The sequence below is a fragment of the Kryptolebias marmoratus genome, linkage group LG16 (genome assembly GCF_001649575.2).
Source record: "Kryptolebias marmoratus isolate JLee-2015 linkage group LG16, ASM164957v2, whole genome shotgun sequence".
Lineage (NCBI taxonomy): Eukaryota > Metazoa > Chordata > Actinopteri > Cyprinodontiformes > Rivulidae > Kryptolebias > Kryptolebias marmoratus.
In genome coordinates this window covers 15310695-15452074 of record NC_051445.1, presented here as the reverse complement: position 1 = coordinate 15452074, position 141380 = coordinate 15310695, and the positions used below count along the sequence as shown (strand labels likewise).

The 141380-nt window shown below is 38.9% G+C and overlaps 12 protein-coding genes across 20 annotated transcripts in view; 8 read left to right on the top strand and 4 right to left on the bottom strand.

The window, feature by feature from the left end:
• LOC108250003 (chemokine-like receptor 1) overlaps positions 1-1971 on the bottom strand; it is a 2784-nt gene extending 813 nt beyond the window's left edge. Inside the window, exons 1-2 of the mRNA XM_017439675.3 lie at positions 1698-1971; positions 1-972 (exon numbers count right to left, since the gene is read on the bottom strand). The exon at positions 1-972 is cut by the window's left edge and continues 813 nt beyond it. Of these exons, the coding sequence (XP_017295164.1) occupies positions 1-970 (970 nt within the window). The 5' untranslated portion in view covers positions 971-972; positions 1698-1971. The remainder of the gene's footprint in view (positions 973-1697) is intronic.
• The window catches only part of LOC108249998 (chemokine-like receptor 1), a 22239-nt gene extending 7880 nt beyond the window's left edge, over positions 1-14359 (bottom strand). The window contains exons 1-2 of one of the 2 annotated variants that reach the window (XM_037980437.1): positions 13524-14359; positions 11560-11777 (exon numbers count right to left, since the gene is read on the bottom strand). In XM_037980437.1, the coding sequence (XP_037836365.1) occupies positions 11560-11766 (207 nt within the window). In that variant the 5' untranslated portion in view covers positions 11767-11777; positions 13524-14359. Of the gene's footprint in view, positions 1-9752; positions 11778-13523 lie in introns of those variants that run through there. The other variant, XM_017439672.3, reaches the window with a different exon arrangement.
• Positions 14360-22041: 7682 nt separating this feature from the next.
• On the top strand, positions 22042-23386 carry LOC108249991 (trypsin-like). Its single transcript, XM_017439666.2, has 5 exons — positions 22042-22135; positions 22255-22408; positions 22587-22849; positions 22947-23083; positions 23174-23386. The coding sequence occupies exons 1-5, from the start codon at positions 22096-22098 to the stop codon at positions 23321-23323; spliced, it is 744 nt and encodes a 247-aa protein (XP_017295155.1). The 5' UTR covers positions 22042-22095; the 3' UTR covers positions 23324-23386.
• A 4086-nt stretch (positions 23387-27472) lies between these two features.
• Positions 27473-31175, top strand: has1 (hyaluronan synthase 1). The gene is made up of 5 exons (XM_017439677.2): positions 27473-27611; positions 28330-29020; positions 29116-29341; positions 29445-29577; positions 30375-31175. Exons 1-5 carry the CDS (start codon positions 27490-27492, stop codon positions 31048-31050), a joined length of 1848 nt encoding a protein of 615 aa, XP_017295166.2. The 5' UTR covers positions 27473-27489; the 3' UTR covers positions 31051-31175.
• A 10571-nt stretch (positions 31176-41746) lies between these two features.
• On the bottom strand, positions 41747-84647 carry LOC108249993 (sperm acrosome membrane-associated protein 6). 6 transcript variants are annotated; one of them, XM_037980442.1, is made up of 9 exons: positions 49276-50149; positions 48612-48698; positions 48328-48399; positions 48083-48106; positions 47913-47990; positions 47310-47413; positions 45694-45850; positions 44256-44436; positions 41747-44115 (listed from the first exon to the last, which is right to left on the bottom strand). In XM_037980442.1, exons 1-9 carry the CDS (start codon positions 49487-49489, stop codon positions 44046-44048), a joined length of 987 nt encoding a protein of 328 aa, XP_037836370.1. In that variant the 5' UTR covers positions 49490-50149; the 3' UTR covers positions 41747-44045. The 6 variants fall into 6 exon arrangements, 2 of the variants coding, with proteins under 2 accessions (XP_037836370.1, XP_024858168.1); XM_025002400.2 differs by lacking the exon at positions 47913-47990; XR_005234222.1 differs by lacking the exons at positions 41747-44115; positions 44256-44436; positions 45694-45850; ... (4 more) ...; positions 48612-48698; positions 49276-50149 and adding exons at positions 53527-53607; positions 53689-53758; positions 64330-64378; ... (2 more) ...; positions 81034-81128; positions 84533-84647.
• A 2191-nt stretch (positions 84648-86838) lies between these two features.
• On the top strand, positions 86839-94317 carry si:dkey-79d12.5 (protein BTG4). The gene is made up of 5 exons (XM_017439674.3): positions 86839-87023; positions 90419-90596; positions 90705-90842; positions 90992-91316; positions 93223-94317. The coding sequence occupies exons 2-5, from the start codon at positions 90424-90426 to the stop codon at positions 93433-93435; spliced, it is 849 nt and encodes a 282-aa protein (XP_017295163.2). The 5' UTR covers positions 86839-87023; positions 90419-90423; the 3' UTR covers positions 93436-94317.
• A 311-nt stretch (positions 94318-94628) lies between these two features.
• Positions 94629-117287, top strand: kcnn4 (potassium intermediate/small conductance calcium-activated channel, subfamily N, member 4). Its single transcript, XM_017439681.3, has 9 exons — positions 94629-95646; positions 102496-102591; positions 105219-105652; positions 107446-107581; positions 110668-110778; positions 113174-113295; positions 114887-114956; positions 115759-115925; positions 116054-117287. The coding sequence occupies exons 1-9, from the start codon at positions 95293-95295 to the stop codon at positions 116055-116057; spliced, it is 1494 nt and encodes a 497-aa protein (XP_017295170.1). The 5' UTR covers positions 94629-95292; the 3' UTR covers positions 116058-117287.
• si:dkey-79d12.4 (zinc finger protein 594) lies at positions 117115-121597 on the bottom strand. Of its 3 annotated transcripts, none has more exons than XM_017439679.3 (2): positions 121315-121597; positions 117115-119197 (listed from the first exon to the last, which is right to left on the bottom strand). In XM_017439679.3, exon 2 carries the CDS (start codon positions 119168-119170, stop codon positions 117395-117397), a length of 1776 nt encoding a protein of 591 aa, XP_017295168.1. In that variant the 5' UTR covers positions 119171-119197; positions 121315-121597; the 3' UTR covers positions 117115-117394. The 3 variants fall into 3 exon arrangements, with proteins under 3 accessions (XP_017295168.1, XP_017295169.1, XP_037836357.1); XM_017439680.3 differs by having other exon boundaries at positions 121377-121597; XM_037980429.1 differs by lacking the exon at positions 121315-121597 and adding an exon at positions 120072-120391.
• A 1279-nt stretch (positions 121598-122876) lies between these two features.
• Positions 122877-129394, top strand: smg9 (SMG9 nonsense mediated mRNA decay factor). Its single transcript, XM_017439671.3, has 13 exons — positions 122877-123172; positions 123527-123601; positions 123750-123984; positions 124248-124345; positions 124469-124581; positions 124920-125031; positions 125440-125535; positions 125679-125764; positions 127047-127153; positions 127243-127350; positions 127817-127939; positions 128023-128167; positions 128820-129394. The coding sequence occupies exons 1-13, from the start codon at positions 123029-123031 to the stop codon at positions 128896-128898; spliced, it is 1521 nt and encodes a 506-aa protein (XP_017295160.1). The 5' UTR covers positions 122877-123028; the 3' UTR covers positions 128899-129394.
• Positions 129395-131291: 1897 nt separating this feature from the next.
• Positions 131292-132706, top strand: LOC108250001 (urokinase plasminogen activator surface receptor-like; the record flags this gene model as incomplete). The annotated part of the gene is made up of 4 exons (XM_017439673.3): positions 131292-131436; positions 131521-131664; positions 132113-132220; positions 132299-132706. Coding segments are annotated over 4 exons (600 nt in total), but the record flags the coding sequence as incomplete, so codon positions are not given.
• A 2174-nt stretch (positions 132707-134880) lies between these two features.
• On the top strand, positions 134881-137393 carry LOC108250007 (urokinase plasminogen activator surface receptor-like). Its single transcript, XM_017439678.3, has 5 exons — positions 134881-134951; positions 135145-135273; positions 135350-135496; positions 136640-136750; positions 136854-137393. The coding sequence occupies exons 1-5, from the start codon at positions 134906-134908 to the stop codon at positions 137054-137056; spliced, it is 636 nt and encodes a 211-aa protein (XP_017295167.1). The 5' UTR covers positions 134881-134905; the 3' UTR covers positions 137057-137393.
• A 1658-nt stretch (positions 137394-139051) lies between these two features.
• Positions 139052-141261, top strand: LOC108249994 (urokinase plasminogen activator surface receptor-like). The gene is made up of 5 exons (XM_017439668.2): positions 139052-139207; positions 139362-139484; positions 139568-139702; positions 140537-140644; positions 140749-141261. Exons 1-5 carry the CDS (start codon positions 139162-139164, stop codon positions 140949-140951), a joined length of 615 nt encoding a protein of 204 aa, XP_017295157.1. The 5' UTR covers positions 139052-139161; the 3' UTR covers positions 140952-141261.
• Positions 141262-141380: the final 119 nt, after the last annotated feature.

Here is a 141380-nt window from a genome sequence, read left to right as displayed (position 1 = left end):
CAACATCCTTGAAATCTGGGCTCATGAACACATACAGCAGTGGGTTCATGCAGCTGTTCAGACAAACCAGGCCTCTGGCAATCGGATAAATGATTATGAAGATGTGAGAGACAGTTCTTTCTATATTTGTCATGTGAAACACCAGCATCGATAGGCCCATAATGTGCCAGGGAGCCCAGCAGAAGAAAAAAGTGATGATGATTGCAATAATTATCTTAAAAGAACGATTTGATTTGTTGGCCAGGGTGTGGTTTCTCCTCAGTCGATAGATTATGATGGCATAACAGGAGACAATGACAGTGAAGGGGATGACAAAATTCAGAACAAAACGAGTGATGGTTATGGCCTCACTGCGAAATAGACGAAACTGATTCACAGATGGAGTTTCATAGTCATCAGAGAGAGCAAAGTCAGTGTAACAGTTGATAATCTTATTGCTGCAGTTTGATGTATCAATGTCACTAAAGACAAAGTATGGAGTACTAAATATTAAAGCCAGGGCCCAAACACACAGACTCACATAGAAAGCCTTCTGTACATTTCTGTGATTCTGGGCCCAGATGGGCTTCACCACAGACACACATCTGTCCACACTGATCACCACTAGGATGTAAATGCTGGCAAACATGTTTAGGGTGAGTATGGTGGTATTCAGCTTGCACATGAATTTGCCAAACGGCCAGTGGTAATTCCGAGCTGCGTATGTCAGACGCAGAGGCAGGAATGCTGTGAAGACGAAGTCGGCCACAGCAAGGTTGAGGAACCAAACTGAGTTCACAGTTTTCTTCATCTTGAAGCCGGTCACCCAGATAACCACTCCATTCCCGAGCACACCGAGGACAAAGGCCAGGGAGTAAAAAACGATGGACATGATGCGAGCCCATTTTAACTCTGTGAGGCAATTGTTGTCAGAGGTGTCATTACTCCCAGTTGTAGTTGTAGAGTGGTTGTAACAAGAGGTATTGGGCATCACTGTACAAGAACATGCAAAAAAGAAAAAAAATATTTTTAGGATTATTTGTTCCCTAAAAGTAAAAAAACAACAACCCCAAAACAACAACAACAACAACAACAGCAATACTACTACTACTACTACTACTACTAATAATAATAATAATCTGTTCTCTCTGACATGACTTGAGAGCATCTTTTTAGGAGCCTCATACTTTTATCGGTGCCTCTTAACTCTATAAGTTTAACATGAACCATGTAACCATTTTTCATTTGTGTAAATTATCAATGTAAAAAGGCATAAAACACTTTTCCTCCTCAAGTTTTGAGCTTGCACATGCAAACCTCATATCAATTTTTAAAGAAAGTTAAAAACAGAAGCAGACGTTGTTGACCAAAGTTTTAGCTCATAGTCATGTATTGACTTCCATTCATTTATGTAGGGTAATTCTGAACGAAATCCAATTCTAAGTGCAACTAAACTTAACCTCTAACCCAGAAGTGTGTTCTACCATTTAGGATTGGGCTTTGGTCCCCATACCAGTCCTGACAAGCCAGATGCTAAAAATGTCCTAGTAAAAATAAATAGTAAAAGAAGTCCTTAAAAGATAACAAAGACCACATATGCACCCACAAACAGGCAAATACATTAGTGCCTTCTTTTCAGTGGAGGGCAATAATAAAATGGCTCTACTGACTATCTAAAGTCTGAATAAAAATACCTGCCAAGACATAAATGAACGTACCTTTCTCAGATCTCTGTGGTGGAATGTGACTGAAACAGCAGGAAAAGACTCACTGATCAAACTGTGACAGGAGAATATGAAGACATGAGTGGGTGATAATGTCACCTCCTACATGAAGGTGGAGCCAGAGGCTGAACACACACAATGCTGTGAGCTCTCAATATGGCCTTCAAATACACAAACTTCAATATTTAAACAAACAACACCCTATCATGTTTTGTTTTTGTTTGGCAGCACCAGTAACTTCTGTAACTTTCACAAGTCAAATTACCATCTGAGTCTCATTGTGCTGGGGTTTTTGTGTCTACTTCTGTATTTTTTTCTTTATTTGCTGTTGTGTAATATAGTCATATCTTTCCTTGGTGTGTTTCAGTTTATAAATGCACTTAGTTTGATATATTTACAAGTTTTTGTGAGTAAAAATGATGTTAAAATGTTAAAAGTGATTGTTAACCACAGAGGAGTACAGTGAAAATTTGTGTTGCTACTGATTGTTTCCCTCAGTTCTTTTGGTTTCTCTCTACCTCGATCTGCTGGTTCAGCTCATCTTCTTCTCCTTCCTGTCATCATCCTCCCTGTATAAATACTCTACAGATTGTTCAGATCATTGTTGGATTTGTTTATCTGCCACAAGAACTCAACTTTGCTTCCTGCTCTGACTCTGTTCTATCACTGATGTGGTTTTTCCTTGTCCGTGTTAGTATTTTTGTAATTTGTAGCCACATCTGTCCTTCTTTTTTATTTATTAATTAAAGTTTTAATTATTTTATTGATGTTCCTCCTTGCTAGATGCTTGCATTCTTAATAGAAACAATCAACAAAGTACATGATCCTCCAACAATGTTTAGTGATACAGCTTCATTTGTTGCCAGTCTTTCTCTGTGGGTGTCTGCCTCCATCTCAACATCGAGCTGATGAGGGATGAGTTTCCTATAAACCTCAGATTGGTGAAGAACTCGAGGAACAGTACTCTCTCCTATCTCACCTGCTAAAGCTTGAACTCCTTCAGAGAGCTCACAGGTGTCTTGGTAGCCTCTCTCACTGTTCTTCTTCTTCACAGTCATTCAGTATGTGAGGACGGCCTGCTCTTGGTAGACTTGTACATGTTCCATATTTTGTCAGAAAAGAGCATCAGAAAGAACTTCATTGTGTCTTTGTGGATTTAAAAAAGGCATACGACAGGGTGCTGAGGGAGGAGCTGTGGTGTTGTATGGTTCAAACTGGAGTGACAGAGAAGTATGTTAGACTGGTACAGGACATGTATGAAAACAGGAGGACAGTGGTGAGGTGGTCTGTAGGAGTGACAGATAGCTTCAATGTAGAGATGGGACTGCATCAGTGATCGGCTATGAGCCCCTTCTTGTTTGCTCTGGCGATGGACAGACTAATTGATGAGGTCAGGCAGGAATCCTCATGGACTATGATGTTTACAGATGACATCATGATCTGTGGTGAGAGCAGGGAAAAGGTGGAAGATAACTTGGAGAGGTGGAGGTATGCACTTGAAAGATGAGAGATGAAAGTCAGCCATAGTAAGACAGAGTACATGTGTGTGAATGAGAGGGAGGCAGCTGGAACAGTGAGGCTACAAGGAGCAGACGTCACACATGTGCAGGACTTCAAGTACTTAGGGTCAACTGTTCAGGAAAACGGTGAGTGTGGTAAAGAAGTGAAAAAGAGAGTCCAGGCAGGATGGAATGGATTGAGAAAAGTGTCAGGAGTGATTTGTGGCAAAAGGGTGGCAGCAAAGGTCAAAGGAAAGGTTTACAAGACAATGGTGAGAGCAGCTATGTTGTATAGTTTGGATACAGTGACACTGACAAAAAGACAGGAGACAGAACAGGAAGTGGCAGAGCTGAAGATGTTGAGGTTCTCCTTGGGAGGGACAAGGATGGACAGGATTAGCAATGAGGTCATCAGAGGTACAGCACAGGCTGAAGGACTGGGAGATAAAGTTAGAGGCCAGACTGAGATGGTTTGGACATGTGCAGAGGAGGGACAGTGGGTATATTGGTAGAAGGATGTTAGAGATGCAGCTGCCAGGAAAAAGACAAAGAAGAGTGGGTGGAGTTTGCATGTTCTCCCTGTGCACACGTGGGTTTACTCCAGGTACTCCGGTTTCCTCCCACAGACCAAAAACATGCATGTTAGACTCTAAAATTGTCCCTAGGTGTGAGTGAGTGTTTGAATGGTTGTTTGTCTATATGTGGATCTGCGATGGACTTGCGACCTGTCCAGGGTGTCCCCTGCCTCTCGCACAGTGACTGCTGGGGATAAGCACCAGCTCCCTGCGACACGGAATGGAGAAGCGGGTAAAGAAGATGGATGGATAATAATGTTAATTGATATACTTTATGCTCTGTGTATTGTTGTCATGACATTAGTGTTTCATAGTTTAATGATATGGTTAAAAAGTTTGATGTAGAAACTTTAATTTCATAGATGAATTTTTCAATTTTAATTGTTGCAGTTGATTTATGTTCGTGCAATGTGTCATTCTTTTGTTCCTGTTTGAATTTACTGTTCTTGTAATGACAGAAAAGTTTTCAGGCTGACAGCTTGACTTGACCACAAATGTAACCAGAAACCAGAAACGTGCAGATAAAAGTTGTAGGGCTTTTTTTCTGCTTAATGTGTGTGGTCTGTGCAAGAAACAGCACATTGTTTTTCTAAGAAAGTTTGTGGTGTTAAACAGAAATGCATCAGAGATATATGAGATATTTACCTGTTCCTCTGAGTAATAATGATGTATGTATACACACACACACACACACACACAAAATACCAAAACAACTGGACTTCGATTCTGCAGTTAAAGATGTTTTGCTGCTTCCCGTCCAGAAGCTTTCTCAATTCAGAACTGGAGAGCGTGGTGTTTAAATCTTTAAACTGCATGAGATGCTCTGTTTTGGAAGCTAAATGCACAAACAGATTAATCTCACTCCCCTCACATCGGAGAGTCGTTATAGTCTTTGTTTGCCTGATTCACAAGAGAGATTCTTTATTCACATGTATTAAGGTGCTAATTAGAGGGGAAATGACTGGGTATCTATTTTTAATGCTTCATTTTAGGTTTTATAATCTGAAACTTAAGACTTCATCTTCTGTTTAAAATAGTCTTTTCTTGTTTGATGTAAATGGCTTCCTTCACCTCTCCTGTCAAACCATCTGTCTTCTATGTTGACCCATGCATCTGTGGAGAGGCTCTCTAGTTTCTCAGACACAGAGGTCTGAACATGCTTCACTGCACTGACCTGCATACACCACATGGCACAGTTTGTTTGGGTTTTTTGTCTTTAAAATGGACCAGCCTCTGTCTGAGAGTCCTGTTGAGTTACTGAAGTCAAACATGTATTCAGGCATTCGGTCATCAAATAACAGCATGTTATTGGATGAGATATTGTAGTGTGATTAATAAATGTGAGGATCTGGTTTTGACCCACCTTTGGGCGTGGTCTTTAACCCCTCTCTTCGCAGCTGTTGCTGATTCCTCTGCCGAGCAGTACCAGTATTTAAACCCCTAGTCGGCACCAGATCTTCGCTGGAGCATCTTGCCTTATGGTCAGAGTAGCAGCCACTAGGTTTATGCCTAGCTTCGAATCGCTACGTTAATCCTGTTTTTGTGTTTTGCCTCGCTTCAGGTTTTTTACCTCTGTGCCTCTCCTTGGGACTTACCTCGTGCAGCTTGGACGAACTTACCTGTTGGACTCTTAGGATCCTTCCTCACTGGATTCCTCCTGGACCATTCACTCCTCAACTCCGAGCTGCTTCACTCTTCAGAAACCTGTAAGGAAAACAAACAAATTAATTCCCAACTACCTCAGATAAACCTGTACTGGATTCTTTGGTACTTGAGACTCACCTTGCCTCCTTCCTGTCATTTCAGATGCTCCCGAACTCTCACTGTAAATATCAAATCACCTGTAAATAAATCACTTACCTTTACTTCCTGTCTCCGTGTTCTGGTTTTCGGTTTCGCTCTTATGGCTAAAACCCTGCATTATGTCAATAAATAAGTTTGTGTTAAAGTAATCTAGATTGAGTTCTGCTTTACTGTTTTGTTTTAAGTTCATAAACAATGCACATCAACAGATGAGCATAAGTGGTGTCTCTAAGGTGGGAAAGCACTTACTTGGAACTAGAAAGATGTACAGAATTCAGTACAAAACCATCAAACAAGCAAAATCATCTAAAAATTCACACTGCACTGTTTTCTAAAGGTCCTTTGTAAATTTGCAAAAGCTTTTCCTCTTTTCCCAAAAATATTTTTGCAATAGTTTTTACTGTCATCTTTTTCTGAATATGTAACTCTTTCTGAACCTAAAGTTAAGAAAAGAGCACATCATTCAGCACAAGCAACACAATTATGGAATGTTAATGGAAGATAAAAAGAAAAGCTCCTCACAATGCACAGAGGGTTTCACCCCAAGTCCAGAACCCTGAGACAGTACACTAAGACAGAGGACTAGTGAGCATCAGAGGCTCTGTACAGGATGAACCAACTCAGATCCTGGAGTACATCAGGAAGAAAGCCCTGAATGATCTGCTAAGTGAATGTTTCAGGCAGCAGAAACCCAATGTGGAAGAGGACAAACAAGAGGAACCCTCATGGAAAGACAAGCCCCTGCATGGCATGTACCACCAGCAGATTGAGGAAGTGGCTGATATCAACAAATCCTACCAGTGTCTAGAAAGGGCTGGACTGAAGGACAGCACAGAGGCACTAATCATGGCAGCACAAGAGCAATAGAGGCCGAGGTCTATCATACCAGAAAGACCCAAGATGCAGGCTGTGTAAAGATGCTCCTGAGACAGTCCAGCACATAATAGCAGGATGTAATAAAATATGTAATGGAAACAGTTTTTCCATTTTTGTAAATTATCATTATTAAAAGGCTTAACACTGTTCCTCCCTAAGTTTTGAGCTTGCACATGCAAACCTCAGATGCATGAAACCTGTGGTGCAATTAAAAAAAAAAAGTGTAAAGCAGCAGCAGCAAAAGTTGTTTATCAAACTATCTGGTCTTTCACCACATTAAAGCCAACGCTCTTCTCACGCAGTGGCCTTCATAAACTCTTTCACAACAAGTTTGTCTCATACAGACCTACAATGAATCCTACTTAGATATATGCATCTGTTCTTTGTTGTAACTTTGAACAAACTTGTCAGTTTTTGAGCCTTTAAATTTCTAACAGCGCTTTATTCTAACTTATTTGGTTTGGTCAGTATTGTAGTGTTCATGGGTGAGTTTTCATTAGACAGGAGAGAAATGTGGAGCTCAGATCACCGACTGTTCTCTTATTTGCACTTTAATGTACTTCAGAAACACCAAATTTAATTTAGTGCTTAATTCTAACAAATGAAGGAAATCAACAGAGTCAAGTTTTGTTCCAACTATTACGAGTCGTTTTTTTTACATTCAACATTAAAAAGTTCACTTCGGCCAGTCTCAGGTTGTTTCAGATATTTAGTTGTTAAAATAATTCTTGGATGTTAACGACGTTAGAGGTAGAACAACGGAATCAGAGACTCCAGGTCGAAAGAGAAAAGGTAAAGTTCTAAAGATACCGTGACTAAAAGCTGTGAGGATGAGAGTCAATAGAAGTAGAGTCATTTAGACTCTATGACTTGAAAATCGAGTGGTGGAGAGTGTTAAAGCAAAAGCTGGGACTAAAATCATACAAAATAAGCTGTACTGAGATACTCCAAACTCTAACAGGAGAATTTCCAGAACCGATTGGGTTGCCAAATGTAGCTGTAAACAGAGGTAAAGAATATTTGCTGTTTCTTTGTCAAGGTGAGGTCTGAGCGTGGCGAACCCAAGACGCAGACTAATTTTTCAAAAAACAAAAACTGATTTAATAAAACAACAAAACTAGAAAACAAAAAGCTGACGTGGCAGCAAAACAAACTCTAACAAAAATCCAGGCATTAACAGAGGCGGGACAAGGCAAGACGAAACAAGGCAAGGCAATACTAAGAGCGACAGGAACAAACATCTAACAAGCAACAACAACAATGATCCAGCGGGGTGGTGGAGAAAATGACCAGGTTATATGCACAGGGGATAATATGGGAAGTGGGCACAGGTGAGTGATTACAATGACATACAGGTGGAGATGGGCGTGGCAGACCTAACAGGAAAAGTACTGGGGAGGTGGAGAGTGACAGGGCATGAGCAGGAAAACTAAACTGAAACAAGACAATAATCAAAAACAACAAACTGAAAATACCAGACTATGACATTCTTAATGTATTTTTTCCAAAAACCCTGATTAATTTGAGTTAAATTATTCATTTAATGATATGCAGAATGTATTAGTCGTCTAAAAATTGAAATCATATACTTTAAAAATTGTGAATTTGGCAGCTATTATGGCTTGAAATAAACAAAATTATATCATGTTCTTTTGGGAGCACCATAACTTTGTAACTTTCCCAACTTGAACAGCAGTCTGAGTCAATTATCTTATTTAAATCATCAGGGTAAATTATGCTCTTGCTACTTCCCACTCAGTAAATTGTGAAAGCCAAGTGTGATGGAGACCAGGGGTTCCATCCCTAATAAATGATTATTGATATTTGTTTTTTTACAGACCAAATGCTTTTTGTTTCAGTTCTTTATTTCAGTTACATTGTGACATTTAAACATTCTTTCGGGCAGAGGGACTGGCCATCCTTTCTGTACAGGGAGATTTAGGGGAAATCGTCAGTTTGTTTCTGATTGGTTTAATTTGAGATTGCTAATTGTTTGAGTACCTACCTTTCTGGGTGTGTCTCAGTAGGGTGGAGCAGCAAAGGGAGACAAATCCTCCAGGTACTGCTGAAAAGCTCCTGGAGCATACCATTATTAATTAAGAGGGGTAATACTCTGAGGAGTTATATTAAGTTAAATTTATTCTTTGATTGACCTTAGATTAGTGTAGTTCTAATGATTTGCATGCATGTACATATTTACTGGTACAATTTATTTTTTGTGTTAGGTTGTGTAAATGTTTATTTCTTTTGTTTTACCACACCTTTACCTGGTATGTGTTGGAATTGCCCCAAAGTATAAAAGCCAGCCTCTTTGTCTCACTAGATGAAATGGGTGTCGGTGCAAATGTGACCGGCAGTTTAAAATAAATTCATCTTGACTTCATTCTGTTGCTTCGCCTCTGTTCCTGAACACAGAGCCTCCTGTTGGTCGAAGTGACACCAAGGTTTTGCCTAAAAGTTAAATATAAAAGAAAAGCATTTTAAAAATTGTATTTTGTTGAAGTCTGAATTTAATTGAGAGTAGTGTTGTGCCAAATTTATTTTTAATAAAAGGAATTTGTAAATAAACTTGCTTTTAAATAGTTTTTGATGTGAACAACACATTTAGGAAGAAGGTTGCAGGTCTGGGGTTTTTTGGGTGGTGTTTGCATCATATTCTCATGTATGTGTGTGTTTTCTCTGGGTACTTCCCACAGTGCAAAAATATGCATGTTAAGTTAGAGACTCTTTGTTGCCCTTAGGTGTGAGTGTTTGTGTGACCCTGTGATGGATGACCGGTCCAGGGTGTAACCCCACTTCACACCCAGTGATTGCTGGAGACAGGTATCTCACCACTGAAAATAAACTCAGTTTTATAATCATCTAAAACTGCTGTTAGTAGCTTATTTTCACATTAAAGTTCCACCATTTTAACAGAATAAACCAAATAGTAAGAATAAAACTGAAAATCTTTGACCTAATTTTAACACACACACTATTTACTGTTATTTACAATAAGTATTTTAACAAAATTACAAAAGAAGAGCAGCACCCTCTGCTGGTCTCCACTGGTAACACAAATTCTGTGATCTGCTTCTTAATCTGATAAATTATTATCAGATGTTTTATCAGATGAGGGGATCATGTGATCCTTAGATACACAGTTTATTGGACATGTAAGGCAAATGAGTTTTGTCCAAAACTATTTCAGTATTTAAAATCATGTCAGCAGTAAGAAACACTTTCCCATCATCACTGCTAAGAGACTGCAGAGGATTTTACATCTGAGGCTGAGGAAAGAAAAACAACAACAACAATAACAACAAACAGCCTTGTTGTTTATGTGAGAATCAAGATTTTCTAGAAAGTTTTTTGCTGTATGACAATGCACCACATATACCTTAATCATAAAATACTTATATCCAAATTAATTTGACAGAAAAGTCTCACAAGATATTTGCCAGATTTGACTTTATGTGGAATAAAAGGAACATGCTGAAATATCAGACAAATGTTCAATATACTTTTACAAAAAATACAAAAACATTCATGCTTTCAAAGCTTATTATGAAACACAATATCCTTTTAGGAAAAATAAACTCAATCACTTATAGATGCGTTTAGCTGATTACATCAAACTGTCCTTAATAGATTTTTACACAATACACAATCAAAGCACAATATACAATTTATTAAATGAAAATGAGATTACAATATAACTGCCTACTCTGCATAACTTACAGACTGTACGGACCCACAGCTGGGTTTTTGGGCAGTGTCATGTGTTTGTTTTTGTCACGTTAAATGAGAAAAAGAAGTTAGGAGATGAACTTGCTGTAACCCTGTTGTTGCTGAGCAGCACATTTTACACTGGATGGATTCTATATGCAGAAGTAACATGTATACACTAAGTTTACAGCTTTTTTGCTCTGGTATGCAGGAAACTCAATATTGTGTATTGTGTATTTGGCTAAAATAGCTGCAACTCAAATTCTTGTTTTCTTCTTCATGAAGCAAAAGAAAAGAAAATGGTATGTGTCGGGAGATATTTTACACAAAGCTAAACTGCATAGGGAAGTGCTATAATTGCTCAACAGATAACAGAATAAACAAATATAAAATCGTATTTTTTCATAATCAGAGATATTTACATTGTTCAGATTAAAGTCTGCGTCACTGAACACCTTACACCTCGGCGTCAGAGAAAGACTTGTCTTTGCTTCGGATGTTGATCATTGAGGTTGTGTAGGAGCGAGACACCTCCTCCTGGAAGGCATTCTCCAACACCTTCAATATGGATTTGCGGACTTTATCCTTAAAATCTTGGCCCATGAACACATACAGCAGAGGGTTCATGCAGCTGTTTAGGAAGGCCAGACTTGTTGCGATTGGGACTCCGATCATAACAATGTGGTCAAATAATTCATTTGAATAATTTGTCATGTGATGCACCAACTCAATTAAACCCATGATCTGCCAGGGAGCCCAGCAAAGGAAAAAGGTGATGATGATGGCTGCAATTATCTTAAAAGGACGACTTGACTGGCTGGCCAGGGTGCGGTTTCTGCTGAGTCGATGGATTATGACAGCATAACAGGAGACAATGACAGTGAAGGGGATGACAAACCCAAGAACAAACCGAGTGATGGTCATGGCCTGATGGCGAAACAGTTGTAACTGAATTACATGTGGAGTATCATAATCATCAGGGAAAGCAAAGTTGTTGAAGCAGTTGATGATGTCTTCATTGTGGTATGATGGACCGGTGTCCCTGAAGACAAAGTACGGAGCGCTGAGAATTAAAGCCAGAGCCCAAACACACAGACTCACATATGAGGCCCTGCGTACATTTCTGTGATTCTGGGCCCAGACGGGCCACACCACAGACACACATCTGTCCACACTGATCACCACCAGGATGTAGACACTGGCAAACATGTTCAGAAAGCTAATAGTGGTGTTCAGCTTGCACATGAATTTGCCAAACGGCCAGTGGAAATCCATTGCTGTGTATGTGACACTCAGAGGCAGGAATGCTGTGAAGAGGAAGTCGGCCACAGCAAGGTTGAGGAACCAAACTGTGTTCACAGTTTTCTTCATCTTGAAGCCGGTCACCCAGATAACCACTCCATTCCCGAGCACACCGAGGACAAAGGCCAGGGAGTAAACAATCAGAGACATGATGTTGAGGGACCGTGTCAGCTCAGTGTGATCATTTTTGGAGAAATGATCATCTCTGTAGTCATAGTCTCCATACCAAGAGCCATTACTCTCAGTTTCATCAGTTGAATTAGGGTGGTAGAAAGGAGAAGTGGTCATTAGCTCCATCATTGTTGTAGAACCTGCAAGAAGGAACAAAAGTCATTATTTTTCCCTGAAGTTAAAACACAAAACATTGGATTTAAACCCAAGCATACAGTCTACTCTTTGAAAATACACTGATGCAAATAAAGTTAAGCACTCAGACAAAATGTGACTGTATTGCAATAATTATAATCTCAGATCAAACAGAGAACAGAATTGACGGTAAAGTCACAGTGCTGGTCTCATGTCAGTCGGTTGTGGCACATCCTTGGATCTGGATACAAGCAACAGATTGGTGTGAAAAGGCTTCATCTACTTGTATTCTTTCCTGCAGCATGTTGGCCCACTGCTGTTGTAGATCTGGCAGACTAACACTGGGTCAGAGTTGATGTTCTAGCTGATCCAGCACACCTTTAACTGGGAAAAGATCAGAGGACCTGGCTGGTTCTGGGAGCACCTCAACATGATGCAGGAAGAGGATTGTACTGTTGAAAGACTGTGCAAGGGTGATGTATCAGGAGGGTCAAGACAAGCGGACACAGGATGTCACTGATGTAGTGCTGTGTAATCAGGGTCCACCGACTCACTCCCGGAGGTGATCTGAAATCAGACCCTATGGCTCCACACATCATGATGCCAGTAGCAACACTGGTATCTTTGTCCAGGGCCCAGTTTTCAGATAGTAGTTGCTTAATATGTCATGGGGTTCTGAAAAGCTTGGCACATAATACAATGATCCTTCCTTAGTCTGATTTGTGTTGTGTGACCAGAACCTTCACTGTGTGTGTGTGTTTGTGTGTGACACCTGTACACCCCACACATGCTGGGGATGTGCATTGAAAATTAGCTTAGGCTCTGAATGTTATAGATGATATCAGTTATTACTTAAAACTCGTAAATACATAAACAACAAATGAAATAAAATGAAGTTACAGCAAACCCTCTATGTGACCCATCAAGCTCCAGCAAGTTATAATAATTCTGTCTAATGTGTCTGCGAGAAAGCTTTTGTGTCTGCTGCTGAATGCTCCAGCAACTGCCTGATAACACTATTGCTCCGCTTGTGATGTCCCCTCTGGTTCCTGTTTTAGACATGCCAGCTTCTTGCATCCTTTCAAATCAAATAATTTACAGCCATCACTGGTCTGTGTTTGAACAAAACTACATCCAATCTGCTTCTGGTAATTTCTTTTATTTTTTATTTTTGCCAGTGAGTCCATGTTTTAAAACGAAGCATCATTGTCAATAAGTTAGTTCATCACTGACAGTTTCTAAGCCTAACATCAACCAAATCAGACATAAAATCCACATCTTTTGGTATTGTTCAAAGATTGCAAACTGCCTGCAGCAACACAATAAAAACCTGGACTGCAGGTTTCAGCCAACTTCCCACCGCAAGTCTTGGTCACGCGCATGCCAACCGCGCACCAGCTCTGAGACACATCCAAGTCAGGGGTAAAAACCAAGTCTGATGTTCAGAAGTTTTTGTTCTCAATCTAACCACATTACCACCAAAGTGCTTCCCAGTTAAAAGCCGTTCCCACGCAGCACGGATGCGCGGACCTAATTAACACTTTTAATCTATTTCTAGAAACCTGCGCGCGGAAAGCTGCGAAACAGTTTAACTCCGAGAAGATGCCAGCCGGATTCAGATGTTCCAGCTGTTTCTCACATTTACAACACAAACTGCTCAGATGTATGAAAGCCACGTCCCTCTGGTGTCTCTTTACTTTTTTAATAGACTCGTCTAATTTGGAGCCTTTAAAGTTTTAAAGAAACTTTACCTTTTTGTTGTTGTTGTTCCTCCTCGGATCTGTCAGATGCGCGTGTGTTTCCCGTGCAGCTCTGACTGGAGTCTGAGGAAAGTGTGGAGCTTCTTACTCCCTGATGGTTGGACGTCACCTCGGGGCGGGACCTTCATCAGATTCCTGCTCCGTGCGCACTTTTGATGCTCCTCATTTGCAGAATAAAGTCCCTTCTGCTTTTAAAGAAGCCCGAAATCACCGAGCTGCTTCATCAAAGTGTTCATTCTGCTCATCTGATTAAACACACAGCCGAGACATGTTTTCCTCAGATGCCTTCAGGACCATCAGTGTGTTTTTTTTTTTGAAACTCCAAATGTAAAAACAAAGTGTAAACAACCAACTTAAACACATAAATTGAAGGTTGCTGTGATGATAACCTGAGACAGAGTGACATCTCAGACATCCTCCCGCTTGTGCGTCATGTTTTTCTCTCCGTGGGTTGAGCTCATGTTTGCTTGAGGTTAAAAGTAATTGCCGCGTGTTGACTCCACACCTGAGCACGTGCACTTTTAATGTCCCCTCTCATCACGCTGCACGTCACCCAAGACGTGCAGGCATCACCTGACTGGAACTTTGAGTCACCTGGAGTTTTAAGGACTCTGCTGCTGACCGGAAACGCGGACTGAAGTTTCAACCAAAGCAGACTTGAAGAGAGAGTTTATTTCCCAGCATGCTTTTGTTGCTAGTGCATGGTTTGAAACCACTTTCCATAAAAGTGGGGGAAATTGTCAGGACATAATGCATTTTTAATTTGCAAAAGTTTTTTTTCTTAAAAACTTGCAATAATTTATGATAGTAAAAGATTATAATACATTATTATGCACATCTAAAATGTTTGATAAAGCCTCAAATGTTGAATTTTATTACCTTAATTAACCTTAGTTCAGATCTTCTGTGCAAGACGTATGAACAATTAATATCTTACCTGTTGTAGATGGCTTTTTGAACAACCTCAGTTTGGAGAAATGAAGTTTAATTCTGACCAGATTGATGAGTTACTAGCTAGTCTGTGCAGGGCAAAGACCAACGTGGACTGCTGTTGGTCTTTAAAAAAACCTAAAATCTCAAAAAAATTAATAGCTGTTCATGCAAACTGTTTTATAAACCTTCGTTGTCAACTTTGTACAGCACAATCATTCAGGCAGTAATATGATACTGCTGCTGGCAGTGTCCCAGGCAGCATCGGAAGTGCTTCAGCTAGCTGCTGCTGCTATTTACATTTAACCACAGAAGTCTATGTAAATAACCATGTAATGCAGAATAGATGGCAATATAAAGGATTTTAAATAGCGTTCACATGGATATGAAATTCTTAGGATGAAATTGTTTTAAGACAAAAGCAAATCACTTTTGTATGTGAACAAGCAGTCAATCTCGTTAGAATAAAACTATATTTTTCCAAACTGAGCACGTTTAAAGAGCTATCTGCAGCTTGTAACATCATTGTTTATAACCTTTCCACAGAACTCCACTTTAAAAGATCTGAACTATCACTTTTTCAGCAAATGTGCTCAGTGTTAAATGCTAAAACAGTCAAAAGATTTACATTTTTTCAACCTCTGTCCTTAGCTTTAAATTCTTGCTTCCTTTAAATCTGCCAAGTTGTTGTTTAAAGAAGCCAAAGTGCAGGCACTGAGACGGACCAACAAAGGAGTAATTAAAAATTTAAGAAAAGGTTTTTCGAAAAAGCAACAATTAAAGAACGCACCAAGGCAGGCGCACGACACTGTGTGAATGTGAGCCGGGAGTATAGAGTCTGGGAGGGATGATGACCCAGTGAGAGCAGCTGCTGATTAGAAAATGAGAGACAGGTGAGTAACGAGGCACTGAAAGCAGAACTGACTGAGGGAAAATGATGGTGACACAGGGAGGAGACAAACTAAAAACATGCTGAGCACAAGGAATCTCTGGACAAAACAAGTAAAAAAAAAAACATGGTTTAATAACTACACACAATAACAAAAACCTCAAAATACCAAACAAATAAAAACTTCAGGATCACGACTAAAAAAATTGCAGAAACTTTTACAGAACAAGCCTAAATGAGGACGCATCCAAGCAAATCAAAGCCATGACATTATAATAAAACACAACAAACACATTATATATAATTATCTTAATTTCACATTTTACACTCGACTGGCACATCCCTATTTTTTTGTGCTGCTTTCATCCTTCTTTAGTCTTTACATGCAGGCAGTTTTTGTTGTTGCAATCAGTTTTCTGTAGTGAGAAAACCTTTTCAGTCTCATAATGTTTAACAGCACGAGCATTAGGAGGAACAGAAGAGGAGAACATTGCTGGGTGATGAGTAGAAAAAGAGCATGATGAAGATGGGGGGAGTGTTAGCTGAAGGCTTGGAGTACGTCCCCAGAGTGAAGCCCTACCTTTGAGTGGGGGAGAGAAATACGCCATCTGAGTTTGACCTCGTGCTCAGATTTCCGCCCACATAGTCCTCCTTTACACTTGGTTTCACGTCTCAACCGCCCACATTTCCCACAGTCATAAGCTGATTCTGCATGCAGGAAATATCACTGTTTATTGATTCCAGTCATCTGTGGCTCTTCACCTTTCACATGGATAAACGCACAAACCAATTCAGTGCCTCCTTTTATTGAAGCACATGCCAGATTCATGCTTGCATGTATTGGATCTAACTGTGAAACTCAGGCTTACTTTTCTTAACAAGGTGAATATTACTCATTTACATTGAGTTACAGTTAGTTATGTTTTTTGTCCTTATTCCCCACCACTGAAGGACAAAAAATAGCCACAGGTCAGTCAGTTTTACAGATATTGATCAGAAATTCAGTGTGTTAGTAGCAGAGAATGATCTCCAACACATATCCTGAGTACTAACAAATTACACAAGATGAACTATTTGCAGCCAACTTGATCTATCTGTTAGCAACATATATCATGAATCACTGGGCAGATTTTAATGAAATATTTTAGAAAATAATTATTGACTGTACATCTGCAGCTGGTTAACTTTTGGAGCCAACCCTATTCAAAATGGCTGCCACAGCCAACTGATTTTAGAAAACGCAACAATCTCAGTTAATTTTATAGATATTGTGCTAGAATTTGAAATGGTTTTAGCTGAAAGCCATTCACAACGCATACTCCAAGTGCCTCCCGTTGCACAAGATCTTTGCTTAAAACTTCAGCAATAACTTTTACAGTCAACCCTGTTTGACTGTTAGCAAAATATCTCATGAACCACTGAACGGATCATAATGAAACTTTCAGAAAGTAACCATTAGATGTACATCTACAACTGATTAATGTTTAGAGTAAACCAAAATTCAAGATGGCCACCACAGCTTATATGTATGCATATACGTTTACATATACTTATATTGAGGTAAAATTTGATGTAGTAGTAGCTGATCTCTGTTCAACATCTTGTAGTATTGCACCAGATTGTGTATGAAGTTATTGTCAAGGTTTGACAACGCATTTCTCAAAACAAGATGATCTCAGTCTAAAACTCGGGTATATAAGTTGGCGGGTGACATGCATTCCTTCCAGGATTGCTAGACCTTTAATATAGTAAGTGTCTTGCAACACATTTAGTGTCAAATGCCTTTAATTGACATGAAAAAAATACAGAAATGCAGAAAAACTCGAAGTGAGACACATTAGCGTGTTATAGAAAGCAGGAGAGGATGTGTTCTTTAGGAAGATGAATCTTTAAGCGTTTGCAGTTTTCTAAACTTTCTGACAGGGCCTCAAGTTTTTGCAAGTTCGCATCATGTGCATATTTTTCCAAGCAAAGAGCTGGAAAATGAGGTGAAATCGGATTCTGAAGTGGCAAAAGGATATTTCTAACAATCTTCTCAGTCACTGTTGTAGCTGACAGTCCAACTTGCTCAAGAACAATAAGGCTATAAAGTACAAAACTGATCAGATTAGAACAGTTTAAGCTGCTAAAAACCGACCCAACCCTAAAAATGTCTGGGTCCCCTGCTAATGTACACACGCACCACACAGGAACTGGGTCCTGCCAGCAATCCAGATGTGAGGGGGAGGAAGAAAAGTGGGGGAAGGAAAGGAGAGAGGGAGTAAATGAGACAAATGCTACATGTCTGTCTGTTCAGAGCAACACCCCTTTGTGTAAGAGGGCTCATGTTACTGTTATCTTTGCTGTTTTTAGGTGTATAAATATTTAGCATTGAAAAAAAAAATCCCTTCTGAGTTATTTTGCACTGGGATCAAAAAGCAATTTATTAAAACTGCAGGAAACCGTTCTGCTGACCAGTAAAGTTTTTATCACTCCCAAAAAAAACCTAACAGAATATTTCTTGCTTCATTTGTGACACAAAATTGCATTCTTTTTTTTAGCTAAAGTCTAGACAGCGTGGCTGCTTTCTTCATCACGATTCTTTTGGAGCAACACATCCACCAGTTTTTAATTTCTCAGCTAAAAGTTTTCAGATCTCACTGTGCAGTCCTACAGTGGAACGTAAAAAGTGCTCGAGTCTCTGTAGGGGATATTAATAGCTATCTCAAGGCTGTAGTTTGAGGGAAGCCTTCAGAGCTCGGGGCTTGCCAGAGTTCTTGATTTACCCAGCAAACGTGCAATTATGCGCGCACCACACAAATACCAATTTGGGTGTGTTGAACAACCAGCAGAGGTTTACAGGGAATTTAGTTTTAGCAGAGTGCGATATGCACGGTTGAAGTTTAGGAGTTTATTATCGAGTGGAGCGGCTGTCAGCAACCTGAGGGAGGAATGTATTCAAATGTGTGAGGATTTATGTGTGTTTGTGTGTGTGAAACTGAAATGGTAATGACACACTGCAGCTCCTGACATCATTCTCAAACACCCTGTGTTTTTCGACGCTGCTTGGTGCAAACACCATGACCTTGCAGCTTTTCTTATTTCTATAACGACTGGGAATCCATATCTGCAGGCTGGATGTTCAAACTTCAACTCTCCAGTTAACGCTGCTGTCCCAACACAACACAACACAACCTTTCGCAAAACCTTAAACCCGCAAAGGTTTGTTGATCCTGCTGCGGCGCTGACTGGAAATCAAACCCTCGGCTCATGACTGTCGAGAGGTCAGGATTTTTGTTTGTTCTAGTCAAAACCGATGCCAGCAGCTTTCATTCGCAAGGCTTAGTAACCCTTTTTTTGTGTGCCACGAATTCAACTCACACAGGGAAAAAAGCCGAACCTCAATAACCTAAACCACTTCCTCTCATACGTCTCTGCTGTTCACCGCAGCGTCTGCTCCCGTAGATATAAGGGGCATGAATAATCAGCAAGAGCTCTGTCTGACAGAAAACAAGCTTGGTAACACAAAACCACATGGATTTGTAACACAGTGGCCTCGCCATATGTCTGAGAGGATTTTGAGGTCGAAAGCGATGGCATTAGGAGGGCATGACTTACTATGCAGAAGGCATCAGGAGAAATAAAGTGAAGTTTTTGTCTTTATCACCTGTGAAAGGTGGACATGAATGATAATGTATGAAATTTTCAGAAAACAATCTGCAAATGCACTTCGACTGATTAACTTTTGGTGTCAACGCGATTCAAGATGGCTGCCACAGCTAACTGGCATTAGTAAACACAAAAATGACTACACTTTGCAGATATTGAGCTAAAAAAGCAAAAAGGCGTGCTGTCCAAACTTGCAGAAATTGATGGTTGCAACTTTTCTGTCACTAAGGCTTTCATCAGGCAAAATATTTCAAGAATTACAAATGTTGTAAAAGTGTCTGACCAATCACACACAAACATCACAAATGATGTAAAATGCTACAAACCATTCATAGAAATGAACATCAGAGCAATATAAAAGCATATATTCAAAAAGACACATCAAAATTGGAAAAATAGAGAAACTATCAGAAAACAATAATAAATATGCATAAAAGTGATGATTTGTCCTCATCTTGAAAAGGCCAAAATTTCCAAAATTATCACATGAAGCAATAATTTGAAAGTGCCATTGCAGGTGTCAAAAGACATAATAAATGGGCCAAATCTGGGCCTGTAGAACCCCCAGAACTGGAATTTAAACTCAACGACTTAAAGGAAAACATTCAGACAGTTCATCATTTAGACCTCTGGGGACCAAAGTCTGAAGATTATAAATCCAATGAGTACATGAAATTATTTGAGTAATTTGTCAAGGTCTCCATCCTGAAGTGGTGACTTACTACCACAAAACCTAAGTGAGGAAATGTCATGGTGGGCATTGAAATGCACAGCAACAGGTAGTCACAATCATTCCTACAAATGGAGATTTTATGCTCAATAAGCCCTTCTTTAAGTTTTCTTTTAGCTTTCCCAGTGTATGCAAGGTCACAGGGAGAATGAATCATGTGTGTGAATCTCTGTCATTTCTCAATTAAGATGATTTTAGTCTAAAACTCGATATGCATGAGTTCAAGGAATGCTAGGCCTTTAATTTCTGTATATTTCAACCATGGAGAGGATTTTAAACTGTTGAAAGAAAATCAAAAGCGTTGGAAAAACCTACAAATCAGTAGAAGTTTTAGGTTAGATGAGTATTTTGTAATCTAACCTGAATGTTTCAGTCATCCAGAGATCACCTCCTGATTGTTGTTTTTGTGCAGATGTGAAACTGAAGAGGCACTCGGCAGCCATGTGTGAGACTCAAAGGTATTTACATCTGCACTGCTGGCTCAGTCAGTGTTTCCGTTTGTTGCACATTTTAGATGAGATTGTCTGTTTAGCTCCCACTAATAAGACGTGGATGAGGCTTACAGGAACGTTCAGCCGTAATCTGCCCTTTGATGAGGATGTGGCGAGACTTTACAAGTAGGTTTAGTGAAATCTAAACAAGTAAACAAGCGCAGCTCGACAAACACATGCAACAAGAGTTCTTATTTTACAAGGAAATGAAAATAATTTAGGGAATATTAATTTAAACTATACCATTCAAGGAAAACAAACTAATTTAAGCAAGATCCTCAAACACTGCTTTGTGTACCGTTTGTGATGATATCATGGGCACAGATGTTTTAGACCATTATATGTTATAAGTGTTTTTCTTTTGGAGAAACTTTGTTCCTTTTATAAAAAAATTCACAACACATGAGGCCTTGAACTGTTATTTGCCCTAAATCCTGTAACAAATGTGAAAGCAAATATTTCAGCTGATCTTTTTCAAATTAACTATGCCCTTTAAAGGATTTTCAACACTGTGATTTTAGTTTTCAGTGTTACAACATTTTTTTTTTATTTTTTACAGCTAATCAAATAAAAATGCAGAGAGTCAGAGGATCTGAGTGTGTCACAGTAATGACAGGGGCGAGTACCTGCCTCTGCTCGATGGGTATGCGTTGTATTTTAACCGTAAGTGTTTAATCACAGGGTCTGGATAAACGTTCCCCTCCCGTTTAAACATTTCCCTGTCTAGTGCTGATAATCACCTCTGTTCATACATGACTGACGGAGCGCGGTACCTGTCGGTTCCTCTTCGTACTGAAACAGTGAGTCAGTCTTAATTTAGCAGAACTCGAATAGTTTTGCAAAAGTATAAGTGCAGAGTTCATTTAAATGTCATGCGAATTAGAGAAATACAGTAAAACAATCATTTTGGACAAAGTGTTTTTAAACACAATCACCTTGTATTATCTAATAGATTAAATAGATGAAAGAACTTTCATGCCAGAGTTTTAGATTAAAATCATCTTGTGTTGTAAAATGAAGGAGTTGGATATAATTTGGTCTTTATCTGTTAAATGTTAAGGCTCACAGGATGCCTGTAAATGACCCTCAGCTACTACTTCATCAAATTTTAGCTCAATATCTGTAAAGCTGAGTGAATTACAGCCATTTTTGTGTTGACTAATCCTGATTAGCTGTGGTGGCCATCTTTGAATTGACTCATCATTAAGTTTACTTTAAATGTTAATCAGCTGTGGATGAATTTCCAATGATTAGTTGTTCATGAGATATTTTGCTAACAGACAGATAGTGTCGACTTCAACAGGTAATGCCAAAGTTTTAGGCGAATATGTAACACTCAAAGTGTGTGTTGGGGAAGACTCTCAGCTTCTACCACACTTAATTTTAGCTCTGTATCTATGAAATCGACCGAGTTATAGCCAGTTGTATGTTGTCTAAGGTCAGCTGGCTGTGGCAGCCATCTTGAACTAGGTTGACTCCAAAAGTAAATCAGTTGGATATTTTAATTAAGACATTTTCAGCAGGATCACAGTAAAAGTTCAAATAAAAAAGAGCTGAAACTAATTTAACAGCTCATTATATAACCAGTATGGACACAAATGCAAATGTTCTGAGTAAAAGTGTACAAATAAGGGAGGATTGTACATTTATTTGCGTTTCAACAACTTTTCTCAGCAGTTTTACCCAAATAAAGAATGTTCACAGTGTTTTTTTTTTCTTATATACTGTACTGTGTACTTAAAGCTCAGAATCTCTTGGGAAATGTTACACATGTTTAGTGTTTGAGGTGATAAAAGACTGTAAAAAAAGGAGATAGGAGGACTTAAATAACTGAAACTAAGAGTGAGAGCACATTACTGGCAAGACCGAAGAAGCATGAAGCTCTTTCTTTTTCTGATCTTCTTAGGAAGGGCAGGTATGATCCAAAATATTCAAAAAGGGAGGCGAGAGGTGTCATTGGAAATTAATGATCAGTAACAGTAAACTGTTTTTCCTGATTCTGGCTCTTATTTATTCTTGTTTTTAAATCCACAGCTGCCCTGAAGTATGATGACAAGATAGTTGGAGGGTATGAGTGCCTAAAGAACTCTGTGCCCTACCAGGTGTCGCTGTTCACAGGGTACAACTACTGCGGAGGGACTCTTCTGTCAGATGAGTGGGTGCTCTCAGCTGCACACTGCAAACCAAAGTAAGAAGCACGATGGACTAAAAAGGTTCATTTTGAAAGCTCGTAAACCTACAGCTGGTTGACGCTGATGACAGTTTATAGGGCTTGACATGGTAAATTTAAGTTTTCCAGTTATTTTGTAGGAACATCAAAGAAAAAAAAAGAGAACTGTTTCCAAAGGCGGTTTTATTTTGTTCAGGTCGGACGTCGAAGTTCGGCTGGGGGAGCACGACATCTGGGAGCCAGAAAGTACTGAGCAGCACATCATGTCTGCGAAATACATTCGCCACCCTGACTACAACCCCCGTACGCAGGACGGCGACATCATGCTGATCAAACTGAGTCAACCTGCCACTCTGAACAGCTACATCCGCCCCGCTGCGCTCCCATCCAAGTGTGCCAGCGCTGGGACCATGTGTCGGATATCTGGGTGGGGGAATATTCGCCCGAGTGATGAGGGCTGTGAGTTGGTTTGCTTCATAAAACTATTCCATCCAGCTGTTTAAGAAGTGATCAGTCAAATTGGTCATATAGAAATTACTGATGTGTGTTTTTACAGCGAGATATCCACATAAGTTGCAGTGCCTGGATGCTCCTCTCCTGAGTGATGACACCTGCTTCAACTCGTATCCATTTCAAATCACTGAAAACATGATCTGTGCCGGATATCTTGAGGGAGGGAAGGATTCCTGCCAGGTAATATTATGATCATGTCATGTTTTTGCCCTGCAGCAGTATATGTCGCCTGTAAATAACCTAAGAACCTGTCGTGTCTTTTGACCTCAGGGAGACTCTGGGGGTCCTATGATGTGTGACGGAGAGCTCCAGGGAGTCGTGTCCTGGGGACACGGTTGTGCTCAGAAGAACAAGCCTGGGGTGTACACGAAAGTGTGTAATTACGTTTCCTGGATCAAGACGACAATGGCGTCTGGCTGAGCAGGAAAGATGGTGGAGAATCAACATGTGAGCTGAAAGAAATCAGTAAAGTCAACAGTTTGAGTTCAGTGTTTACAGTGTGGTTCTTACTCTTCTTTTGGTTCTTACTTATCAGACCCAAAAGTTTTTAATTTGATGTTTACCCCACAGGGCTGCCTGACAGACTGTGATCTGCGGCAAAAAGTCTGCAGATGTTGAAAAAAAGATTCAGCAAAAATAGCTGAACTCATTTGTTCTTACTATGATGAAGCCAAGGCAAGTAGGGGTGCAGAGGGTTCTCCAGCAACCCCTGATAGGTGTCCCATATTCAGACAAGACAACATGTACAGCCACCGCAGATTTTATGGCATACATTATGTATTATGGTACTCTTCATATAGATGTTTAGGGTCAAACAAATTCAGGCATTCTCACAGTAATCTCCAACTCAAACGCATTCACACGTCAATGACAGAAGCTTTTAAATAAATACATCACATAAGCTAAATTAAATATCATCATATTCATTTATGATTGCTATCATCACGGTCCTGACCATTTTAGGTATAAAACTTTTTTTTATTAGTCAAACTGTACAAGCTTCACTTTTGAAGTTGTGGCTTTAAAGAAATGTCATTACAGCGTCATCTGGCATGAGCTGAACCAGACTTTTATTCTGAAAGTCTAAGCAGAACCATTTGGTTTACAGGTGATGACACCTTCAGCTCCACACAGAGACACTGACCTCTGTGATAGTGGAAGCCAAAAAAGTTTAGTTGCAAATTCTTAGTATACAATAACTGCAGCTGGCAACCCAAAAATCATAAAAGTTTTGCCTTGTCCTTCACTGCAGCCTATTTCAGTTGTTTGTTTTGGCAGTTTCTTTCTTTATTTTCCTTTTTAGCAGGGAAAAATGCAGCTCAGCTTGGTTTAAAGCCAGTCTAAAACTTGCACGAAGTGGAGTTTTTTTTTGTGGGACTCAAATGCAAAGAAGGATTCACGATTTGAGGGAAATTCTTTAATAACCAAAACCAAGCATTAAACAGAAAAAACCCCTCAAAACCATTGAAAAGAAATAGAGGTTAAAAGAAATTCTGACAAAGACAGAGAAAAACTATTAATATAAATAGATTCATAGGGTGATTGAAAATAGGTGTGCTGATTACTAACAAAAGCCAGGTGGTATGTAAAGAACCGGGACTGGGGACAACTGAGGACATCAGGAGGTTATCACTAAAATTACAAGAACAGAACAGAAAGTCAACTGTGTAATCAAAACTGCTTCAACTCATAATGAAACACAAGAGACAGAACAAAGAAACACACAAAAGAATTACAGAATACAGAAAAAAAGACCCAATCTTTAACAGAAACCTTTCACTTCTTTCATGTACATGTACATGATACATGTAACTAATCCCCAATTAGTTACATGTATCATTAATTCTGTTCACCTAAAAAATGGGTAACTTCACTTGTGAGGTGATTTCTGATGCAAAGACCAAAAAATAACAGTTAAAATTGAGACGTCTTTTGATGTCAAATACAAATAGTTTCAGTATGCAGTAAAAAATAAACAAACGGGTGTTGCTGATCTAATTAGCTTTTAACAGAATACCAAAATAGCACTGTTTAAAATTAGCCCACACAAGCAACAGTGGCAGGCTATATCCGTATGCTTTTGTTGGTGCTCAAAAAATAACAATGTACAAATGTGCTGCTCCTCACATCTCCCCACTAAACAAGTCTCTAGGACAAGTGTGCCTTAAGTATAAGGGCCTGAAAAGCCACATGTGCATAATTTATAGCCACAGGCCTGGCTGTAAATCTACATGCAAATGTTTAGGAGTGTAATATAGTGTGCAACGAATCGAGCTGCCTCTGATGCGGTCACAACATTTGCAGCAACAAGCTGAGTGTGAGAGCAGCTCGACAGTGAATCTCGTACTTGCTGGGGACTGCCATGTCTTTAACTGAACGAGATCCCAAAATGATTTTGTTAGCATCCTGCAAAACAAAGCAGGGCAGCTGCAGTCCAGAAACGTCAGGTGTTCATCTGGTGAAACGACTTTAGAAAACCCCCAAAATGATTTAAGTGAATTTGGTTGCTTGGGTGTGGCAGAGGGAGTGAGTCACCGTCAGGCACTCGCTTGAGCTCCACACAAACACTGGAGCTTGTCAAGGTTTACGAGACCTCAATTCAAAAATATTTTTATGTGTGTGGAACAGGACCTTACACACCAATGTTGTTTGTTGCAATACATGTTTGTGCTCCGATTCCTTTGGAAAACCCCCAACCGAGTTTATGAGGTCCTTATGGAAGTTAGAACAAGTTGATGCAGTTGATTAATCAACAAACTGTAGTGCTTAACCAGACATATGACAGAAAACACCAAGCAGTCTGGCTATAACTTGAAGTAATCTACATCATTCGCCTCCTTTTATGCCAGAGTCATAAACTGAACTCATCTTATGCAGAGAAGGAACAGGGTTGAAACTGTTTTTGTCAAACCTTGTAAATGACTTGATGGTTTTTCTCATGTGATATTGTGAGATCTCACAAGATGTCTCAGTGCTCTGAGAACATCATCTGTCAGCTACCACACAACAGTTAGGTCAATATCTGTAACGTTATAACCATTTTTGTGTTTTCTAAGGGTCATTTAGCTGTGGCTGCCACCTTGAGTTGGGCTGACTCCAAAAGTGAATTGGTTGTAGATGTACATCCAATAATGACTTTCCGTGAGTTTCATTAAAATCCATTTAGTGATTTATGAGTTGTTTTGCTGAAGCTACAAACAAACGTACGCACAGACATGGGTCAAAACATTATAGCTTCACATTCGCCTTTGGAGGTGGGCGACAATTACATGAAGCAATTTATAAAAAAAGAGAAAGTGCATTCAGAGGAAAACATTTGAACAGTTGACTGAATGTTAGTTGCATCCAGATTTCATAAAATCCTATCCTTTTTAGAAAACTGAAAAGGTTCTGGTGTCATAGTTAAGGTTGCTCCTGAAACCACGCAAAATGAAAAGAAATTTCTGTCAATGAAATTTGAAGTTCATTGACAGAAATGTTCAAACTCTTGGGGAAAACTAGCATATGCTGTTGTTTTTTCCCTGTAAGTCACCAGTTTGGTGCACAGCCTCTGTGTGACATCAGTTTCCTGCTGTGTATTTGGGTCCGACATGAAGCAGGTTGCTGGTTCATGCCAGCCTCAGCGGTTCAGGGTGTGGACCCTTATGAGTGGTCAACAGATTTGTCTGTAAAGAAATTCCCTAGGGATGTAATCATGGTTAGGTTAGGACGGCAGTGACAGCACCACCGCAAACCAAGAAACCTTTTTTTTTTCAATTTGTTTTATTTATTTTTGTTTGAGTCAGAGTTTTGAAGCCAAAAAACCTAAACAGGATTTACTTGAACATTGTCACACCCACAGAGACAGCCACTTGACAACAAAAATGAAGAGAGAAGGAAAGCAATGCGGAGTTAAAAATAAAACCCCGGAACATTTCACTTTTTGAAAACTTTTATTCACTTCTGCAGTTTTCAATGATGGCCAGAAGAGGGCGGCATTTAGCTTGTGAACAGCCCCTCTGTGACCACAAGAGAAGTCAAAACTGTTTCTGGCACCAACTTAGAAAAACTTCCGATCCAACATCCTCAAAACCCAAATACATTTTTTTTTATCTGTGGAATAGATGCAAATCTGAGATTCCATCTTTATTTATTATTATGTTTGGGTAAATGCCTTTACAAAACAAGTAAAGTTTAAGATAGGTCTGTGGTGGGCTACGTTTATATTGAATATTTGTAATTTTTCTCTCAAATTAACAAAATAAATTTTTTATTTAAAAATAGAAAAAGTTTTGAAAGAGGTTTAATTTCTTATTTTAAAAGAAAAATATATACCAGGCAAAGTAAATACATCAGTAAGTAAACGGAACAAGTCGGGTGTTTGCATGTAATTACGCTTTAAACCCTGAAACAAGAAGTTTATTTTTTTTCTTTTTGTTTTACTGTGTGGGGCAGATTTTTTCAGAGTGTAACTACACGTTTCCATGGAAAAGGACTAAAACAAACCAGCTGTTTGCAGCATGCACTGAAAGACCACCGCCTTTCTCAGTGACGCAAGGCTGACTCAGTGTGTGTGTGTGAGTGTGTGTCTGGGTGTGAGAGTGTGTATGGGGGGTGGACTTAAAAAGCAAGCATGTGGCTCCATCTCTCCTACAACTTTAAACTTCACACCAAGTAACCAGCCAGGAATAAAAGCTGCAGATTTAAAACCAAAGAAAGCCGACATCAGGTAGGGCTGAACAACCATAACATGAGTTAATTTGTTTTTAGAAATGTATTTATTTTATTTAGACGTTAACAAATCCTGTAAATTACTCATATTGAATACAAACGTATTCAATTTTTTGTTTTATATATGTTAGAACATATATATACACATATATGTATATACAGTATATATGTGTCTATATATATATATATATATATATATATATATATATATATATATGTATATAATGATTATTATAGGTAGTATTTATTATAGGTATTATGATTTAATGTGTACTGTTTTATTCATTTTAGTTCACTGAAGACTCAGGACTGCCTAATTATTTAGAACATAGCCTCCTCTCCTGACAAATATTTGTCAAATAAAGCGTTTGCAGAAATATCTCTTGCTACCTTGAAAGGTAGTGTGGGAGTATCTGAGAGTCACACCACACAAGACTTTTATTTAAAATTTAAGAATGCAAGCGAATGTTATAAATATATATAAAAAAATACAACAGGTTGAATATGTTAAAATATCATTTTTTCTGATTCTAATTCTAATATTATCTGCATTTACCAGCTGCACAACACGCTTAAAGTTTTAAAAATTTTATCAGAGGGGATTCTTGTTACCTACTGGCACATATACAGATGTTCATGTATAGATGCCACATATTTCCTCCTGTGCATAAGCAGTTGTTCCTGCCATGCTAACCCATGCTCTCTTTTTTGTCTAGGGAACTAATGAAGTTGAAACATTACTTAAAGAAGCTGGGCTCGATAACTCGTGCCTTCCTCACCTTCCTGTTTGCGCTGCTGGTTCTGGGGGTCATGGTGTGGGCTTACGTTGCGGGCTTCCAGCTGGTGACCTCCCTGTATGGAATCATCTCCTTTGGCTTTTACGGACTCCTCCTCTCACTCCATGTGCTGGTCCAAAGCCTCTTTGCCTTTATCGAGCACCGGCGAATGAAGGCCCGCACAGACCCATGCAGCTACACGAAAACTATCGGCTTCACTATATCTGCCTACCAGGAGGACCCCATCTACCTCAAAGAGTGCCTCAACTCCATCAAGGCCCTCAAGTACCCATCGGAGCTGCTGCGTATCATCATGGTGATCGACGGGAACACTAATGATGACCTGTACATGATGGACATGTTTAAGGAGGTGTTTGCAGACGAGGATCCTGGTCTGTATGTGTGGAGGAACAACTACCACACGTGGGATCCCACCCAGGTTGAGCAGGACGAAGAAAAGGCAGCAGGAGCTGAAGCCGATTATATATTTGAAGAGGATCCTCAGAGAAAAGAGGTGGAGCACCTGATCCAGACCAGAAGGTGTGTGTGCATCATGCAGAAGTGGGGAGGCAAGCGGGAGGTGATGTACACAGCATTTAAAGCACTTGGCTCGTTGGTGGACTACATACAGGTATCTGCTCAAATTCCCAAAGCTGGTTCTTTTGTATTACATGAAATAAAACGTAAAGAATCTTCAGACAAAAACCATTTCTCTGGTTTCTTCAGGTGTGTGATTCGGACACAAAGCTGGACTCTTTAGCCACCATAGAGCTGTGCAAGGTGTTGGAGAGTGATCCTAGGTATGGAGCTGTGGGAGGAGACGTGATGATCCTCAACCTCAAAGACTCTTACATCAGCTTCATGAGCAGTCTCAGGTACTGGATGGCTTTCAACATCGAAAGATCCTGCCAGTCTTTTTTCAACTGTGTGTCCTGCATCAGCGGTCCTCTGGGTAAGAAGAATAAAACTTTGTGTTATGGGTCAATGATGCATAACTGCTCATTAAACTCAGTGTAACTAAATCTTTCTGTATTTTCTTGAATTTCGTTACATAGGTCTGTACAGGAACGACATCCTGCAGCAGTTTCTAGAGTCCTGGTACAATCAGAAGTTTTTGGGAACTCACTGCACGTTTGGGGATGACAGACATCTCACCAACCGTATGCTGAGCATGGGCTATGCCACAAAGTATGTAACAGCTCATTTCTATGGGAATGCGGAGTCAGTATTCACACTATTGCAGTGGTGTCCAATCCTGGTCCTGGAGGGCCACTGTCCGGCATGTTTCAGATGTTTCTCTGATTTGACACACCTGATTCGAATGGCTGAGTGATTACCAGTGATCTGCAGAACTCAAAGACCTGCTGAAGAGCAGGGAAACATCTAAAACATGCAGGATAGTGGCTTTCCAGGACCAGGACTGGACACCACTGCACTATTTTTTTCCTATTTTTTTGTTTCTACGTGCTATTTGACAATTTCACTCTGTACATATTTTGTGCCATTTTAGCCATTCATGTATAGATATAGTAGATATAGATATAGTATAACGTTTAGATCATTCAGAATATAGGTGTTGTGACTTTTGTTTTGTTTTTTCTAACTTTTATACTTTTCAGAACATTTAGCTTTATTTAAAAATATTTCCACACAGAAATACAATAATATCTCTTCAAATCCTTTTTGTTCTCTTTGAAATCTGATCCTGCATACTAGCTCTAGTTGTGTTTTATGATACTTTTAGATTTTAGGTAGCTTTTCATTACTTTTAGCTTCTACGCTACTTTTTGCTTCTAGGTAGTGTTATGTTTTTTTTAGCTTTTAGTTAGCCTTTTCCTCTTTGCTAGCTTCTGGTTACTTTTAGTCAGTGTTTAGCTACCTTCAGGTTTTCTTTAGTTATTAGTTTTCACAGGAATAACACAAGAAGCCTTTGACACTCCAAGAGTGAAGTTTTAATCATTTTCTGTGCTCTTTGTGTCTTTCAGATACACGGCACGCTCAAAATGCTACACGGAGACTCCTGCTCAGTTCCTCCGCTGGCTAAACCAGCAGACTCGCTGGACGAAGTCCTACTTCCGGGAGTGGCTCTACAATGCCATGTGGTGGCACAAGCATCACCTCTGGATGACCTACGAGTCCATTGTTTCGGGTGTTTTTCCTTTCTTTGTCACTGCCACCATCATCCAGCTGTTTTGGACGGGCACGCTGTGGGACATCCTCTGGATCCTCTGCTGCATTCAGCTCATCGGCCTGGTGAAGGCGGCCTACGCCTGCCTCCTGCGGCAGAACTGGGTGATGGTGTTCATGTCGCTGTACTCTTCTCTCTACATGACCAGCCTGCTGCCTGCGAAGTACTTCGCCATCCTTACGATGAACAAGAGCAGCTGGGGGACGTCAGGCAGGCGTAAGATTGTCGGTAACTACATGCCCCTCCTCCCTCTGTCGGTATGGGCTGCTGTTTTATTAGGTGGTCTTGGTTACACAATCTACAGGGAGAGTCTAAATGATTGGCTCAGTCCAGAAAAAGTACTGGAGACCCAGTTTCTTGTGTTTGGTTGTGCAGCATACTTGTGCTACTGGCTGCTGATGATGTTCCTCTACTGGGCTTGGTTCCGCAGGTTGTGTCGAAAACGCTCCCAAACGTACAATGTGAGTGTGTAGATTTAAACATCCATCCATCCATTTTCTTTACCCACTTCTCCTTTCTGGGTCACGGGGAGCTGGTGCCTATCTCTGGCCAACACTGTGCGAAAGGTGGGGGACACCCTGGATTGGCTGCAAGTCCATCACAGGGACACATAGAGACAAACATCCATTCACGCTCTCACTCACACCTAGGGACAATTTTAGAGTTACCAGTTAACCTAACGTGCATGTTTTGGGTCTGTGGGAGGAAATCGGAGTACCCGGAGTAAACCCACGTGAGCGCAGGGAGAACATGTAAGCTCCACCCAGAAAGGCCTCAGGTTGCAACCTTCTTCCTGGGAGGCGACACCTCTAACCACTGCGTGCTGTGCCCTCCCTAGATTTAAACAGCGAAGATAATTTATTTTATTTCACTCGGAGACTTGAAGACAGAGGGTAATTTATTTGAATCTTACGTTATTTATGTTTCTGTATTTTTTTCATCTCCACAAACTGAGAAGACCTGAAATACTGCTAATACTGGTTATAAGAAAAAACATCAAGAGGACTTTTAATTTAAGGGTCATATGTTTGCACATTTTAAAACAACTTTACTGAGGTTTTTGAGACCACTGCACTTCTCAGATTCGTCTTTACTGAATGTATGTGAGGATTACTTTGACAGTTAAACTATTAAGGGTTGACACAAATGTGTCACCATTTTCTTGTTTTTTTTTTTGCACTGATTCCTGAACTTCATTTCTGCAGTTTTTGCAGACTTTCTTGAAATTTGAATGCGGTTTGTGGAGTATGCTGCACTGTGAAACATGAACAAGCAGGAACAGACTCAATCTGACCAGTGCATGCAGTCATGCACTATAATATGAAACAATAAGGACAACTTCATTGAATATTTTTTTTGTTACTTTTCACAGCTGCTGCGTGTCTGTTTTGATATGTGAAGTGTGAAGATACTTTGTCGAAGCACGTGTTTTATTTCAGAGAGAAAATACAAATGCATGTGTTTTTATATTTGTTTACGTGATACAATTGTTGTGTTTTTGGAAATAATCTAAAATGTGAAAAGTATTGTGTTCTATTTGTGCAAAATAAAATATTTTTATTAAACATAGACTTCTTTGGTTTTAAAAACAAGTTTTTTAAAATTATTTAAGCAAAATACAACCTTGTGAAAGAGTCACAATATCAAAATTTAAAAAAACAAAAGTAAACTAATATATATAACTGTGTGATTTGTGGAACCTCAAATCTGAAAAAAAAACCAAACATATTCACTGTAGTGACTTGTTCTTAATAAAAACAAAAAAATAACAAAACGAACCTAAGCCACTGAGGGGCTGCTGACTGCCACTTAATTGATGCGTCGTCCATCTGGATCTAATGAATGAATACTTGAGGTTCTTATTACTATAGAGCATTTATTGATTGTGCACTCTCAGACAAGATGCAATCCTTTTAAGCTGCACACTTACAATTTTAACTGTTAAGTTAAATCAATCCAAAAACAGCTCACAAACTGACGCAACGCAATAATCAAACAAGAACTACGACAACGACAATAAAAAAACTGTGTGTTTCCACTGCAATCAGCACACCTGCAGACAGGTTACCTGTGGCTCCATTTAACCCCACATGATGCCACCCACAGTGACCTTTAGGTATTACACCAAAATAAATATAAACACAAACCCCAAACATCCATCCATCAATCCATTTTTTTTACCCGCTTCTCCATTCCGGGTTGCGGGGAGCTGGTGCCTATCAACGCCAAACATATGGCTCTAATATTCACAATCATGACAAGAAAATTCAAAATGAAGACAAGAGTTGTTTTTTTTTTAACTGACCTGAAGTATTACAGTAATATAGATTTACAGATTCTGGTTCAAAGTCCATCCAGGGTCATAAATCACAAGAAAAATTATATTTTCATATTTAGTTCAATTGAGTGTATATCTGTTACCATAAATATAAAGATAACTAAAATACTTTACTATTGATGAAACTTAGCTTAACATGATAATAAACCCTGTATGTCCAAAATAAAAGGTGAAATGCCCTAAAACAATGATTTACAAACTTTTGAGTTTCAGAAACATAAAACAATTATGTTAAAGGCTTGTGACCCCCAAATATTACTAGTTAAAGTATACAGTTTTTGCTAATAACCATTTAAAACATGAGCAAAACAACAATACAAACAGCCTTCACAACTGTGATATTTTTATTCTTTCCATTAATTTATGATTATTGTATTAATTATTTGTAATAATTAGGATGAAAAAAGGTCATTAGGAATTGTTTTACAATTAATTTAAATTCCAGAGGTCATTTGGGGACCCTCACTTGATGTTTCATGACCCACAATGGGATCCTGACCCCAACTTTTGGAGCCACTGCCCTAAAAGATGTAATTCTGACATGTTTTTTGAAGGTTGGTGAAGTCTTTGTCACATGTATAAAAACAAGCGTATTATAAGCCAACATCATTAAGGATCAGTTAGAAGAACGCATCTTAGATATGACTGCTTAATCTTATTATATGTCCCTAATGGCTTCTTAGTTTAAATGTGGACAATCCTAATAAAAGACCGCCCACATGTGTCTATCCCCCACATTTGTGGATATCCTAACCGAGCTTTTGTCAAGTCAACGAGGAAGTCTACTAAACACACCACTGAACAAAACAAGGTGAAGAACAGATGGAAAAACATTGTCATCCCTTATGTTGCTGCTGTATCTGAGAAACTCAGACAAATTTTCTCCAAAAACAACATCCTGGTACATTTCAAACCCAACAGGACTTTCAGACAGAGGTTGGTCCACCCTACAGACAAAACACCCAAACCCAAACTGAGCGGTGTGGTGTTTGAAGTTCAGTGTTCAGAACTCTAGAAACCGAACAACCTCTCCACAGACGCATGGCTCAACACAGGAGAGCCACCTCTTCTGGACAGGACTCAGCAGTTCACCTACACCTCAAGGATACGGGACACTCCTTTAAGGACCGAAATGTTCATATTTTGAACAGTGAAGACACCTATACACAAACTGAGTTGTGGGTGAAGGAAACCATCTATGTTAAAAGAGAGAAACCAATTTTAAACAGAGGAGGAGGTCTCAGATTTCAGTTTTCAAAAACCTACAATGGAGCATTAAGCTTGATCCCCAGTCAGTTTCCCTCCAATCAAGACCTTCATTCATGTAAACAGAGTGGCCCATCTGTGAGTCAGGCTAACGAGGACCCTAACTAGCCTCTACTGTGAGGAGTGAGGACAATCTGCACGTAAACCTAGCTTACAGAACATCTCAGCTTTAGAAGCTCACACTCTCTGCTTTTTTTAATTGAGAAAGCTCCTCGGATGACAGGAAACGTCTTCAGCCACAGAAAAGAAGTCCAGTTGATTTTATTTTTAATCTTATTGTGGATTAAGGAGCGACACTAACAGCTAATTCAGATCAGGGCCAGCTCAAAAGTATATTTTAATTCTCTCAAACAACAACCTCAAAAAAACTGATAAAACTTTGAATGAATGTGATATTAAGTATTTTTTTTTACTGTACATCCTGTCACTCTTGCATGAGAAAAGGGTTTTTGTTGTTCAGAAACAGATAGAGACAAATGGGACAGAGAGTTTAATTCATTTAATGCACTGTATTCTAATTGATGAGAACTAACATCACAGCCAAAGTAAAAGAACAACAACATGCTTCATAAAAAGAACGTGTACAAAATAGTAAAAAAAAAATCTATATTGAAAATAATACAAAATGGAACTACAAAAATATGTTTTATTTAAAGAAATTTCAAATTATGTGCATGGGAGGGAAAAACTAAAAACAAACCTCAGATTTCTATGAGCAACAACAACTTTTTGGTCGAAAATATAGGTATGAGAATGAGTCATCAACATAAACAAACAGAACAGAACCTTGAGGTAGAACATTATGACAGGTGCACCTGTAAATGTAACACGGTTAAAGAAACAACTCAGCAGACTGTGAAACCGATGGGCTGACTCCTCTACAGGCTGAGGTACACCACAATTTCTGGAGACCATGATTTTTTGAGCAAAACATTTTAGTATTTTGACGGGGCTGAGGGGGTCAGACTTATGCGACAGAAGTGAGAACGAGATGCAGACTTATACAAATTTGTCGGTCTCATCTGTTCTGTTTTTTAAAGTGTTTTAATAGTTGCTCCTATAGGCTCTGAATTTCCATATGAGACAGTTTATTGGTGTATGTGTGGTTTTCAGACTTGTTTTCAGGGCAGCGTTTCCAGAGAGCAGCACTCTTAAAAAAAAAATAAATCCCTGTTTACAGAACAGATGATCAAAACTGGAACACAAAAATGTTCTTTACTGCTGAAAAAAAGGGAAACTGCTCATTTTTATGAGCTTTGCAAGAACAAACAAATTTACCTTCCTGGTGTCAAAGCCAATTTTAGGTGGCCAAAAACAGAAGTTTGAACCTAATCAAATCATTTATCATTATCATTGCTGTGAATAATAGCTTCAAAAACAACTGTAGAATCTAATTTGTGTTTAGGTCTTTTCTGACATTTGGAGATCTCTCAGTTTCCTTTTTAGTTCCCATCCCTGCTGGACTCTTTTTTCCCGCCACTATGAAAAGTGGGTGGTCATGTAATTGACTGTGTCTGTGTGTGGGAGTGTGTGTTTACTTATCTGTTTGCTAGTTAAATGTCTCAAGCTTTCACAGTTCAAAACTGGAGAGCATGGTGTTCCAAGCTTTGTTTTTGTTTTTGTTTTGTTTTTTTTGTGGGGGGAACTTCTCTGCATTTGCCATGTCCAGGAGGACTGAGAATCTACACCAGCACACTTTAACAACGCTCTCAGAGAGTAATCACTTACATGTGCAACTCATTAACATTCGGAGTTAGTCTGAATCAAAATGACTGCTACAGATGATATGTCTTGGCAAACACAAAAATGGATATAATAATAATAATAAGTTATTTTACAGATATTGAGCTGAAATGCAGTGTGGTAATAGATGAAAGTCAATCACAACGCATACTCCAACCACTAACAGGTTGTACAAACCTTTTTTGTTTTAAACTTTAACTTTATGTGGGGAGCGATGCGCATTCCTACAAGCAAGAAAGTTTTTGCTCCCTAAAAATCTACTATGTGCAATTTACACAGAGGCATTTGGCCTCTGTTAGTCACTTCCTGCCAAACTAGGTTTCAAAGGTTTCACAGGGTCAACTAGACGAGCCTAATTTTGCCAAAGATCCTCCCTTAATGAGTAATGGAACACCGAGATAGAAAGGAGGAAAAGTAGCTATGACAAAGACAAACATCATTTCCCCTTTTCTGTTTTCAATTAGCTGTTCCTCCCCTGCCCCGTCTGTCTAGGGTCCTCTCCTCTGACGTCAAACGGCGTACGCGTTGAGGGGCACGTTACGAACGAGAGGCACAAGTGTTGAGTAATCTTCAGCTTCGGACTGTATCTGTCTCATTAAACTAGAGTTTTACTTACAAACTGGGGGAGTTTGTGAGACTCACAAGGTGATAATAAATCACTGTCCCCTAACAAGTCTGCTGCACTGACAGTCTGTTCAAAATGACACTGTATGGTTGGTAGTAGCAGTATATTACATCATCATGACCATTTTGATAGAAGAGTAAAGATCACAACTATAATCCAACAAGACAATAAAACAAGACTGGTGGTTTTTTTTTTTTTGGTGTGGCTCATAGTTACCATGTCCAGCCTGTTTTGGGCAAACCGTTCATCATATAGTTATTTTTGGCTTACAGAACGTGGACAGACTAAACTGAGCGCGTAAGCCAGTCTATAGGGACGGTCTTTGTCTGACAGCCTCTGGGCCAGCTGCAGTGTGAACACTCATACTGGTGGAGCAGGCATTACTTACTGGAAACTATGCAGAACACATAATTAAAAGAAATACTAGTCAGAAGCCACAACTTTTCCCAAACTTTCTGAAGTCACTGGAGCAATCGTGGCTTTGAAACGTGGAACGTCATAGCAGTTTGTGGGATGTCTCACATTTTTTTTGTGAGAGCTGTGGCAATAACTCAAATATTTTCTGAAAATATTTTTTGAATCCTGTTTGGAAGCTGTGCTAATTATTACCTCTCAGCAGATGGAATAACCACCACTCAGTAAAATTATATTTTAGTGCTTGAACAGAAAATGTTCAGACTTCTTTTCCTGTCTCTTGAAAACACATTACTTTTTATCTTAAGGGCTTTTTATTTTTTTATTTTTTTTACTGAGTGTAAGGACTTTCAGGATTATAAACTGTTAGGTTGAGGTATTTTATTTGTACCTGTAGATAAACTTGTTTTTCAGACACCCGATTACAAACAAAATGTGCCTTAAAACAGCAGACAATTTCATTTAAGAACTCAGTGAACGTGATAAAAAATCTTCTAAGGATGCCATCACTATATTCAATTTTTTTCTTATTATTACTTTTGTCAGTTTCATGTCATTTCAGTGACCTTTGCGGGTTTTTCTTTCTTTAACAAAAGGGTACGGTACAAACAAATGCACTTTTACTTTTTGTAAAAGTGACAGCAAATGCCAGCTGAAGAGCATGTTTGATATGATGAACCACCATTGACTCTCACTCATTCTCTGGGTCCTGTCTGTTTAGAAGTCCAAAACTCCAGCCCACCAAATTGTTGAATAAATTTAACTGTTCCTAAAGCCTTCTTTAGAAAATGTTGAGTTGGACCGTAATAATGTGATTTTGAAGACATTCACACATATGGTGAGTTTCATCACAAAACAAAGTACAGTACCATTATCATTATTATCTCTCACCTTTCATGGCAGTTTCATGTCATGTACTCAGTCATTTTTACAGGTACTGAGCTAAAATTTGTTGCGGTAGTCGATGTGAGTCATTCCTCATACACACTCTGAGAGCTAACAGATCATATGAAATCCTTGTTTAAAAGTTTAGCGTGAAAAGTGACAGATGAGAATCATTTTTTAAAGAAATGTTAGGTTTTATTATTATTTTTGTCAAATTCATTCTGTCTGTCTGTGAAAACAGGAAAATACTTTTGTTGTTCGTCAAACCAAAGAGCTGGTTCAGTTAAATAAACCTTACTTATAACCAGCTCATTAAGCTTTACAAACGTGAAAAGGAGTTGAAAAATGCCTCCTGGTGTTGGTATTTGTGTCCATAACTGTAACTTTGATTGAAATTCCTTGACAGGTCAAAGTGCTAACTAAGCAAAACATGTACACCTCTTACAGCTACAGAATGTTCTGAATGAAAAAGGAAGATTTATGACTCTGCCAATGGTGAAAACTATAAGAAGAGGGTTGGTGCAGCAAAAATAACTAATGAAATCAGCAGGGGAAATAAATTAGACATTACTTTACTTCCTCGCAGCTCACACTGTATTTTCTGTCTGTAGTATTATAGTGATCACTGGTTGCCGTAGCAAACAGTCAGATGAGTGGAAAACGACCAACTTTCTGCCCAATAAATGAGAAGTTGAGCTTTGAGTCACGTCTGACTATATTTAGGTATTCCACAAGAGCTTTATAAGGCCTGCAGATCCCTGCCTGCCCTCATATTGTGTTTTTCTCTACCAAGGAGACACCACTTCTCCCTGAAGAACAATCACCAAAGGCGAGTTTCAATACACTCACATACTGTATGCACTGAAGCAGACTTTAAAAGCCCAGAACATGAAGAATTTAGGCAAGACTGTTAGTCGAAAACTCGAAAACTTCAAAATAAAGAGTAATTTTTTGGTTAAAGTAGTTATAAAAAAATGAATGAATAAACATGAATGAATTAACAAATGAAAGAACAAATAAATGGACATAAAAATAATGTCTCAATGTTGTTTCAAGTTTTATGAATACAGCTGCTGTGTTGATATAAAACTACAGCACCTTTAGTATGTATATAGCCTGTAACCCTTCTTTTTTCTTGGCAGAAATATTTGTTTCTAAGGGAAAAAAACTTTCTGAGTAAAAATCTGAGGTTATCATTCATTGAATGAAAGCTGATTCAGCATTTGCATCATTGATTTCCTGGATTTTTTTGTGTGTGGGCACTATTTCTATTTTAACTGCTGTATTTCTGCTTACTTTGTGCTATTTTAGCAACTTGGATATTGAAGCATTTAGCTTGTTCAGCAGATGGGTGCTATGACTTCTGGGGTTTTGTAACGTTTATGCTTTTCAACATGTTTAACTTTATTCACAAATATCTCCCTATAGAAGTACCTAAAAAATCTCCTCATTTCCTTTAAAAACATTGTTCTTTTTCAATTCTGTGTCAGCATACTTGATTTTTTTTTTTGCCTTCTTTTGATACTTTTAGCTTTGAGCTAGCCTTTTGCCACTTTAAAGAGGACCTATTATGCTTCCTTGAAGAAGTCAGGATAGGTCTGTGAGCTGTACAAAACATGTTCATTAAATATAATACACAAAATCTCACATATTGAGATTTTACCTGATCAGTTCTGCCTGTTTTGAGCTCATTTCAGAATGAGCGGTTTTAGGGCTATGTCACTATTATGCAAATAAGCTTCTGTTGGCCACACCCCCAACTCAGTGTCCCGTCTCAAAACATAAAAACTCACTGAAGGATTAAATACTGCGGACCTGACGCGGATTTATATCGTTATTAATTCAAACTCTGAGGATTCTGACTTTGGGATGGGCACTTAGCGGGTCCGAACCGACATTTGTTGAGTCAGACAGCGGCAATCGGCGGTCAGAAACACGACTGGTCGGGATAGCAGCAATACAGACACATGTTCTATATTGGAGCCGACAACAAAACATTTTTCATTTCCAGCAGACTTGTGCAGCGGTAAAACCAGCAGAACTAAAGTGATGGTCTTCTTGTAATGAAGTGGGTGGAGCTCCACTTGGGTTGCTAAGTAACGGGGGACTGAAACGAAACAATCCTGAGTTTTTTGAAACAGGTCATTTTGCAGACACCAGAAAACATTTACTTATTTCCAAAAAACAGCTGGGTGTTGTTGTTTTTTTTGCTCTTGGACTGTTTCTAGAAGCAGTAGATACTCAAACGGAAGAACAAAAACATGCAAAAAGTGAATTTTGCATAATAGGTCCCCTTTAAACTTTTAGCTAACTTATGGCTGTTTAAAGTAGCATTTTGCTACTTTTGGCTTGTGTTCTGCTTCTTTTAGCTTTAACAACTCAAAACCATTCAACAATCACTGCATGTTTCCAAGGAGGGAGACTTTCTTTTAATAGTAAGAGTTTTTGATCAATGTTTTTTTCAGAAGTTCTGAAGTTTTTATTATTATTATTATTATCGGACTTTGGCTGCTCTTACGTTCATTTTCAGTTCTTCTGTCAGATCATGCCAATTTATTGTGTGGTGTTTGCTCTGGGTCAGCTACAGTTTAAAAGTAATGTCAGCTCTAAAAGAAAATTGACCCAGGACCTGAGAGAGACGTGTACCAAGTAGAAGGCGGGCACTTTTTAGTACCAACAGAGGAGGCCGAGCCAGAGTTGTCTGAGATCTTCTTCATGTACCTGAAACCAGTTATCCTGTGCTGGTCTGCAGTCATAAGAACAGAAGGTTCAGCTGCAGCATGTAACCCTGTTGCAGCATCCTTGTCAATAACATGTTTTTGTTAAAATGTGCCTCACGAAGGTTTTAGGAAAGTTTTAAACACAGTGTTCTGTTTCCGAAGACTCCCTGACAGTTGACCTCACTGGATCTCACGCTTCAGGACAGGTAAAACAAATTGTTCCCATACAGCTGACTGAGAAAAATAGTTCCTATCATGATAAAAGCCTTGTATGAAAGCAAATAATTAATTGACAGATGAAGCAAGGTTTGTCCATTCTTGTGCAGTAATTTTGTAATTTGAGATTTTAATACTGGATGGACCCACAGTGCACGTATTCTTTTCAAACAGCATTATTTGTTGTTTCTGTAGATTTGTTCACACAACACTGTAATACATTACTTTAATGAAGTATTCTTATTGTTTTGTGCCATGCATATACTTTATATACATTCAATCAAATCTTGTAGATATAATTATTATCACTGTTTGATAAATTACAGTAATGTATGATTACAACCAGGCTTGTTTAGTTTGTGGGACATTTAAAAAAAATGGGAAGCCTTTTCATAGCTGAGAGTGAATGAAAAAGCTGCAAGTAGGCGTTAAGTTTCAGGAAACTGAAGTTTTCTATAGAACTTTTCATTAAAGGTGTAATTAATCACCTTTTGTACTCATCACCATCTCTGTACATTAGTGTGAACTTGTTATTGTTGTAAACAATCATCAAAAATAATGTACCACAACTTAATGACAACTGCTAATGGTTGTGACCAGAAACAGTGGTGTTTGTAAAATACCTTTGTTTATCCTGACAGACAGCAAAAAGGTCTCCAAGCTGACATCACAGGCTGGAAGATGTGTTGGCATGTCAGACACGTTCAACATATGTTACATGTCACAACGCACGTCAGGGCTACTCACGCCTCTTTTTTATTCTTCCCACATAATTTACAAACTGAGCTGGACTTGGAACTTTCTTTACAAATTGAGATAGGGGAAGGTACACAATGACAAAAATCTTGACAGATCACAAGGCTGTGCTGTGATTTACAAGATTACAAGAAACCCAAAAGCAGCTGACCATGACACAGCCACTCTCAGCTGTCACATCTCTCAGACGTCAGAGTTAATCCGGCCAGGTTGTCTAAATTCAGGACAAATAGACTCAAAAACTACTTTGTTCAAGTCTCTTGAATGTTTTTATTTGTTTAAATCTGTTGTCTGATTACCGCTTTTGTGATAAAGGTTGACTGTGTTGTTACTGCGCACAGCTGAGCTTTACAAACATTTCTTGTATCATTAAAATATACAATATCATTCATTTTTCATTCATGATGTAAAGAGATAGTTCGGATATCATGAAGTAAGGTTCTGTCAAAATGTTATAAACAATATCTCACCTGTTGTAGGTACCTCTTTGAACGACCTGCAGTTTGGAGAAGTAGGTGCTAACAGGTGGAGGTGAAAACACCCCTTATATTAAAAACGTTATAGTAGTTAATGCAAACACTATTTTATAAACCTTTACAAATCCATAATCTCTGCATTAAATTTTATGATTATTTGCAAGCACAAACAGTGGCAGCTGGCTGTAGCACTGCCTGCAGAAATACTTGACAAACCTACATGTCTTTGACTTGAAATTCTATGACTTACTTGTCTCTTTATGTCAGACACATCTCAATAATGCATCTGATGTCAGGGTTTTGGAACAATGTTTTATGTTTGTGTAGCAGGAACGATCCCCTTTTTTAATGACCTCTGACCTGCACTCATCTTTCCAGCAACTGATATTGTTTGGGATAAGTTGTTTTCCGAGGCTTCACAAACTCAGAATATCTTATCTGTAGAGACAGACAGTCACCACATTTAAATGCCACTTGATAAATTTTAAAACCTTAATAATTAATTCTTTATAAACTCGTATGAGTACCAGAATCTGTTGGATTATTCTGACTGACTTTTACCATACTGCCTGGACAAAGAGACAAGCTCTCACATTTACAGATTTTGTAAAACATTTCTAGCTTTGAGTAATTAATTCTTGCATTAAAGGGGCTTGCAAAAGACTTCAATGTCACATGTTTAGCATGTTTAACGTTTTGTAATTTAAGTACTTCCCTGTGCACAGATGTTTGTTTTTAAGGATGTTGTCTTTGGCAACCACCTTTTCTTGGAGTCACGAATTTGCTGTGATATAGAGCTAAAGTGATAGCTAAGTGCAACTAAAACGTCAGACTTTTGTAAGATGACTTCATATTTTGTTCTCTGCATGCTGCTGCCTCCTAGTGGTTACTAAGTATCCAACAACATCTTTCAAAATTAAGTTGAACATTTATTTTACTTCCTTTTCTTTTAGCTCTTCCCTTTTCGCGGGTCACCACAGAGATACACTGGGTTGTGTCCCCTAGTAGCTGGTTTTGAACATTTATTTAATTTTTTGTCATTGAAGTTTAGGTCATATTTCATTTTATGGTAAAATATATAAAATTATTCCAATTTTCAGCACAGAAAGTATCCAACTGCATTATCCAGAACTTTTTAACCAGGTGTTAAGTGTAAATCAGGCCACATACAGCACAAAACAATACACACCATTGAGTGAGTTTTATTTTTTCTTTCTTTGTTAGTACAGTATTGTCTCCTGTTCTACCCGATACTGGTTATCAAATTGTTTCATGATGACAAATCAAGACTCCCTCCTTCTAAAATGTGATTTAACTTCTAGCTTGTTTAATTATAGACATAACTTGGTGGCTTTTTTGCACGCTTATTTTTTTTGTTGTTGTCCTTTATCTGATCAGATCTCATTGCTATCAGTGCTGCACCACAGATCTTGTCACCTACAATCATTAGAATAACGAAATTTGAGGCTCTTGCTTGAACACCTGATTTTAGTGTAAAGATACAGTACCAAACACTGAACTGTTTTGATGTCATATTAGCTGAAAACATGACATACTCATTCAGCTAAAGGATGATGCAGCTCTCAGGTCCTGTTTCAGGTCTTTGTTGGGATTCTTCCTATTTTTAAGACTTTAATTGCTTTTGTCTTGCATGCAAACAGCTGGGTGACAGTTACAGGTGTGTGAATAAAGTAGACTAAAAAAATACAAAGTTCCCTCTGAAACTTGGTGGGATACAAGTGCAAAGTAGGACAAAAATTAGTTAGTCTACAGAAATAGAGCCTCACATTAGAAAATATGAACTTAGAAATATTCTATTTATTGTCTGAAACAAATGTGAATTAATGTGGTTTTTTGCAGACAGTGTAGCACAGAATCATAATGAACATGTGCATCCTGTCCTCTAGTGGTGAAAATAATCAAACACAGGTTTTCAGTAAACTATGACGTAATGCTCCACAGAAGATCTAATGCTTGATGAAATGGTTTTATATGGACTACTTTAATTATGATCACAACTCCCCAAATCCTAATCTCCTTCTTCATCAGCGCCTTCATCAGGATGTCTTTGTTCTGACACTGATGTCCAGTACAGAGCCCTAAAACAGCCAAAAGACAAACAGTGACATTAAACACTAACTAAGATACACATGTGCCGTTGCGACAGGTATCTTGTATTCACAGGACAGGTGTACAATGCTGCTAATGTCTTAAATTGTGAAAATAATAGCTGTTTTACCCCAGGGAGAGGAACAGCAGCAGCAGTGAAGTGGTTAAACAGGTGGTGAGAAGAAATGGGAGGAGGAGGAGGAAGGAGCGGGGAGAAGCATCAGGCGCGGAGAGTAACTCCCCTCCTGGGAGCAGAGACAGGTCAAATATCTCCTGCAGCTCTGTGTGGCCCACCACAAGCTGGGGGGTCACTTAGAGGGACAGAGAGAGAACACCAGTGTTAGGTATGCACAACAGATCTTCACACTTTGCTGTTAAATTAGTTTGTTTCTACTTTAAAAGTGGTTGTTAAAATGATTTGATAAAAACTGGTCCGTTTTCTTAATATCATTCACCTCTAATATATTATCAGTTTTTAAATATCATTGATGAACATTCATGGACATAAAAGGTTTTAGGATTATGGATATCCACGTACTTAAAATTCTATTTGTCATCCACGTAGACAACATGTGCAGCAATCTAGTTTGTTTTGAAAGTTAATTATTCATATTTCGTTCCAGGTTTCTATTTTGCCTGTTTTAAATTCAACAAAGGGTGCAACCCTAAAAATGGGTTTATTCCAGCAACATATTGTGATTTTTTTAAATAATCAAAATATGAGCGTCTCTGAGATTCATGGTGGGAGAGGGCCCAAGTTGAGGACTTAAGGAAGAGACGTCTGATGAAACTAGGCCTTTAACTTTATATGTGTATTTTACATGCACTTTATTGTTTCATTTTGTATTTGATTTATCATTTCAGTGACTTTGGAGGTGTTTTTAGAGTGTTTCTGTGGGGAATTTTGGCCGTTCATTCTGTCGAGCATTCATTAAGTCCAGCACTGATGTTGGATGAGAAAGTCTGGCTCACAGTATCTGTTCCAGTTCATCCCACAGGTGTTCAGCGAGGTTAAGATCAGGGTTTGGTGTGGGCAGGTCAGGTTCTTCCAGTCCTTCCTTTGTGCACTGGGGTACAGTTAAGCTGGAATAGTGGCCTTCATCAAAGTGTTGCAACAAAATGGGAGGTGTAAAAATTGCCAACATGTATTGATATGCTGCACCATTACGATTGCCTATTGCTAGAGATAAGCAGCCTAGCCCAAACTCTTAACAGGTGTGACTAAATACTTTCAGCAATTATGTTTACTGAGGAAAGTAATGACCAAACAAAGAGCAGGAGTGCTGATTACTAACTTAGACCAGGTGTGAACAGAGCAGAAATCAAAACCAGCGAAGAAAAAAAGAAACAACCAAAACATTAAATGAACAAAACTCTAAAATCTAAACTTAGAGAAAGCAGAAAAACCTTATAAACAACAGACAAATAATAAAAAATCACAACACTGGGTGAAATTTCTTTTAGTTTTCTTTAAAACACACAAAAACTATGTCCAGTATATTAAATATTGTCTTCTCAAAGATAATTAAATCAACAATCAGCATAAGTCACTGTGGTGAATGTGTTACCTGAGATGTAGTAGTACAACCTGACAATAGAGCGACCTCCAGAGTAAATCTCACACTGGTAGGTGCCCTGATGCTGCAGATTGGTTGAGGGGATGGAGTAAAGCCTGTCCACCCCTGCAGTCACCTCCTTAAACTGATCCATTTCTTGGGTATTGATCTGTGGAGGAAAATTAGCAAAACTTTTGTTTATTAAGTAAAGCAGAGGTGCCTCCGGGAAAATTTCAAAGGTGGCAAGATGGAGGCTACTGATAATCTTAGGGTGGCACACAAAAACTAAAAGCCACACAGAATTTCAGGAGTTTTATTATGCTGTTGTCACATATAGGCTGTTTGAAAAATACTGAAATATAGGAGTTAGGGAATCATCTTCTGTCATTTCTATTTTTTCCATCTTCTGAAACTAGCATTCTTTGAAAGAAGGCATATTGGCTGCTGCCTCCTCTGCCGAAGTTTTAAACAAAAATCTCACAAGATCTATTAGTACTCAGAGTATGCATTGATGATGACTCTCAGCTACTACATCCAACTTTAGCTCAAAATCTGTAAAACTGAGTTACAGCCATTTTGTGTTTGCTGAGGTCCATCAGCTGTGGAAGCCATCTTGAATCAGGGTGACTCTAAAAGTTAGTCAGCTGGAGTTGTATAACCAATAATAATTACTTTCTCTAAAAGGGCGACTTTTTGCCAATTTCATGTTGAAATTAGCTCAACTGGGATGTTCAGTTGGATATATTTGTGTATTACTCAACAACCAGATTAACACAAACTGGAAACTGGAAGCGTTGGAAAAGCGTCTCCCATTATGTAAACTGTATTATAAACCTCTTGTCTTGTTTTTGCTGCTTCATGTACAACAGATGTAAAGGAGTTGTTATTCAATAAACTTTGGAAACGGGTTATAAAATATGTAAAACTCCCCCTCCAGGTATAAAACAAGACAAAATAAGACACTTCAAAAGGACATACAGGAGCAAAAATAAATATATATAAAAAGCACGCATATAGCTTTTGATTTTCTCAGTTTGTCATACTGTGTTAGAATAATAAACAAAATTCTTTACTTTATATGACTTCACAGTTACTTTTGCATCTCATAATGGTTGCTTTCTGTTCTTTTGTGTTTGCTGCGTCTCATTTTGATCAGATCGCATCTCTTTGTGGCCGTTTTGAGGCCAGATTTTGGTTGTTTCTCATCACTGCTTGCTTTCAGTCTTTGTGCTTATTTTGTCTCCTCCTATTTTGTGTCAGTGTTTTACTTAAACCATGTTCCACCTGTTGATGAGCTGATGATATTTTGTTTTCAACAATTTTGTGTGTCACTTCTTTGATCTCAGCTTTTTTGTTTTCTTTTTTATTTTCATCTCTTTGCACATTTTGTCTTGTAGTCTTTTCACATCACTTCATTTATGCCCATTTTATGCATCCTTTTTGGTTCATTTTGATCTCTCTCTCTCTCTCTCGCTCTCTCTCTCAGAATTACATTAAATTTCCAGGACTAAAATGGTGGCTCTAGATCTAGGAAAAAGAGCAGCTTAGTGTTTTCAACAAAAACCGCTGAGGTATAATTTTGGTAAATAAGTGTTGCCCCTGCATGAATCATCAGATGCTGAGGTTACCTCTTCTGCAAACCTCCAGATCACCTCAATATCACTCGGCAGGTCAAAAGGCACCTCGCACCACATTCGGCTCCTGCTGTTCTCCATAACTTCAATTTCTTCAACTGAAATATACATAAAGCCACCCACACACACACACAGAAAGACAGACAGACAGACAGACAGACACAGATAACATTCACAGGGGGCAGCGCTTGCAGTCTGAGCCTTTCTTAATGATAATACTTAAGCTCAGTCTCTGAGGAGTGCAGTAAAAGTGATGATATGCTAAAACATCGACTGAGCTGTACAGGGGTGATAGGAATACCATCGTGTGTGTGGGAGTCAGCTGTCACCTTACATAAAGAAGCCAGCGACTTAAAGAATACCTCGAGGGCTCTGTGTAAAAGATATAATGTGTGGAAATAAAACCTTTCCACCGTCTCTGTTTCAAATCCTGACTGTTTTTTTTTTTTCCTAAGAGCTTTTTGAAGGATCAAAAGCAGAGACTTCCAGGGATCAGGACTTATGGAGTGTGAAAATATAGATATTTAAGGATGTATCAAGTCCGGATTAGCACGTCTTCTTTTACATATTTGAAGACTGCAATGTACCAAACCTCACCTGGACAGTCGAGGGAGAATTCACAGGAGTCATATTGGCAGGTTATACAGTTATATACAGCACCTGAGATCTGAAAACCTGATAGAGAGCATGAAGCTAACACTGAGAAAACTGGGTTAGTTTTTATTAAAACATGAAGACAAGGAAACAAAAACCAGAAAGTCACTAACCACATGGAGGGAAACACCCAGAAACTGTGAAAAGAGAGAGAAAAAAAGACACATTTTACTCTGCTTATCTGATTTACTATAAGTAAGTCAGTTAAATCTGACTGCTTCCTTTAGTCTTCACAGAACCTGGTCATAACTAGATCATTACAGCGAGATTAAAGAGTTCAGAGGGAGCTGTAATGACCCAATATGTGCCTCACTTTAGATGAAAAGATGAAGGAAAAGAGGTAGAGACCGTGTCTCACCTCTAGGCAGTTTGGAGGCAGCTGCGATGAAATTGTCTGCGGCTGTCTGCAACCTTGTCTCATACACGCTCTCTGATAGATGAGAGGAGGAGGAGAACGAGGAGAAGGAGGAGGGGGAGGGGGAGGGGGAAGAAGACAGAAATATTTGGCTCAACGCATCTCTGTGAATTGCAAGCTTTAGGGCATCGTTTTGTTTTTTTTTACAACTCACGGTTTCTGACCTCACTTAACAATTCAGACTCATTTACTGATGCAGCTTCAGAAAAGGGGGACTGTTTAGTTACCGTCGTTCAGCTTCTGGTCAAACTCTTCAGCCAGCGGCAGAATCTCTGCATCTAGGATCTCCTTTAGGTTTTTGTCATAGCCTTCACCTGCGAAAAGGCAGAGCTATCACAAATTAAAAGCCTAGCGTTCTCTGAAGGAATGCTTATCACTCACTTTCTCAAATGCAAAGATTTTAATCACAAATCTGTTTTTCAGCTACTGTTGCATCAGATTTTAGCTCAATATCTGTAAAATTGACCAAGTTGTAGGCATTTTTTTGTTGGCTGAAGTCCATTAGGTGTAGCGGCCATCTTGAATAAGGGTTGACTCCAACTGTTAATGCCAAAGTGTTAAACAAACATCTAAAATAAGCTGTTAGAGCTTAAAGTATGAGTTGTGAATGACTCTCAGCGACTACGACACTAAATTTTACTTCAATATCTGCTACAGCTATTTTTGTGCTTGTTAAGGTTGATTAGCTGTGGGATAAATCAAAAAGTTAATCACTTCTACATGTCAATCTGACTCTATTTCTAAGAGTTTCCTTAAAATTTATCCATTGGATCATGAGATATTTTCCTAACAGACTAAAATGAACAGACAGGCTCACAAACAGAAGCTATTACATAACCTGGACATCACAGCTGTTAAAACTAAAGTGTGAAAAGACTTATTTTCCCATACCAACTCTGCCAGACTCAATCACCGTCTCATTTGTGTTGAAGATGCGGTCCAGCTTCCTGAAGCACTCATCAACGTTTCTAACGTTGTTCTCGGTCAGAACGTGGCCCCAGCACAGCCGCAGACTGTCTTCCACATCGACAAAGCACTGATAGCAGCCCAGAGAACCGCAGAACAGCAAGCTAACACATGAAAGCCACAAAACAGTTGTGCACATTTTAATTCAATACGAGCTTTAAACTCAGAAAACGGGTTTTTATTCAAACGCTGCTCTCATGGTGACCGCAGGTGCAGAACATTCTAAAGGTTCCTGCAGCAAAGGCAGCTCAGGAATCCTGAGCATGAATTTTATGTGCATATTAAAAAGAAGTGTCTAGTTTTATGAAAGTGCTCTGGTTTGAGAGGGGAGGACACCTTTCCCTCCTTTCTATTGTCTCTGGTCCCCATTTCCTGCTGCCTCAATGCACCAGTTTTACTGCAGAGCTCAGAGATGGCGTGAGCCAAGGAGGGAGGTGGTGATGGTGGTGGTGGTGGTGGTGGCGGCGGCAGGGGGGGAGAGGGACAGATGAAAAGCGAGTTAAATGCTTATGTATGTGTAGGGATAAATGGTATCGGCACAAGAACCCGAGAGAAATTTACTCTAGTAAATAAATGCCAGAGCTGAGAGGACTGCAACACACGTGCCCAGAGCCAAATGATAATGAAAAAAAGGAACAAAGGGACAACAAAATTCATTTTGGGGAGGCAGAGAAATGACACTTTCTTGCTGATGAAGTTCAGGAAATCTTAAAGTAAAGACAGGACAAATGAGGAGGGGGTAAGAGAGGACACACAAGTGACAGACGAAGGAGACGACAAGGGAGTGGGACTACAAATCAAGTCGACCGCCTCATCACATCCTGCACCTCGGTCCCTCGCTCCTGGTGCATCTCCATGGCAACCAGACAGGGTGCCTAATACACGAACTTAATATATTTCCAGTGGCAGGGTGAGCTGGGTACTAATGCATTCATCTGTCTCCACACAGACAGGCCAATCAATATCAGGCAAGAGTGTGCTCCAGGACTGCCAAAGTCTGAAAGCTAGTCAGATGGCTGGACGTGGAAAATCCCTAAATTTGTGTGTGTGTGTTTGAGTCTGGGTGGATACAAAATGTGTTCTGTTACAAGGACATTTTGACAAATATTCCCACACACAGCTCTCTCAGAGCTTTATATAATGAGATGTTTTTAATTACAAAGTAAAGAACGTCACAGGTTTTGATTCAGTGCGGAAGACGAAAGTTTTGTAGTCTTGAACCAAACTTAAAGTGATAGTTCAGCTCGTTTGAAGCGGGGTTTCTATGGAAAGGTTATAAACAATAACATTCTTACCTGTTATAGATAGCTCTTTTAAACAAACTCAGTTTGGAGACGAGTTTCTTTTTCTGACCAGATTAGACCAAGCAAGGCCAGCATTAAAGTGGATTGCTGCTGTTTCTAAACAACTCCAAATTTTAAAGCAGTTCATGCAAATACTAATTACTTATACTTTATGCTATTTTAGAAACATTTACATGGCCTATTTTGAATTAGTAGTTATTTACGTAGAAGTCTGTGTGGATTTGCAAGCATAAATACTAGCAGCAGCTAGATGTAGCACCTCTGGTGCAGTTTTGAATATCATAATATTTTGTCTGAATGTAGACTGTGATGTAAAACTGATGGCAATGTAAAAGTTTATAAGATAGAATTTGTATAAAGTGCTATGACATTTTTAGAATGGGTTCTTTTAAGACAACAGTAATCGATTTCAGACAACAACAGGTAAGATATTAACTGTTCATAACCGTTCTGCAGACTATTTTAATTGATCTAAATTACCATTTAAAGAATAACTCAGACATTGTAAAATTTGTATCTGCTTTTAGATCTCAGCACATTAAATTAACTCACACACACAGGACTGTTTTATTAACCCACTGAGGTTTCAAAAACAAAACAACAGCAACTTTTCCAGCACAAAGCTCAAAACTCCAGCTTGAGTTTTGAAGGTGACACATATGACGGGGTCACAACCCTCGGCTGCCTTCTTACTGGCCCCCAGCAGAGGCTATAACACAAAGGCAGCCAATAGGGACGGCCCCCTGGTAGCGTCTGTGCTGCAGGACAGGAGTCTCGGTCGTTTCCTTCTTGCTTCAGCCAGAAAAGTCTTAATATCTTCTGAGACTTTGCTTGCATTTAAAGCACTTTTAGGGGAAACATCATACCTTAAGAGAAAGGACAAATAACTGGGGAAAAATCAAAACATTTCTACAAAACTGTCATCTATTTAAACAAAATGTTGAAACTGAATGCAGCCCTGTTCCCGAGGACCTCACCTGTGACCTGCTTTGACCTCACAGGTTAAGGGTCTCAGGGACAGAGGGGCATACTGTAAAATTAAAATACACGGGGAGGGTGTAAAAACAAAGTCATTTGTTGCACAGAAAAAGCCCCGCGGCAAGATTTAAGAAAAAAAAAAAAGAGAAGTATTAACAAAAAGGACCGCAGAGCCGCAGCTCCGAGACAAAGACATGACCTCATCTGACATTTGGATTCTGCGGCACCAGCCGGGCTCCCCGTTCGCTGCGGATCAGAAACAAACCCGGCCGGTTTAATTAAAGCGTAAACTGCTGCAATAAACACCACATTATTTATTCCAGGCCAATCTTCTGCTTTTCATTGCAGCAATCAGATACAGCAGAGAGCACAAAGAATCTCAGCAATGCATCATGTGAATTAATTGTGGAGGAATTAATTAAAGGGAGGCGATTAGCTTGAACCTGTTGGTAAATATCATAGGCGCATTGAACGTAATTAATTGAGTTTGCATTGCCTAATTCAACTGTTTAGTGCCTTTTTTGAGCTCTGTTATCCAAGAAGCTTTAAAAAACATCAGATTAGGACACAAATTATGTAAAAAATAAATTGATTACCATGAATTCTTCATGATAGCAGAATAGATAAAATGAGCATTTATAAGGCAACAAGGAACAAAAATTGGTAAAACTTTAAAATCAAACAAATTATTTGTTTTATAGACTTGTTTCTGTAGGGACTGATTCATTTTCTACAGCTTTTGGCAACAAGAAATAAAAAGATTTTTACTCTATATACATTTTTCTTAAAGCTCTATCATCTTCATGCTTCAGAGTCAGAGAAGCAAAAAATGACAAGGATCTTATAGCTTTTACCATGTTGTCATGTAGTTTTTTTTGTTCTGTTTTGTCAGTTCAAGCATAAGAAGTCAGAAACTCAGAAATTGTCTGACTTACAAGTTCAGATAAAACTAGAGCAAAAATGAGAAGGACACAAAGAGGAAGGCGTGAATCAGGTAAAAATAAAAATAAAAAATAAAACTTGTTTCCATGTCCTGATTGTTGCGTGTATTTTCATTGACGAATCAAAGAGAATTCATTGTGTAAAAAATAGTAGAAGGCAATGCCACCCGCTGGTAGACAGACAGAACGACATGGACGGACTGGAGGAGACTGCATGTGCTCATACATGTGGAAACAAAGATAAATCTATATTTTTTTATAGCTTGCTCAGCAGGAAAACACGAGTTTTTAGTCTTTTTACACTAAATTCACATATTTAGGTGAAATGCGTCGCCATCCCCAACTGATCTGCATGTATCATGTATGTTTTTTGTCACCTGCTGTTTCACTTCATAAACTATAGGCCTCAAGATTTTGGAAATCACAAGTTTGACTTGTTTTATAAATGCCTTCGTTTTAATTGTGCGTAACAGCTGGAGCAGACCACTGAGAGCGACAGACGTGTCGTATCTGGAATGAGTTATGGATTTGTCTGCAGGTGAATTTAAGGTTCTGTCTAAATATTGTCAATGATCAATAAAACAGAATCGCTCACAGGTCGGAATACGGCAGATGGAAGAGGACTGCGTACACGCACGCTGCAAAATTATCAATCATGCCGCTTAAATGACTTGACAGCTGCCAATTTTACGATAAAAGTATGATAAATCTACAGCAAGCAAGGTGCTTATTGAGCATAAAACACAGACATGAGCTCAGCAACATGCAGCCTGAATGATTAATAACAAAGGCTCAAAGGAATGGATCCAATCATGCATCTTTAGTCCAGCTTGACTTATTTTACTATTGTCTGTAAATCTGAAGCGGTAACAAAGTTTCAGACAGAATTGCATCGAAATGCAACAGAAACAAAAACATGTTTTTTTCTTGTGAGTAAGAGAAAAAAAAAGGGGTTCACCTTATAGTCAGCCTCTTCTTTTCTTCTCCTCTCCCAGGCAGGGTGATTCTGATTCACCTTGTCTCTCTGATGCTCTCTGCCGGGGCCAGACAGGGAGTCCAGCAGCAGGTAGGTTACAGACAATAGTATTGATTCTATTATTCTGCTCTCTACCTACCTGACAATATCTATGCAACGCCGCTTCACCTTTTGTCTCTGCAGGGCTGCTGTCATCGAAACACGGCGAGCTGCAAAGAAGAGAAAAATAAAGAGGAGACGTTGAATAGCAAGAAAAAAAGAAGAAGAAAAAAACAAAAACGCATGTGTGTGCACAAGCTGGAACACATGTACCCTTCTTCTTCCTTGCACGTTTCTCCAAAACCATGCACACACACACAGTCACTCTTCAGTCTGCGAGCTACGTTTGTAAAGACGGGAAGAGAGTGCAACGAGTGCATGCGTGTGTGTTTGTGTGAAAGAGGGGAGCAGCATGTGTGTGTGCGCGTGTGTGTGTGTGTAAGAGGGGGAGAAGAAGGAGGGATGTGGGGATGAGCGGAGAGGCTACAGCAGCAGAGAGAGTGAGGATGGAGGGGGAGGGTCAGAATCTCTAATAGGATGTGAATTGAGAGAAAATATGAAGCCCGGGAGTCTCATGAACCTGAGAGCCCGACATTACTGCCTCCTCCTGTGTGTACAGCAATCATACCGTCATCAAATTGATTACAGGATTTATGGTGTGGCTCTAACACCACAGTAAATTGCAGCTGGAGTGACATCAAACACATTAAATAAACCCATCACGGGAAGCTCTGCCAATTAGAAAACGTGTCTTGATTATGCTGCTTGTCATCAGAGTTGTACGCTGCGCACTTAGCAGCCAAATCAGTCCAACAAAATGCAATAAATGCCCATGACGTTTCCCAAACTGATCCGCATGCACCCTTTGTGCTGCATAAAGAATTTACAACACTTTTACCACATTTAATATTTAATATTTAATCTGTTTGCACGTCTAAAGGCAGCTTGATTCCAATATTTGTGCTCCTCCCTGCGCCGCGGACAGAGAAGTTGTGTTTGTCGGATAACAGAATCTCGCGGCCCTGAGGGAAATTCAGAAATGAAAGTAAATCTAATTTCCAGCCACTGATTGGCTGTCTGTTCAGTGAGATGAAGCATAAACACTACAGTTGATGTGTGAGCATCATTAAGTGTTCTGACCATGTTGTACAACAAAGTGTAGCGCAGATGTCTCGCACATTTTACTGCGAATTAGGGTAAACGTGAAAAGCTTTTGTTTCTCAACGATTTGACCAACAGCCTTATGATGAAAAGATGGTTAAAGACAGACATTCAGCCATTATAAAGTGGAGTTTTGTGCAAAAACTATAAATGGTTAATATCCTACCTGTTGTAGATAATTCTTTCAACCCTGATCCTCAATTTGGGGAACAAAGCTTATGTCTGATATGATTATTGAGCTCACAGCTGGTAACAAACTAACTCCCCTTTTAAAGCAGCTGGAGTTGCCACAATTTCATTTTTATAAAAATGTGAACCTAAACCACCATTACTTCTACAAAATGTTATGGTAATTACTGCCCGAAGGTGGATTCTTGCCCGTGTTTGTGTGCATGCTTGTTTTGTCTGTAGCGTTAAAAAATTATCTCTTGAATTAGAAACCTTTGCAAATACAAAAATAGCTCAAACTCAGGCTATTTTACTGATACTGAGCTAAAATGTAGGGTTAAAATGGAATGTGTGAACAGCTGAGAGTCACCCCTCACATATACTGTGAGCAGTAGCTTTTAAATCTTTGCCCTTAACTGTTGGAGTCAAATATCTATCTGTTAGCAAAATATGACATGAACCACTGGATAGATTTTAGTGATACTTTGGGATCACACCCCCGATTCAAGATGGCCACCATGGCTAATCAACATTAGCAAACACAGAAATGCCTATAACTTAGTCGGTTTTACACGTATTGAGCTAAAGTTTGGTGTGGTAGTAGCTGAGAGTCATCCTCAATGAATACTTCAAGCTTTAACAAATTGGATAAGATCTCATAATAGTGCATGAGATTCACATAACATCATTTACAAGGTTTGACCAAAAGGACTATAACTCTGTCCCTTCTCAGCGTGACGTGATCTTTGTTTAAAACTCTGGCATGAAAGGCCATAAGCATTTCTTCAAGGAATGCTGGGTCTTTAATTTGCAAAAGCAAATAGTGGCAGCGGCAGCTAGCTGCAGCACTTCTGGTGTAGCCAGGAGTCAATCCTACCAGCAATAAAATTTAAAGATTTGAGCTATTTGAAGATGATAAAACCCACTTTGGAGGTGTATGTGCTCAGAAAAGCCATTGTTGGCTCATTAATACACTCCTAGAGTCTAAAATTTCACAGCAGTTCATTTAAATGTTAATTTAAAAGCATTCATGTTGGCATCAATTATTTTGGCAGAAATATTCTGAAATTCCTACCAGAACTGCAGCTGCACTAGAAGTGCTACAGCTGCTGCTTGCACATATACATAGAATTTTATGTAAAAAAAAAAAAGCATATAATGCAAAACTGACCGAGGTGTAAAGGTAAATTGACTCGCTGATCCAAACCATCCTGAGCCATCAGCTCAGCCAGTCCAAACATAATTAAACTATTTCTCCACACTGAGGCAGTTCAAAAAACTATCTAAAACCAGTTAGATATTAATTGTTTATAACTTTTACCCAAAACCTAGCTTCAGAAAGTTTTGAAATTTTTTTTTAACACTGCATAAATTAAGATTTAGGAATGGGGTAATAAAATGGATAGAAATGTACTGAGCAGAGTAAGCATGCTGATCTCATGCAACATTTAGTGGTAAAAGCGGTAAAAACAAACTCACTGAAAATAGAAAACAGCTTGACACGATGTTTGGGAATAAATCTAGTCAAACAGATCTTTCACCTCTTCTTTCTGACAAGGATTCTTTTTTCATAAACATGCAGGACAAGAACCTTTTAGAATCGGGGTTAGAAAAAAAAAAAAAACACTTCTCACCTCCTGAATGATAAGGATGTAACCACACTGCCTCCACATGCTAGTCTTTGTTACTTTAGTAGCACTACATTTACAAAAGGGGATGTATTTCCTGCTTTGATCCTTCATTAAATTCAGAACTTTGATGCACTGAAGCACTTTTCACCATTCTTCTTCATCGCTGCTCTCATGCTGCAAAGCCATGATGCTCTCATTTGCATAGAAACAACATTCTGAACGTGTTTACAGTATCTGCTGTGATGTATGTGTTGAGCTTTCGGCACGTTTCCTAAGCAGCGTGTTCTCGTGCAGCACATAAACTCTGTTTGATCCTGCATCATCGTCTCAAAAACAGAGGAAGCTCCAGTGTATTTGCAGAACATACAGTGGAGTTCGTCTGGCGCAGGTGTTGGCGAGTGCTCATCCGTCTTCTTCCCAGTTGGCTTTATTAGAGCATCGCTCTCCAAGACGTGGGCTATCTGGGCGCCATTTTACTGCAAAGACTTGAGCAGCGTCCGAAACCTGAGTGACAATCACATACAGGTGTGTGTGTGTGTGTGTTTTTGTTTGAGCCTGCGGCTGTACTCTGCAGTGCCACTGAGAGACAAAGCACCAGGAGCGCTCCACAGGGATGACATCATCAGTCTGGGATGGTGTCTGCCTCGTCTGTCTCAGGATCGGGATGCTCCAGTTTGCTGTTGCGTCCCAAGAGGTTGTTCACGGCACTTATTATAGCAGCGGTGCCGCTCGTCGCACCCGCTTTTTGCTGAGTTTAATAGTAGGAATTCGTGTCTGCGAGTTTTCCTTGAGCAGGTGCTTCAGGGAACGTGTGATTCTTTGTGCGAAGAAAGCTTGTGGCTTGTTTTTTTTCCAGGGGGCGTGGGGGGACATTGTTGCTCGGCATCTGCTCACTCACACGCACACATGCGGCATCTGTCTGGAAAACAAGCCAAGAAGACCCGGCCGCCTGTATAAAACTATCTTTTGCAACATAAAACTCTGTTACACACAGAGAAATATGACAATGGCGCTCTCTCCCATCTACTGTAAATTATTCTCGGCCCAAGCACCTCGCCTGACGTTCAGCTGCCCGGTCTGGCAGGAGAGTGGCGTTGTGTGGCGGGTAATAAATCTGTGCCGACTCAGCACATTTCTGATACATGCCCTCTTTTTTCACCCTTTCAGGCAAGGAGGAGGAGGAGGAGGAGAGCTAGATGTAACGCACTGCAGATGGCTGCTGTTTCGAACCACCAGTCTGACATGTGAGGAAGGGAAGACGCAGGGAGGTGTGGGGTGGGGTAATAAAAGGAAAAAATATTACAACAGTGTGGAAGTGATAACATTAAAGCAGTAGGAACATATGTGGAAAAGAATACATCCAGGCTCCTGTGGTTGTTGCAGTAAACAATAATGCATCATAAAATCCTGCAAAGTACAGACAGAAAGTTCATGACCTCTGATTTTAAGATGATATGGATCTTAAATATATTTTCACATATGGTGTGTTGTTTTTGGGATGCAGGGAAATCTAAAGGAGAACATTCAGAATGGAAAATGGACGGATTTGTTGTTTGTTTTTGCTAAAGTGATTCTCACTTTCCATCACAAAAGGCAGGCGATCAGCTAATCACCTGTATCTGTGGTTATGCCCGTGTGTTCCTTTGTCCATCTGCTGGCAAAATATCTTGGGTGGATTTTTAAGAAACTCACAGAAAGCAATCCTTGGATGTGCATCTACAACTGATTACTTTTTGGAGTCAACCCCATTCAAGATGGCCACCACAGCCAAATGGCTTTAGCAAACAAAAAATGGCTGTAACTCAATCAGTTTTACAGATACTGACCTAAAGTTTGGAGTGGTAGTAGCTGAGTCATCCCTGAGTTTAGTTTTTTTTTCTATTTGTACTTGATTGAAGTGTTCTGCTACTTTTTGTTTTGTGCTTATTTTTGAGTACAGCACTTCTTAAATAAAGACGATTTGATAAGAACAGAATTCAAAAGGATGTAAAAAGCATAAAAGGTGTAATAACTAAATTATTTATCTTTGTGGAAAAAATAAGTTAACTGGGTAGAGTTATACAAGCCTTTTCTTACTAATAACATGATTAAATTGGATTAAATTCAGATTTTTTTTTTATTTTTCAAAATACTTGAGCGCCGGTTTTCATTAGAGGCCACGAAGTATAACACTGAACAAAAGCACAACTAAACTCAAAACACATAAAAATATTTCTGAAAATGCTGGAAAAGGGTAGAAATGGTTGAGTGTTCATGTGAATTTTCAGAGTTTGATTTTTTGAAATATGGAAAAGGTTTTTTTTAAAAGCATGTTACGTTTTCTTTTTTTGTTTTTGTGTTCTGGTAAATGTGTTGATTGATGTATTTTTACTGACTGAAATGTTTTTTTTCCAATTGAGTTGTTGTTTGCATGATGTTGTATTTTGTGAAATGTGGTTTTGGAAAAGAAAACCTTTTCAGACTTTGTTTAGTTCCATTTAATGTCAAAAGTGTAGTTTTATCTTAAATTGGTAAATTGATAAATCATTTATAGGGATAAATTATAAATCAGTATTATTTTATTTATCTAAAAGTTGTTAGTTTGGTTTTGTTGTGCTGTTACTTTAGTAAAATGTTTATTTTTTTGAAGCTGTGATCTTTTTGATTTGTAGTATTTTGTCAGCTGTTGTGGGTTGTTTTTTAAACATTGTTTTTTGTTGCATTGTGTTAAATGTTTATTTAGAAAATATTGTGGTTATTTTTATAAATGTGTTCTATGAAATGTAGCATTTTCTGAAGATTTGTTGTGTTTTGGCAAAAGAAAATTCAACATTCATCAACTAAGTTGCTTGCATTTGCTCATACTTTATTTAAATATTGGAAAGAAATGCAACATTTTTGAAAAATATAAAATAATACACACAAAAATTAACAAATAGTATAAGAAATTTAGCCACTGCTATACAACCCAAACTGTCTGACGTATCCTGAAGGTTTTTAGCTGGATAAAAAGAAAGAAGATTACTGTTTAAGCTTGGCAGTTTTGCTGCAGTGGAGCTACTGATTACTGTACAGCTCACAGCAAACATGTCCAGCTGCCACACAGTTCTGCCCACATCATCTCTGACAAACTCATAAGGAGGGCACTTGAACAGGACTGTGCGTTATTAGACCTCGAGAGGGGGAAAAAAAGAGAGAGCAAAAAAAAAAAAGGCATTTTAGCTGGAAAAGTCCTGTTGTGAAACACCAGGAGACGCTGTGGCAGAGTAACAAAACATACTTACCTCCCCGCTGGTGGTCTGCTGCTCGTGGCATGAAGTGACTCCGCAGGGAAAGCTAGAAGGTTGTACAGTTATCTCCGGGCTGTTTATTATGCGAAACCATACAACCAACTACCTCACACTGCAGAGCACAGATTGTAGAGCTGCTCTCCAGACAAGATCTTCAACAGCAGGACGTAGGTGTGTGTAAACACACACTCTGCACCTGTCTGCCTGCTGTCCTCCAGACGACCAGTTACCTCATGTCCCTCTTTAATCTTTCTGTAGTACTGTTGTTGTGTTGATAAGTTTTTGTGGCTAACCTGTACAAGCTTAAGAGGGATTTTCTTGCTTTATTTTTTATAATATTATAGAGAGAGTCTGTGAGTTTTCTTGGGTCAGTCCCAGCGCTTATATATTTAAATTACGAACCAGAGTTAAAAGAAATGTGATGAACAAAGCAAAAACAACCCATTTTAACACTAATTAAATCATGTTTCTGTCTGTGGTCTTGATGGCATTTTTATGGAAATGAACCTTCACTGAGTGCTGCAGTGACGCCACAGGAAGGCAAATGTCCAGTGGCTGCAGTGGGGGGGCAGAGGACTTTACTAGAAAGGCAGAGCTGCAGCCTAGACGGATACTATAAAGAGCATAAAATTCAATCTTTCTCTATGTATATTTGTAGATGGAGGACAAATATAAGACAACTTTCATGATCAAACATACTGTAACAAGGCAAGACTGCTTTCTTTTGTCATCTGAGCTCCTCATGCAGGTGTGAGTACTACAAAGGCTTTACAACCTTGATTCATTTGCAGCATTTATACCCGTTTCTTAGGCGTTGTTGCCCCCTAGTGGTGACTGGACAAACTACAGCTCAACCTCTTTATTCCTCAAATTTCCAATTCTTACATTAGACTCCACAACAGAGGAACACTAACAGACACAAAGTAAATGTCTGTGTTGCTTAAAAACGCAACCACTTAACAAATAAAGTATTTTCTTTTCTAACACATAAAAACGAGCAACAATCCTGACTTTATGAACTGCAGCAGTATTTCGTTTTACCAAGATTCTGCTAAACAGCTGACAGCTTTTCATGGGAGTTAATAAGCATCCACCATCTGTCATCAGCATCAGTTCTCTTGTCATGTCGTGATGTGAGATGTCTTAATCTGGGATGCCTCCGCTTCGTGGTCGATAAGGAGTTTCCTCCGAGTCAGAAAACGTGAAAATCTGACTTTTAAACCCGAATATTTCAGGCGTTCTCTGCAGAAAAGATAATTGTTGAGCAGAGCATGACGGCTGGCAGAGTGGTGCATTCCAGCAGCTACGAGCCAGGAGTGTTGGGTTACTCCGAGCACTGATTCAGACATAACTGGGGCAAGATGATATGCTGTCGAGATGCCATTGAAAGAATTTCAGCAGGCCCTTATCGGAGCAGAAATGCAATAACAGATGCAATCAAAGTAAATTTGGGACTTGTAAATATTAAAAAGAATTTTGCGGTACTGAGAAAGGAGAGGAGTAAACGGGAGCTTGAAATCGTTGCTCAGCGTGTAGCAATGATAAGAATCCATCTTCCAACAAATAAATTCCACAGTCGATTTTAAACTTCTCCACATTTTTCTTTTGGTTTGTGTTTGAAGGGCCGAATTCGTTTTTTTTTTTTCCCCCTGCTGCTTCCTTTAATCTGCTGGACCCTTTCCGCCCTCCTGCTCTCCTCCTTCTCTTCACACACTCAATCTTTTTTCTGCTTTGGTCCTGATTGGTCCCCGTTTTTAGCCTCTCACCCCTTTAACCACCCTCTGTCTCTCTGAGCCGGATGGACGGCCTTTTTCTTTCTTTCTTTTCTTTTTTTTTTTTTTAAACACAAGATCCTCTACTTAACCCCTCATCTCTGCAATATTTCCACAGTGAAATCACACAGAAATACTGTGTAATTGTGCCAGTGTCAGCTATCCTTCACTCTTCCTCTCAATTCGCCCTGAAGCAGGCCTGCCTAGACCGTGAAAATCTAGTTCGTTATGAAAAATATCTGCAGCCCTTCCTAAAAAAAAAAGGGAGTGGTGTCACTTTGAGTTCAAAATTCCTCACGTTTGATTATTTTCCAGAAACTGTCCACGGAGACAGATAACTGTGTCACTTTTAAAAGGCCTGTAAGTCAGACTCTTCAGTGAACACAGCAGGACGTTTTCACTGTCGGCGGTTTCGTCCTGTAGCAGATAAAATGAAAATGATGCACCTCGGGGAAAATGAATAAATGGAAACCGCTTCCTCTCTCAGACCTGATTTTTATGCATCAGTTTTTAAATTTAAATCTCAATATGTAACCCCTTCTTCTGCTCCGCATTCAAATATCGCAGCCAGCATCTCTGACTGAGTGTTGCATCAATGTTGCAGCGTGTTTTAATGCCACAGCGACGAGCCGCTGAAATATGGATGCCTTTTCTTTTCCCAGGTGAAAGCAGTTCTCTGTCCTACACTAATCCGCCTTGGTTGACGCCAACCTCGTGTACCAAGATGGCAAAAGGAAGGTTGCCATGGGAACCTTTTTGCCTGGTAACCCCAACAGCCTGGCAACTAGCCAAACTGTTGCTATGGCACAGCTGTCAATTTACGCATGCAGGGATTGGTGTGTGTGAGTGGCCTTTGGAAACGACGCCCTTTCAAAGATTCCAATCAAACACAAGCTGGAAGAATGCGTCCGGTTTGACACCAGGGGTGTTTAATTAAAAAATAAACAAATAAAACAGCTTGGCTCAAAGGCACTTTCAAGCAAGGGCATCTTATGTTGGAATCCATTTTTGTGAAAGACTTTTAGACATCTTATAAATTATTTTCATCATCTTTGCTCCAGGATCTTGTAAGCCGCATCACAGTGGGTCTGACGATGATTAATTTATATCTATGTTTGCAGCCGGCACCGAATTGTTGGAAAAACACAATTAGATGACATGATTTCTGGCCAATTAACCCAAGGACAAAAATATATATTTAGTTTCAAGGCCTAAAGCTCCTCAGAGTTAATCTGTTCTGCATGTCGGCTAAAATTAAAAACCAATCTGCTTGTGTACCGTTTGAATATTTGTGTGTGCAGCCGTTTGGTCTGCAGCGCCGTAAAAAAAAAAAAAGTCTGCAGAGGTGATGAATGAATTTCGCAAAAACGCTGTAGCAAAGCAAACTGAATGTGTCTCAAGGAAAAGATGTCATGAGGTTTATCTCTTGCACTATAGTAATAATGTTGCACAGAATTTTGTTTGGATTTACAAACGTAAAAATAAAAACAAAAAAAATGACAGATTAATAATCCATTCTGACCTGAAGTAAGTTTGCTTTTACCTTTTAACTGACGAACACATCATCAAACATTTCAGAATCCACTAAAAAGATAAGTTTTAAAAAACAAAAGATCTGAAAAAAGATCTGAAAAAAAGATCTGTGAGCCGCAACAAAAGCAGGTTAACGCTCAGATATTTTTTATTGTCGGCTGCCTTGAAAGGTGAGTGATTATGTAATTGCCTGTGAATTTGTGAGTGCCTGTCAGCAAAATAGCTTATGAATGAGTGAATGAGAAGATGGATTTTAATTAAACTCTCTGGAAGTAATCACTGGATGTGCATCTACACCCGATTAGCTTTTGGAGTCAACCCAATTCAAGACGACTGCCACAGCCAACAGACCTTAGAAAACACAAAAATGGATATTATTCAGTCAATTTAACAGATACTGAGCTAAAATTTCATATAATAACAGCTGAGTGTCAGTCACAACACATGCTCCAAGTGCTACTCAGTGCACAATATTTTTGCTTAAAACTTTGGCAATAAATGTTAGAGTCAACCCGGTTTGTCTGCCATCAAAATATGTCATGAAGGACTGAATGGATTTTAATAAAACTCTCAGAAAGTAACCATCAGATGTACATCTACAACTAATTAACCTTTGGGGTCAATTCAGTTCAAGCTGGCTGCCACAGACAACTGACCTTAGACAACACAAAAATGCCTATAACTCAGTCAGTTTTACTGTGGTAGTAGCTGAGAGTCATTACCAATATATACTTATAGCATGCAGTTGCACGCACCGTTAATTTGAAGATTTGACCATAAAAAAATCTAAAATATCTTTTTTTTTTTTAAATTAAGATGTTAAACTTGGGGCCGATGCTAATATGCAGTATTGCAAGCAATGCTAGGCCTTTAATTATTTCAGGTTTTTGATTTCTTTTTTCAAAAGTAAAATGTTTTATTGAACTGTTTGAGTTTTTCCAGAAATCCCTAAGATTCATGAAGCCTTATTGAGCGAAGCTTCAGATCAGAATAATCTGGAGTTATAATCCAGACAACAGGTGGAATATTCTATCTACACTTTGGCTTTATGTCAAACACAACAGGATACAAACATGACGAAAAACAGATACACAGAAAAGGTATCACTTTATGTGTTTTGCATCCATTTGGGTTTTAAAACAATCGTGATTGTGACACATGGGACAGATGAGACGTGTAAATTAAATAACTGTGTGAAGATTTTTACCTTGAGGCCACGCAGGGCAGGCGTCAGTCAGACGCGAGGCGGAAGTTGACTGAAAAAAACAAACAATACAAACAAATGCATCAAGGTCAGAGGGAACACACAGACTGTAAACTCAGACGTAAAACAGAAGAAACACTGCAGTTTCATCTCTTACATTCACATCGTACCGCCACAGAGGCAGTATGTCATGTGGAATATAATTACACTTAGGCGTACATTTTTCACAAAAGAACATAATTTTAAGTCGTCATTTTGTTATAAAGAAAATGAAGAATTCAAGTGAATAAAACGTGGGCTTCAATAACAGTCTTAACTGGAAGAATTAAACTAATAACACAGGGAGAAAATCAGTTAAGGTTACATAAAAATAGCGTTATGACACGGTAAAAAGAGAAATTAATAGTACAAAAAGCAATTTCCACAGCTGAGTTTTTGACATTATAATTTCCACTATTTTTAAAGCTATGTTAAATGCTCCATTTATTTTGCTTCCTGAGCGTTGTGTCTGCATATTTGCAAACATCATCTGAACATGATCAGCAGCGGAGAAGCGCTGATCTTAACTCTGTCGGACAGAATCATTTCGGCATTTCACTGTTTGAAGATATCAGTCAAAGGTGGAGGCACAGCTGCAGCGCCAAATCTAATTCTGTCAAGATTCTTTGGGGAAACATTTTTGAGGGTGTTCACATCCTGGAAAGAAAGAAGAAGGAGAAGAAAAAAAAATTAAGAGCTATTTGAGTGCACACATGCAATTTGCAGTGTGGACAAAGCAATGCACCAGCTCGGAGCGCTAAGCCTCCTGCTTCGGCTTGATAAATATAACTTCAAAAGAAGCAGCCGAACAGCTTTAGCTGGCCGACTGCACAATGAGCATAATAACTCCCCACCTCCTGGGAGCTCCAGCCTGGTTCATTTACCCTCGCTGAGCGCTGCCATGCCTGCATGTGCACATGTGTCTTTGTTTCGCTGCGAGCCTCTCAGAGGCTCCCCACCTCCTGCTTGCTACAAAGCGGATGTATAGAGGAACCTTTTGGACTTCATCTTTACAGAGGAAATGCCCCATCTCCCCCTCGTCCCTCTCCTCCCTTCTATTTGCCCCTCACATGTAATGCCTGATTTACCACAGGACCCCTTAAAGAGGTCAAAGGGCAGACAAAACAGTCTGGTGTCATGGCAACCTGTGTGCCACCAAGCAGAATGGCAAGAAGGGGGCTGCCAGTTAAAACCTTTAAGAACTCTGCTTTGTCCCGAGGCAAGTGTGTGTATGTACAAACACACACTCACACACACACATGCAATGCACCTGCACTGTGAAATGGACCCTACTAATTTGCAGCCCAGAATAATCGAGCCAAATCCCTCGGTGCAGTGCCCGTTGAGTGTAGCACCTACAGTGGCGTCGGGCGGCTGTGCGCGCCTCATTGGTGTGTGCTGCGGGCACGGGCGCGAGCTTGGAAGCGTGCGCTTGTTTGTGCACGTGTAAGACACTCCTGCGTAAAAGGTTCTTTGTGGCCTCTCAATGCAGTGGCGGCGCATACGTGATGGGGGAGGGATGCTAACGGATAAATGGGAGGCAAATGCATTCAGATCGATACTGAGCTGAGAGAGGGTGCGAGGGGTTGAGACGAGAGAGTGGAAGGTGGTGAGCAGCGAGGGAGGGGCCACAGAGAGACTGATTAATCATTCCTGTATTGTTATTGACTTTCTGTTAAAGGGAGTGAGTCAGACGCTGAATTATGTGCCTCTCTGTGTGTGTGTATGTGTGTGTGTGTTGTACTGTATTTTATTGAGAGCACAAAGTCATCAATTACAGGCCTCAACTTCCCAAAGCTTCGGCTCTTTAGCTGCTTCTTTACTGCTCCGACTACAGCTCCTGCATTCCGAGTGTGCGGTTACAACCTTTAAGCCGTCTGTTCACGTCCTCAGCACAGAAACTGCGAAGGGTTTAATTATTTATGCTTTGTAAAAAGAGCTAATACGCCGCTCCGCTTTTGAGCAGGAACGGGGAAGTGAAGGAGGCGAACAGGAAATCCCCCCGTGAGGACTTAATGAGGAGCTGACGACTGAGCAGACACAACATAGAGGGAAAGAGGGAGGAGGGTGGGTGAGGGGGAGACGACCTCCCCGACATCTGACCCTCTGGCTGTGACCTTGTTCATTGTCTGAAGGGGGCACCTGAGCACAAGTCGCATTTGAAATTTAAGATTTGAAAGAGATATTTCTCAGCTAATGCTTTCAAAATGCTCCCTCAAGTCAGCATCAAAACCTCCTAATTAAATAGATAAAAGTGGCATAATTAGTTTACAATTATAACAGCATGACACCAGCGTCAGATGATGCCAAGGGCAATGTTTTCCTCTAATTATGAGCCTTTTTGAAACGCCGACTCGTCACAGGCTGCCAGGCTGAGCCGAGTGAATGAAAACCCCATTCAGTGTTACCTTGAACTTGAACAATGAGTCTGGTGTTTGTGCTGGGGGGCCACTTCCTGACCTCTCCTTCCCTCCTTTGGAATCAACCAACCAAAGCCTCTCCTTTCATCTTATAAATGTGACCCTGTTGACCCGCGCTGACCAGAAGAACGGCCGCCAACGGCAGGTTTCACTTCCACTGTGTGGACCTGTTCATCCTTGAATCTTGAAAAGTTTTGGTTGATGTTACATTTACACATAATGCTTCAAATGTAAATTTCACTTTACGTAGCTGATCAAAGAAGCCACTGATCCGTGAGAACCATATTTTTTTTTTAATGATTCACTTAGCCAACTGACGATAAATGCAAATAATCCCGCCTTATTTGGCTTTCTTCACCTCCTTTTGTTCTCTTTCATCAAGCCCTTTCTTCCTCCCTCAGACACTCTCTGTCTTGCTTTTTCACCCACTCCTCTCTGTACCCCTCAGACAACCTGTTTCTTTTACGCCTTCATCTTTATTTTCCCCCTTCTATCTTCACAGCGTTCTCACCCCCGCCTCCTCCCCCCTCTCTCCTCCTCCTCCTCCTCCTGTCTGGCACCAGGGAACTGGCACGCTCGAGGGAGACGATGTGCGATGCAGACACCTCCAACACCATTGCAGAGCGTGTCTATCACTGCACAGTGAAATGGGGAGCCTTGTGAACGCCGCCAATATGTTACCAGAGGAGCTGTAGTGACACTTCAAGCCACTGTCAGTAAATTCATATGCTTCGGGCATATGCACTTAGCGAGCATTTTCTATGCTTGACAACTGTTAATTGACCATCAAGATGCTCTTGAAGAGATAGAAAAAGCAAACTAATGCTGCGACTGCCATAGAACTGATGATCTGAAACATTTCAGCATACACTGGAAAAAACTTGGAAGCCTCTAAAGCAGCAGTAGGTAGCAGGTGACCAAGTATTCGGACAATATTTGCTGCTTTGTTTTAATAACTGGCTATAAGTCTTGTCTGTGCAGACTTAGCCAATTACCAAACAGGAAAAAGCAGATGAAGCAGAAGCTGCTACAGTTAGCCCACCGTTTAGTTCTTTGAAGCCAAAACACTTTACTTTATGCCTTTTTTAGGTGTTCAGGTTCTCCTACATGTTGGTAAAAACTGTTTTCTAAAGTTAAGCAATTATATTTTTGTCAGATGGGGGCATATTGGTCAAAAACAACTAAAGCCCAAATCTGTGTTGTATATTTGCTATTGGCTGCCCTGAGTTCTAAAGATTAACTTCGGCAATAAATAATCTTTCTCTGCTCAACTTCCACTCTAAGAAATGAAAGTTGGGTGTTGTTTGGGTGACGTAATTATTTTATCTTGATTCTAAAGCTTTTTAGTCAATTTTAACAGCAAAATACGGATGTGCTGTTGCATTAAAGCAAAAATATGAGATATTAAAAGCTTCTAAATAATAATTAACTTAGTAACTTTTTCAAAAATTTCCTATTCGTTTTACTAAATAAAGACTGTCCCAAGGGGCTTTCCTTACTTGCACATGTGCATTCAGCCAGGGGGCTATTTTTCTTCATTTAAACTAACTTTGAGTTTCAAATAATTAGTACCTTTTACATTTAAAAAGCCAAGTCTAGTGGAACCAGTCGACACAACTAAATTAGGTAAATTTAACATTCTATTTCTTACAGTGTAACAGCAGTGTTATGTAAAATCTTCTCAGTAAAGGAGCTAATTCTGCACCAGCCAGAAGAAAGACAGATGGTAACATGGTTTATACATTCAATAAAAAAAAAACGGCTTCACTCAGATTATTTAGAAAACAGATATGCCTTGCACTGTAAAACGTAATACTGTGTCTTAATAAAAGAATTAGGTCAAGAAGACTAAATTCTTCCCCCCTATTTCAAACTTATTTCTACACATTACCTGTGTTGAAAAATCATTTTTAAGTAATAACTTTTAAATTAAACGACTCTGAAGTGAAGTATTCCAAGCTTATTTATGTAATCGTTTACAAATCATTCATAAATAGCTGCTTTTACTTAATAAAAATCGCTTGAGTTAAAAAGCCTGAATGACTCAAGACAATTGGTTTCCTGAATCCACTTGAACTGGGTTTTATATAGGATTAAAACATGAAGTACCTAAGTGACGTTTCTGCTCAAGGCATGGCTGACAGTGTTGAGTAGGTACATTTAAATCCTCCTCAATAGTGTCGTTTTAGAGCTCCCTTAAAAGTCTCTCTCCCCATGTTTTTTTTTTTTTTGCTTGATAGTTTTTCCAGCCTCACTTATTGTTTTTGCCACAACACTGCCTTTGTAGAAATATGGTCATAAAACAAAACCCACATGTTTAAGTCTCATACATGTTGAAGTACTCACTGCTTTACAAGTTTAGCAAATATTGGTTTAAGTTAAACGTGACATAATAACTACATCATTTTCATGGACTCCCAGCAGGCTGGCAGATCATGCCTTGATGCTGGTAAAGCTTCCTTCTTGACTCTGTTTTAAGACAGTGACTCAACATTGCAAAGTCTGAAAATGTTGGCTTGGTTTATGCAAAAAAAAAAAAAAAAATATATATATATCCCAAGCAAATGTTGCTGCATTTCAAGTAAATGGGTTTGCAGCCACAATGACTTTTGTCCCAATTTCATTTAATTTAGAGTATTTGATCGTTCTAAAATCTGAGATCCTGTGGCAAAAACTCACAAAAAAATGCTGGATAACATGGACAAAGCCTGTTTGTCAGAAACCGGCTCCATAAATCATAAGTGACTGATTTAGTGAGGAGGACACAAGGCCAGCAGGAGTGAGAGCTGTGCACTAAGATTATCACGCTCACACACAGCTTCACTATCTCTAGCCTTCTACCCAACACCCCCACCCCCAAGGCTCTAAAGATGACTGTGAGACATCTAAAAAGAGGAGAGGGGAAACGGTGAGGCTGAAAAGTTGATAGAGAGCCTACAGAAGGAAAAGCGATGTGCATGGAGGCTGGTAGGAGCGTGGCGTTACAAACGAGAGAGCGGTGGAGGAGTAAAGAGGAGACGGGCACGAGGGGATTGATATAGGAGAGCAACGAGGAAACACTGTGACCTACTAATGCAGAACTGAGGAATTCTCGCTGCTGACTCCAAACGCATTCCTGCAAATATTAACCCCCACCTCACCGCCTCTGTCTGCTCCTGAACACACAAGGCAGCCACCTGGCCCCTCCATCAGGAAACTAGCCTTTGATATCAACTCACCGAAAGAAGGAAGGAAGGACTATTATAAAAAAAAAACATTGGTGATAATCTCAATGTACACAGAAGTGAGGTATTATTACATAGGCAGACTTCTTTTGGCATTTCTCTCAGGTGTCAAAAACAGCTGTTTTGCCAATATTAGACACCACAAACAAACATTTAGTGGTTATTTTACAGTGTTCCCAAATTAAATTTGAGGGAAAACCTTTTGACTGATTATTTAAAAAGATACTTTCACAGATCTTCACAACATCAATACCTAATATTTGACTTTCTTCAGAGAAGGCAGCAAAAAGTGCATATTTTAGAACTCTTTCTGAAGCTCAGCAGCCCACACAGCCAGTCTGGAAATGCATGCTATGAACTTGTGGATCATAAAAGCAAAAGGTTTCTGTTTTACATTATTACATACAGTATGTCCACGAGAAGCCCCCCAGTCTTGGCAGCACAGAGAAGATGCATTTTCATGAATCTCTGAACTGATAAATACATCGAATCCTTTCGGTTTAGATCAAGTTTCGCCCACCAGAGCTGCATTTTCAAAGGCTTTAAAACTTATTGATTTTGTGTCACGTTCGAATGAAGTAAATTATGAAAACATTTTTCTTTTGATGGTGTAATTAAATTTCAGCCAGCTGAAAAGAAGACCAGACATTCAGACGACTATGTCCTAATTTTAGAGTAAAAAGGAATCACAGTGAAATCTCAGTTGCTGCCAAAAGGTTAGAACAACGGGGAGGTTTGGACTAGACTGATTTGCAGGATTTTGAACTATGATGTTGAAGATATTTAGAAAAAAAGAAAAGTTGGTCATCCTTCCCTTTTTTGTATTTTATGTTTTCTTTTTTTTGATTTAGGCATCAAAACTGCTCCTTTAGATTCAGGAAAAAGACGGAGGCAACTATGAAAACTAACAATACCCTGACATCTTGGATTTCGACATTCGCTTGATGTATTCTCATCATTGTAACATAACAGAAGCTGTGAATGGAAAAGGTAAGCACATTTTTGTGGAACTTGTGAGATCTTTGATGAACAAACTATGCCTTTGCTGTTCTACCTCTATCATATATTTGGCATTTTCATCATGTATACAGTGATGGTATTATATTTTAATATCTTGGTACTGTGGCCATGTTGATTTACTAATGTTGCTCTGCTTCAAATAATCCTCTTAAATCTGTTGACTGTCAGTTTTAAGCTGAAATGTATATAATAACGACACAGGAACTGGATTTATTGGCAATGAAAAAAAATCAAGTATTCAATTTAAGCATAAGTTCCTGGTTGTAAAACCAACGAAATTAAAGTGAAAGTATTGAAGTTGAACATGTATTACAAATTTCCTAATAAACATCATTTTTGTTATTTTTGTGTTAATATGGAAGGAGCATATTGTTGTACTTAGTTATGTTGAATCATGTTTGTTAGTAAAAAAACTGGCTATTTTATATACCGTATAGCAATTAATCCTATTTTGCATGATAGTTATTTCCTGCCATCAAAAGTGAATGAATAATGTTTTTGTGTGTGTAGGGGGGGGGGGTGATTTTGTGTGTGTTCGCTTGGCTGTAACTGTGCCATTGACTATTGGAATCAACTGTCTTTTTGTTCGCAAAATATCTCATGAGCTGAACAGATTTTAATGAGACTTTCAGAAACTAATCCTTGGGTGTACATCTACAACTAATTACCCATTTGACTCAATCTGATTCAAGATGGTTGACACAACTAACTGACCTTGGAAAACACAAAAATGGCTACAACTCAGCCAGTTTTACAGATATGATGCTAAAATTTTGCATGGTAGTAGCTGAGCGTCATCCCCACAACATAATTTGATGGAGTCAACTCAGTTCAAGGTGGCTGCCACAGCTAATCTACCTTAGCCAACACAAAAGATGGCTATACCTCGTTAAATGTTTCAAATATGAAGCTAAAAGTTGGTGTGTCAGTAGCCAAGGGTTATATAAATCACATACTCTAAACACTAACATAACAGAAGATGTCACAATCATGTTGTTTTAAGGTTTTCACCAAAATGGCTACAGTCAGTGACTTCTCTCATAAGAGGACCTTAGTGTAAAACTCTGGAATGAAGGGCAGCAGGCGATATGCATTCCTTCAAGAAATGCCAGGCCTTTAATTTCTTTAGTTAGCAGCTAATTGATATCAGTGTCAGATAACTGAAACATACTAACATTTGGGATCTGAGTATACCTCAAACATTATTGAGCAGCTGACAATAAAAATCACAACATGCACTTCTTGCAGCAGGAAACAAACACCAGAGCGGTTAGAGATTTCAACTGGTGCGGGACTTTCGGGTCTTGTGCAACAGAAAGAAACATTATCGGCTCCGTGCTAATAATGTAGAAAAGCCCTTTGGGTATCCAGATGGAGCTCTTTCAGCTCCAACCCCATTTCAGCCCCAGCGTCCTAGAGAAGGCAGACAAACACTGATGCAACTGGAACACTGGGTCCGTGGGGAATAGCTCTCACTCAGGCCGTGAGAGAGCGCAAGCACATCTACAGCAGTCGGTCACGTGGTGCGGCGCTTTCTCTCCGCGCCGGACCTCGTTGCCTGCCGAGTGTGGCCCTTTTCCCATCTCTTTCACACCAGAACTACATAATTGATAGCGAAGGGCGAGTTATGTTTTATAAAGTGAAGCACATTAATGGCTTCCTGTCCACTCGAATGTTTAGATGTGCTGGGATCAGTAAGTGGCGGCATCGAGTTGAAAAGGTTTTAAGTAACCGTTGGATTCTTTTTATTCCGAAAACCCATGGCAATCCATTATTTCTGCCAAAGTATTCAGTATTGTGACATCAAAGTGGTCCTGTGGTGAAGCACTGAATGTCTCAAACGCTCAGATCAGTCAGCGTTGTGATATGAATAAAAGCTTTTTGATTTTGGCCGTTCACAACCGTTGCTTCAGGCTTTTTCTTCTCTTAGGTTAGTAAAAATCTAACTTTTGATTCGCTGAAATAAGCATAAACAACATGTTACAGAAACAGTTCAGATCTTTTGACGTGGGGTTGCGTGGAAAGGTTAACAATTATATAGCTTTACCTGTTGGAGATAAGGCTTTGAATAGGCTCAGTTTGGAGAAACTGAGATGAAAGAGTTTAATTCTAACCAGGCTGACAAATTGGATTGCTGTCGTCTTAAAACAACTCCAGTCTCAAAAATGTCGTACTTGTTTTGTACAAATGCTAATTTTAAATTTTTTTCAATCAATTTAAAATGGCAGGGTTTTTTTTTGCTGTTGTATTTTTTTTCATAAAACTATGATTATTTGCAAAACCTAATAACAGTAACAGATGGTTTTTGGTGCAGTTTGGGGAACTTCTGGCAAAATTATTATAATATTTCTGCCGAAATGGCCCTGTAATGTAAAACTGAAGGCGGCGTAAAGGTTTATAAAACAGTGTTCACATGAACCACTACAAGAGTTTTGAGCCTGGAGTTTAAAATGGCAGCAATCAACTTTGGTCTTGGCCCCACCCGGACTGGTTGTTAGCTTGTCAATTTGGTCAGAATTAAACTATTTCTCCAATCTGAGGTCATTGAAAAAGCTATCTACAACAGGTAAGATATTTTTTGTTCATAACCATCCCTCAGAGTCCCACTTCAATAGATCTGACCTATTTCTGTAACTGGAGCCAAACTGAACAGTTTAGTGAATCATATTTGTAAATAACAATAAAATGATAATAAGAAAAGAAAAGGAAGCCAATATTGATTATTTTGTTTTCACACAATAATGTAAAAAGTAAGAAAAAAAACACTGAATTGTAGGAAGCAGTAAAGAATAGGTGTTGTGTATAAATGTGGATAAAAAAGGTGTATCAGGGTCAGAAGGTGCAGAGTGATTGCTCCCAAACAGCTGTAAAGGATAAGTACCACAAATCATTACTGGAGCTGTTGTCGTGCCACCTCGCGCTCTCGCTGAGAGATAACATCACAGCACTCGCTCAGACAGGCATTAAGGTCACTCTCCTGCATAATCATCCTGATTATTTCCCTGATATTTTTAGAGCTGAAGTGGTCAGAAAAATACCAAAATGGGTCGGCAACTATATTAATGACAGACTACTGGCAATTGTCTCCCTTTCACCAAATAAACACGACTATTATTTGCTTTTTTGGTTCAAACTGAGCATGGAAATGTTATTCAGCTGGTTGAAAACAACAGCTTGGATTATAGGATGTATGTTTTTATCATGTATTCTTATTGAAATAAATTAACTGAAAATAAAATGAGAAGCTTGTCAAGGGTGAAAAAAGGGCATGTACAGTTGTATGGAAAAAAAAACCTTTATAATATATCTAATATAATTTTCTATAATATATGTGCACTGATCACCTTACAGAAATCCATATTAACTAAATGTGTGATTAAATGTGTTCATATCAACTAAAAAGATTCAAAGTCTTGTTTTAAATTACAAGTAATTTACACTGTGTTCTCATACATCAATTAGTGCAATTTCTGCCTTTTGTAGTCAGTTTTTTCAAGATATATATTAATGCATATTTCTCCTTTAAGAATTCAACTCAAAATATTACTAAAATATAGAATGGTGCTTTTTAAACACACCTGTAGATCCTTTTAAAAAAAAAAATTGCATACGAGTAGTATCAACTTAATAAAAGCTCATTTTTTTCAATTCCAAAAGACCATAACAGAACAAAATAAATACAAAAACACTGCTTAACTTCTTTTTTTTTTGCAGTCTTTGTGAAAACTCTGCAAACTCCTCATCAAGGTCATCTGTTTAAGTCTATCGTCACTATCTGTGCTGAAAACTACTATAATCTCCCCATTTGCCTCTGATCCACCTATCGGAAAAATCTCATTTCTTTTTCCTGTGAAATGGGGCTCTGTGATAAAAAAAAGACAAGCGGGGTATCTTTGTTGGTTCACCCACTGGAGTATTATGGAGTTAGTAGAGTCACTATGGAGATGCACAGGCTTGTGAAGAGCACGGGTGAGGATGAAGAGATTTCACAGAGTGTGTGAAGGATCGCTGGTCAACCCGAAACAATGGAGGCAGGGCTGCGAGGAAGCATGTGCACAGGGTGCAGAGCATGAAGCGGTTTCGTACAGTAAGTACAGTGTTGGTCGATACTGAAAAAACACACAGATGAGGTCTGGTTGCGAGCAGCAGCATAACAGGGATTCATACTGAGACCAAAAACAAACAGTGACGGGAAGTGGAGGGTGGGACGTGTTGATTCCAGAGCTGGGAGGATGATGGTTGAATAATTCAAATACTTTGTGTTACTCTTTGGTTTCATATCAGCTGAAAGTTGAACACAAGATATATAGAGAAAAAAAAAGGCTCACATAACACAGCGATACCGCTGCAAACGTTAACATTTACTTTACTGACACAACAATGGCACAGAAGTGAATGTCTCAACCCTTCATCCTCCCGGCTGGGCCCAAACATCAAGCCTTTCAGCTCGAACTGAACTTGTTTTAAGCCAAGTTCGCTTTAAGGAAACATGCATTTATTCTGCCAGGGAAAGGCAAGGCTGGATTACAGGGGAAGAGACGGGACGATCCAACACGGGAGTAAGGAGCAGGATTTCACACACCGACAAGAACACATTCACAACAAAAACTATAACATCATTTACTTGTCTGTTAAGAGAGGAACTATGAAACATAACAGAAAAATGAGTTGCATTTTTACCTTTTTCTGACTCCAGCTTGATCTCTTCCTCTCTGCTCCCACATCCTTATTCATGAGTTGTTTCTTTTTTTTTTTTGTCTTTTTTCTCCTGACTTACATCTCTCCGATACGCTAGCAGTGTCACATTTTAGCCACTGCTGCCTCCACTCCTCTTCCTCAAACATAATTTTCTTCATCGCCGTGTCATTCAGCAGTTTGAAAGGAAACATGCCTTGTGGACAAAGGAAGTCGGTGCTGTGAGGAGGAGCTCAGGAGGGAAAGGCAGTGACTAAAGTCAGAGGCGGTAAAGTGAGAGGCAGGCTGATCCACCGCTGCTGCTGCTGCTGCTGCTGCTGCTGCTGCTGCTCAGTTTGTGTCTGGGACAGCATGTGCTGGAGCTGCTGCACAGGTCCGGTTCCACCATATGTGACACCCAGAGGAGAGGCGATCAAAGAGTCTCAGCAGCACAGAAAGGGTACTGACATGCAAGAGGAGGGAGAAGACATCAGTCATCGTGTTTGTATGCATGCAGGATAGCAATGAAGGAGAGGCGAGAAGGAGGGAGGGAGGGAGCAGAAGCTGGGAGGGAGTATACATGGAGAGAGAAAAAAGGGGAGGAGATATTTTTCCTCAGTTTTCCTGTTAGAAATTTTTAAAAAATTCCCCTCTATTAATGAAATGACGTCCATGCTGCCACTGTGTGCACAGCTACCTTATCAGCAGGCTAATATTCTGCTCTTCCTCGGCCATTTTCACGCCATCGTCCAGTCCTCTGCCAAAACCAGCTGTGTCTTTAAGCCTGTGCACTTGAACTCAGGGACTGCTTTTCTTTTCTTGGTGTACTTCCCCTCCGCTGGCCCCCCAGCACACAGGAAAGAGACTCGGCTTGCAGGAGAGACAGAACAGGACAGAGGGGCAAAAAGGGGCAGAAAGAGAAATGCAGATGGGGGAGGGGGAAGCATTTGTAAATGGCGCTTCAAGGACCTGGAGGATCCACTCGAGAAATACATAAGATGTACAACACATGATTCAAAGAGAGCAGGAGCCTTTTTAAGGGAATGGTTAATGTGTGTGCGATGAATACATAACAGAATAAATTGCTAATAATAAAGCTGAATCAGCATATTATTTTCCTGTTTTTTATTTTTCCAGACGTTTTTTTTACAGTCAAATTATTTCTGCATAGTTTGCACTATTTTTGCCATTCAAAACATCTAGCTCATTCAGGAGATAGGTGCAGCAACTTTTGAGTTTTGCTACTTCTATGCTTCTTAAAATATTTCTTTTTACAATTTTTTTTCACAAAGACATTTATTGAGATCTCTTTTGTTTCATCAACATTGTTCTCCTTGAAATCCCTTTCATACTTCTGCATACCTGCTCTGTTTTGGTCTTTTTAATGTTACTTTTAGCTTTTAGCTGGACTTTTGCTACTTTTAGGTCCTGTTCTGCTACTTTTAGTTTTTAGCGAGCCTTTACTTATTTTTAGCTTTTAGAAAACTTTTGCTACTTTTAGCTTCTAGCTACCACTTTGCTATTCTTACCTTCCATTTTATTATTCTTAGCTTTTAGCTACACCCATTTTAAGTTTAGCTTTTAGTTAGTGTTGTTTTTTTTTACTACTTTTAGCTTTAGATAGTGTTTGGCTAGTTTTAGCTAGTATTTAGCTACTTTGAGATTTTAGCCAGTATTTTCCAACTTTTGGCTTTTATCTAGTGTTTTGCTTCTTATTACTTTTAGCTAATGTTTTTTTCCTTTTACCTTTTAACTAGCCTTCTGGTCCATTTAGCTTTTAGCTAGGTTTATGCTACTTTTAGCTTTACATAGTGTTTTCCTTGTTTTAGCCAATGTTTCGTTCCTTTTAATAAGAAAGTAACCTTCTTTCCTTTTATTAAGTGGCCGTTCCAACTTCTCCAGTAAACTGTAGCAAAGTCATTTAGCCCTCAGCTTTCACGCTGTACTTTCAAAGGAAATGCAACTTCAGGCATACAGGTAAAATCTTTCACGACAGAACAACTCGTTTGTGCTCCCATGTGTCCTTCTGCGTCTCCCCTTCTCCCCGTTTTCTAATGAAAGAAAAAGATTGGGAAGCCTACTCACCTTGACTGATTTCATTGTCGAGGCAGCAGGAGGGGTGGAGGAGGGAGGATTTGATAGCAGAGCAGCGGGGGCCGAACGGGAAACTGAAGAGCACGCTGCTTCTCTTAATTCGTCTTTGTGGTGCAACAGTTCCTGAACTTTTCTATCCACGGCACCTGAGTTTGGGCAATAAAGTGAAGGTTTGAAACACATCTCTCAGTGAAGTTTCACATGACTTCAGGGCAAAATAAAGCAGAAAGAAAATAACAGCTGAAAAAAAGTAAAGTCAAAACTTCTCAAATCAAAACGTTTCTGAGAACTCTAACATCTGCACTAACTAGACAGGAGAGTTTTAAATAACAATACAGTATGAATTTTTATTTACCTATAAGTGAGTTTTTCTTTCAAAAGAATTCTGATTAACCCTAAATTTCAGATTTGTTTGGAAATGGAACTAGCATTTGCTAAAATAATACATATCACCTGCCAACTTGCATGGTTTTAAACAAAAGTCTTGTGAGATCTGTTGATGCTTGGAGTGTGTGTTGTGGACGATTCTCAGCTATAATCACACCAAATCTCAGCTCAATATCTGTAAAACTGACTGACTATCTGTGTTTGCCATCTTGAAACAGCCTAACTAATCTGTTGTAGATGTACATCTAATGACTACTTTCTGTGAGTTTCATTAAAATCTGCTCTGTGATTCATAAGATATTTTGCTAACAGACAGATGAACACGCACAGACACAGGCAGCTACAAGATTTTCCCTTTTTTAAGACGAGCTGAGAAAATAAATATTGTTGAAATAAATTAGCACCGGCAAACCCCAGCTTTTAAAACTTAATTTCCCAAATATTTGAAACTCTGGGAGTCAGATTTGAGTTTAAAACATTAATACTGAGCAGAGAAGAAATGGGACTTTTTATTTCTTTTTTTTTTTGCAGACTGATTTTTATGAAAAATATAATAAATTACTGGTTTTATATATAAGCAGAAGACCACTTTAGACTTGTTGAACCGCATATTCTTTTTTTAAACTGTTCTAATTTACTGCGAAGTTTACCCATAATGCACTTTGAGGACGGTTCCAGCTGTAATGGATGTTGTGTTTAGAAGCAAAGAAATGTAAGTAATTAAAACGTCACCCATCAAATGAAATGTGGTGGGAAATGACTTTGTTGCTGATTCAACTCATGCTAAAGCTTAAATGAACAAGATACAAGGCTTGATGAAAGGCTGCCTTACAGCATCTGCAAAGAAAACATGAGTGGAGGGGAAAAAATGACTCGCACAGCGTTTGAAGTGGAGAGAGGCCTCCAATAATAACTACAGAACAGCTAGAAGGCTTTTCCCTAAATTTACTGGGACCTCTTGTTATCGGCCACTGCTGAAAGGTCTGTGTCTGTCTGTTAACAATATATCTCATGAAACGCTGGATGAATTTTAATGGAACGTTTAGAAAGTAATCGTTGGACGTACACCCGCAACTGATTACATTTTGGAGTCAACCCAATTCAAGATGGCCGCAACAGCTAAACGACAGTTTTACAGATAATAAACTCAGTGTTGATGAGGTAGGAGCTGAGTGTCATTCACAACACATACTCTGAGCGCAAGATCTCACGACATTACATGACACCACAGCGAAATGTGGAAGCTGAAATTTATGTATTTTAAGCATAAAAAAACGAGCTGCTGATCAGAATTCTCTCTTTTTTTATAATTACCCATTAAATGACTACTTTAATGTGAAAGGTGTCACACCAAAGTTAGTTTCCCTCACCGACAAGAGGCTTTGTTTAATCATCAACTTTCTGGATTGATTTAGTGCACAGGAGGGCTGCCATTTCACTCTCCCACTGCTTTCATTAGGGAGGTGTTTGACCACAGCAGGCTGCTATTTTCAGATGTAAAAAAAAGAAGAAAAAAAAACACTCCACTATCAGCTGAACCAGCACAGAGACACAAAACTGCCTGCTAATTTAAGTGGGTAATTTTTGCTTTAAAGCCCAGAGGTGAAGTTAAAAATCAGACATTTAAATATCAGGTAAAGACTGTAAATAAATGAGATAATATAGAAACATTTAATCCCATCTTATTCAGTTTAAATCTTGAATCTATAGGTGACTGAATGCTTGGTATGAGTGTCTCACCGGTAGTTGGTGACATACTTATGAGTAGGCATTCCAGCACAGAGACTATAAATAGGAAGTGTCATTGTGTTGTCAACTTTTAAAGAAGAAGTGCTGTTTGATGACTTGATTTCTGCATTTGGACAAGACCTTTGGAGCAAGCCGTGACTATTTTTGAAAAAGAGGAAGGAGATTGTGAGTGATATTTGGAAAAGAACTGATGGAAATTATGATTTGTTAGGCATAATAAGTTAAAGGCCTAGGATTCCTGAAAGGAATTCAAACCTTATGTGTGATCTCATGCAATATCTTGACATGTCACACTCAGAGTATGAGCTGCGAATGACACTCAGGTACTACCACATGAAATTTTAGCTCACTATCTGTAAAATTGGCTGTGGTATTGAAATATTTGTTTTGGCTAATTTCAATCAGAAGTGGAGGCTGCCTTGAAGTGGAGTGACTCCAAAGGTTAATCAGTTGTAGATGAACATCCAATGATTATTTCCTGAGAGCTTCATTAAAATTTGTCCAGTAGTTCATAAAATATTTTGCTAACAGACAAACATGGTTGACTCCAAACGTTAATGCTAAAGTTTTGGGCAAAGACCTGACGCAATGAGTAGCACTAATGGCATGTGTTGTGACTGGCACTGAGCTACAACCACACCCAATTTCAGCACGATATCTGTAAAGCTAACTGAGTCACAGACATTTATGTGTTTTCTGAGGTCAATCGGCTGTGGTGGCCATTTTGAACTGGGCTGGCTCAAAACATGAATCAGTTGTAGAGGAACATCCAATGATTATTTCCTAGAAGTTTTTTCCCATCCAGTTATTCAAGAGCTGTTTTGCTAACAGACCAACAGAGTTAATTCTAAATAGTTCAAGGCAAAATGGCAAACAGGTGGAGATGGGAGGTGGTGGGGTTCACAAAGGTCAAAGGAGCTGCGCTCTGCATTTGCAACTATTTTTGTTAGAGAAGCAAATATGTTCGCCGTTTTTACCGCAGTGCTGCTGAGCAGAGAGGAGGGAGATGGATTGGATGCCAAGAGAAACACTTCTCCTTCTAAATGCAGACAAACTATTCCCCCTCCCTCCCTCCCGCCCAGCCCAAGGACAATCATTACCTGAGGGAAGGAGGCAGCGTGCGCGTTAGGGGAAGAGATGCTTATACTGGCGCTGATCTTGAAAGGGCCCCCTGCGATCGATGGCGTTAAGCTCCCTGTGAAAGAGAGAAATCAATATGTTTTTAAAGGCGAAGCGGGCTGCATGTGGTGCATGCGTGTGTGGGCTTTATTGATACGCGTTCAGAAAGACGGTGCTCCTGGAACAGAAAAGAAAAAAAAAAAGGACTATCACATTTCGAGGTCAAGTGGTTTCATTTTCCAATACTTACCTGCAAAATAGTGACACGCGTGAGAAATATGTGTGAAGGAAATAAACGTATGTGTTTGTTGTGTGTGAGTGTGTGTGAAGTGTCCCAGTTTGGTTCTAATTATCGCAGCAGAATATTGGCCAGAGTCTGTCTGAGGAGCACAGATGACACGCTGAAGGGGAAAAAATCAATTTTTTCAGATGGAGAAAGTTGCACGGATGCAGGTGAAGTTTCCAGGCTTGTAACAGGATTAGCAAAGAATAAGAAAAACAAAAATAATTTAAGGCCTAACATTTCTTTAAGAACTGCATGTCACCCACCGCCTTTCATGACAGTTTTAATTCAAGATGGCTGCCACAGCCACATCTTGTGAAATGTGTTAATGCTCAGGTATGTGTTGAGGTTGCCTCTCAGCTACTACCGCATAAACTTTACCTCATTATTTGTCATTTTCAGTGTGTTTTAGCCATGTTTGTGTTGGCAAAGGTACAGCAGCCATCTTGAATTGCGTCGACTCCTATTGTCAGTCAGTTGTAGATGTATACTCAGTGTTTACTTTCTGAAAGTTTTATTAAAATCCATCCCGTGGTTTATGAAAGACAGATAGTGTTGACTGTAACAAAGATAGCTTAGAGTATCTGTTGAGAATGACTCTCAGCTACTACCACACCAAATTTTAGCCATCCATCCATCCATCCATTTTCTTTTACCCGTTTTCTTCTTTCTGGGTCACGGCGTCCTGGTGCCTATCTCCAGCATCACTCCTTGAGAGGCTGAGGACACCTTGGACAGGTCATACGTCTATCACATTGATTATCTCCTGAGTGCTTCATTTATCCAATGGTTCATGACATATTTTGCTAACAGGCAGAGTTGGTTCCAATAGTTAATGGTTTAAAACACAGATTTCGTGCAAACAGTTAGAACTCAAAATGTAATTTGTAGACTACTCTCAGCTACTACTGAACTAGATTTTAGCTCAATATCTGTCAAATTGAGTTGCAGCCAGATTTGTATGTGCTAAGATTGCTTTGCTGTGGGCGCCATCTTGGAGTTGTAAATGCATATCCAGTAATTATTTTCTGAAAGTCTGATTAAAATTCTTTTAGTGATTGATGAGAAATTTTGTACAGACAAGCAAACACACACACACACACACACACACACACACACACACACACACAAAGATCTCCCCACCTTCGCCTTAAGCGGCAGCCAATAAGAGCAAGTGACTTTCTGAGAAAAGTAATTGTTTGAAGACACAGCAAAGCAATCAGTCTTGGAGGTAATAACGGGGATTGCCTACTCAGGTTCAGCTCATGAAAAGTGGGAAGAAGATCAGCGAGAGCAGAGAGACAGACTGACAGACAAACCAGAAACAAAACCGGAGGAGGCAATTTAATTTCCAGTAGTTGCCAAAACAATACTAATCAATACAATATACACCGTTCTCCAGCCCTCAGCCCAGCCCTGCCTCTCTGTCTGTTTCAATACGTCTCACACACTTTCAGCAATCATTTTCTCTCCAGTTGGAATCTGGAGCAGAGAGTTTGCTCCAGTGGAACCAGAGGTGAAGACCCCCCTCTTCCTGCTCTGATCTAACACACTGTCCACAACACAGAGACCTAAAGGTGCTTGAGTTCAATGGGTGGAGTTAGAGTGAGATAACTGGAACTACAGAGGACAGATGTACAGCACACAGAGTGAGAACAATGTATGCACAGCCCAGTATTTAATAACTGAAAAGTACAACCCTAGAAGGCAGGTGAGGTGCTAAATTGTGTTGTTGAAGGGACGACTGAGAAACACGTGCAGTTTCTAATTTTAGCAGACTTTGTGTTTTTAGAAAAATGGCACTGCTCAGTCTAAGACATTAACCAAGACACAGAAAAACACAAGACTGCCCTCTAGTGGCCACAATATGATCCAACTAAAAGTAACAAACAAACACATTCACTTACTGTGTTACCATGCAGTCTTGAGGTACTTCTATCCCTCTACAATATTTGCATTTAACAGTATCTATTTACAAAACTGTAAGCATAAATTACAGACCTTTATCAGGTCAACCCTAAAAATCTATCAATGTATGATGATATAATAAGATAATTCATGAATGAACATAAACAGCCAGTTAGCCTCTGATGGTGGCATACTTTCACATATGTAAAATGTTAAAGATTATAAATTGTAATTTAGTAAGCCTGAAATATTAAAAACATTTATTTTAGTATTTTTTAGTTTGAAAGCTTAGATGAAAAAAGTTCAGATCTATTTTCTGCCTGTGCAGATTCTCAGTAAACACTGTGCTTAACAAGTGAAAGGATGATAATGTTTTTGCCCATGTCTGTTTAAAAAAATTGCTGTTTTAAAGTTGCCTGCTGACTCTCTGCTGCTAAACTTAAAAGTATAGCATTTGCATTTCTGTTTTCAAATAAAAGCAAATACATCCTGTTTTTTTTTTTACATTTTTCTTTTAATACCACAATAATGTGTATTGGTGTTTTTGCTGAAGGTAATCATATCGTCCTAATCTCAGACCAACCCACGCCTAAAAAGGAATATGACTGGATGAAACTGACTAACTTGTTCATATATGATGACATCAGAGCTGCAGTCAGTCTCTGTGTTGCTGAGAACTGCTGGTATTTATGGATGCTGTATTGATCCGAAGCAGACGAGTCACATCTTGTGATGGTACTGCGCATATCTGACACAGCTACAGGTTCCAGTTAAATGTTCTTTGACAACAACAACCACAGATAGAGCTAAATGAGAGGGGAAAAAAATACTTTCATAATCTTGTGAAAGAAATTACTTTCATTCATCCAGAATAAGAGGAATGGTTAAACGAGCCATATTCAGTTTTCACTTTCCACAAAATTTTAAATTATGTTTAAAATCAATATAACAGCAAACAGAGGAGAACACTGGGACAAAAAAANNNNGGGGGGGGGGTATTGCTGGATGACTCATTCTTTTGACATCTCTTTTTTTTTCTTCAGGAGTTTGGTATTTTTTAAGTCATAAACTCATAAAGTAAGGAACTGAAACAAATTTTCAAAATCAGAATCTCACATTTAGTTCTCCACTGGTTTGACAACTTTTGAGTTTTTAGTGTGTTTATTAGGAAACAGCTTGCTAAGCTAGCAGCTTAAAGTGAAATATCACTTAGTTTCACTAATTTTAAGATGCTCACTCTTTAATGAGCTTATGCTGTTATATAGCATTGTGGTTTTGAGTTTACTTACACTTGCTGCCCATCTGTTTGTCTTCTGTAGCATGTTTGCTTCCAGAAAAGCTCCAGTTACCACCACAGACCTTAGCCTTGATTTCTGACTCCAACAACACGCAGATGGAAGCAACCGATTGGAGGAGGCAGCTGCCAATCAAGTTGGGCAGTCAATAGGGACCAATCACAAAGCAGAAAGGCTTTTTTCTCCTTTGAGTGCGTGGTATGGTCCTTAGGCACAAGATTTGTTTGGTTTGACTTAAAGTGCAAGAAGAAAAAATATTATTTTTAAAGATTTAGAGAGTCCTAGGACAGAAATGAAAAATTTGGCAACCCAGCCATTCCTTAAAAAGATATATATTAGAGAGAGCGTTTCAGTAAAGTTGTTATTAGCAGTCAGTATCTTACCTACAGTAGACAGTAGTTAGAAGTTTAGAGTTCAGAGAATCAGGGAAATTTTTCATAAGGGGAGTCAAGAAATTCAGCCAGACTAAGTAAATTCTGGCGACCTTAAACATATTTTTTTTTTCATGTTTTTATACTTGCTGGTTTTTGAGAACCCCCCCCCCAAGCACTCCAGAGGACAGGCTGTTCTTTGTTAAAGGCTGAGCAAAACACCCAAAATCAAAAACGAATAGCCATGCACAAAACAATTACTGAAACATTTTACACTTTTGAGGTACTTTGAATAATATTTTTGATAACCATGTTTCATTGTTTCAAGATTGAAAATTGAAAATTTTCCTTTTTTGTGTTAGAATTTAATTATTATTATTATTATTTTGGTATTAGGTTTATTTTTATTTCATGTTCCGGTAGTTTAGTTCAATATGAAGTTCTTTTGTATTGGGTTTTATTATCTATTGTGTTTCTAGCTTTATTTTGATTCTTGTAATCTATGTGTTTTTGTCCTTTCCCTGTGCACTCTGTGTTCCTTGTGATATCACTTACTCTCCCTCGGTAGTTTCCACATCAGTCTGCCTCAACCACCCACACCTGTTCCTTACTAATCAGTCACCTGTGTCTACTTCCTCATCAGCCTCTGTTTTCAATAACTTGTTCTCAACTTCTCATACTCACTGGCTCGTTGTTGCATCATGTACTGTCTTGATTCTCTTGTGTCGCCCACTTTGTGTATCCTACTGTGTGTGAGTTTTTGTTATTTAGTTTGTTGCTGCTATGACAGCTTTTTGTTTTTGTTTTTAGTTAAATAAACTAGTTTTTTTTAAACCATTTGGTGTCTGCCTGCATTTGGGTCCAAATCCTCCAACCACCATACATCAGCTGAATCTGCCATTTTGTTTAAGATACAGCCATCTTAGCAAATGTTTACACACAAAAGTCAAATGTTGAATGAAATTAAATCAAATTAAATTCATAAAATCTTGTTGTGGTGTAGTATTTAGGGTGAACAGCATTACAGCTTTAGGAAAATGTCTGCTCTGAAGTTAGCTCGTACAGCTAATAAAGCATAGCTGAGGTGGGTTTTACATTTAAGTACACTTGTCTCTGAGCACATTAATCCCCTGAATAACAGATCTGTCTGGGGCAACTTTATTCTCCCAGAATAATCTGTTTGCATAATATTTCATGTTCAGTTTTGATTTTGAAATCATTTGTAGGTTTCACAAGAAACTTAATTTTTGTAAGTCAAAATAAATAAATAAATCAACCCTCTTAAGAAAAAATTGGGTTCAGTTCTGTTTATTTATGTAGTGCCAGTTCACAGCAATGTCATCTCCAGTGTATCTCAAAATGATGAGATGGAGACATTATCTAAATATAATGTCATAAAGGAAATTACTAAGCATGTCCTCTCCTGGCTTCCATATAACACAGTTTTATAACAGTGATTTAGTCTGAACCACTATTAATTTCTGCTTTTATGTAACTTCATGACAATGCTTTTGCTCTGACTTAATTTTGTACAACTGATTCATTATAATTAACATTTTACCCATTAACACTTTAAGCTTTGAGTAGACTTTTTAATAATTAGTAAGGATTAATGATAACAGGATACCAAACAGATAAAGGTCGCCTTGACAGAAGTGGAACTGTATGGTTATCAGAAACAGTGATCACCACAGCAGACACGTATAGTCTACATAAGCAGGCCTATTTTATTAGAAAGCCAACGGAATAGAGACGTCTATTACTTCATGTTTCATCAGAGGTGTAAAATGCGCTTTCCTGAATCGCAGAGAGCAAAATCCCCGCGCTCAGCTGTTTACCTGCCATGCCCATATTTGGGCAGGGCGGGATGTCGCTCGGTGAGCGGAGCCAATCAGCGCTCGCTCCCGGCGCTGAGTTAACGGAAGTGAGTCACGCTGACGGTAATGTTACGTCTCTGCTGAAGCAAGCGCCGAGAACAAGGAAGCAACATGTGCCTCACTGCAATAACTCCAACAACACACCCGACCGGACTAACAGGCGAGCAGGCGCGACACGGAGAGGGGCGAACCGACCGACTCTGGGGGATTCACAGACAGGACACTTTAATAGTAACCGTGAGTACCACGCTTTTGTCCCTTTTCTGGACTTTTTTGATTATTTTACACGGAATGAAGGCAAATGGTTAGATTTTAATTCTAATATTATGGGGTATCTACTCTTCCTGTTCTGTATTTATACGTTTAATTTCACGTTTCCTGTCATACATATATATATATATATATATATGTTTAAAGTTTCACAGTAGACCCCGTGGGATGATTTCTGCGAACTTTTGCTGAGTTTCCACTCACTCACTGGGGGTTTCCGCTATCATGTCAGAAAAACATTTTTTCCCCTCTCTGTGTATCATAAGGTTTCCTCTGCCACAGCGTGTAGAAACTGAGAACAGAGCCAATGAAGCATTGATTTTTTTTTTTTACTAAGAAACTGATGTCCTCGAGACATCCTGTCAGGAGCACGTGCACCCTTGTATCACGTTGTGTACCGTCTGCTTTGTTTCTCTCAGTCCCCCCAAATCACGTTTGGTTCTGAATCACACCACCAGATCTTTCTCATCAAACTGAAAAGGTTTATGCTCATGTTTATAGTTAACAAAGAGACGCACAAAAGGGGGAATCCGTGTAAAAGTCCAAAATATAAGATTTCTGTGCTGAAGAGAAACTCAATGCTGTTAAAGTCTGGCCTGGTCGATGTTAAAACACAAACTGTATCAGTTCAGTGACCTCCTTCGAAGCTGGGAGTGTTTTTTAGGTCATCAGTGTTGATTAAATCAAAGAGGTTCATTCTGTGAAGTAACACAGATGAAGTAATCAGTGAAAACAAACATCCCCAGAGATGATGTGACTATCTTCTGGTTCCTTTATCGCCCAGACACCGCTCACTTGTATGATCTAAGCCGGATGAAACGTAAGCGAGCTGTAGAATACATTAAAATGATTAAACTGGTTGATATGAGCGACATTGCAGGTTGTCAGTAAACACCTGATCTCAAGGACGTAAATTATTCCACATCAGTCTTTTAGGGGGAAACACTTGATAACAGCTAATGTTTTGACTGTATTTTTCAGCTAACCAGAAGGATCATTTTAGGCCTCAGGGAATGGCTTTCTGGAGTCATAAAGCTGCTGTCATAGTTTAATTGTTGAAGTTTCTCACAGAATGATAACAAGCAGCAGTTCTAAAAAGTATATATTTTTTGAAACTATCTGACATTCACTATAAATGATTGCTGAAGCGTTTTTGGTATATGATAGTTTTCTGGGAAAACTCAAATTCATCAAAGTTTACTCTGCTTGAACAACTCTGATATGACCAGAAAACAAAATAATTTCTTGTCGGCTCAAATGCTAAATAATAAAGCAATGGGCGGTAAAAAAAAAAGCAATCAGAATAACTGATATTTTTTTGCTAACTTCCAGAGCTTTTACATCTTTTAATCTCTAAATAGGTCTCACCTGTTTTGATTGCTGAACCCGCTGTAGCATTTTAAACACAGTTTTTGCTAGAATCCAAGTGCAAGGCCTCTCTGTGCATTCTTAACATTCACAGCACACAGTGCCTGTAAAAAGTATCCAGCCCCTGGGATGTTTTATGCTTTTATTGCTGTAATAAATTAGTCATGATAATAATAAATTGATGTTCTCAACAAATAAAATAAAAACAAAACCTTCAGTGTCAAAGTGGGGGAAAAACCTATGGAGTAATACTGATTAAATAAAAATATGTAGTTTAAAATAAGTGATTGTACAAATATTCACCCCCCTTTTAATGTGACTGTCTTAATTTACCTCAGAGAAACTATTATTGAAAAGTACTTGTCAGGGGATGGATACAAAAGGATTTCCAAGGCCCCAAACATCCTCAGGAGTTCTGTTAAATCAAGAAATGCAAAGAATATGGGACGTGTACAAGTCTACCAAGTGCAGGTCGTCCTCACACACTGAGTGACTGTGAAGAAGGAGAACAGTGACAGAAGCTACCAAGACACCTGTGAGCTCTCTGAAGGAGTTAAAGCTTCAGCAGGTGAGATGGGAGAGACTGAGCTACAAGTACTGTTCCTCGGGTTCTTCACCAATCTGAGCTTTATGTGAGAGTGGTGACGAGAAAAACCAATGATGAGGAAAACTCAGATTAAATCTCCAGGGCCAGCTGCAGAGAAGCACTTGGTCATGAAGTCGATTTACATATGTTCCATATACCTTCTGTTTCCTGATGATGGATTTAACAGAACTCCTGGGGATGTTTGGGGCCGTGTAAGTCCCTTTGAATCCATCCCCTCACTTGTACTTTTCAATAATCGTTTCTCTGAGGTGAATTAAGACTTTAAAGGTGGTAAATATTTATGCAGTCGCTCATTTTAAATTGCATATTTAATTGGTATTAGTCCGTTGAATTTTAATTTCACTTTGACGTTGAAGTTTTTTTTTGTCAAAAAGGCTCATTTATATTGACCAATTGATTAATGAATGGCAGCAATAAAAGCATAAAACGTCCCAGGAGTGGGTGCATTTTATAGGCACTGTCACTCCCAAACTAGAGATGTCACCTGAGAAATGTCTGTTGGTGCACGTTTGAGAGTTAAAGCTACAAGGTGTTCAATTTTTAGGTTGACACAATGCTTAGGTGAGGAGTGAAATGCAAAACAGAGCAACCTGAGAACAACAACTCGACAAAACCTGCAATTTTCTTGGCAGACCTGTATTACACTAGTGTTACATCAGGTGTTTGAGTGACTAACAGCACATGTATGCGCTTATGTGATCTGTAAATAATTTGTTGTGGATTGAAAGTTGCTGCTCCTTTTACTTGCTGTGTCTTTCCACTGCTCTTAAAAATAAACCTGTGGCTACACCTCTTGGAGCAAATAATAATTTTTTTCCCCTCACAGCACATTACACAAACTGAGGCGATGGCGGCGTGTCGACAAACCACAATAACAAGCAGCCGTCTGCACCTCAAAGTTCAAGGCACGGTTCTCTTGTCAGGGACAACAACAGCAGGATGTTGGCTCACAGCTGCACTGAACACACACACACTCCTTTCTGGTCAGCTTGACACTGGCACTCGACCTAAACAGCCGTACTATCAGAAGATAAACAGAGCAGAGAGAGAGAGAGCTCATTGGATTTGCATTCACATGTCAACACGGGCAGCTCTAGTTTGCATCTTGTTTGCCTGTTTATAAACCATAGCCATTTGCTGACATGGAGCCGTGTCAACATCTGTAAAATATCTGATGCTTTTCCACACGCGCTTTGGAAAAGGCTGTGGTGAGCTCACCAGCTCCTCTGGTTGTAAAAATAGAGGGCCCAGAGGCAGCGGCACGGGAAAGCGTTTTTATCACCGCTGCTGAAGTTCCTGCTGCTTCTCGTGCCGCCGTTTGTTGCGAAAACTGTGCCGACAGAAACGGCGGTATCAGTGATTCGTTTCCCTTTTTTGTTTTGTTCAGGCATCATGAAAAGAGAGGTGAAAGCTGGGGTCAACTTTCTGAAGCGCCTCGCCGTGGCACGAGGCAAGGTCGAGCAAGCCAAAGCAGAGGCGTTTGCCGAGAAGTTACAGAAGCTTTTATGCGACAAATATGATGAGCACTGGTACCCAGACTGCCCCAGCAAAGGCCAGGCGTACAGGTAACCACCATCCATATGAAACCTGTACACTGATATCACTGAAAGCAATTTATTTTCACACAAGGATCAAAGAACTACATTCTCACTAATGGATTTGAACTTTTACAGATGCATTAGGATTAATAATGAAGCACCCTATGATGAAGTGGTCCTTAAGGCCTGTGAGGAGAGTGAGCTAACCCCCAGCAGTCTGGGGCTTCCTCCTGAGATAACGCTGTGGATCGACCCGATGGAGGTGTGCGTAAGGTGAGTCACCGTCTGGCCTGTTGACTCATAAAGTGACACAGAGAAACTTACAACTAGAAGTCCAATCAATGTTTGCAGGCAAGTTGACATTGTGATGTTTTCTGAAAAATGTCTGACTTTTAAATTGAATTGGCCACGTTCTCTTACAGATCTGGGGAAAACGGCAGGCCCTTCACAATAGCCTGTTTCAAAGCAGAAGAGGAAGATGAGGAGGCTGTGAAGGGGGACCAGGACAACTCCTCTGTGAACCTAGACACGTCAGATTACCACTCGGCTACCTCTTCGGACTGCAGTTCCACGGCGTCGAGCGACACGGAGGAGGAGTTGAAAGACGGTGATATGGAAGAGCAAGAAAAACTGGAGGACATGAAAAAGGAAGCAGCAGAAGGCAACACCTACACAATAACGATGGTTCCCAGGGTTCGGAAGTGGCAGACAGAAGCACTAAATAAAGTCAAATACGTCAGAAAAAAGGTAATTATTTTCCTCTTTTTGTTTAAAGACCATCTGTTATGTCTCTGACATTTACTCCCCGTGTTTTTCCGTGTTAAGCCCTGATAGGGTTGTTTGGCTGGGCCGTAGCCTTTCAGTGTTGTCTTAAAAAAACACTGATAAGCCACGGTTCTGCTTGGAACGACATGTTCTTTCATTACCATGAATGTAGGCTTTGTGTTTTGTGTCAGTCACACACATACACACACACAAACACACACCTGCCATAAATACTCACTGTAGTATTTTACGACACGAATAAAACTGTACGTAGTTACAAGAAAGTTGGAACATTTTCTAAAAGGCAGCAAAACCATAAATGTGAACTTTACCTGACCTGAGTGCAGTGGAAATGGTTTTTAGTAGCTTCACTGCTCGGCTTCATTGCATTTAGAAAATGTAAACAAATATATGGTTTTATGCCAGCAACAGAGCTTTCAAACCGAAGTTGTGAACACGTTAGATCTTTCAGCTTCTATGTTATCAGTACTGTGGAAAAAAAAAAAGAAAAAAAGAATGGGTCTGGGAATAGGGCGAAAGCATGAGAACCCATCATGTCAACATGACTACTGTCACTATATGGACTTTTTGTAATAACTTGAAAAACTTACGTGGCCTAACTGAGTCCATCCTCGCATTTACAAATGCAATCTGAATCACACTTTGAGGAAGCCACATATCAATCCTGCAGAGAGAAACTGCTGAGTTCTCTCAGGAGGAGCTCATCTCAGATGATAAACAAACATTGACGACCAGCTGAGCAGCTGATACCTTCTACTGAGCAAGAATGGACATTGATTCTTCTTTCAAAGCTGCAGCAGTTGGTGTGCTCTGTCTCCAAATGATTACAAGGGGTGATGTATTACAGTGCCAATTTAGCCTCTCCTCTCTGCGTTTGTTGCTGCCGTTAAATGTTAGATTTGTTCAGAAATGCAATGAAGTTGGTCCAGGATGGCTCTGAAAATCATTTGATTTGTGCTCGTGTCCAATTAAATAAAAGTGTGAAGAAATTAACAAACTACAAATTAGGGATTTTAGAAAATGTCCTGACTTTTTTGAGGCTGGGATTTGTATTTGGGGAGGAAAAAAATACAATATGTATTTATTACACCTGCGATAAAAGACAAAAGAACTATACTTTACAATTTGGATTTAGTAAAAAGGAAACACTAATGCTTAAAGCTCTGCGTCAGTGTGTTATATGACTGAGAGAACGCAAATGTTAAGATGTTTGTGTTATTGTTGGGTTTTATTTTTACATGTGACTTCTGTGGTGAGGTCAGGATGATGCATGTGATTTCAAAAATTACCCAGCTCAGTATTAATTTGTTGTTTGTTATTTAAATTGTAACACGTTTGTTTAAGTTTAGGTCAAATTCAGTTTAAAATTAGAGAAAATCAGTTTTTCTTTTAAATGAGCCATGAGTTTTTATATATATAATTTTTTCAAAAAACTTTTTTTTTCTTTCTGAATGCAATCTTTTATGTCTAGCTCTACTTCATTTAACTTTTTTTTTTTCTGGAACCCTACAATGGCCTTGAACTGTTATTGCTGAAAACCAAACATTGCCCCCAAAACATGTCCTTAAGTTGCTATGATTTGCTCTCCATTTAAAAAAAAAAAAAAAAAAAACTCTTTTAAGGACTTGTAGCTGTTGACACACCAGATAATTGTTGTTTTTGTCATTCATATGAACATTATAGCATAAAGGTAATTGTCTATTTGTGGTAAATAATAATTTGTGGTAAGGACAAACTGAAAGCATGAAGTTCAATGACAGCCAAGTACACAAACATATTCAAGCAAAGTCATTCTGATGCAGTGTTTCATATCTTTGTTGTCAAACGAAAAGCAAAAGTTAATTTCACCGTCTTTTGCTCTCTTCAGGTCCCCGCTAGTCTCCAGTACTTCTACCATCCCACACCGGTGTGGCCTCAGTACAAGAAGGGGGCTCCAGTGTTCCTGGCCACAGTGTGTGCACCTCCAGCACCTCCACCTCCGCCCCCTCAGCTCTTTGGTTACTACATCTTACCGCAGCCGTCTCCACAGTTCATCCTGCCCCAGGCCGCCCTGCAGCCGTGGGGAGCTGTGAAGGCCTAAAGCAACCGGAGCATTCTGAGCTTCTTCAACTGAGCCATGCTGTTAAACATCTCAGCTACAATCGGGCCTAAAAAATGCTTTTAAATGTCTTATTTGTAAAGCTCAAATGTATTTCTTGCACAGTCTTTGAACTAATTTTTCTGACCTGTCTTTTAATCAGCACAGCAATGCTGCTGAACTTGAGCAAAAACTGTTTAATTTGCTGTGTCTGCACTGCTAATTTTCTTATGTACTGTACTCAATTAGAAGGACTTCAACCACTGAGTGTGCAGATGAACTCAGGACGTCTTAGCAATATGTTTGAGGCCAAATAATTGTCCTTCTGTTCTGTTAATCTTTGCCAGTTCTTTTACCAAATAAGGTTCTATGTGTACAATTTAGTTAATCTTTGTAAGATGTGATTCAGGGTTTTATTTTGTAGTAGCTACAGTTATATCTGTATATTAAGGATTTCTACTAAAACAACTTGTAAATATAAAACAAAACTTAAATTACCACAAAATAATGCACACTTTTTAAACTTTGTAATTTATTTAGCTACCAGTAGATGGTGCTAAAGTTACACCTAATACATGAAATTGTATTTTTTATGTAAATGTCGGCAGCTGTAGTTGCAATTTAACTTCACAGAGCACAGACAAGTGTTTATTTTTTTAATCTGCTCACTTAATGCTGTGTTTTTTTAACTATTTATTGTAAATTATATTCTTTATGAAAATCGGCTACAGCTTTATGAGAAATGTCACAAATGCAGGCTTCGCTTGAATATTTATTTACTGTTCTAATACTTTGGAGCTTATCTTTTTATTTTTCTGGTTTTAAATCTTTGCAGTAGAGAAGTCTTTTTTTTTTCCTGCCAATTAAACCGGTTTGTAACTGAAATTATAAAGTGTTTTTTTGCTTTTTGTGTGAATTTAAATCCTATGCAAATGTGTGTTTTCCTCAACTTGTGCACCTGTTAGCCTGAAGTCAGTTTCAATTCAGTTTATTTTTTTATAGCACCAATTCACAACAAAAGTTGTCTCATGGCGCTTTACAATAAAAAATCAGTTCAAAACAGATTCAGATTTAAATCTACAGTCAGTTTAATCAATTATAATACAGTGCAGTCACATACACCACATGAGGAAATGCCAATTAGTAAAAAAAAAAAAACGTATATAAGGAAGTTACCAGATTGCATCTGTTCTTTATTTGGCCCAATCTTTAACAGTGTCTGTGACAGTGGAAAGGAATGACTCCCTTTTAACAGGAAGATGCCTCAGGCAGAACTAGGCTCAGGATGAGAGGACAGAAAAGAGACAGATAAACTTTTTTTTTTTTTTAAATCTAGGCTCACAAAAACAATCCAGCTTGAAGGCATGCAGTGTTCAAGTTTTCATTGAGTACAGCAAGTTTAATTTATAGTGATTGGTCAAATTTTGTCCATATTGTTGGTTGATAACGACTTGTCCTCTGATAATTAAAGCTTTTTTAAAAATGTATTTATTCCAACAAACTCTGTCACATTTGATCAGCCTTATCCAAAACAATCGACAAAACCGTACAAAAACAGCTTTTTCAGATTGTCGTCCTGCACCTTTATGCACCGAGACGGTAGTAAATCCATGTAAATACACCACGCATGTGAAGGATACGCTCTCTCGCGCGCGCTCGTGCCCGTGTGCATTCGCTCCTAGAATAATGAGCAAGCCGGAGTACATAGCCCGGGGCAGCGCGCAGAAGACATCAGTGTGCGTAACCGCGGCGCGCCGGTTGGCTGGAGAGGAGGCCGAGCGAGTCCGAGATCCCGTTAACTCGATGAGCTGAGCAGCGAACACGAGACGGGCCTATGCGCACTTCTCCCGTCGGACTATCATGCCGTTCCCGTCTCGGGAGGACATCGCAGGGGGGACAGGAGAGGCTGAGGAGGAGGACGGACGCCTCATGTGCGCTCTGGAGATGGAGCGGTCGAGCCGCAGCCTGCGCGGCGACTCCAAAGTGGATTACGACGCGATCAGCCGAAACTGTGGGGTCTCCGCTGAGGTGTCCGTGCCGCTGACGCTGTTGGGGAAGCGGCACGCTGAGGGGGACAACCTCTACAGACTTCGAGACAGAAAGTTTTTAATAGAGGACAAAAAGCGCCTGTGCGCGCTGGCTCTGAGCACCGCTTTGCTGGGGATACTGCTGATGATCATCCACGCCGAAATATGCCCCCATGTTATAAAACCGGTAGGTTTCGCCAAGTTATTGCCAATAATGCCTTGAAAAGCTGATCCAGTCAGACTTGTTGATCCAGCGTGGAAGAGGAGATTATATTTCCAAACATTCACTCAGTATGTGTGGCTTTATTTCACTTGGTCAGCTATAAGAAATGAAGCATGTTCCCTTTTTGTATAAATATGTGGCCCTTCAATTTGAGATGATGTCATTTTTGCTCATTTTTTTTTTCTATTTGCAAAAGGTGTTAAACTGAATGTCTGAGTACACGTGTAATAAAGACGAGCATCACTTAAACAATAACATCATTTCTCTGGGTGTTTCAGCTGGTCAAGGCACTTTGAGGTAAATCTTCTATTTCAGGGATGCCAGATCTTGGACCTGGAGGGTCACAATCCTGCATGTTTCAGATGTTTCTCTGCTTTGACACACCTGATTTGAATGAATGAGTGATAAACAGGCTTCTGCAGAACTTGAAGACATGGAGCAGGAAACAGCTAAAACATGCAGGATAATGGCTCTTGAAGCCCACCATTGGACGCCACAGCTCTAACTCATATAATAAATAAATAAAAATGAAAACCTGCTCTTTACATCAGGAGAGGAGAGTTCAGATCTTTTGAAGTGGTGTTCTGCAGAAAGGTTATCACTAATGATATCTTACCTGTTGTAGAGAGCTCAGTTTGAATTTTGAAGAAATAGAGTTTAATTCTGACTACACTGTTTGATTCTCGCAAAATTAATGAGGTAATAGCTAGTCCAAGCATGGTCAAGGCCATACCGGATTGCCGCCATCTTAAAAACTTCATACTTGTTCATGCAAACACCATCTTAAAACCTTTACACTGCTGTAAATTTTGCAGTATACACTGCTGTGAATATTCTGAAATTACTGCTGAAAGTGCCCCAAGCTGCACCAGAAGTGCTACAAATAGCTGCTCTTGCTATTTTGCACATGCAAATAACCATAAAATCCTATGTAAATTATCATTTAACTTGAGCTTTCACAGTGGTGGATAGGTCTATAAAAGTTGGAGTTGTTTAAAGATGACAGCATTTTGGTCTTGGCACCACTCGGACTAGCTGTTGGCTCATCAGTCAGGTCAGAATGAAACTTTTGATTCCAAACAAAAGTCATTCAAAGGGCTATCTACAACAGCTAATAAAGTAGTTGTTTATAACTCTTCCACAGAACGCCACTTAAAAATATATGAACAATTGCTTTAAAATGAAGCTACATCTGGAAACACCTGCTTTGCTTCTGTTTAAGTTGAACTTTTGCTGTCTATTAATGTTGACATATTTAAGCACCAAAACAGACTATATTAGGCACAACAAAACAAACAAAATTCTATCCTTTTTTTATATCCTTTTTTTGTCATAACATCCCTGATTAGCAGACAACACAAACCTCTTCCATTTCTGCAGCAGACTCTGCACCTGGGCTTTGAACCCCTCTGACCGACTGATTAGCAGCTCCACTTCCAGATCCACAGTTTGGTGCGCAGACTCATGACATTAACATGCAGATCTCAGAGGATAACAATGCCAGGCCACACAATCAACCAATTATTAACTCCCTCCATGACTTCGAGCAGCACACGCCAGCTCGACATGTGGAAAAAAGTTCTCATGCAAGCCGCACTCCTTCACGCCGAACAGTCGGTGATTGATTACAGCGTCAAAAAAAAAAAAAGGGCCCCACGTTTCCAGCGAAACATCAGCCACACTTCTCTGACAGACTGAGGGAAACACTGCTGATATATACCTGATGCAGTTGGAGAGCTGGGCCTGGTGAAATTAACGGTGCTGGCAGAAAAGCGCACTTTTCTTTTCCAGTTTACAAACATGAACGGTGAACAGGTGCTGTCCCATCGGCCTCCCCCCAAAAAAGAAGAAGTAAAGCTTCGAAGCCATGGAAATGCTGATGCACTGGAAACGGGTTCTGTGGTGCAGTTAAAGCATATTATTTTGAAGAGGCGGCACTACTGATTCAAACATTGCTTATATAACTGTTGTGAGCATTTATCTTTACACTTCACATGATGACCATGAGTCATGAGGAAAACTGAGCTTTTGCCATTGAGGTCTGTTTCAAAATTTAGCTGGTTTGTAGCAAGTCAGTCCCTAAGAGAAGAAAACTTCTGAAGTGCTTTGCAGATTGTTTGCTTTGCAGATTGCTGTCAACAGCTTCCAAAGCTTCATTCAAGCATACCTTTACATGATTACGCATGAAAACAGGGCTATTTATGGAACATTTTTCCACATTTCACCTCTTCCCCCTGCAGCAAGATTGTTAACAGCACTCCGGGCTATCTTTCCACATCATTTAGTTTATAATTATGGTGTTTTCATGGCCAGCCTAAAAAGTCTCTCCATCCTGACTTAGATTGTGCTTAAAGCCATGAGTGTGCGCTTCTGAGTGCATGGACTGGATGCGACCTCGTGTCATCATTCCTTTAAATTTCCTGGAGTACCTTTACATTTCCAAACAACGTTCCCACGCTGAGGCTGAATGTGCAAATTTTAGGGGCAAATCAAATGATTTTGATGAGATATGTTTACTCAACCATTTGTGTTTCCAAAACTGTAAGTTTTTTAGTCCTTTAAGGAAAAAGAAGAATAAACGAAGCATGATAAGGGGAAAGTCAACAGCTTCGGTTATTAGAAATGTCTGACTTCTGAAACACATGTAAGATTTTGTCACAGACACATAAACACCTCGTGTAAAATCACTGAACAGGTCACCATTATTTTGCTTCACCGTACTCATTTAAACTGATTCAGAAACCACCATCCACTTTATGCCACAAATCAACATTGAAAATTGATTTAATATAAACAGGAACAGCTTTTTTCAAAGGTCAACCATTGTTTTAATTTTTTTTGGTTGTTTTATATGTAATATACAGTATGATCCAGAAGCCGTAGCTGTCTTAATATGTAGTCAGGTTTCAAACTCAGTTAAAATACGCCATCATACCCTGTGACTGCAGAAACTATATGAACTATATGTTTTTATGGTCTGTATTTGCCAACAATTGAATATATTTTGGTTATTTTATTTTATTTTTTTACATTTTATTTATTCAGAGACTGTATATACAGACACATTGTTATATAGTAAACAAAGCAATTGCTGCATTGTGCGTAAGCCTTCTTTAAAATCTCAGAAATTATTTAAAAGATTTGTTGTTATTGGCAAAATGATCCAAGTAAGAGGAAAAAAATAAAGAATTTTGCATAGAGTTGTCAAAGTTGAAATGATTGTTTTAAATTTTCAACAGTGCCACTAAATTTTTTTTAATCTAATATGTTCAAAGCTTGTTTGAATATTTTGCAGGATTTAAAACTGTTGCTCAGCTCTATAGCTGTTATATAACATAAATACAATGTAAATATATGCTTAAATAAATGGGAAAATAAAGCAGTTAAGTCACTTTCCTAATAAGAGTCTCAAATTTAAAATCCCAAACAGCACCAAAGGGTTAGGGTTAGACTTCCCTCTGATCAATACCAACAGTAAAACCAATTACAACTTTTTGTCTGACTGCAAAACACGCTGAGGCAGTTTAGTAGAGTTCAGAGTCAAATAGTTTTGCAATTTTGGCAGGCTGATTTAATCCCAATAATATTGATACATTTGTCTCTAAGCTTTTACATTGCATTGGCATCTGTTGTTTCTTTTCTTTTTTTTTCCAAAAAAACAAGTCAATAATTGACTTGGTTTGACGTCACTGTGCAACACAACCCACATATTGAAAGCCAAGCTTGCAGACAGTACAAAGCCATTTTGCAAATAAGCAAATCTCAAACCACTGTGCTACATTGTGTTTACCTGTCCTCCTTTTACTGCTCAGGGGTACGCTTTGGCCTAACAAGATAAATGGCAAGAACTAGGCTGCGAGTCAGACCTGAGTGGGTTTATTAAAACAAAACAGAGGGTAGAAACATTCAAATGAGCTGTGATGCTGGTTTGTGTTAAGAAAAACAGAAAGCAAAAGTCTAAGACTGTCAGATGGCTGCTGTTATGGGTCGCTGTTTCCCTGTGATTTTTGCAGAGGGTCAAATGTTCACTCTAAGAATCTGTAGCTTCACGCGGTGTTTACTCTGTTGAGTTTGTCTTTATGGAGTTTTTTTTTTTTGTTTGTTTGAAACTTGCAAATTTTGTGCAGCTTCATTTCCTTTACTTGAGCCAAATGCATTGCTATAGTTTTCAGCTCACTTGTGTTAATTGGGAAGCGTTTGCCTGAAAACTGAGAAACCTGTCCTAACAGAGTGGGGGGGAACTAGTCACGTTACGGCATTGTTATTTATGTGAACGGTACAAAAATTCAATTGTTTATATCCCAACATGCAAACCAGATCTGGCTGAGTTTATTTGTCATGCCCTGGGTGGCCTGTCTCAGTGAAAGTGGCTCAGACTCAATCCAAGTCTATGATATTGGTTTACCAGGCTCTCCAACAGGAAAATGTTACTGAAACAATTTTATAAAACTCAGCAGCGTCCTCGCTGTTGAAATCTCTGTTATGGCCCGTTTTTGAAATGTTGAGCTTTTTGTGGGGTCTCCTAATGAGTCCTGGATGAAATACAGAAACGATGCGGATGCTACGGCAGAAACTGTGGAAAACAATGTACCTTGCCAACGGACGTCACACAATACCACCTACAGGCTCAGGCTTCCCCAAGTTTGAAAGCTTGCAATTATCTTTTTAAGTGTAAACCACTTCCTGTTAAAATCTTCCACTCAAGCTGCACCACTTGCTCTGGGATGCATGAATCATGGGGTAAAGGTACTCTTTAACCTGCTGACGTGAGGCTGTGTGGTGTTTCAGCTCTTCGTTTGGTTTGCAAACAATTTCTCAGTGTGTGCATCTGGGCCTCCAGCTGTCAATGCCATGGCATGGAAAGTATTTAATTACAAACACACTCATTTCAGCAGCTTAGTGGCTTTTTACACACTTTTTCTTGAGTTCATTATAGAATCATTAATTCCTTTTTTCATGAGACCTAATTACTTTAAATTTCTGGTCAATCTCTTTGTGGAAACACAAGAATCATTGGGGTTTTCTGTAGATACAAAAAAGAAAAACAAATATGTTTTTTTTGTTTTGTCTTTTTTAGAAAAGGTATCTTATATTGTTCATTTTTTAATTTATTTTTTAAATAAACTGCTGCCTCTTTATCTGTGTTTACGCTAAAGATGGTAATAAAACAAACGTTAGGAAAGATTAACTATTCAATACCTCTGTTTTTGGAGGTAAAAGTGTTTGAAGCAGTTTGTTCATTCCCAAAATTGATCAGTATAACTGAGAATTTACAGTTATTAAAAGTAGATCTGACTATTTGTTTTTACCGACTTGTTTTGAATTTATATTTGAAAGTCTGAAAATATACCACACTGATCTGGTTGACTACATTCAGCAGAAGAAAGATTTTGTGTGTTTTAAACCACTAAATGCACCATTTAGAACACAGTTGGCAGTCTTATTGTGTTTTGGTGGGAAGCTGGTGAGAAATCATGTCTTTCTTGCAGTCTAACAACATCTATATTTTTGCTGTCTCTTGGGAAAACAGTAACTCCAGACTGTGAAATAAAAGAGGGTAATAATTTCCTTTGTATGGCAGATTGTTTTTACCACAGTTAATGGTGCATTTTGGTCACCAAACAAGTTAACATTTAAGCACACGATATACTCAAATATCAACTGCAATATGCTGCCACAGAGACAAACAGGCGTAATTGAAAATCACACTGTTTTCAATCTGTTTGTAAACAGCTGAAGAACCAAACAGTAATAACTATATGTTAGCAGATATTTTCTGTCTGTTTAGAAATATTTCAGTAGAGCCCTACGAGCAACCTCGCCTCTCAAAATATAACATGAAAACACTTCAACCTGATTTGTAAGCAGCACCTTCCAATCTTTCCACCCACTTCAGAGACACAGAGGAAAGTAAGTGGAAGCAAAGTTGTATTTATAGCACCTTTCTCAGGTAAAAAAATCAAAGTGCTTCACAAAATTATGCAATAAAACAATCATGTTGAAATAAAAGACTGACATAAATGACTTTAGTATGAATATAAAAACAAATTAGGGTAAACTCCTCCAACTAAAAGCTAATGTCTAAAAAAAGCCCTCAGCTGTTTTTCCCCTTAGAAACCAACACTGTCTATACAAAATCAAAGGAATTTCAGCCCACTGTTGAAGTACTTAAAAAGAACAATTCCCTTAGTTTAAAACTGGCATTGTGGAAATGCCTAAATGTTCTTGCTAGACGACTTGAAGGTTGTAGTATAAGCTTTTACAAGAAAGAAATACACCAAGGTGCTTGATGCATTGCCCTAAAAGTTAACACAAATGTCACAGTGCATGTTGGAAGGACCCAAATTCAGGTGCTCAGGAGGCAGGAGGAACAATACTTGAATTTTAATGACAAAAAAACAGCAGGAATCCTGGGCAGCATAACAACACAAAGCAGTCAGGAGTACAGAGACGAAACAGGAGGATCTGACAATGCAGTGAGGAGAACCAGCAGTATATTTATTTATACAGGTAGGAGTAAATAATGAGTCACGACAAGTGTGCTGATAGCTAATGGAAAACAGGTGGACGGTAATATGTGGAAAGAGGGGAAACTAAAGTCATCTGAAGGCTGTGGCAAAAATGACAAAAACATAACTCAACACAATAACAAGCGGGTGGTCAATCTTCTTCAGATCAATATTTGGCAATGCTCTTAATCGGGCTTATAAAACTGCCAGGGTGTTAGGAAAAAAAACTTAATTAGAAATTAAACAAACTTCTGCTGTAACAGAGAGTTTTCACTTTTATGCTTTGCTTGTTTTTTGTTCTCAGGGCTCAAAAGACTCCTTGATCATCAACTGTTTCATAAGCCTGTCCACGGGATGTCTCCTGATCCTCATTGTAGCTTTCCATTATAAGGACATCAGGGTGAGTTTGCTTTATTTCTTTATGTTGAATAAACTGCTTTTTGTTTGTCTTTTTTTTTGGTTCCAAATGAGCTCGGTTAGAGGTTTGCTTTGTTTGAGGTACTTCATGGCAACTGTTGCAGAAGGAGCTCTTGGTCAATGATGATAGTCTCAACATTGTTTATCTGGGTTGTACAGTATTTGCTGTATGAGTAAAAAGAGCCTGGATGAAAACCTCAGCCCACACATACACAATATTCCAGCTGTGATGTTGTTCCAGTCCACATGGCTCCCTGCCGTGGTGTGTGAAGTCAATATACATGAAGGGATTTGGCTGAAGTTAAGCAGAGTAAACATTGTTTTTATTTGCCCTCAAACACTCACAGCGGGCGGTTAACTGCAGCACGGACAACAAGTGTTTAAAACGCAGATCCGTCTTACTTTTCAGGGCTGAATTTCTTTAACGTGTCTTTAACGGGTTTGTGACCCCACGGACTGGTTTCATCTCATGCATCTCATATAAAAGGAGTCCGCTCCAAGTGTGTGGAGGAGATAAGGAAGAGTAGGTTTAGGGTGGAGTCGCTAAGCCTCTGCAAAGAATCGTGTCGCCTCATTTAGTTTAATGATTAGGTTTCAGTTTGACAGAGTAAATTAGTCGAAAACATGTGATGGTAAATGTACTGAACACAAACTAAAAGAAACAAGATCCTGGTGAAACCAGTGAAAGTAAGTCAGTTAAGAGGAAAAGTTAAACAGCGACAAAATAATCAAGAAATGATATATAAAAAAAGTAAAGTTGACAGTCGCATATAAATTTAAGCAAAGGAAGGCAAAGACAAAGAGAGCTCAGAAAACACAAATCAAAAAGTAAACACTTTGAAAAACAAAAAAATGGCAAAAACCCAAAAAACAAACTTTAAATGAAACTCAGAAAAAAACAGAAAACAAAATCATAACATGCCAATTATACTTTCTTTATTATGTTGTAACATTGTAGAGTGTCTAAATTGAACTTAAGCAAAAAGTGAGATAACTGTTTGGAAAAGTAACTCACTGAATCAAAAGCACATCTTTAAAGTTAGCTCTCATTTCTAAGCTTTGAACCCTGTTTTTTACTTTACTTTTACAAATGACGGTAGCTTGTCACAGATTGTTTTTTCTACTGCTGTTTAAAAATGTGTCTTCAGAAGAAAAAAAAATCATTAATCAGCTAATTGGCTTTATTTTGACAATGCATCCTCTCATTTCCCTAACAAGATCCTAATGCTCTTTTGGAAAAACAGCAGCTAAAAACCAAAATTAAAAAAAAAGCCTAATCCTAACAATACATTGGCTTACAAAAAAGTAACAACAGCTCAAATACTTTGAAAATAAAAGTGTGACAAAGGGTTCAAATGAGTGAATCCAAGTGGAAAAATGAAAATGACAAAGATACAAATGTATATGTCAGTACCTGCATGCCATCATTTTCTATTTAACAAAATCTATTTCCCTGAATTTTTGCAAAAAATTATCAGCTAAATACATTTCAGTAAAGTTTTATCATAAGCCCAGGTGAAGCTGAGTCCATCAATCCAATTAGTAGACTGATTGGTGCAAAAGAGGGGTAGATGATTGCCTTGTGTTTAGCAAAAGTTATGAAGAAAAGTGAGCAGCTATCATTGCTTTGCATCACAATGGCTTCACGTGAAAGGAAACTGCTTTACCTGAAGGAACATTTTCAGGATCATCAAGAGTTTTAAAGTGAGAGGTTCAAGAGTGTCCAGGAATCATCAGAACTGTTTCATCCTGAAGAGTGCATCACAGAACTGTGTTGCCTCCAGTGAAGTGCCTAAAATCTTCAGCATGCGGGTTGTGAGTGTGTCTGCACACAGAGTGAGACTTTTGGACAACTGTATTGTGACGAAAATAAAAGCTTCTATCCAGGAAAACCATCAAGGGTAGACTGACATTGCTAAGTTATTTTCTCTGATGAATCCGCCTGGAAAATCTTTTGTCAAAAAAGACCAAGAGTCCTATGTCATGCACACAGCAGAGCCGCCTGAATTGAGCTGTGTGTGGGGTTGCTTCTCATTAGTCTTTTTCGAGATCTCAGGAGGAGCTATTTGAGATCCAAAAGAGACTCTCAAACTCGTTTTGGTGAGCTGAACCAAAATGATCTGGATCCCAGAAAAGAACTGGAATTACTATCACTCGTTTAATTCAAAGGAGTAGGGCTTACTCACAATTCTACCCTTGAAACCTGCCATTAATAAAGATCAAAACATCACCATCCAGACAAAATCCAGACACTTTAAGTACAGTGTCTATAAGATCAGGACTCTGAAACTTTGGACTCAAGGCAAGAAAACATCCCGGATCTGAACTCCATTGAGAAACTGTGGTTAGTTCTCAAAAAAGCTGGTAGATGAGGAGAAGCCAACAAACTCTTATCAACTCCGAGCACCAATAAGACAACAAAGAGTAGGAAGATAAACAAAGATTTTCAAACTTTGAGTTCTGCAAATCTACTCCGGTGGCTCAGAATAAAAATTTGAAGGTAGATTTTCTTTCAACATGTGACATTATTTTAAGAGTTTTTATCTGTAAAAGTATGTTCATCAATTTTTCTTTCTCTGCTTCTTTCCGCTGTCCTCTTCTCTGTTTTAGTTGTTCATCATTGATCACAACCAGGTGGACTGGCGAATCGCTATGACAAGCCACAGAATTCTGGTGATCACTCTGGAGCTGCTGGTCTGCATCATCCACCCAGTAGGATCATACTGGGACGTGGGGCACCACGTCAACTCCTCCTCCGCTGCTCCTGTTTGTGTGTCCGGTCATCACAAGGCCCTGCTGGACATGGATATGCTGTTATCAGTGCTGATGTTCCTCCGCCTGTACTTGGTCCACAGAGCCATTTTGCTGCACAGTAAAGTGCTGCTGAGTGCCTCCTACAGGAGCATCGGTTCGCTCAACAATATCAACTTCACCTTTCGTTTTGTCCTAAAGGTACTGATGAACAAACACCCGGCACGTACACTGCTGGTCTTCATCCTCCTCTTCTGGCTCACCGTGTCCTGGATGCTTACTCTGTGTGAGAGGTATAGACTGATCAGTACAGGTTTTGTTTTTGCTGTTATTGCAAGTTTCACAAAATTCTGCATAGTTGTTCAGTAACAGCTCTTAGTGAACAAAATAAACACATAACAGGATAAAAACCTTTTAAATATAGTAAAGTTTGAGAGAATAAGAAGAAATTAGATTAAGGCAATGCACATTTATATCCCTCAATTATGTATATGCTTTGAGGTCAGTGTTAGGGCAATAATCTAACACAACAAATCAGACAGTTATCTTAACATAAAGACTCCAGTAGGGTAACACAACAAATTACAGTTAGTTTAGCTGTAAACTACAAAAATGCCTAAATGCTTAGTGTAAAATTTAAAGGTACAAAAAGTGATATATTAGGGGTTATTTCCCATTTCATTTTGAATTGTGCCTTGATTATTAATTTATTTTCTTTTAAAACAAATAGGTCTTTTTTGCATTAAAATTAATTTCTGTGAATGTGTGCAGCAGCTCAAAATCCACCATTTTTATCACTTTAAGACTACAGTAGTTCTTTGTGTATTTTTTTTTCTTATTTGGTTTGTTTTAAGTTAAATCACATAAATTACATAATAGTTAAAATATTGTGAATTGCATAAACATATGTCCTTATTAGATGCTTAGAACATTTACAGGGATTCTCAAGCCTTAAAACTTCCAGTAAATGATTTTATTGTCATAATCTTTTGTTGTTGTTGTTGCTCAAACAGCATATTTATGTTTATTGAGGTCATCTGCACATTCAACATTTAATTGGAAGTTGTGCCCATCTCAGTCTTGTGCAATCGGATTTTTCAAAAGTAATGAATGATCACAGAAGGGATAAATATTAAAGCCACAAATCATTTTGAAACTAAATAGTTTCACCCTTTGTTCTTCAGAATTCTTTATTACCAAACGTAAGAGACAGCTACAATCCCATAAAGAGTCTTACATCTACATAACTCATTTTTTTCCCCCAAGTGCACACTGCACTTGTTCTTTGTATTGTTTTTTCTAGTTTATACTTATCAGTTTTCTGTCTGACTAACCCTTCCTGCTCTGATATCAGAGTTTAATTTGTCAACTGCATCTTTATTAAACACATAGGCCTTGATGTGATATCGACAGGAAGATACAAAGGGATAAATTCATCTGAGCTGTAGGAAGATTTATGGACAAATTAAACAGTTTATACAGCATTTTAACATTTTTACTTTCCTAAAATTGTCAGATTTGATGTGTAATTGTATTCAAAGAGGGTTTTTTGTCAGTATAACTCAAATAGAGTTATAAAATCAAAATTTCTTTCAGAATTATTGCTTATTGTCAGTATACACCACTGATATCCAACTCTCTCTAAGCTTTAATTGTGTGGCTCTGGGGATTTTGCAACACAGAGAAAAACCACATCAAGATTAATCTTGCATATTAATGAATATTTGCATTAATGAAAAAGGCAGACTGATTTGCAGACAAATAATCCATTGCCAACTGGTAATTATGTCCTTATGAAGTTGACAGAAGTTGTTTAATTTAACTTAAATAGGCATCTTTGAACTCCTTTATTGCAATACATACCCAATAAAACATTTACTGAATTTATTTCAGCATTATTAAACAAAACATCATTACACCAGACAGGGAACATGGTCCTTTAAAATTTAAATTTAAAGAGGTACTGAGAATTTTTTCTGTAGTTATACTAAAAATATGACATGACCTAAAAAACTGCAGAGGGACCCATAGGAATGCACAGAATGTAAGACGTTTCCCTGACAGTCCACTTGTTCCCCCCCTGCAGGCGAAGCCAAGCATCGACGGGCCGAATGGACACGGCCCTGTGGCTCATCGCCATCACTTTCCTCACAGTGGGCTATGGGGACGTTGCACCCAACACCAGCTGTGGCAAGGCCGTGTGTCTCTTCACTGGTGTCATGGTAGGAAGGTTTTCTGTTTGAGGAAATATGACACATAACAAATGCAATCGTCCTGAAATGTGGTAGGTGAAGCTGTGTTCCAGGAGGAGGCTTTTTTTTAGATGAATTATTAACCAAGCAGTAGCAGTTTTGAAACAAGTGAAAGTAATGCTGGGTTTGATAAGCTGAAGGAGTGGAGTCTTATCTTTGTTTCACTTTGCCATTTATTAGGAACAAAACTCCCTCCAGAACTCCACAACCACCCTGATAACACAGAAACAGTGTGTTCCTTCAGCGTGCTGGGTTCTCTCTCTTAACAGGTCCAAATATCCTTGCCTCTGCTATGAATTTATCAGTTCTTTGTTTTATCGCCTACTCTGTTCCCGTAGAACTTCAATTCTCTACTGAGCTCTACATCAAGAGGTGATTCTGCAGTCAGCCCTTAAAGGGGTGGTTCAGATATTTTGAAATGTGGTTCTGTGAAAAGGTTATGAACAATGAATATCTTACCTGTTGTAGATAGCTTTTTAAACAACCTCAGTTCAAAGAAATATAGTTCATTTAAACTGGACTGATGAGCTAAATGGCTAGTCTGAGCATGGCCAAGACCAAAGTGGATTACTGCCATCCTTACACAATCCTAATCTCAAAACCTTCATAACGGTTCTTGTGAACATTATTTTATAAACCTTATATCACTGTTAATTTTGCAATACAGAGTTATTTAATATGAAAATTCTATAGTTATTTCCAAGCACAAATAGCAGCAGTAGCAACAACTAGCTTTAGCACTTAGGGTACACTAGATATATTATGATACTCCTTTATATATAATAAATTCATGTAATAAATTACCAGTAAGTTTGAGTACACACTACTATAATTAAAAGTGTTTGCAAAACTTTTCAATCCATTTTTCTTTTGAAGACATTTGTTCTAACAGATACTCTCTGTTAGCTTAAAAGAACAGAGAAATTAGTCTACTGCATTACACGGTAAATCTTGAAATTAATGATCAATATATCAAAATATGACACACCTTGATGACCACTGGTCAGACGGAAAAGATCAGGAATCATCAAAACAGATACATGGGGAGGGAAGAGGAAAAATGAGACAAAAGTTATTTCAGAGTCTGAACCACATGGAGACAGTGCAGCAAATAACTAAGCTACAAGACAAGGTTTGCAATCATTAGTGTTCTTTGTTAATTTTGGGAATTATTCTAGACTAGACAAACGACAAACTATGAAACATACTGAAATATCTTCTCCAAATTTAGTCTTTCTGGGTCAATAAAAGGCACTCTCCAGGTACAGTGATGAGAAAAAGAAAGTTACTGAGTCTATACAGTCAATAACTGATGCCTTGCTGTCCCAATAATACAAATGTTTAGTTTGTTATTGCTTTAAGGGAGCTGAGGCCATGATTAGTAAGTTATGCAAAGTTGGTCATGACCCTTGGAAATGGTCTGGGAGGCTAAACTGATTTGCAAATATGCAAATGGGGCTGTTACTGTTTTAAAAAGCTGTTAATTTGTTCTCCTTTAGCTTTTTTTTTAGTTAAAGAGAAAATAAAAAGAGTAAGTGTTTAAAATGTTTTTTTCTGGTCAGAATACTGTATTTCTGCCTCTTTGTTACATTTCCCTTCAGTGATTTAGTTTCATTTCTCTCTTATCTGTTTCATCTATTTTATTTTTGGCTCTATTTTCTTCCTGAGTATGCCCCCAACCCCCACCCCGGTTTGTTTCACTCCTTTTTATTCCACTGCAACCTCTTTGCTCTTATTTTCTGTTAAATATTCACTCAGTGATCAAACATATTTGATCCGATAATGTTTGTCACAGTTTCCTGTCTTTATAATCATTAGGGGGAATAACTTAAAGTGTCCTTGGGAGACCTTTGTTTGCTTTCTTTTGTACAATAATATAGATTTTACTGTAATACAAAGAAATGTTAAGGTTGAGACTGAAATAGGTATAAAGTTAAAGATTAAAGGAATGAGGAAAAGAAATCTGGTACAAATCAGTTACATTAAAATAAGACACTGATAGTCTAGTGTGGATGTTTAAAAGGTGACACTCTTTGTTGCCACTTTAAAAATTGACTACGAGCAGATAAGAATCATTTTATTGGTTCTGGATGTGAGCACGAGTCTGATTCACACACCTCTGTGACAGAGTGGAAAACAGTCTTCCTGATCTTTCCCTCCGCATTTCTCCATCTGCCGAGTTTTTTATAAGTTCCCCCTTATAAGGGAAAACTTTCCACCGTATCCATTTTTAGGTGGTTTATTGCATTTGGCATCGCTGCAGCAGCAGGGCGTGCCAACCTGTGCCCATAGTTTGGAAAGAAAAAAAAGAAAAAAGAAAAGAAAAGAATATTCCTACTCCCATCAGGGAGGTTCTGGGAGTTATAGCTGATGCTCACACCTGTAATATGACTGAAACCTCTCCAGTCACCACATCAGCTGTAACTCTGTTTGGAGCCGTTTTCAGGGACTGACAACCCATCCGTGTGTGCGGATGGATCCGGGGAAAGAGTCGGGGTTTTGCAGATGATGGATATGTAGTTAAAGTAAACAATAAAAACATCTTTCAAAACTCTCCCTGAATCTCTTTTACGCTCACTCTTTGCCATTTCTCTTCTTTTTTTCCCCCCTCTTTTCTACTGCAAGCCAAAAACAGGAGAAACAGGTAAACTCTTTTCCTTAACATGAACTCATCACTGTGTTGTGTTCATATCTTAGAATGCATCTTTTTGTGGTATTATTTGAATGAGATTTTGGAAGAATCTACAGTTTTTCTGTCCAGCAGCACCAAGAAATGGTCTGTTGAACCATTCAACTTTGGTGTGTACACAGCTTGATTTATCTGTAGAAATCATTTTAACCATTGTATGAAGATCCACGTTGATTCTTTTGCACACTTCCTTTTCACTGAGTGTAACGAAGCTCTGAGATTTAAACTGTTCTCATTTCAAGTCAGACATTAGATCAATTTTCGGTTAGTTTCCTGTTTGACTTATAAGTAATAATTACAATCTGAGGAAACCTGTGTTGTGCAGAATATATGTTAACAGTGTGTGTGTGTGTGCGTTGGGTTCTAGGGTGTAGCGTGCACTGCCATGCTGGTTGCCATCGTTACCGAGAAGCTGGCACTGAACAAAGGAGAGAAACACGTTCACTTCTTTATGATGGACATTCAGATTTCTAAAAGGGTAAGCATGAACTCTCTGAACTCACTTAAATGCTGTTTTTATGAGACACTGAAACACACACAAATCCTACCTGTTAACCAAGATGAGGACAAGTTCTAATTGGGACATTTATCTATATCTGTTCGCTGAAAATTGTTTTCCTTATCTGCGTTAACTGTTTTAACCTAACTGTTTTCAAAGTATGTGATATTGCTTGATTTTATTATTTTCCTACAATCCAGCAGTAATCCAGTAATGCTGATGTAAACTTGAGACAGGGATTGAAGTTCTCCGTCACCACGGTGGATTTCCTTCATTTGGACCGAGGCCCAGAGGGATTTCTGTCATCTATTAATGTTGTTGCTATAAAAATGAGAAGAAGAAAAATGAAAGTTCTTTTTTTGTTGCGGTCCTGTTAAAGCCATCTGAACTAATTATAATACAGGGATTAAACTGACGCTGCTTTTAACAAATAAACCGAACCGGAGCCAAAGTTTTATCCAATCAGAGCAGAGCAGGGCGGGTCCTGCTGCCAAGCAGTGTTGCTAATTTGGGAAAACCTTTGGGAAGTGACTGATACACAGAAAAAAAGGCTCTCAAATGTGTGGTGGGTTGGGGGTGTAATATATTTAAGTATATATAAAAAAAATTCAGCCAAAAGAAGTTTTTTGGCTTTAACCCCAGTAGAGAAATTTGCATTTTCTGAAACGCTGTGACTGCTGAGCGCTGAATGACATTTGCTGAATGTGCTGAACGTGAGTTGTCAAAGTTAAAACAAGTAAAACAGAAGCTAAAATGAGCAAAATTGTAGCTAAAAGACACATAGGAAGACAAAAATCGAGCAATTAAGCTGAAGTAGATTTCAAAGCAAAGAATGATTTGAAGAAATTGTCAACATCTTAGTGTATTTCTATGAGGGAATCTTTTTGTAAATAAATATTTTGAAAAGTATAAAAGTTACAACTACAAAAAGTCATAGCACACAATTTCCAATCAAGCTGAACATTTGGACTTTTGAATGGTTAAAATAGCACAAAATATACAGAAGTAGTTTAACAATGTATGAAACAATAATATTATTTATTACTGTTATGTTTGTTGATATTACTATTCTTTATTATCTTAATAAAGAAAATTTTGTGCTGAATAACCAGAAAACATTTTGTACAATGCAGTGTTTGTTTTGGATAATCTAAAACATGAACATTTTTCTATTAGGGATAAAAAGTAAATGTTTAATGACAGCTTTTCAGAAAACAATTACTTTTACAAATACAGCAAATCTTACTCGAAAAAGGTATTTAAAACTTAGAACTATGATTTCCACGTTAAAAGATAAAAAGAAGTAAAGCGGGCAAAGACAGCAGGATGTTGCTCAGAAAAATCTGCTTCTGTTTCTCTTTTCATAACTTTTTTTGTGTGTTCCTCGAAAAAGACACGCATGAGAACAGGATAGTGTGGGGAAAGAGGAGTGAGACGAGGTCTGCCAAATTCTTTATTGTCTTTTCAAGGCGTCAAACAGAGGAAACAATCTCAGCTCTGTCAGGAAAGAAGCGTCAGTCGGTGCAGGTCTGTGCGGGGTGGGCAGGAAACTGCACAAGCTTCATGTTTGTGCAAAAAAAAAAAGGGTTTTATCTTATTGGGACAGATTTGAAGGTTTTGCTTATTCACAAGACAGCAGAGAAAATAGGCATAAATGCTTGAAATACATTTAGTTCATGTGCCTTAGAAGTACTCCTAAATGTTCAGACTTGTACAATATTAGAGTTTAGGTTTTCTTCGAAGAGCTGCAGTTCCTCTCCAAACACTTGCAGCAAACCCTTACGGCAGTAGCTGCTCTGCTTTGGAGGATACAACCATTTCCTGTCCTCTGGTGGCTGCATCCTGTCTCTAGGTGCATCTCTGTGCCCGTGCGTGCCGTTGATTGGGCTCGTGCGCACGCGTGCATCCTTCGGAGCTACATCTGCTGCAGTCCAGATTTGAACGAAATGGGAACAAGGGAAGACATCTGGATGCAAACACTGACAGCCTTCTATTAATAGTCGCCGCAGCAGGGCCAGAGTGACATCATAGCGGGGCAGTTGGAGTGATTTGTGCCGGAAAACAAACAGACACAAATAGAACCAAAGTGAAAAGTGCTGAAAGGCCCGAGTGTGGGCTGTCTGGACTTATGTTTAAAGCTTTTTTTGTGTGTGCGTGAAAATAAGATCTAATAGTTCTTTATTATCTCAAATCAGCATCACAGAGTTGAAAAGATGGAACAGAAAAATCAATTTGGATTTAATGAACTCACACTTTTACTGTACTGAAACGCTCAAAAGATGTGAAGAACCTGCGCAGGATATTTGGCATTAAAGCTTCAGAGTTCGACAGACTTATCGGTCCGCTCAGTGAATTCTGCGCCTCTTTTTTCCAGATCCGCCATGCTGCTGCGAATGTTCTGAGAGAATGCTGGCTTCTGCATCGTGCCAACCTGATGAAGGGCAACCACGGCGAGCACCGCAGACACCAGCGATGCCTTCTGGAAGCCATCAGAGTGTGAGTTCCTCCCTCAGGCAGGATGACAGGCGTGTTTGAATCTGAGCAAAGACACAGAGGTGTCTACCCTTGTTTATGTGCATATTTTACAGATTATTACCTTTTAGTATCAACGTGCTTAACCACAGTCCCCGATCAAAATGGATGGTTTAGGTTACTAATTATCACCTGCTGCTGAATGGCAGGCATTAATGTTTCACCTGTGTCTGAGTGTCTGTCTGTTACCAAAATATTTCATCAACCACTGAGCAGATTTAAATGAAGCCTTCAGAAAATAATCATTGGATGTACCTCTACAGCTAACTGACATTTGGAGCCAACCCCTTTCAAGATGGCTGCCACAGCCAGCTCACCTTAGAAAGCACAAAAATGACTTTAAGTCAGTCAATTTTACAGATATTGTGTTTAAATTTAGTGTAGCTGTAGCTGAAAGTCATTCACAACACATACTCTAAGTACTACTCATGGTATGAGACAATTGCATAAAACATTAGCATTAACTGTTGGTGTCAACCCTGTTTGTCTGTTAGCAAAATATCTTATGAATCAATGGATGCACCTCTGCAACTGATTAACTTTTGTAGACATTAAATTCAAGATGGCCACCACAGCTAATCAACATTAGACAACACAAAAATGGATAGAACGTCAATTTTACAAGATATTGAACTAAAAGTTGGCGTGGAAGCAGCTGAGAGTCACTCACAGCACAGAGTCTGAGTGTGATATCTCACAATGTTGCATGAGATCGCGCTTAATGTTATTTTCAAGGTTTCACCAAAATCGCTACAATTTAAGATGATCTCAGTCTAAAATTCTGCCTTGAAAGGTGGCGGGTGATGTGCATTCCTTCAAGAAATGCTGGGCCCTTTAATTTCGATTTGTTAGCCGGTCTTGTGTGGGGAGCACGTCCATAGGAGGCCCATTATCCTGTCAACAGGACAACATGTGTGAGGGCACCATGTGTTTGCCTGTGTGGAGGGATTCCTGCTTTAAACTGGACTGAATCATTATAAATAAACACTCTGTGCAAAGAATGAGCAGGAGGAACCTCCACACCTCAACAGCCCACTGTAAAGAGACTCCATCACCTCATCGCTTTTATGTTCTCAGAGGCTAAATTCTGATTGCAATATTGGGTCCCCCCTCTGGTTTCATCCCTCTGTGATGCTAAATTTATCTCTTTTCCACCCCTGGATGTCAGAAAAGCCCCTGGCATCCCTTTTTTTCTCTTCTTTTTTATAGTTGTTTAACAACCTCAGCATGACCCCTCCATGATTAGTGGAATATTTGTCAGCATATTCTTTCCCCAAATCACACTGTATTGTTCCAGAACTGTTTGTCCAAAAATAGTTTGCTTCGTCTGTAGATGGGCACTTCGTAACTCCTACTGCAGCGTTTTAAAACCCAACACATAACATCACTGGCTTTATATGATAATTACTTTTAACACAAGAGAAAAGGTTTGATCCATTTCCATTTATGTTTCAGCTGCAATCATTCGAATGAGGTCATATAGATGCGCTCATGTTTGAAATACTTTCACATAACTGAGACCTAACGACCTTTTTTTTTTTCTTCTAAACCTCAGATTTAGACATTTACGCCTCAAACAAAGAAAACTGAGAGATTACGTCAGTGAGATGGTGGACCTCCCAAAGGTAAACTACAGGTGGCCACGGAAATATTTTGCAAATGTTTCAGAAAAACAACAAAAAAAGTGTTTGTTTTTGTCTCTAAGCATTCAGATGTTTTGTGGGCTATAAAATCTCACAAATGAGAAGCACCAATGAGCAGTTTATGGATTAAAGTGATAATTCTGATGCATTGAAGTGGGGTTCTGTGGAAATATTAAGTTTCTTACCTGTTGTAGATAGTTCTTTGAACAGCTTCAACTTGGAGAAATAGTTTAATTCTGATCAGATAATCACTAGTCTGAGTGCGGCCAAGATGCCATCATCTTAAAACTCAAATCTTAAAAATCTCTTAGCAATTCATGCGAACACAGCTTTAGAAACCTACAGTTACTTACATAGAATTATACGGTTATTTAGAAGCGTAAAAAACAACAGAAGCAGCTAGCTGTAGCATTTCCAATCCAGTGTGAAGGAGAAATCATTTTTCTCCTGGAATATTCAAATAACATGAAATTAATAGTTTTTAATGATAACGCTGCATGAAATGCAATCGTCTTTTTGAGATTTGAGCTGTTTTAAGATCCACTTTTGTCTTGGCCTCCCTCAAACTAGCAGTTAGCTCATCAATCCAGTCAGAATTAAACTGGTGTTTCTCCAAACGGAGGCTGCTCAGAAAGCTATCTACAGCCAGTAAGATACTTACTGTGCATAATCTTTCCACAGAGCCTCACATGAAAGATTTGAACAATCTCTTAAAGTTTTATAGCTTTATATATGGAAGGAAAAAAAAAAAGGTTGATTTTTTTCCTGTTGGGTCGTTTTGCAGATGCAAATGATCATGTGCGACCTCAGCGCCAACTGGAACAACTCGTACCGGGAGCTGGAGCAGCGAATCCTCTCCATGGAGCAGAAGCTGGATGAGCTGACTCGCTGCTTCCAGCAGACCTCGGAGCTGCTGTCTGAGGTTCTGCATCACCGGAACCTAAAAACCAGGTAAAACAGCATCTATGGTATGTGCGCCTGAGATGCGCTGCGCAGATGTGCTGACAGGATGCAGCAGGATGTGGTAGCTGAGCTGAAATGAAACGTTTCAACATGTTTTTGTCCCATTTGTTCTGCAGGTGACAAGATTTCGACTCCTAGTTAAGAGGCGTCTGTAGCCTTTTCTTCTACAGTACCTAGAAATCATCCCCGCATAGAGCTGCTACAGACTTTTGAACCACTTGGGAGGACCAGCACATTTATGAAAAAGGTCACATCCTGAGGCCACAACATGACGTGAACTGCACAATGACTCACTGCTGTAAAAATCACAGATATTTAAGACCTACGTGAACTGTGGGGGAGGGGAAATTTAGAGGAGTCTGTTGTGTTGTTTAGCTTTATTTGTGACGGTGCAAAAAAGAACCGAAATCATCTCAAACACAGAGAAGTAGGGAATCTTATAAACGACGAATACAATCTCACTTTATATTTGTGATTTTAATGATGTAACGCCCAATTCCTGTGGAATATTTTACATTTAAATTCTGATTTCTACGCAGCAATTTAGTCAGCCGTAGCAGTTTCAGAAACACATTATCAGTAGCAGACTGTTTAATGGTTACTCACTTGATCACTGCTTGCAAACTGATCAAATCAACCATAAATTTTTCCTTCCCTGTTGCAATCCAAAGAAAAACTGGCATTAAAAATGACAGATTTGACATTTCCAAGCATTGTATAAAGAAACTTTATTTCCAAACAAGAGGTTTGTCATCAAAACTCGTGTTTACATATTAGGCTGTAATTGTCAAAAAATGCATGTAGTAGTTTACACCTGTTGAGTCTTTTAAATCCAACTATTAATGACTCAACTGCTCCATCTAGTGGACAGGACATATACACACATTTTTATAACTGTCAGCATTTAAAATAAAATAAAAAAAATCACAACTGCATAATAATTAAAAGAAAGTGAGAAATTAATTTGCCTCTGATTAACAAGAACTACCTAAGTGTCTCAAAGAAAAAAAAACTGGATATAATACTAAAGATAAAATAAAAAACACTTCCTGATAAGAATGCACTTTGAGTGAAAAACTGCAGAACTGGACTACCTTTTTTTTCCTACACTATAAACTGGACTGACACCCAAGAAAAGTTCCCTCTGGGTTAATTTGTACTTTTTTCTTGTCGAATGCTTAGAAGGTTATTCTAATCCAGTTTACTTTGTGTCATTTGCACATATAAAAACATGTTACCCATCCAGACCATAACGTGTTTTTAATTTCAAAGCAGTTCAGAAGAAATGTGGTTTTGTTTTTTACTTTGATTTTTCATTTCTAAATGAATTAAAGAAACGTGACTACCATATGATATGTGCAATTTTAATTTGAACCTCAGTTGTGTTACAGACAGGAGTTTATTTTCATTTTTTTCTTATACAAAAAAATGGCTTGTAATGTCCCGAACGACTTCAGCTATTCGTTTTTGGTCCAGTTTTTAAGTTGGTGCCATATGTAAGCAGAAGGCCTTAGAAACAGCTGCCCACAGTCACATAAAAAGGGCATGCTGCATTTGTTCTTCTCAGGAGATTTTAATAAGCGTCCAGAACGGGACTTTTTCCATGGGTTTCCCATGACGTGCTGCGCCAAGAGTTTTGCTCCCGTGAAAGTCTCCCCGCAGGTGGCGCAGATGTAGTTTGAGGCCTCCGCGTGCCGAATGCAGTGCCGCAGCAGGTGAAGCCGGTGCTTAAACGCCCGCCCGCACTGACACCGGTGTAAGCGCTGGCCCCGGTGGAGGTACCGATGGCTGATGATGGAGGACGGCTGCCGGAGGATGGCGCCGCAGTGCCTGCAGGGGTGAGGGGCCTTGGAGCGCCAGCCTGACTTCACGTGCTTCTTTAAAGCCGCCTGTCGGCTCTTGTTCTCAAACAGAATGGTGCCCGTTGAGTAGTCGTGCTCAGAGTCCATGTTGTGTGGCAGCAGGCCAGACGTACCGGGAGGAGAAGGGCCAAAAATTTGGTTTGCAATTTGGTGCACGAGCGAGGAGGTCGACACCGGTGCAGGAGGCATGCCTGAGAGTGGAGCAGCTAGGAGCGAGGACAGATCTGATCGCAGAACACTGGGCAGAGATGCTTCTTGATTTCTGTCCAAACACCCTCCCCCATTAACAGCCTGCCTTGGTACACTTAGTGACTGGACTTTTGTGCTACCCGCTCCTTCCCTTTTTTCAGTCAATAGTGACGGATCTGTGACAACACATATTTTGGTGCTGACCACCGACGTGTGAACTTTAGTGACATGAATTGACAAAGTCTTTTCCGAGATGAAAAAGGACTTGCATATGTTACACACTTTGGGCATTGACTCGGAGCAAAAGAGCACCAGAGTTGATTTGCCGGCGTTGCGACACTGGTGGCGGGAGTATGCGGCCTGGCTGGGGAACACCTGACCGCAGCTGTGACACAAATGCAACGGCATGTGGTGCACTCGCAGATCTGCCTTAGAAGGAAGTACCTTCTTGCATATGATGCATGGATATTTCATCTTCTTGCCCGTGCAGTAACGCCAGTGTTGCTTCAGTGACCTAAACGGGCCCCTGTCGCACAAAGAACATTTTCCACTGCTCTCAGAAGAGGTGGGCTCCACGACGCCCGAGCGCTTTAAAACTTTACTAGAAAAGGCAGACGCTGCCTTGCCGTGTTTAGAGCTTGATGGTGAACTGGTTTTCTTTGAACAACTTTTCTTGCCAAGATTTTTATCATCTTTGCCCGCTTTAGTTTTCACACCGTTTTCAGACGTCTTGTTTTTCTGTTTCATCTTCACTTCTTGTACGGTGCTCAAACTGTGTGAATTATGATGAGTTAAGACCGCGCTCTGCTGCTCAGTCGCCTGTTTAGCAAAGCTGTTGCTCTTATACAATAAACTGTTTTGAAATGATGCAGAGCTTTTCAAATGTGTCTTTGCGTGCTTGTTCAGGTCCCACACGTTATGAAAAAACCGGCGGCACTGGAAGCAGGAGGGTGGCAAGTGAGCGTTCTCCAGGTGCGTGGAGAGCGAGGTCAGGCGACGGAAAGTAATTTTGCAGATGTGACAGGTGGCTTCAATATTGTGGCTTCTATAATGAAACATCAAGCTGTTCAAGTCGCGGATCGTTTTGCCACATTCCCAACATGTGGACTCTGCGTGTACGCTGTACGCCTGTGATTCTGTGGTATCACGCCATTCTCCATCACTGCTGGAGTCCTCACACATATGGAGCAACCAAGGCAACTTCTGTTTCTGCAATTCAAAAAACAAAACTTGGAATTAACCTTGCGTTTGGAATAAATCCACAGTACAAGTTTCACACATTTTCAAAAGTCATGTCTAGCATGAACATTTAAATTATGCCAGATTTACATGGTTCAATACCATTGGTGCAGAAGTTAAAACTATTTTCCAGAAAGATTAAATGACAAAAAAAATAATCCATACATCCTAACAGTTACTTAAATAAGTTAATTACAAATATTATCTTAAATAGCTCAACATTTGAGGACAAACTGCTACAATGTTGAAATATTATTAAAGACAATAAAGGACAAATTACTCTGACTTTAGCATAATTGACACTAAAGGGATAATCCAGATCTTTTTAAGAGGAGTTCTGAGGAAAGCTTATGAACAAATACCTTTCCAAGAAAGCTATTTGAACGCTCCCAGTTTGGAATAATGAAAGTTTAATTTAGACCAAATTGACAAGAAAACGGCTGGTCTCAGCAGGGCTAAGAACACAGTGGATTGCTGTCATCTTAAATCAAATTTAATGTCAAACATTTTATGGTGGTTTATTAAAATACCCATTTATAAACCTTTACACCACCATGAACTCTCATAACTTGGTTAATCTGGGAGAATTATTATATTCATGCTGGAAGTGGCCCAGCCTGCACAAAGGTGCTGTATCTTGCTGCAAATGACCACAGAACTCCACACAGATAACACAGAAATGAGAAATCTGCGAGCAGCGTAAAGATTTACAAGGTTGTGTTAGCAACTTTCATTATTGAGGTTGAAGTTTTAGAATGACAGATACCCGTTGGGTCCTGGTTCTGCTCAAAGTAACCATTAAGCTCATCAACTCAGTCAGAACTGGCTACTTTATTATGTGTACCTGCTCAACTGCTTGTTAACACAAACAGCTAATCAGCCAATCACATGACAGCAGCTCTGTGCATTTAGACCAGTCCTTGAGGAACGCTATCCTGTACGTTTTAGCTGTTTCTCTGCTTTGATACAGTGAGCGAGTGATTAACAGGCTTCTGCAGAACTTGAAGACCTGTTGAAGAGCAGAGAAACAACTAAAACATGCAGGATAGCATTCATGGACGACTGGAAATGGGAGTCACCGATTTAGACATCTAGACATGGTGAAGGTGACATTAAATTAAAACTGAAAGCTATTTCTGTGTTGGCTAAAGTTGATTAGCTGTTGCAGCCTTCTTAAACTGGATTGGTTAAAAAAAATAACATGTGTATCCAGCCCTCATTACCTGAAAGTTTCATTACAATCCATAGTAGCAGTTCATGAGATATTTTGCTAACATGACAGTTGACACTAAAATTTAAAACAGAGATGTCTGAAATAGGAAAGTGTTGAGGTTGCTCATTCTCACCTTCTACCAGACCAAACTTTAGCTCAATATCCGAAGTTCTTCGAGTTATAGCTTAAATTTTATTTTAAAAGGGTCAGCTGGCTGTGTCAGCCATCTTGACTCGGGTTGACTGCAAAAGTTAATCAGTTGCACGTCTACATAGGATTACTTTCTGCAAGTTTCATGAGGTTATTAGCTAACGTTACAGACAACCCAACACGCACACAGAGGACAAAACACCATCGCCTTCAGTAGCAGGCGATAATGATAAAGCAATTTTGCGAAAATGTTCATTTTAAGGAATAGCTCGGTGCGACTATATTAGAATCAAAGTTGTATTCAAGTCTATTAGAAAATATTTACAAGCTAAATAGGGGCAGAGACCATATTAAACTTAAATTTAATTTCGCCAAACTGCGAGTACGCATGCGCACATCCTCGTCGAGCGTGCCTTCACCTCTAACGTATCACGTCATCGTTTCCCTATTTGTTGTTTCTGCGTCTCTAAAGAGATTTCATTTGATTCCTGAGAAATTTAGATAATTCAACTCTTTGTACCACTCACAAACCGTTATTGAGAGTAAATCAAGTGCAAAACAAAAGGTCAAGTACAATAAGTCGGAGAGTTGTAGTAGCCATATCTCTTTCACCACACCAGCTTAGTCACTGCTAACTATATTTACCATTTTGAAAGGTCGCCACTGTTTAGCTACCCGTTTAAATACAAAGTACAGCAACTATTTGTGCATGTAGTCTACTTACCTCTGCCCACAAGTGCAAGTAAAAGCTGACGATTCGTTGAAGGTATTTGATTTTAAAATTACCTTGCGGTAGGTTTCTTTATCGCTATGACAATATGAAATGTCGTCAACATAATGACCTCATTCCTACATGTTTTTTTCCGGAGCGTATCTAACTACAGGTGAGAAGGTATTTCAATTATAACGAACCAAGATACAAAAGAAGAAACCTTTTTTTATAAAAGAGGATTTTAGTGATGGCGTCCAAATGCACGAGTTAGTCCATATCCGGTCTAAACCGGAAACAGCCGCCTTTACCTCCCAGAATTCATCAGTTAATGTGACGTCAGGATCTAAATGCTTTGCTTTAACGTCTATAAACTTAAAAAAGTCGATAAACTTACTGACATTACCAATTGAGACAGAATTGTAAAAAGAAGTACCACGTTTTTGAAAGGCTAAAAACTACAATGCGGCGCCTACATCTCCCAGAATGCATCAGTTGTCTTACCATCTAACTCAGAGTATAATCATATGAAATACATTTTTAAAAAAAATTGTTATTTCGTAAGCTTGGCAATAACTAACTTCACATTTTGAAAAAGAACATGCATTTAGCTTACTATATATATTAAGACAGGGATTTTAGAGGCTAAAAACAATGTTCTGGTTTGGCATAACAGCATACTTTATTTTAGTTTAATTTATTTACAAGATATTGGAGGAAAAATCATCTTCCCTACATAGTGTATACTATTTGTTTACATATTACATTAAAAACTACATTTAAATTGAATATTTTATATACATTTTACTTTAATTTTAGACACATTTGAAAAATTTAAATATTTTCTTTTTAATAAAATAAAAACTGCTTTGCAGTTATGCAGGCACTGTGTTTTCAGAAGCATAACAAATATAACTTAGTGTTGGGTAAACTAAAATCATTATGATCATACATTTTAATTTATTCAATATTCTCAGAAATGTATACATAAAATTTCATGAAGATTATTTCACACAAATAAGTGGCTTGTGTTTCGTCCATGAAAGTTTCAGCAGTCTTCAGAATGCATTCACTGAACTGTCACTTGAATTTAAATTTATTTATCTTGCTTTAGTGTAAGTTTGGCATCATTTTCACATGGGTCATACCTGATCTTTACTCATTCCTTGTAAACACGTGGTCTTGTAAACAAATGAAAAATTTGTCCAATGAACTTCCATAGTTGTAGCAATTTTGAGGAATGTAAGTTTGTCCAACATTTGTACATTCTATTTAAGAAAAGTCACATATCAACATTTTATTATAGTTACACAGTTCTAAAAATGTTCGTACATAACAAAGCAAAAAATTATGAGAAATAAAGTCACTATAATAACGCTTTATTATAGTATTATAACAGTATTGTAGTCAAATTCCAGCAATATCTAGATAATGGAACTACTAATAATGTTACGGAGTTTCAAAACGAGCTCTTTTGCTCGACGGACAAGATGCGTTTGTTTAACAGCAAATAAATTTTTAGGTGGGCGGGTGCTTTGTTTCGAACAGTCAATGGTTCGCCGGTAGGCGCTCAGGTTAAAAACAAGCACTGACCAGGAAGCTTTTAGCCACCACTGTTTACAGTTGGTTGAACTATACCAACATCAATTCAAGCTCTCTGGTATCAGGTTTAACTGCGTTCCAGCACATAGGATTTTTTATATCAGCTGTAAACCATTTTCTTTGCGGCATGTCAGAGTCCGGCCACAGTCAGCCCGGTATGTACGGGCAGGGACGGAGAAGGAGACGACGCCGGGGAGAAAGAGATGGACCTCCGGGACAAAATCTGTCTGGCCCTAGTCGAGATCGGGAATATCTGCCGAGAGAACGAAGGGTAATGCGAACACATACCCCTAAAATGTAATGTGGTTTGTTCTGACTGATGGCTTCGCTTAAATGTACCAAAAAATGACTAAAAATGACCTGAATCGCTAATGATAGCCCTTTCGCGCATGCGCCAACTAGATCTAAACTAGACATTCTTCTTTCTACTCGCCACCATAAAACTATGCTTTGGTGACTCGAAACAAGAATGCTATCACTGAGTGATTTTCTAAATAAATAACTAAACATATATGCAACAAAAAGGAACGTTGTCTCGAAATGCCTAGTTTGGGTCTAGTTTGGGTCTAGTTGATGCATGTGGATCGCATGATTCATGCATTAATAACATATATATTTGTATTAGGATGGGAGCGAGGATCCACCAGGCCCTCTCATTCAGAAGACACCTATTATTCTTGCTAAGCCTCCAGGGGAAAGGGTATGTAGTTTTTGTTATAATAATTTTCTGCAACAGTTTTTTTTTAACCACATTGTTACAAATATGAGTCAAGTTTAGAAAACGTTTTATTCCCATTACTAGATTTGGAAGGTGCTTTAATCCTGTGTTTTGTTCAATCTTTTTTAAGGCCAAACCACCACAGAATGCACCCGTCAGTGGCGCTCCAGTCCTGGAGAAGCCCATCATGCTAATGAAAGCCAGGGATGATGCAGGGAAGCCAGGGACACCGCCAGAGGCAGCAGCTCAGTCCGCTGGTCCCGGGCCCTCCAAGATGGAGAAGGAGGGTCAACGGCCTACTCAGCCTGTGTACCAGATCCAAAACCGAGGAATGGGTCCATCTGCTTCTGGCAGTGTTGTGGACCGTGAGTCATTATAAATTTTCCATGTGGCTTGGCCCAGTGGTAGGGAGGGTGTCTTCAGATCGGAGGGTCGAGGGTTGGATTCCCAGTCCCTGCAGTGTTCTGAAGTCTCCTTTGTCAAGATAATGCACCCCATACACAGCCTTTGATATGCTTATTTTTGCTCTCCACTAACTATGAAGTGTTCTTCAACTTCACAGCTATCATTTTTATTGCAAAATAATATATGAAGTAAAAAAAATAAGATTGTTTCCTTTGACTTCCAGCCATGGTTGGTCAGTCTAAACTCCTTCATCCAGAGAAAATGAAGCACAGCATTAAGCTTGTGGATGATCAGATGAACTGGTGTGACAGTGCCATGGAGGTGAGTTAATGTTTTTAATGAAGTTAGTTAAATTACATCAAACAGTTCAATTTAAAAGATTTTTTTCATGCCCTTTACAGTATGTGCACCAATAATAGTTGTGTTTGTTGTGATGTGCTGCAGTATTTGAGGGACCAGACAGACATGTTGGTGGTGGGAGTTATCGGGCCGCAGGGAACTGGGAAATCTACGATTATGTCGCTGTTATCTGCCAACACGCCTGAGGAAGACCAAAGGTAGGGCTGGTGTATCCAGCTCAGTGTATGACACTTCATGCACCTGAAGCCAGACATTTTTTGGGAAAAAATCTGAACTTTTGCTACCAACTTTTAGGACATTTATATACCTTTGTTAATTATAGTTGCAGTTTGTTTTAGTTTCATCATCGAACTGAATTTAATTGATGTATACACATCAAGCACTTTGTATCGCCTTGTTGCTGATAAGTGCTATATAAATAAATTTGACTTTAAACATTATTCTGGTTCACACATCATTTGTGATGGGTTAGTAGGATTTAAGAAAAATAGATGAGCTGTGTCTTCTTTGTGGAATAATGTGCTTGTTTCCTCAGGAGTTATATGTTCAGAGCCCAGACTCAAGAAATCAAGGAAAGAGGAGGAAATCAGAGCACGGGTATTGATTTCTTCATCACGCAGGAGAGAGTCATCTTCCTGGATACGCAGGTAAGAAGTTTGGTAAATGGTAAATGGCTTGCACTTGTATAGCGCTTTATCTAGTCCAAGGACCCCAAAGCACTTCACACTACAATCAGTCATTCACACATTCATATACTGATGGTGGTGAGCTACATTATAGCCACAGCTGCCCTGGGGCGGGCTGACAGAAGTGAGGCTGCCATTACGCCGGCGCCACCGAGCCCTCTGACCTCCACCAGTAGGCAAGAAGGGTGAAGTGTCTTGCCCAAGGACACAACGGCTGAGACTGACTGAGCGAGGGCTCGACCTGGCAACCCTCCGGTTACAGGACAAACTCCTACCAAGTTTTACTGTTATGGTGTCAATTTTCTTTGGTAAAGACTTTTCTCTTGGCAGTCAGAGTAAAGTGTTTAAATACTTTCCCTTTGTTTTCAGCCAATGCTCAGCCCATCTATCCTCGATCACGTAATCAACAACGACCGAAAGCTGCCTCCAGAGTACAACCTTCCTCATACATATGTAGAAATGCAGGTACGTGTCTGACCTGCAGAGGGCAGCGTGTAACATAAACAATGGAATGAAATGCAATATGGTTTTTGATTCCTTGTGTAATGAAAGCCATAATACTCTGTGCACACAAACATTAATGTTTTCACTGTCTGATCTCCCAACAGTCTCTTCAGATTGCCGCCTTCCTGTTCACAGTGTGCCATGTAGTGATAGTGGTGCAGGACTGGTTCACCGACGTAAACATTTACAGGTAACGTTCATCCGTACTAGATTAGTGTAAATATTACTGCCCACACCTACAGGACAAAAGTACAAGTTTGCCTCCGAAGGGCTCTGACTTCAACCAGAAAGTCCCCTTCTTCTAAAAGAATGTTAAGTATTTCATTTTATATCTGGGAGAGGATATTTGTCTCTCACTTGTTCATAAGCTCAAAAATGTGATTCTTTCAGTTGGTCTTGTAAACAAAACATACGAACAAAGCCAGACCAGGTTGGGGGGGGGGTAATTTTGGCCTCACTCCCCTGGCTGCCCATACCTTTTAAGGATTCCTTTTAAAATTCTCTTATTTACTTTTAAACCCTTCCTGGTCTGACCCCACCCTGCCTCTCTGAGCTGCTCCACCTCCCTTCACCCTCCTGTTCGCTCAGGACAGCTGATCACCCAAGTGTGTTAAAACAAAGTGTAAGCTCAAAGTGGACTGCGCCTTCTCTGCCGCAGCTCCTAAAACATGGAATGACCTCCATTTGCATATAAGGCAGGCCTCTTTGCTCTGTTTTTAAATCCCCTCTGAAAACACATTTCTTCTCTGTGGCGTTTGACAGCGTGTCAGATGTTGTTTTTAGTTCATTTTTTAACTACTAACAGCTGATTGTTTTTTCTTCTTTTTGTTATGTTGATGTTCTTACTTTGTTTTCATGTTTTATGTCTTTTTTCTATCTTTTTAAATTTTATGTTGTGATGGCTATTATTCTTTTATTAATTGTCTTTATTTATGTTGTGTAAAGCTTTGTGGTTATTTGAAGTGCCTTTATAAATAAAGCTGGATTGGAATATTTGAACGTTGACTTTTAGAATATCTCGGTGTGCAGCTTTGTGCACTGCACAAAGAGTTTTTTAAAAACTGTAGAAACCCAGACACACCTGAAAACTGGATGTACGGTAATAAAATTTTCTTGTTCTGACTTGCTTAAAACATTCCATGCATCTCTTCCAGCTCGCAGTCGTAAGGACATGATGCAAATAGTCTGCAATCGGTGTACACACATGTTTGGGTTGTCACGAAGGGACACAGATGTTTTCCATTAAACACACAATGGCACTTGGTGCATTCAAGGGCATCTTTGTCGGCCTTTTTTTGAGATGAAGTGTTGAAAGACTACGGTCACGTTGGCCACAATTTTACATACAACAATGTTCTCAGTCTCACACAACAAAACTCCTCTGGATGTTAGCAGGACTTGATTAAAAAGGCTGCTGCTGTGTCATGATTCTGTGTATTGATGTGACCGTTTATGTTGTGTTTTGCTGATAGATTTCTGCAAACTGCTGAGATGCTGAAACCTTCCACTCCGTCTGCAAGCCACGACAGCGCCGGCTCTTCAGGCAGCGATGACGGAGCAGAGTACTACCCTCATATAGGTGCTTGTTTTAAAAGGACACACACAAGTCCTGTTTAATCATATTTAGGTTAGTTCTTGAAATCTTTTGTTTCCCCCTCTCTTGTCCAGTTTTTGTCCAGAATAAAGCCAGACGGGAGGATTTCTGTCCAAGAAATCTGAAGAACATGCATCTGGTGGTGGACAAATTAATGGCACATTCTCATCTGAAATACAAAGGTGCAAAACCGTAAAATCAATTTCTTCAAATCCCATTCTGTTTCTACAAGAATATCATGTTTAATGTCTGAGTTCAGTTTGAATTATGACAAATCAGAGTGGTTTAGCTTCAGGGTAAATATGATATTGTTGTAATTTATCCTAGAATGAAGTTAACGGCCATCTAAGTCAGAATTATTAATACATGTTTGGTATTTTTCTTCTCACAAGAATCATCATGTGAACAGACAGCTCAAAGAATATTTACAGCCAATGATTTTGCATGAATCCAGTTTTACAAGTTGGTGTCAAAGTGATGAATGTTGTGCAAGATGAGACAGCAGCAAAGATTAATCTTAGCTTTTTATTTTTAATTTTATTTTTTTTAATTGTAAGCACTTTATGTTTGTGTGTGAAACTAATTTGTCAAATTGACAAAATCGTTCACACGTTCCATTTTAACAATATAATGTGGTTTGCTTCACAGGAACGTTGTCCATATTGGACTGCAACATCTTTCCAGGCCTCGGGCAGGAATACCTGGATACCGAAGTCAACATGTTTCTGCTTCCAGTCCAAGAAAATGACGAAGAAAATCTGAACAAAGCAGGTTGTTGAGAACTCGCGTTGTTACGAAACGAAGCCTCTTTGCGTGTTGTGTCACATTTAACCTCATCTTTCGGTTCCATCTAGGATCAGGAACATACCCACTGTTCTCTCTGCTGCCGGGGTACAGGGGACACCCCACCTTTTCCACCATGATCTCAAAACTCCGCAGCCAGATGCTCGCCATGCCCCGCTGTCAGCTGTCACACACTATTCTCACTGAGAAAAACTGGTAATTGTCTCACGTGTGTGTGGATTTTCAGTTTAGAATAGCCCCAATGTTGGTTATAAATCACTTAAAAAACAAGTGAGGTGTTCAAGTTCAAAACCACATCTTAGAATACTAATCCTGCATATGTCTGACTTTTACAAAAGATCTAAACACCTTCTTAAGCAAACCTTTTTATATGGAGGCTGTTGTTCCTGTTAATAATGTTAACCTAATCACTTAATAAAATGAGTTTGCTGACTTTATCCAGCATGCACTGCAAATTACTAAATCTGTTCAACAGAAAATTAAAGGTTTGTTTTATTCATTTAGTTTGATGAAGTTTTGTCTTTAACTGAGGCTGTTTTGCAACTCCCATCAGTAAAGATGCAAACCATGCCACTCTTTTTACAAAGTAACTCAAGTGGATTCAAATTTAATGTGGTTGTGGCTGAGCGACGTCCCCGGCACATCCTCGAAGCGCTCACCAGCAGCTGAGATCTTTGTCTAAAACTTTGGCATGCTAAGAGATGGACGATATGCATTCCTTCAGGAAGTTCTGTTTTTATTGCTTCAGTTTCTTTACTTTCCTGTCAGACAGTAAGGACTTTCAGAGCTGCTCTCCTTTATTTTGGAACCCACGCTTACTGTCCTTCTCTCCTTGTTGTTTTTGCAGGTTTCACTATGCGGCTCGTATCTGGGATGGTGTGAAAAAGTCCTCGGCGCTCTCTGAATACAGTCGCCTCCTCAGTTAGTACCTTGGTTGAAATTCTGTTTGCACACTGGCGTTTCACATCTGATATTAGAGGAACGTGGTAAGAATATTTGCCTGTCAGGTGGCGAGTGTTATTCATGACCCTCAAAAGGGACAATTGTTAAACCAAACTTAAAGGATAATTCCCGTTTATTTCAACATTCGCACCAGTGGAAGAGTTGAAACACCTTGCAAATGTTCAGACCTTGTTTCGCTCCATGTCAGACAGCTGCTGATCTCCGGCCTCAGGAAATGTAACGTTTATTGAAACTGCTGCGTTTTGAACAGTGGTGCAGAGGTGAGAGTGTAGAAAAAAAGAGAAACCCAGCTTTTTGTCTGTAAAAACATGTCGGAAAATGGTGATTTGTGAAAAATATTTGTTAAAAAAACATAAAAATGATAAAAATGTGTACATCTTTAAGTTATGTTCTCTTATGTGTAAATGTTAATAAAAATAAAGCTTTTGTTTTTTGTAATAAAATAATGATAAAAACAAACTTTAAATAACTTTTATTATTTACATTTCAGTACTATTTCTTTTTTTGTTAAAATGTATTATAACCAGAGAGAGGACCGGAAGCCTGAAGTTGAAGCCACAGAGGAATAGTGTCCCCTACAGGCTGGTTGTGGTACAATTTTTAAGTCCCGCCCCTCCATGTAAACAAATAGGATATGTTCCTGATTACAAAATAAAAACAGTGCAGATAACCTTTTTCTGGTGTTCATTCACATAGTTCTTACCTTTCTGCTGTATGTTTAAATATGCATTTTTAAATATAAATTTAGTTTCAATTAGTTATTTGAGCAAAAGAAAGTGTCCTGTTACTCTGTGATTGACAGTAATGCAGCCTGTTAGCGAGTTGGGGGAGGGTATAGGTGGTGTTTTCATAGTAACGGTACATTCCCACGTCCTTAGGTTTTTGTTGACTCAGGCTCTAAAATAAAACATGACAGCAGCCAAAAAAAAAGACATTTAAACTTTAATTTTGGACAATAGAATAATTTTGTCCATCTTTATTTATGCCAATGGACAATGATGCCAACAACGATACTGACTAGTTTTTTCACTAAATGATCACGTCAAGTTTTGTTTTAGGTTTGGTCTTATTTCAGCTGGCCTGATCTGGATGTCATGATTAAAAACATGAGACAAAACAGGCAAAATGCAAAAATTCCTGTTAACATTTTATAGTCCTGCAGGTTGAATTCCTCCCTCATGTTCAAATGTAATATTTATGATCATTTCGGACTCCACAAAGACCAATGTGGTGAAATGCTTGAGATTTTTGAGGCATCTAGTTGGGCGTGGGAAGCCTGGGGTGACATCATCTTATAGTCAATGAAACAACAGCTTCACCAACTAGTTTGTGATCCTGATTTACTATCTTTTATCTTTATCAGATTTATTACATACACTGATTCACCCTGAACTATAGAGACACATCTCATAGAGGAGTTTGTTTATTAAGCAGACCCCAACGAGCAGAGAACACACACTTGCCCATGTTTGCGTGTGTGTTTTTCTATAGCTTTAGAAAAATATCTCATGAAAGTGGACAACACTTAATGAAAGTCTCAGAAAGTAATCTTTGACTGTGTTTTTACAGCTGAATTACATTAGAAATGAACCATATTCAAGATGGCTGATTGGCCTTCACATACACAAAAATGGCTGTAACAGTACATTTTACAGATATTGTGCTAACATTTAGACAAAAACATTTGACGGTTTCCAAACCAGAGCTATCAAGAGATACAAACGGCCACAACAGGTGGAACAATCCTAAAACAAAATGTCAAGTTCTTAAAAGCAAGTATAAGCTAAATTCATTTAACTCACCCAATATAAACCTAAAAATTACACTGTGTTCATCAAAACGAAAACCTTCTTATGTATGATGACAAAAAGTGAGTTAAACATTTGGAGAAAAAACCTGTTTCCTGCAGGTTTCAGTGTTTATTAAAAGCAGTGTCCGTGCAGGATGGGCGAAGGAGTGGTCTGAGGCCGAGGGGCAAGCCCTCCTCAGAACTACTTAAACACAATCTGAACACAGGAAAGTTAAACAAAATGTATTTCTTTACACTGGTTCTTGGGATTTGGCTGCTCCCAAAAGGCAAGTATTTGATTCTGTTTAGTATCGGGTTTTTTTGTTTTTACAATTTTTTTTTATAAAAAGCTAACATTCAGCTCAGTTCAGTGTCATTCTTGTAAATTGATTTTAGTTTTCAACCTGCGTCGTGTGCTGTGATTCCATCTTTTTTCCCCTCTCTGGATAAAAACATCTACAAAAATAGCTTGCTGTGTTTTAGTATCATTAGTAGCTGTGGTTATGCTTCTTTTGATACATTTTTTTCATGTTTTGGTGACAATTATTATTATATACCGGTATATGATTGTTTTTTTGTTTTTTTTTATCAGACAACGCCCTGAAATGTTATGAGTGTATACAGGGAGCCTCTGGAACTTGCACTGAGACAACAAAAGAATGCTCCTCTCAGGATTTTCTCTGCGGTGCGATAACGCTGACAACATATAAAGGTTTGTTCTTGTGGTAGTCTCCAGCTGGTATTGGTTTCCTGTTCGGTAATGGCTCACTTCACAATGGCTGCTGTTTGCTTGCAGGTGGTTCAAAGGATCAACAAATTAAGTATAAAAAATGTTCTTTGGCTGCTGAGTGTGTTGAAGGCTCTGTTAACTTTGGACCTGAGAAAACTGTGGTTTTAAGTCGCTGCTGCAACTCAGACCTCTGCAACACCGAAACCCCAGGTAATCTAACTGTCCCGTGGCATTTCTTTGTTCAAGATGGTAACAGCAGAAGGAATAAAGGGAGTTCTTATAAAGATTTTGGAACGCTATCAAATGTTTTTCTTATAGCTGTGCAATATTGCTGTAGCTAAAGTTTGCTGTATCTTTACTGTGTGCAAAGTATTCCTCTTGTCTATTTAAACAATTTAGGCAAGCGATTGAATGATTTTTTGTTTTTATTTAACTATTTATCAGTGCTCAGTAATATGTGCTAAAAGATATTTTTGTGTAGTTTACCAATTCATTTGCAGATCCTGTAAAACAAGACAAATCTCAGGTATATTATTGTCATCAAATTATAATAAACAAGATGACTTGTAGGAAGTGAGTTTAAATTATTTATAGCAGGACATCAGTTGAGTAAAACAAAGATCTCCCTCCTTGATATATATTTTTGTTCTTATTTCAGAGCCCAAATTCATTCCAAATGGTAAAAGATGCTACAGCTGTGAAGGACAAAAATGCACCAGAAGTCTGAACTGTGAGGGGAGCGAGGACTACTGCATCAAATCCTCAAGTAAAAAGCAAACCGTGAATGTTGCAAGGTTCTAATGTCAAACATGTGGTTTACATGATCAACTTCTTATTCTTTCAGTGATTGTTGAAGGGGAAATGAAGCTCATGAAAGGCTGTGCCTCCAAGATTATGTGCTGGAATCATTCCTCTGCACTTTTTAGAAATTACCTTGGATCCGGAGGTAGCTGCTGCCAAGGTGACTACTGCAACAGCTCCAGCAGGACGAGTGCTGCTCTGCTGCTGCTGATGGTGCCGCTCATCTCTTTGGTCTTGCTTTATTAGCGAGTGTAAACAGCAGGATTGGTGCAAAGGTATATATATTACATTAGCAGTATCAAGAAGTCCACACCTCTGATCTTCTTTTGTCAGCTGATTTTAAAATGTTCATGTAAAAAAAAAAAACTTTTTTGTTTAGTGCTTTTAAAATCTTTTTTGAATAGGCTATATACGTATTTTAGGGGTTTTAAAACTGTTATGACAATATTGATGGAAAGCAAAATAAAATATATATTTTTTTAAGCTCCTGTGTAATTTTTCTTTATAATTTTTAAAGAGGTATATGTCTGACTATTGCCACAAAATCACAAAACTTCTGAAACAATGTCTTTTGGACAGATGAGACCAAATTAGAGATGTTAATATATAATGCACAGTGCCATGTTTGGGGAAAGCCAAACACAGCCTATCAGCACAAACATCCTACGCCAACTGTCAAGCATAGTGATGGAGGGGTGATAATTTGGCTTTTATTTCAGCCACAGGATCTACGCCCCGTGTAGTTGATGAGATGACTACGAACTCCTCTGTATTCTAGAGTCAAATGTGAGACCAAATGTCTCACAGCTGAAACTTGAGCCAAGTTGGGTAAGGCATTAAAACAATTTAGTTTTTAAAATAAAACTAATTTATTAAAGTAAAATATAACCAAAACAAAAGGCTGGCGTGGCAGCAGAAACAAACAATAACAAAATCCAGAACGAAGGCAAGGCGGTGAACAAAGAGACAACAAGCATGACAAAACGGAATGATCCAGTGACAAGTGACAAAACAGAGACCGGTTTTAAAGATAGAAGGAAGATGATTATGGGATGCAGGTGTGGACTAAACGTGGAGCAGGTGAGGTGGGCGTGGCAGGCATGGGTGGAAAAATACTGGGGAGGTGAATGGTGACAAGGCATGAAATCCAAAAAACAACTAAACCAAAACAGCATGAACAAGAAACAAACGAAGAACCAAAACCCCAAAACACTGACATTCATGACATATCTAAAACAATTTGCTGAAAAAGAAAAGAATCAAGGTGTTGCAATGGTCCCTTTAAGGTCCTCATTCTCAACCTGACTGAAATATTGTGGCAGGACCTTAAAAGGGCTGTGCAGACACAAATATATGGAAACTTCAATGAATTGAAGCAATGTTGTTAAGAAAACTGCGCTAAAATTCCTCCATAATGACTTACGAGACAGATAAAGCCCAACAGAAAACCACTACTGAGAGTTATTGCTGCTAAAGAAGGTTCTACAAGCTGCTAAATCATGGTGTGAACTTAGATTTTTCATTTTGGCTTCAATTTTAAAGACAGAGTGGAATCTGTTGTGTGTTTTTGTACAACTGAGGTAAGACTTGAAACATTTCTAGAACCTGACAAAGTCCAGATCATTTTTATTTTGTCCTGACATGAAGCCCAAGTTGAAAAAGGTTTTGTTTTTTTTTTCCTTATGACTGAATGATCAGTGCTGAAATCCAAGCAAGAGCCAGAGTCTGTACTGGGTGGCATTGAGTTTTCTTGAGATTTTTACCTGCACGAACATTCCTAAAAAGCTGAGTCAAGCCTTCGTCTGAGGAGGTCTGATTTGTTTGTCAATGAACTAAAAACAGAGATTTTGCTCATGCAAAGCAGCTGAAATACAAACTCTCCGTCATCAGCATTTGTCTGATTGGATGAACCTCTTTCAGGGTTTCAGTCTGCTTTGTTTGCTGAGAGACTATAATCATTGAGGATTTGCTTAGGCAAAGCAATTAGGAAGAAAGACTGAAATCACCAACATGTCTCTAAAAAGAATAAGATCTCCTTCATTTGGTGTTTTTATTTATTTAATCTGAAATCCTAAAGTGTTTGCTTAGGTGAGGTAGTTCACACTATTGATTACTACAGTAAATTAGTCAGAAAAAACAGAAAAAATGGTAATAATATTACATTTCTTTTAAGAAACATACTTGTACTTGAAATCTTCATGCATTGTTATTGTTTTGTTTGTTTGAGGCACAAACTATTTTCCTTCTCCAAAGGTGGGGCGCAACAGAAAATGTTTGAGAACCACTGATTCAGGGCAAAAAAATGAACCTAACACTGATGAAGTTATGAGTTTTGTGTCTCCATTTGCTCTGTGATGAACTGATGATCCAGGGGTAAACCCCATCCTCTCCAGCTGTTGTCCCATGAAAGACAGGATTGTATGAAAGGTAGAGAGGAAATCCTGATGTACATTGAAAACACTGAATGAAAATCGTTTTTAAAAGCTTAACAATTCAGTTTGCGGTAAATTTCGATCACGTAACAAGTGACGTCACTAGTACAGGAGGAATGGAGGAGTGGTCTGATGCTGAGGGACAAGCCCTCATCAGGTAAACTACTTATACAGCCTGACCAGAGCACACTAAAACGCACTTGTCTGTCACAAACAAAATGTTCTTCGTTACACTGATTCTTGGGGTCTGGCTTCTCCCAAAAGGCAAGTTTGTGGTTCTGTTATTTTTTTATTAGATGTTTTTCGAATTAAAACAAATAATAATAAAAAGAATATATATATATCACAGCTGTAGTCAGAATTGCATTTATACATTCAGAAAACATTTGGTATCATTGTTTTAATTAATGCTTTATAGGCAATAAAAAATGTATTAATTTTTGTTGTTTTTAATCAGCCAACAGCCTGGAGTGTCATGAGTGTTTACCGGGAGTCTATGGGAATTGCAATGCGACAACAACAAAAACAACAACCTGTGCCTCAGAGAATAATCTGTGTGCTGCAACAAGATTCACGATGTTCCTAGGTATGTTAATGTAAGGTTTCCATTTGTTATTGCTTCAGGACTGGCTCACTTTACAATGGCTGCTCTCTGGTTCCAGGTAGTTTCAAACTTGTCGATGTCAAAACTAAGAAATGTGCTTTGGCTCAAGAGTGCGTTCAAGGCTCAATCAACTTTGGAGTGGGCAGAATTGTGACGAATACCATGTGCTGCAATAGGAGTAGGTGCAACGACCAAGATGTCCCTGGTAATTTCCATCTTGTTGGTATTATTCAAATCGGTGTAAGTTTGCTGTACCTATAATAGGAACAAAAGGTATACTAAATGCAGTAATACTAGGGTAATTCATTTGTAGCCTCTCAGTTCACATTCACCTCTAACATACATCATTTAAAGCAAAGAGCAAACAGTAAATTATACATATTTATACACACCAAAACAATATATACAAACTTAAACAAAAACTTAAATGTATTGTTGGTGTTTAGGAGCCTAATGGTAGAGGAAATAAAAGACAGATGATCATGAGGACAGTATTTAAGCCTGTCTGGAGTACTTCTGAGCAGTCAGTATCTCACCTGCAGCAGACAGCAGTCAGAACAATCTCAGAGAGACATCAAGCTAACAACTACTCAGCCTGGGGACTACTGTATGTCAACGCAGATTTCAGTCATCTAAAACTGTTCAGGGGAGTGATATGTTGTCAATTTTTACACCTCAGTACTTTTGCTTTAGATAGTAAAATAGTTTGGACACACATAACACAATTTGTTTTGTACAATGCAAAGTGATGCAATATAAAACATTTGCTTAAACAGCTCTAAAGATATTTAGACTTTTTGAGTGGTTTCAGATGTCAGAAACATACTCTTAAACGGTCAGTTATTCAAACATCAACATTCCAGTTTTGCTAAAATCACTTCTCTTTTGGAGTTATTTCAATAAGTTCAGGTATGTAACAGAAGCAGTGTGAACAATCGACTGATGAGCTGCACATATCAGTGTCAGTGAAAATCTGTAAATCAAGATAAATAAATGGATGCTTTTTTCATGCCTTCAGGTTTAAAAATCTAATTTTAAGAAATAAAAAGAAACTGCTGTATCAAAAACAATAAATAAAACAAGTCTGGTTTTGCTGACTTGGTGGAACAGAGATGATTTAGAGACTTAAGTACTGAACATCATTATAACCAAAGACACGTGAAGTAAATCTGTGATTTTACTTTTATAGTTATTAATGGTATCTCATAATCCCTTTTTCTAAAAAGATTTCCTATGCGCCAAAGTGACATATTTATGCTTACAAACTTAGTTAAAATTATTCTGAAAGATGTCGGCAAAGCTTTCTCTTCCTTTTTCCCTCTTTGAATGTGTTTATTTTCTTCATCAGAGGCCACCAGCTTGTCTGAAAATGGCAGAAGGTGCTTAAGTTGCGAAGGCCGAGAGTGTGGTCGAACTCTGAACTGTGAGAAGAATGAAGACTACTGCATCAAATCAACAAGTAAGGGGCCTCCTCCTTCCGCAACCTTAAATTCAGACAAATGTTAAGAAATTACAAAAGCAAACATGTGGCTCACATGAAGAATTTGTTTTCATTTTCTCAGTGACGAAAGACGAACAAAAACTGACCATGAAGGGCTGCGCCTCCAAGCTGTTGTGCCTCAACAATACCATCGCAGAGATAAAACAACTGACCGGAGCAGAAATCAGCTGCTGTCATGGTGACTACTGCAACAGCGCCAGCAGTATAAGTGCTGAACTGCTGCTGCTGCTGTTGCTGCCGCTGCTCTCTTTGATTTTGTTCTAAAAGCAGATGAAAACAGCATCATCATACAGGTCACACCTTTGATTGTCTTAACTAATTTATTGCAAAGTTTAAATTTTAGTAAAACAAAGCTCCCAATGTCATATTCTTCTTGCTTAGTGTCATGAAAAAGCCTATAATTGTTGTTTGCGTTGATTAAAATAAAAATATTTTAATCTGTCATATTTATAGTAATTATAACTTAATGTTTTTGATAAAAAATGTACAAGAATCATTTAGTTTTATATAAACTTAGCTGAAAAAGTAAGGAATTTTGTGTTTGGTTGCTTATTCTGTTATTGTAACACAATTTTTTTGGCAATAAATCTCAAACTTATAAAGCCTGGTTATTTTCCATTAAATGGTGCCACATTTGTTAGGAAAATGCATTTGTAGATTGAGCAGCAGAGTGGGTTGTGCTCATGAAAAACATGCTACGCCTTCTCTGCCAATGACAAACAGTAACTTGAGTTTTTTGAGAAGCCAGAACAGAGGTTCCACATTTTGTAATATGGTACCTGCATCATAACAGATTCAGCCATGTGTGTTTTGTAGCTTTAGTTCTTTTCTAAAGGATCCCACAGAGTCAAAGCATTTTTACATTCACAGCTGATCTGTTCATTCATGGTTGATGTCAGTCTTTTACATTTCATAGTTTGATTTTGTTGCTCATGCTGAATGATATTTGCCTAACTCTAGTCTCAGAATTCTGGGCAAAACAAATATTTTGTCCCCAATGGCCCGAATCCTTTTCCGTAAAAATCAAAAACATCATAACCACTTTGAAATATTGATACTGAGTTAACATTTTAAACACAAAAACAATCCAGGATCATTAGGAAGCTGGTTGATAACTTAACATTATAAGTTGCTGTACCTACTTATTTTCACATCTATTAAAAGAAGACTAATATGCAGTATTTGACTACAACTGACAAGCAGAAACATGTGTGTTTAATAACAGACTGGAAAGAGGTAATCTGACCACTTATTATTTTGTGTGCATATGTTAAGAATCAGCAACATCAAACCATTAAACAAATACAATTTAACAGATTTTTAAACCATTAATGACACAAAGGGACTAGGCATAGGTGTGGTAGTTGAGGATGTTCAGGGTTGATAAACATACAATATATTATAATTTTGTATACTTGTGAGAAAATCTTTTACAAAAAATTGACCCTAAAGCAAAAATGAAAAAGAGATTATTCTTATTTTTGCATAGTGATCAAAAGACAGAGCAAACCTTCAGTGTTGCAATGACCACTGGTCTCACTGTGGCCTTGACTTTCCGCAGCTTTTCTATTTCCTCTCTCAGCTCTTGGTATTTCTTCATATTCTGTGATTCCTTCTTCCTGATGTTACCGTCACATGGGATGGCTTCATCTGTCACCATTGCTTTCTTCTGCAGCATGTCGATCATGTCCAATTGGGTTGTCATCACCTTTTTGTCCGTCTGGTTCTGGAAGTCCCACAGTATCTTAGTCCTGCCAATCTCTGCCACCCCTGGTAGAGTCTCCCACTGACCTACAGTCCAAGCTCAGCACAAATGTTCCTGTACACTGTTTCGGCTTTTAGGTTATGGTGTTCCATGCACGCTTTGCCTGCCAGCACTTATGTTCTGCTAATACGTGCTGGACTGTCTCAGGGGTATCTTTGTTTGTCTTCATCTTAGCTCCTGTCTGGTGTGGTAGACCCCAGCCTCTGTTGCTCCTCTGGTGCTGCCATGATTAGTGCCTCTGTGCATGTGTGCTGGGAGAAAAAACAAAGCAAGATCACAGCCAAGATGTAGACAATAAACTTTCTTTTCAAATAATCACAATAGTAACAACAGTTAATAATCAAATATTCCCAACTGTGTTCTTTATAATTTGCAGTCCCCTTTGCTCTGATGGATGCCGAGAACAAATGAGTATAACTGTACAAATGCCATACACTTATTAACAAGTCAGCTTCAAGTTAATGTACTCAGAGTGACATCAGTACTGTAGGGCTGGAAGGATGAAGGAGTGGCCTGAGGCTGAAGGGCAAGCCCACCTCAGAAGACTTATTCATATCCAACCTAAACTGAACAAAGTTACACTCACTTCTGTCTCGCAACCAAAATGTTCATTTTTACTCTGGTTCTTGGGATTTGGCTTCTCCCAAAAGGTAAGGTTTTGATTCAGTTTTATTTTATCTTTTGGCTTTCTTTTCTTTCATTTGCTTTGCTGAATTGAAATTAAACATTGAGAAATAATAGGAAAATCTTCTGTGCTTCAAGCATGTGGATAAAGGAAATAAATTTTCTCATTGTTTTTATCAGCGGACACGTTGACCTGTTATGAATGTCAACCAAAAGAACATTCTGGAACTTGCACTGACATACAAAAACCATGTCCCTCTCCGGAGCACCAGTGTGTTGCAACGAGAACGATAGAATTTAAAGGTAATTTATGGTGCAGTTTTTAGTTTTTGTTTGTCCCCTGTTTGGCCCTGGCTCATTTTCCAACGGCTGCTCTCTGGTTTCAGACAGGAAAAAGACTGATGACCAAGCTAAATACTGTGGAGGCTGTGTTGAATACTCAGTCAACTTTGGAAGGCACAAAATCGTGCACAGGAGCAAGTGCTGCACTGAAGAGCTCTGCAACAAAGACAGTTTACCTGGTAATTTATATCCTGTTTGTATTTTTCAACACTAAGTAATGTTGTTGTACGTTTACTGTACCTAAAGAGTAATGCCTGTTAAGTGTTTGTTAAAAACAGATTCAAGTAAATGGCTCTCATCCTTTAGAGGAAGTTAAGTAACTGAAAGATTTTTGCTTCTAGCCAGTTGTAAAGTTTTTGAAGTTTTACTTCTTATTGCCTCAGATAAAATATATCAGGAGTGTTTAAATGCCCTCCCCACCCCCCACACGCACACACACATGCACACACACACAAATCTGTTCTCAGAGAAATGTTTTTTCATTTTTTTCTGCTATCTGGCATGCATCCCAGGTGATCTGATTATATGTAGCAAGCGTGTTCACACAAGTCAGCACTTGTGATAAGATGTTAGGTCCTCGCTCTCCATGCAAAAAAACACGTACCTATGTTTTACATTCAGCTGTCAACTTAACAACAAACCCGTTCACAGAATAATTAAAACAGGTTTAGTTAGATTTATTCAAAAAAAATATTTCAGTCTGTTCAGGAACGTAACAAAACCTAAATGAAATAACTGCAGAGGTTTCCAGTGGCTGATAAAGCTTTAACTTCCTAAATATTCAGAAGTACTTTAAAGAAATAAAACAAAACTTACATGCTACCTAACAAAGAAAAGAACAAAGCTAATTTGTTTTTTGCTGACTTCAAACACTTTACATACTTTTTCATTTTTACTTTACTCATCATCATGAAAAAAGAGAATCTTTAGTTGATGCAGACAAAGTGTGAGGCACTACACACAACACACTCATTTTTTACCAATTAACAATGTTTTTTTGTTTCTTTTTTTAGACTACAAATCCAATCCAAATGGCAAAAAGTGTTACAGCTGTGTAGGACAAAACTGCACAAGAACCCTAAACTGTGAGGGGGATGAGGACCACTGCGTCAAAGCAGCAAGTAAGAGACCTCCTTCCTTTGTGCTCCACAGCCTGATCATTAGGTTCAGAGATTCAAATACCTAACATGTTACTCACATCTGAATTTTGTTTTTTTTTTCCCAGTGATTTTTTCAAATAACAGAGAGACAGTGAAGGGCTGTGCCTCCAAGCAGGTATGCTGGGATAAAGTAGCTAATTTTCTGAACATATTGAACATACAAGAAATCAACTGTTGTCAGGGTGACTACTGTAACAGCGCCAGCAGTACAAGAGCTGGTCTGCTGCTGCTGTTGGTGCCGCTCGTTTCTGTGGTTTTGTTTTATTAACCGATGAAAACAGCAGCATTACTGCTCTAGTTGCATTAAGTGAACTGGTCTGTTCCTCTTCCTTTAGCTGATGCGCTAGAAGTTAAGTTTTGTGCTTAAAACCCAAGGAAAGCCAGTTTTTCCCTTCTTGCTTCATTCAGTTCTGAACATGCTTAGTATTATTGTGTTTATCATACAAACATTTTAAGGTAAAAGTAGATATTCAAAACCTTTTGTATTCAGACATTTATAAGCCAAAGCATTGCTAACTGTGATAATAGATGATGTGTTGAACTTATTGTTCAGTGAAATAAAACAGTTGGAGTTTTCATTTGGTTTTATTGTCATTTCTCTTTTCCTACAAAATGCATTTCTGAGTAAAAACAAAATAAAAACCATGAAATTAAAGTTTCTCTTGGTAGCATTTATGGGGCAACTGTAAAAACTAAA

Bases quoted from the DNA above. Each gene is read 5' to 3' on its own strand.
- LOC108249991 (XM_017439666.2), top strand. From the start codon at position 22,096: ATGAAGCTCTTTCTTTTTCTGATCTTCTTAGGAAGGGCAG. The intron at 22,136-22,254 runs GTATGATCCAAA...TTAAATCCACAG, and splicing joins GATCTTCTTAGGAAGGGCAG to CTGCCCTGAAGTATGATGAC. The intron at 23,084-23,173 runs GTAATATTATGA...TTTTGACCTCAG, and splicing joins GAGGGAAGGATTCCTGCCAG to GGAGACTCTGGGGGTCCTAT.
- has1 (XM_017439677.2), top strand. From the start codon at position 27,490: ATGGGGGGTGGACTTAAAAAGCAAGCATGTGGCTCCATCTCTCCTACA. The intron at 27,612-28,329 runs GTAGGGCTGAAC...TTTTTTGTCTAG, and splicing joins CCAAAGAAAGCCGACATCAG to GGAACTAATGAAGTTGAAAC. The intron at 29,342-29,444 runs GTAAGAAGAATA...TTCGTTACATAG, and splicing joins CTGCATCAGCGGTCCTCTGG to GTCTGTACAGGAACGACATC.
- LOC108249993 (XM_037980442.1), bottom strand. From the start codon at position 49,489: ATGTGCACAACTGTTTTGTGGCTTTCATGTGTTAGCTTGCTGTTCTGC. The intron at 48,400-48,611 runs GTAACTAAACAG...CTCATCTATCAG, and splicing joins TGACCAGAAGCTGAACGACG to AGAGCGTGTATGAGACAAGG. The intron at 44,437-45,693 runs GTAACACATTCA...TGTCCCTCTAAG, and splicing joins GTTGTACTACTACATCTCAG to TGACCCCCCAGCTTGTGGTG.
- si:dkey-79d12.5 (XM_017439674.3), top strand. From the start codon at position 90,424: ATGAAAAGAGAGGTGAAAGCTGGGGTCAACTTTCTGAAGCGCCTCGCC. The intron at 90,597-90,704 runs GTAACCACCATC...GAACTTTTACAG, and splicing joins AGCAAAGGCCAGGCGTACAG to ATGCATTAGGATTAATAATG. The intron at 90,843-90,991 runs GTGAGTCACCGT...GTTCTCTTACAG, and splicing joins CCGATGGAGGTGTGCGTAAG to ATCTGGGGAAAACGGCAGGC.
- kcnn4 (XM_017439681.3), top strand. From the start codon at position 95,293: ATGCCGTTCCCGTCTCGGGAGGACATCGCAGGGGGGACAGGAGAGGCT. The intron at 105,653-107,445 runs GTATAGACTGAT...CCCCCCCTGCAG, and splicing joins ATGCTTACTCTGTGTGAGAG to GCGAAGCCAAGCATCGACGG. The intron at 110,779-113,173 runs GTAAGCATGAAC...TCTTTTTTCCAG, and splicing joins ACATTCAGATTTCTAAAAGG to ATCCGCCATGCTGCTGCGAA.
- si:dkey-79d12.4 (XM_017439679.3), bottom strand. From the start codon at position 119,170: ATGTGTGAGGACTCCAGCAGTGATGGAGAATGGCGTGATACCACAGAA.
- smg9 (XM_017439671.3), top strand. From the start codon at position 123,029: ATGTCAGAGTCCGGCCACAGTCAGCCCGGTATGTACGGGCAGGGACGG. The intron at 123,173-123,526 runs GTAATGCGAACA...TATTTGTATTAG, and splicing joins ATCTGCCGAGAGAACGAAGG to GATGGGAGCGAGGATCCACC. The intron at 124,346-124,468 runs GTGAGTTAATGT...GATGTGCTGCAG, and splicing joins GGTGTGACAGTGCCATGGAG to TATTTGAGGGACCAGACAGA.
- LOC108250007 (XM_017439678.3), top strand. From the start codon at position 134,906: ATGTTCTTCGTTACACTGATTCTTGGGGTCTGGCTTCTCCCAAAAG. The intron at 134,952-135,144 runs GCAAGTTTGTGG...GTTTTTAATCAG, and splicing joins GGTCTGGCTTCTCCCAAAAG to CCAACAGCCTGGAGTGTCAT. The intron at 135,274-135,349 runs GTATGTTAATGT...CTCTGGTTCCAG, and splicing joins AAGATTCACGATGTTCCTAG to GTAGTTTCAAACTTGTCGAT.
- LOC108249994 (XM_017439668.2), top strand. From the start codon at position 139,162: ATGTTCATTTTTACTCTGGTTCTTGGGATTTGGCTTCTCCCAAAAG. The intron at 139,703-140,536 runs GTAATTTATATC...TTCTTTTTTTAG, and splicing joins CAACAAAGACAGTTTACCTG to ACTACAAATCCAATCCAAAT. The intron at 140,645-140,748 runs GTAAGAGACCTC...TTTTTTTCCCAG, and splicing joins CCACTGCGTCAAAGCAGCAA to TGATTTTTTCAAATAACAGA.